Raw genomic sequence first — 143403 nt, forward strand, 5'->3', positions numbered from 1 at the left:
GACGATCTCCTCCCTGGTCCTCCTGGCTGCACTTTTCCTGACACAAGCCAGGATGCTGTTGGCCTTCATGGCCACCTGGGCACACTGCTGGCTCATGTTCAGGTGAGCACTGACCAACTCTGCCAGATCCTTTTCCTCTGCACAGCTTTCTAGCCTCTATCCCAAGATGAAGAGAAGAAATCTTTTTATAGACATGTATAATATTTCTGATCAATGTAGAAGTGCGGAAAAGTCTCTCAAACCTCAACCTCAAAGGAACTACTTGTGTCAGTTACTAGATAAGGAGAGTGCTATCTCTGCTTTGTTTTGGGTTGTAGATTTGCTGGGATTGACAGACTGTGATGATATGCCTGGGAACAACACTTACTTTCAGTCTTGTTTTTTGTTCATTTGTTTTTACGGTGTTAATTTAGTGCTTACATTCAGACTTCTCTAATAATAATTGCTTTTGTATAGTGTCTTCTTACACTCTTGCTTTAATTACTTTGTTAGAGCTAAATATCTGGTAGTAGTATGTAGTTTGTCAAAGCCAAAACTTTATTTTTTCTGAAGAGTATGTTTTCTTTGACATGGACTGAAGTAAATTTTGCGAACTACATTTGTTTTACTCAAAGCTGTATAAAATTATATCAAACTCCAAACAGAATGGCCCCACAAGAATCATAAAGTTCAACTCAGACACAAAGCTGCTAATTTTTTAATTCACTTAAAAACAAGACACCTGGAAGATTGCAAAGATGTGAGTAGTGGACAACATGGAGTTACTACGTGAAGTCAAACTAGTCTAATTTCTTCCTACAGAATCTAACCTTTCATCTAGATAGCTAGTCTACTCTTTCTCCTTTCTTTACTATGGTCTATCACACTTTGATCTGATACTCTCAGCAATGAGATTTTTTTTTTTTCTATTGATAGAGAAACTTTAAGGAAAAAATTACAGAGCATGTAGTTAGGCTTGCTCTCAATGTGTGAACAAAGTTGTGAAACAATGGAAGTCTGCTCAACAACGGTAAGTTTTGAGTATTGCATTGGTTTTTCAGGGGGGACTTAAGAACATTTCTGGACTGAAGTGATGTCTAAAGTGAGCAATAATAGAAAATAAGTGCTCAATTCTGAAAATGAGTTCCCTTTGTGAGCAGAGCAAACAAACTCAAGTGCCTTACCTTAAGCGGTGACTTAACAGCATTTTCATCAGTCCAAGTACATGGAAGGTGCTACAAAGAGAACAGTATTCTCTTGGTGAGTAGGAGGTGGCACGTGAACTCAGGAAGGGAGATACAAACTGTTCTTCTGTCTAATCTTAAGGACACAAGGACTTTTTGTATATATAGATGCTTCAGTTTCTCTACTTGTTGCTGAAGGCCTTCGGAGAAGTATTAAGTATGTGTTATTGAGGGTGGAGAGTTAGGTTATTCCTCTTGAATCCCTTCTGTTCCTTTTTTATGGGCTTTTGATCTTTCAGCTCTCTCCAGAGAAGTGAAAAAAGGGAAAGTAAGCAATTGCTGTGCAGGGCTTTGGGTAATACCTGTGCTGGCGATGTGCTTGTGCAGACAGGTGCTGTCATGAGTCAGTTCATCTGCTTCAAGGAGGTGATGCAGCTAAACTGACAGGCTTTCTTCTTGCAATCACAGCTGTCTTCTAAATCAGGGAGGCTGAGAAGATAACAAGCAAGAGATGTGGCTATTTCACGTCCTAAGTTTATATGATAACAGTGAAACTTAGGTTAAGCAAAACACTTAATACCAACAATCTTTTTTAACTCCTTTTTTAACTTCTTTCCCAGGTTGCCTGACACAATGTGGAAAGTAGGTCATGACATGGCATGACTCAGTTGGTTAGCAGATGCCCAGCCAGCTATTCCCTCACTCTTCATGAACGGGATATTGGAGGAAATAAGATAGGAAAACCTTGTGGATTGAGATAAAGACAGGGAGATCATGTACCAGTTACCGTGATGGGCAGTACCGCCTTGAGGAAAACTAATTCAGTTGTTATTAAAATATATTTGAAAGGCGAGAAAGACAGCACTCCACCACCCACCCCCACCTTTTTCTCCTCTTTTTCCCTCCTTTTTCCCCTCCTTTCCCCCCTTTCCCTCCTTTCCCCCCTTTTCCAACTCCTTTTCTCCTTTTCCTGCTCCTTTCCACCTTTTTCCCCTCTTTCCCCCCTTCTTCCCTCCCTTTTCCCCCTTTTTCCCCTCCTTTCCCCCTTTTCCCCTCCCTTCCCCCTCCTTTCCCCCCCTTTTCCCCCTCCTTTCCCCCCCTTTTCCCCCTCCTTTCCCCCCCTTTTCCCCCTCCTTTCCCCCCTTTTCCCCCTCCTTTCCCCCCTTTTCCCCCTCCTTTCCTCCCTTTTTCCCTTATTCCCCCTTTTTCCCCTCCTTTCCTCCCCCTTTCCCCCCCTTTTTCCCCCTTTATTGCCCCCTTTCCCCCCTCCTTTCCCCCTCCTCTTCCCCTTTTCCCCCTCCTTTCCCCCTTTTCCCCCTCTGCTTCCCCCTCCTTTTCTCCTTTTTCCTGCTCCTTTCCCCCTTTTTCCCCTCTTTCCCCCCTTCTTCCCTCCCTTTTCCCCCCTTTTTCCCCTCCTTTCCCCTCTTTTTCCTCCCCCTTTCCCCCTTTATTCCCCCCTCCTTTCCCCCCTTTTTCCCCTCCCTTCCCCCCTTTTCCCCCTCCTTTCCCCTCTTTTTCCCTCCCTTTCCTCCCTTTTTCCCTTATTCCCCCCTTTTCCCCTTTTATTCCCCCCTTCCCCCCCCCCTTTTTCCCCTCCTTTTCACCCCTTTTTCCCCCCTTTATTCCCCCCTTTTTCCCCCCTTTATTCCCCCCTTTTTTCCCTCCTTTCCCCTCTTTTCCCTCCCCTTTCCCCCCTTTTCCCCCTCCTTTCCCCCAAAAAGATGCTCAATCCAAAGCTCGAGCCGGCCATTTTAGGCCATTTATATGCATTATTAATCCCACCCTGGACACCTTTATTCTGCGGGCATGAAAACGGGGCGAGAGCGGGTCTCATATCTTCATTTCACACCCATCCTTCACCCTGCTGACCCTAAAGCTCTGACCCTACAGCTCCGGCCCTACACCCTTTGAAGCACAGCCCCTCGACGAGGGCCCTCGAAGCGGCGCGAGGCTCCGTAGGCCTCTCTGGCTCTGCTTGCTCCCCGCTAATCTCCACCGGGTTATGAAACCACCTCACATGCTCCCACAGCGTCACCCATATCCCCGGGGACCTCTCTGTGTCCCCTCACATCCTTCCGAACCCATTTCTTACACCACAGCCTTAGGATCCCCGGCCCCAAAGGACCGGAGGGAAAATAAAAACGCTTCAGCTGCCTCTCCGGTCACCATCTTGACTCCGAACGGTCCCTTTGGTTGTAGTTTTACTCAACCACCGAGCCCCCGGCGCGTAATCCCGAGCTGAATGCCTTTGATTGTGAGGGAATATTTACAGCTCAGCCTGCCAGCGGCCCTACAAAGCCGCCCCGGGCCTCCTGTCCCACATTAAATCCCCTGGCATCTGGGCCTGGGGGGTCTTAGCGAGCACGTGCTTTCCTGGCCGAGCTGTTTGGGCGGCCACGGTGGGCCTGGAGGGGTAAATCCCCGCATTCCTGCCGAACCCTAATTCCTCTCGGCGTTGGGAATGGGATGGTTCGTACCTGCCTCCGGCCATCTCCAACGGGGGGAGGTTGCCAGAAGGCTTTGATCCCAAATTGGCCGCCCTCTCCCTCCCCGGCAGGTCCCCATCGTCAAGGACAAACTCTTCCCACTCCCTTTTTGTTCTCCCAGATGCGCTTGAGCAACGTGATGTGGTTTCTTTGATGACTTTTATCTCTTTTTCTCTCTTTTTTTTTTCTCTTTTTCTCTCTTTTTCTCTCTTCTCCGTGTATCAATCTCATCCCGATCATATGTGGGACGTTACAGCACCTCCAGCCACAGCACGAGCACGGGTTGGAAGCCGGCCCCCGCATCGACACCTCTGCAACCAGCAAAACGAAAAATAAATAAATAAAACCATCTCATTTTTTTGGGTAATTGAACCCTTTTGCCATGCATGCATTCCCTCCCTGTTACAGCCGGGCTGGAGCTGCTGCAGAGTCCGGAGAAGAGGAATTTGGGGTTGATGCGCGGAGAGGGTATCCTCATCCACGCGCTTATTCCCTTAAATTTGCAGATTTTGCATAAACGTGGCCGAATCTGGAGGGGAAGCGTGGTCAGTAAATGTCCTCAGAGCTCAGATTGAAAGGGGACGTGGTTGCCCAGCTCCCAAATGTCTTCCTAGCCCCCAAAATGCCTTCCTAGCCCCCAAAACACCTGCCTTGCCCCCAGCCTGCGGGCAGCAGCAGCAGCCTGGAGGGCTCTTCGGGACCACCGCGCGGTGATCGCCCTCTAAAAGACCCCAAAGCAGAATAATGGGAAAACTTCCCACCCTATATCCCGCCCCAGCCATCCAGAGCTTGGTTTTGAGAGTTCCCAAATCCATCGCTTAGACGTAGAGCTCAGCGATACGGTTTAGTGGAGGACTTGGTGGTGTTCCTGAAAGCCAGGAACAAGCAGTCACGGCCCTGCACGACCTGCGTAAATGCTTCGCTGGCAGGGAACGCGTCGAATAAACACCGACTTCGGCTACAAGGTTATTCAGTCGCACAGGAGGTTTGTTTTACCGCTGATTTCCCCCTATCTGGGCGTGCAGGGGTGGATGAACCCGTCACTCTTGGCTGAGCCGCCAGCAATCATCGAGTCTTACAGCCTCGCCTATTGATGTGTCCTTTTGCCCGTGCTCCTGGCAGGTCCCCACTTTGTTTTATTAAAAAAAAACCACATGAATATATCATTATATTTAACTCACATTTATTATACAATACGTATTTTATATCTATATTTAAACACATGCATGCATAAGGCATATTATAGAGCTCAGGGAGAAGGCGCGGGCAGCTGTGGGAAGGCTGCGAAGCCTTCAGCACTTTCCAGCTCCGGCGTTCAAGCTGGTTTCGATTTAAAACAGGTACTGGGTGCTTTTTGCCTTCAGGTTTTTCTGCTTAACCTTTAGGGCAAGCGAGCTGTTTGTATGGATTTCTGTGAAAGAAATTTTTGGGCTCCACAAGCCGCGGCTGTAAGGTAAATGCCAAGGACCAAGCAGGACGGGTAGGAACATCTTTGCCCCTTGTGGTTAGGATGTGGCTTCGGATTCGACTGATGAATGACCCCGGGGTGATTCCCATCGCGCTTATTTTTCACATCTCCCTTCCAGCTTTCTCTCAATGGCCCGTTGCTCCTGGGCTCTGCTGCTGAGCAGCTGCCTGTAAAGGTGCTGCCCATGGTTTCCTTCCCATGGAGAGCAGAAGTAACGATGGAGAGTTGCACTCAGGCTGGCCGTGAGTGGAGATTCCTGCAGTGGAAGTGCTTGAGGACCTCAGTTTTTGCTCAGTTTTAATCTATTACATCTGGATGCTTAGTGTTCCTGGAAATATCACCATTTCTGTTCCACAGAAAAAGAAACCGAGACACTAAGGAAGTGTCGAAACCCCTCTCAGAGAGATCTTCTTCCATTTTTACTGTTCCTCAAAGTCATGAGTCTCTTTTTCTCTAGTAATCCTTGGCTTAGAAAGGCTGTTGCGTGTGTATTTTGACAAGGCTCATCCTCCTTCGCATTGGCTTCTATTTATTTATTGTTTTCCACAGGAACCTCGTATATAAAATGAAGAAATAATATCTGCCCATACCCCAGCAGTGCTGTGAGGTTTCCCTGCTTTGAGGTCGGTCCTGAATGAGTTACTCGGAGACATTGAGGCTGTAAGAAAAGATGCAGAAAGCATCTCCTCGACAGCAAAGTCAAAGGAACCTTTTAAGGCAGGTGAACGGGGAACTGCGGTTAAAATTACGGCTCTGCGCTTTCCACCCGTGTAAATATTTGCGATAGCTCAAATATTTTCCGCATCTCATCTGGGCGAAATCCTAGCCTCAAAGCTGTGGAGTTTATTAGTGTTAAAGAAGAGATCTGAAAATATCCCAGTGGTCCGAGCATTCACGTGGGCAGTAGGATCTTGCTCTGCCTGCTTAATCTAAACAGAGTTTAACCCGGACCTCTCTCACACCAGGGATGTGCCTGGACAGCAGATCAATGTTTTTTTTTGTGTTTTTTTTTTTTTTTTTTTTTCTTCCACTCCATCTAATTTTTTTTCTAAGCGTTTTGCTGTAGCTGGGTACCACTTTCAGCACACGTTTTCGTTTTACTGCAAAGCTGCTTGGTCAGCTTCCCGAGCAAACACAACCTACAACGAGAAATGCGTTTTCCATTAACACATAAAGGTTCGATTTATATATATATATATATAATGCTGCAATAAATACTAGTTGTGATCCATAAATATAAATCTTTTGGTTTTTTCTCTCATGCTATGTGGTGTCCCTGCTCTCTAGTCTAATCCTAGCCTGCCATCTAGCTGCAGCACTTGGACTTGCTTCAGCCTCACCGAATTGATCTCCCAACACTGGCCTTGGCCTGAGGGTTAGAAAAATTGGTTTGTCTGGGTCTTTTTTTTAATAAATAAGGTGTCTTATTTTAATAAAACAGGTGTCTTCCCTGCATAGCCAGGAAGCTGCCAGGGCAATTTTGGAATTGCTTTCAGTGGCGAATCTGCCTCTCCACGCAGCCCATCTCACCCCCTTCTTGTTGTCCTGGTTATGGGGCAAAGGCACTGGCAGAAGCTCCCAGAAGTGAAATAGGGTTAAGGACAGTGGGAATTACCCAAATGTGCTACAGACGGACTGAGGGGATTAACTTCCCTGGCCCTTCGGTGCCACTCGCCCCACAATAGGCAAAGGACCTGCATGGTTCCTGAAACAGGGCGGCCATGGATGTAGAATCCTATAATCATTAGGGTTTGAAGGGACTTCCAAGATCATCTGGTCCAGCCATCACCCTACAACCAATATCACCACTAAACCACGTCCCTAAACACCACGTCCAACCTCTCCTTGAACACCCTTAGGGACGGTGACCCCACCACCTCCCTGGGCAACCCGTCCCTGTGTCTATCGACGCTTTCTGACAGAAAATCTCCTCATTTCCATCCTGAACCTCCCCTGGCACCACTTGAGGCCATTCCCTCTTGTCCTATCACTAGTTATGGGTGAGAAGAGGCTGACCCCAGCTCCCCACCCCTTCACGGAGTTGTAGAGAGCAAGGAGGTCTCTGAGGTCTTTGGGAAGAGCAATAAAACTTCCCCTTCTCCAGATTAAACACCCCCAGCTCCTCACAGGACTTGTTCTCCAGACCCTTCACCTCTATCTCTGGACCCGTCCCAGGGCATTATGTCCCTCTTGTACCCAGGGGTGCAAATATGTACAAATATATACATTTTTATTTGGTCATTTGGGGAATTTTGGACCTTCCACTGTCCCTTTACCCTTTTAACCTCCTCCCCACCGTTACGCCAGCACGATCCCTTTAGGATCTGCAGGACTGAAGGGATTTTTCACTGCAAAACCCTAATTTTTAACCCTCACAAACGGGACGGGAGGGGCGGGCTGGGCGTTGGGGCGAGGCTCCGCACCCACAAGTGCTCGAGCACCGGGTTCAGGCTCCTTGTGGACCTCAAACAGCGTTTGGACCCCGCTCTCAGCCACTCTCTCTGTGTTATCGTGTGGTGCACGGCTCTGTCGCGACAGCCGATGCCACGACAGAGCTGAGGGACCCCGCGCGTTTTCTCGCGAGAGCGGCCCCGCCGCCCTCCTCCGCCTCCCGCCCGGCGCCGCCCTTCCTCTTCCCCGCCGCCTCCGTGAGGTGAGGGCTCATCGTCCGCCATCATCCGCCGCCATCCGCCTCCATCCGGCATCATCCGAGCCCGAACAGCTCGGGGAGGCCATGAGGGGCCTCGGGGGAGGCTCGGGCTCGCTGCCGCCATCGATGTTTGTGGCGCTGGTGCCGCAGATGGCGGAGCGCGGAGGTGCCGGGGCTGTGAGGGGGGAGCGGGCCCTGAGGCAGCGGGGAGGGAAGGAGGGGGAGGACACACGCTTTCTTAATCCACATTTAGGTTTAATTGTGGAAAATTTTATCTCCGAGGGGCCTTTTCAGCTAGCTGTCGGCTCTGAGGAAAGAGCTCAGCCTTCTCCATGTCTGTATTAGAAGCTTAATGTGATTTTTTTTCCCTTTTCTTCGCAGCTGAGCTCCCAGGATGGTCCGCTACTCGCTGGATCCGGAGAACCCCACGAAATGTGAGTTGTTCTCCAACCTCTATTTCCATGTTACACCCTAAAATCGTTGTTTTTTTAAGAAATTGGTCTCTTCTCTCCGCAGCATGCAAGTCCCGGGGCTCCAACCTGCGGGTGCACTTCAAGGTACGTGGCCGGTGCGCGGTGGGGAAACCCAAGCTGGATTTTGGAAGCAGGTGGCCTTTATTTTCCCATTTTATCAGTTAATTACCGAAGTGTGGTGCTGTAGGTTACGGCCTGCATGTGCTCAAGCTGCTTGTAATGACCTTTATCCGCAGGAACAAAAATAAAAGGGTCTGTTCTTAGATTGCGGCCTTATAGAGCTAATAGAGAAGGAAACAGGCAATTGGGGGGAAGGTAGCTGGAGGAATTGGACTAGAAATAGTGATTTGTTGTATTTGTCTCTATTGGGAAGGATTTCCCTGCTCGTCCTGTCATTTTAGTGGCCGAGAAGTATGGCAGCAAGCATTTGGCATGAGTGGTGATACGAGTTCATGCATTGCACTGGAAAACTTAGCAGGGAATATAAGAATAATTTGGGGTAATCACAAAAACAAAGCTGAGAATATGCTTTTCTGATGAGTGTTATATAGTGCAGGTGAAAAAAGTTTTATTTTGGTTTGTTCTTCTATTGTAATCATATATTAAATGGTGTATCAAAGAGTAAATTCATTAAGCACCGATACCTTATCCTTAATTTTTCTTCTGATGCTTTTCACTCTCTCTTTTTTTTAATCCCCTTACATAGACGTTAAATTTTGTGCCTGGTTTGTATAGCTTGTGTTCTCATTGCTTCCTGTGAGGTGCCATATTGGATGTTTTAGCAGAAATTTATCATTCAGGCTTCCGTTTTTTTGGATTAATGGCCAAAGAAGGAGCTGTGATAAGGATAAATCCTGAATTTTAAACTTGTTGGTTGGAAAGCTTGGGGTACAAAAACAGTATAAAGGCATCACAGAGCTGTGAAGTCAGTAATGGGGGTCATACTAAGAATTGTAGGTGAAAATCCAGTGCTTTTACTCACGTTGTAACGTGGAAAGAAGCGTTAAGAGAAGCTTTCACTGGGTTTGTTTGGTTTTTTTTTCTTCTTGTCAGAACACTCGTGAGACTGCCCAGGCCATCAAGGGCATGCACATCCGCAAGGCCACCAAGTACCTGAAGGACGTGACCCTGAAGAAGCAGTGCGTTCCCTTCCGTCGCTACAACGGAGGCGTTGGTAGATGCGCCCAGGTGAGGGCTGGGATGAAGACCTGGGAAGGGTTTTGGGTTCGCTTCCTTACGGAAGGAACAAAAAGCGATGTTCATGTGGCGTGGATGATGGGCAGTCGTTGATAACATCGTGTGAAAGCATTATTTTGAGGCAAGAGTTGCTCTGAGCTCTGATACAGCAAGCAGCACACCTATTTGTGGTATCAAATACCAGATTATATTTAATTCTGTTGGTTTGCTCTTGTGCGAGGTGTAGAATCTCGTTCCCTTCGATTGCTGTGATGACTTTCTTAGGACACCTTTGGATTCAACGTGAAAAGAAATTCTTATTCTGAGCAATCGAAGTAAAAGGACGCGTAACGACAAGCTAATAAGAATAAAAGGGTGAATTACATCGTGCTGGGACCAAAATACTTCACTTTTTTTCTCTCACAGGCCAAGCAGTGGGGCTGGACGCAGGGGCGCTGGCCCAAGAAAAGCGCGGAGTTCTTGCTGCACATGCTGAAAAACGCGGAGAGCAACGCTGAGCTCAAGGTGGGTCGGCTGGATGTTATTAAATGCACCCCGTTCGTGCGTCTCTGTGCGTTTGTGCCCCAGAGGAAGCTCCTAAAATCCCCCAAAAGCACCAGAGGGGGAGAGTTTGGTGCTTCTCAGCCTTGCGGCATCGCGGTTCTGCTGCAGGATTTTATTTGTGGGGCGAATTAAGGCACAATAAGGCCGAATCCTTCGGGTTTTATCCCTTTTCCGCAGGGGCTGGACGTGGATTCGCTGGTGATCGAGCACATCCAGGTGAACAAGGCCCCCAAAATGCGCCGGCGCACCTACCGAGCCCACGGGCGGATCAACCCCTACATGAGCTCCCCCTGCCACATCGAGATGATCCTGACCGAGAAGGAGCAGATCGTCCCCAAGCCGGAAGAAGAAGTGGCTCAGAAGAAAAAGGTAAAAAAGCGGAGTGCTTTTAAGAGGGTTTTGGTGGTTTTTTTTGGTGTTAAAAATCCCGAATTTGGGTAAGGGGGCGTTTCGGGGACGGGAAGGTTGCCGTGATGACTTCTCTTAGGACACCTTTGGAGTACCCGTGAAAACAAACACCGGTTCTGAGCAACCTCAGCATCATTAGGCGGCGGGAATTAATTAGGGGGGGTGATTAATGAATTAATTAACTAATTAACGCCCCCCTGTGCTCGTTGCCCCCGCAGATCTCGCAGAAGAAGCTGAAGAAGCAGAAGCTGATGGCCCGGGAGTAGCCCTCCCCCCGCCCCCAATAAAGCTCTGTTCGCACCCGCCCCGTCTCCCGTCTTCTCCGCGCCGGTGACGTCATCGCGGTGACGTCACGTCTGCGTGACGTCACGCCCCGCCGTGACGTCACTCCCCCGAGCCGGGGGGGGGGTGGGTCGCGTGACCCGCGCGCGCCGCTTCCTATTGGTCGGGGTGGGCGGGGCGCGCCCGCCGGAAGTGCGGGGGTTGCTTCCGGTGCGGCGGCAGTCGGGAGGGAGGCGCGGCGCGGTGAGGACGGGGGTAGCTGCGGTCTCAGGTGAGGGGGGGAAGGGGTGTTTTTTTGGGGAGCCACCGCGCCGCCGTTCGTCTTCAGGGTTTGGGGAGAGGGGAGGGAGGCAAACGGCACCGGGAGACGGAGCTCGGCCGTGTAACGGCGGGTGGGGGACGGCTTGGTGCCGGGGGACGGCTTGGTGCTGGGGGACGCCGCGGGGATGGGCTGCGTGAGGTGGCCGGGCTAGGCCGGCTCGGCCTTAAGGGGCTGAGCAAAGCCGTTTGTGTGCCCGGCCTCTCTGTGTTTACGTAAGAATGAGCGACTGCCGGCCAAATTAAGCGCGGGGAACAAAAAGAGTGAATGTGCTTGTATTTGCAGTGTCACGCTTGCCCTCTGTGCTGCTTTAGGGAGAAACAAAAGCCTTTAGCACAAAGGAGCAAAGCCTAAAGAAACTAACATTTCACCCTTTGCTGTCGCCCTGTTTGTTTTTCCTAAAAATAAACCCTGCCAACCACGCAACAGCATCACGGAATCACAGGGGAAGGTTGGGGGGCGGGAACATTTTAATATGTTAGCCACTGGAACTAAAACAACGGAACTTGGTTCTGTAGCTGGCAGAAGTTGAACTTATTTTTCAGCCTGGACTCTTGATACCCAGTGACTGCACAGACTCAGTCTATTTTCGGAGAGGCAGCCTCTGTTTATTCCCCCATGTACATTCTTTAGCTAGGGGCTGAGTCCTCAGCATCACACAGAGGATTTAATATCTAGGAAGTTCTAGAAGAGAGAGCATAAATCTTTTCAAAGGGTTTTAATAATTACCTCATTCCTATTATGTTTTTTTCTCTGCCTTTGGAGACTCAGCTCCTGTAAAACTGCCTTTGAAGTGGCAAAAACTCCACTTGGAAGCAGTTGCCTGGAACTGACGTTACCAGGGAGTGGGGCTACACTTCTCTAGGGCAGTTTGGGAGAGCAAAGCAAGGATCCCAAACGAGGATTGGCCCTTCGGATCACTGCTTATGTTTTTTTAGTTTGGTTTAAGCAAAACCTTTTTGGCTATGTCTTTCAAACTTGCAGCTGGAGGGGTGATGAATTAATAGCAAACTTTGTTCTTTTTTTGTTAAGATGCCAGGAATCTCAGCCTTATTGTTCCCGAGGTCTTTATAACATGGGAACATACAGCTGTTCTCGAGGAATAACGGCAGCATTTTTGAAACTTTAAAGATCTATTGTTAAAGAACCTTTTCTGTTTAAACATTAACTAAAATCCTTTCTTGAGACTTTGTTTTCTTACCTCATTTCATACGGAAAGTGTAATCTGAGGTTGTTTTTCTAAATCTGAGGTGGTTTTTCCTAGCAGCTTTGTCCCAGAACAAGAGGAAACCATGGTGTGCATTCCCTGTATCGTCATTCCCGTTCTTCTCTGGGTCTACAAGAAGTTCCTGGAGCCGTACATCTACCCTGTCATCGCACCTTTCATTAAGCGCGTGTGGCCCAAGAAAGCCGTGCAGGAAACGACAGCCACAAAACGAGGGCAAGGAGGCAGTGCTGGAAACCCCCGGGCACCTTCAGCCAGCGAAAGGGATAAGGAGGATGAGTCTGGAGTTCACAGAGTAAGATTAAGGCGTTTAAGCCCCAAATCATCACATGTAAAATCAGCAGATGTAAATCTGGGGGCAGATTTCTTTATAGGTTTTCACTGGCTTTGCTTCTGAAAATCATTTTAATCCCCAAATGTCACTGTTCTGGTCTCTTTTTGACGTCTCCTTTTAACGGTGCTCTCTTTTATTTGCAGTTTGAAAGCAACGGGGTTGCGAATGGAATCGCTGCAAAGAGAGCCACAGAACTTCCTGACAAGAAAACAGATTAAAGGAATTCATTCAGAAGGATTTCATTCCCTGGTGTCCAATACGAACTGGTGATTGATATTTCTCTCACTTTGAGGCACTTCTTTGCACATTTCAGCTGAATAAAACCCCTTATCACGTACAGCAGAAGATCTCTTTTGCCACTAAAAATGGCAGCTAGCAGATTTCTTATTTAAAACGTTTGAAAACCGTGTTAAATTATTCTTCATTTCCCTCCCTTGGAACCACTTTGCATCTATAACCTATCGGGCATGACTAGAGATTTAGGTGAAATAGTTTATGGATTAAGCTAGCTTTGGAAGATAAACGTGTTGCTTCTTAGTTTCACTGACTGCGAGTGCAATACTTCATTCTTCCACTTCGAAACTAAGCTGTTCTTGACCTCGCTAGTGAACTATCAATTGCATTGTGGCAGCATAAAACATTACGGTCAACTTCCGAGGAATACAGACTGCTGTGTGAAATTTGCAGATGAGCTAAAAGAGTTACGCTATATGCAAAATTTCCGTAGGAAAAAGTCTTGATTTGATACTTTCAGTCATTTTTTTTTTTCCTTTAAACGTTGTGCCTTTCTTTCCTGAAAAGGATCAGCAGGTGCATGATGCAAGAGAGTTGTTGCGTTATATTCTGTTGCAGTGGTTTCAAACGATGCAGGTCTGTGTTTAGAAAAAAAAAAAAGGGACTAAAATCTTTTACCGTGCTTGTGTAATTTGAATGATAATAAAGCAGGACTTTATTTAAAATTTAGCTGCTTCGTACAGTTGTTCTTAGGAAAAGCTGTAGACAGTCCCCAGCCTGAAGGAGTTCATAAAACTACGCGCTTCACGATAAACAAAGCGAACTGAGCAAATCCTATGCCTCCTCCTGGGAAGATGTGTTCCGGTGCTGAATTGCATCCCAAAATGATGCCTCTGTGCTTTGTAGGAGCAGAACTAATAATTCCTGCTTTGTCCTTCTCTACCAAACCAGAGGATTCTCTAAATGATTCCAAACTAATAATTAAACCAACAAAAAAAAAATATTTCAGCAATTTGGGGTTGCTTTTTAGGATTTATCTCTTTCCCAGAAGTCCTATGGGCATACCTTTTTTTTTAATATATATAAATGTTTCCTGGATAATACGTAGAGGGTGGTATCTAGAGGGTATAGTGATAGCAAGAAGAGCCGGAAAATATTTTGGGACTCAATTCAATCCTATTACACGTTAAAGGGCTGTGCATCGAAGTGGTAAGAGGCAACTCGCTGCCCTTGAACTGACACCGGGGTCTGGGTTCGTTCTTGAACTGTGTTTTCTTCCACCGAAGACTTCTTTGCCTGATAGGCCTGTCAGATGCCTCTGGTGAGGAATGTTGCTTCTTACCACTGCCTGTTTTTTTGTGAAATCGTGGGGATCAGTCTGCAGTGTTCACAGCCGGGTATCGGACCATTGTAATGAGTCAAATTAGAGAAAATTCCTTGTCCCATGTCACCTGATGCTGCTTCATCTCCCTTAATAAACCAGCCTATAAGGAAGTGAAGTTTGTATTACTGTGAAATCAGCTTTCACAACACCCTTTCAACATAAGCCTCCATCTGATCGGTGTTTCACAGACAGAGCTTTCTCCTAGACTGGTATCCCTTTGTGATATAAAAAGCTGGTTTTGTTATTCTGAGCATGCGCACGTGGTATAATTCATGCAATAAAAGACAATACTAACTGTGCACGTTTTGCACTAAGGAGCTCCACCTTGCTCCCTCATGCTCGTGTCTTTTTTTCCCTACTGAAATAATTTGTGGTGAAACTTCTCATTTGAAGACACCAGAAGCTTACTGCATGCTTGGGGCAAAAAAAGAAAGTATTAGTACTGTGTTAGTACACAGTAAATCAGACTGCAGTGAAAACTAGGCTTCTAGTTGTGTGCTTAGCACTATTTAAACACGTACAAAAAGGCCTGTCAAAAAGCAAAGCGGGCAGATAATGCAAATACGTCTTGTTTGTTAGAATCACACCGCTTGTGCTTTCTGGCATGTTTTAGTACATCCAATAGCTGTAGTTAAACAAAGGTGAGGAATACAGTATAAAATTGGCCTGAATGAGGCATTCTCTAGAAGTCTTGACAGGAAATCAGTGTTGCAAATCTGTTTTTATTCTCTTCCAGGAATAGGTCAATAATCCTATTGGAGTGTAAATAGTTTAGCACACAAATAATGTGAAAAACAGGTGAAAGAAACAAACTGCCTGCTTTTACATCCCGAAGCTGGGCAGAGGTGCAGGAGGTCACCTGCAAAGTACTGCACAAAGTTATGTTTAAGAAAAGCAAGCAGAGAAAAAAAAAGGAAGTTCTGAAATGAGAGTACAAATACCAAGAAAAATTAACTGAGTAAAGTTCTTCATGCTACTCAGTAGAAGCAAGATTTACAGATCTATGGCAGCAGGTGGATGTCTACCAGAACTTAGTAAAGCAAGGTAACAGCTTCGTTTCCACTGAAGACTTTTAGAAAATAGCAAACTAGGCATCTTGAGGCACCAAACCACTTGTGCAGATCTCGCTCTAAGATCTCCAGAGCTAAAGCTGTCTAGGCGGATTCAAATCCTGTTGGGGATGGATCAGAAAATTCATTTGCTTGAAAATACCTGAAGAAAATGATAAATTCAAATCAGCCATTATTTTTTTTTCCACTATGGGGAGGTCTAGGTGTGATGTGGTGCTTTCCGTGTGGTTCATGGAGGAACCTGGATGCTGAGGACTTAAATAAAATTAATTTGGGGGCTGGACTGGATGAATGCAGAGCTCCCTCCCAAACTCCGCCATTCAGTGAAGCGCACCTCTATATTCCAAATATGTTCAAAAAACGTAAACTAAAGTTGGAAAAGCTTTATTTTGCTAATTATTCAGCGTCCTAAGGGCCTGAACGTACATTTGTAGGAGGTTCTGTGAGGTAAAACGGGGCGCCAGCAGCCTCCAAAGGCTGCCACGGATGTGGTGCAGAGGGATTTTTATTTGGGTGTGTTTATCGGCCAGGTGAACTCCGCCCAAGGAGCAGCAGGAATTACTGGGGGCAGCAAAAATCATTGGCGGGCAGCGCTTTTGCACCACTTTATATTTTATTATGTATAAAAACCCCACAGGCCCCGCCGCTCTAGCTCCCTCCCAAAAACTACATTTCCCAGCGCGCCCCGCGCCGCGCCCCTCTCCCCCCTCCCACCGGCGGCCCGCGCGCATGCGCGCTGGGGAGGCGGTGGCGACGTGGAAGGCCGGGAGCGGCGGCGGTGGGTGCGCGCATGCGCGGGGGGGGGCGCGACCGTTAGGGGCCGTGAGGGGACCCTGAGGGGACCCTGAGGGGGCGGCGGGGGCCGCGCTCGTTCCCTTCGTGTGCTCGGTTTCGCCCCCCGGCGCCGCTGTTTTTTGCTGCTTTTTTGTCTCCGGGTGCGTTCTGTGCTGGCTTCCTGAGCCCCGAGTCTCCCCGGGTGTGTTGAGTGCGGGGCGGAGCGGGCTGCCGGGCACCCAAATCCGCCTCCTGCCGTCGCCGGCGCTGAGGGTAAGGTGCTGGGTTCCCCTGGTGGCGGTCTGAGCTGGCTCTGTGGGTACAGCGCTGTTATTTCCTCCAGCCAGTGCTTCTTGAAGGCAGGGGAGCGGAGAAACCCCTGCTTATTGGGCTCGTCGCCTGATTGTAGGGCACCGTGTTATGTAACCCCCGATTTTACCCCTTTTTCAAGCAAAAAAGCGGCCAGGTTGCTCCAGCTGGGGTGAGTGGTGTCGCTGCTCGGGTCGCAGGGTGCTGAGGAAGGCCCTGTTCCCTTTTCCACCCCTGCTGCTGCCTCAGGGGAAGCCCCTGGCCGGGTCCTGCTCTGGGGTTTTAACACCACAGCACCTCGTGGGATCAGTTCGGCAGGAAAAAAAATAGAGATATAGCAAATAAACGCTGAACTTAGGTGGCTTGGTGATTTTATCAGGTGGCCAGGAAGATCCCAGGGTGGTTTTAATGCACTGATGGCTGACAGTTGGGCTCGCAGGTTTGTTAAGCCTTGTGAATATAAGAATCCTCCTCCTTTTGTGTGAGGAAGGTAACAAGAGTCAGAGATCCTGCTCGGTGGCTGATGAGCTGCTGTCAAAGAGGGTGGATAAAGGTGGCGATGACATTTCCTCAACGTGGGCTCTCCAGGGTGGAAAGCCTATTGAACCTGCTAGTAATTATACAGCTTCATTCGCAGTAGATCCTGAAGAGGGGATATAAATCGTGATGTGTAGGGCAGTATAAAATTACGTATGCGTGCAAAACACATTTGGCTCTCTGTACTACGTCTGCCTTTTGTGCTGGAGGTAGGTTTCTGGTTGTGGGAAACATTTCAAGCAGATAGCTGTGGTAAAAATGCACGTAATGCCCAATTACGGGAGAGCACAGATACCAAAATAATTGTGTAGCCTGTGAGATAGATCAGGATTTAAAAATTGCAGCCCTTTTTAATGGTGTCTGAGCATCTTTCTGAGGCTAAAAGGTAGCTGAATTTTTATTTCTGAAATGCTGCCGTGGTTGATGGACAAGTTCTAGTTGTGTTGGTGGGAAACAAGGAGAACGTGTTAAATGTGTGCAACTGCAATCCTCGTGTCCTTTTCGTAAAGCAATAATAGATCATCTTGATTGATTAAAGCACTGGGCGACTGGAAGAAATTGGAGAGCAACTCCTGGGTTCTGCAGCTGGGCCCGTGCATGCAGGTTGGGGGCACAAGGGGCTGGAGAGCAGCCCTGCAGGCTAGGACGTGCTTTGTTCTTTATATTTTTTGGTTTTTTAAGCTCTGTCTTCCACGATAGTCTTGCTGAAAGCTATATTTTTTTCTCCTAATGCCTCTAGCACAAGCAGCAGGAGTCTCACTGGTGAGGGCAAACAAAAAGAAATACCCGTCCAAGGTGAAGAGCAGGATTAGTGTTTGAGTTGTTGCTCCTTGAAGCTTTCTCACAGAGGTAACATCTCTTACTGCCCTCGTGCCTTCCCTCTGTGGAGGGATGTGCTACAAAACCTGACGCTGTCGTTCTACCCTCGGATTTGCAGGCATGATGAAGTAATTATTTAATAAAAAGTTACAGCTGGAATTATGTAGGAGAAACAGAAAAGTTGCTGGTTGCTTTTCCAGCAAAGCAAGCAGTGGACAACTCTGATAAATTGCTCGTAAAGACTTTAAGATGTGGTTTTCTTTTCTTGCAGCTGAGCATTCCACTTCATAACGGTGGTGTCCAAAAATGTACCTGTCCCGAGGTGCTGGGACAGGTATAAATCCTAAAATCTAGTTCAGATCCTAAAATCTCCCCCCCATTGGTTGTAAGCGCCTGGTAGATGAGGGAAGGTGAAATCATGGTAATGGGTCGATTGCAATCTGCGAATGGCATCAGTGAAATATTTCAATACGATATTTCAACTGATCAACTTTCAGGCTGTTCGCTGAGAAACGAGGTTGCCCTGAAGATGGAAAAAAAATAACCAGGAAGGGTGAATTGGCAGATTTTGGAGGTTAGCTTTGATGCTTTCGGAGGACATCTGGAAACATTAGGCTCAGATCCTGCATGTGAATATTCAACTGTGAGGAATAAACAAGGCTTAGACTGTTTATTATCCATGGGGGCAATCTCTGCTCATGTGTTTTGTAGATAAACGTTGCATGTGATGTTTAATCCACAAAGATTTGACTGTAGGTATAAATATTCCTCTAACATGAGGGAGCAGAGAAAATCTGAAGACGTGTGGGTAGTAGAATTCAAATATTGCAGCTAAATAATGCCTACTGTTCCTAAGTCTTCTGGGAAGCTCTGTCTTAGGATTTTGTGGGACGTTTTAACATTTCACAGGTGAAATGGGGTTTGAAATGCTGGGTTCTTGGATGCAAACGGGAATTAGACGTTGTGTCAGCTTCCTCGGTACTCGAATATGCCGTGTGACATCTCGTGTTCTTGTCTTTTCAGTGATTCTGGCTACTTTGGCTGAAAGGAAAACAATGTCCTTTTGGATCAGTTGAGAAATCAACAAATTGTAAAGGTAAGCCAAGTGTTTATTATATAGAATTGACTTTTTTTTTTAGTTTTTCAGACATGAAAGTATCAGTTCTTCATTTATTTTCCTGAGGTTGTATTCAAGACGCAGCCAAGAGGCTAGATTGCCCCAAAGTCGTCTGTACAACCGTTCCTTATTCTTATATTTTAAAATGAGCACTTCATAATGTATATATATTTGTTTATATTTTGCCATATAGAGATATATTGATAGCTGTATCTTTATCTGTGCACGCAGAGTGTTTTTCAGGCTGTCTGCAGATTCAAGGGCAGCGTGGGAAGGGGGAACTGCTTTGCTCTAAGCCAGCTTTACGGGCTGGATTAGTAAAATGTCAAAGTTGTGCGACCAGTTGGGGACTTAACATTGGGCCTATAATTCCTCTACTAAAACTGTTCAAACAGAAGGTGGAGAGGGCGTGACAAGCTTTTCCCCAAGCCCAACAGTGCACGTACTGCTCCTCCATTTGTTCTTGGAAGCTGCTGCCGTGTCGAAGCTCAAATTTTTGTGCATGCTGAAGGGCAAAGGAAGATTTGGCACGCGCCAAGCTGTGAAGAGACGTCGTGTGTCTTGCCCAACTGCTTTTAACTTAAAAAGGAGAATGATAATCCTGTAACCACTGTTAATAATTAACATTCAGGTCCTGTATAAGGTCAGTAGGCATAAGATTTATGAGTACCCCGATCTGTTTGGGATTGGGGTGGGTCCCGATGCGCAAAGCCACCTCTTGCGTTCGGTCTGAAGCATCTGCTTCTCGTGGTGGAGCCGAGTTCCGCCACTGAACAGATGTTGGATGTACAACAGCATGACACAGACCAGGTTATGATCCTTTTGGGGGTGTTCCCAGCTTGTTTAGGAACAAAAGTTGTTACTGGTAGTGGTAACAATACCATATTGAGCTAAATGACTTGCTAATAAATTGTTTCTATATTTTTTGAGTGAGCAGATGAATCACTTTTCAAGAGAAATATACCTTTTTTTTTTTTTTTTTTTTTTAACAAGAACTAGTTCAGAACTCGTTGCCACCTGAACCTCAATTCTTATACCTTTAAATGATGATCCGGTATCCTCTTATTATGCAATTTTGTCTCTCTTCTGCTTTATTCTCTAGCTTTTTATTGGCTTTATTTCAAAGGCAGTTCTCACTGAGTCTTGTGTTTTTGTTTGTGTTTTTTTTTTTTTTTAACTTGAAGTGGCAAAATTTCTTTTCAGGTAAGATGCGTTTGTTCTGTTCTAGGAGTAAACACCCAGAGTTTTGAAAACCTTTTTAAGCTTGTGCCGTCTAAGAATCCCCCAGTGCTTCTCTGCAGAATTCCCTGGCAGGATCTTACACTAGACCACTTAAATTTTTCTTCCTGCAGGTGATCCCCATGACCAAAGGGCTTCTGCAGGTGCTCCAGGTAGTGTCTTGAGAACTTTTTTTTGCAAAATGCGACCTCTGTCAGGTAATGAGGTTATTGTACCTCTCTCCCTTTTGGTCAGGCTTAAAGGGAGCCTTTTAAAGGAGACCTCTTTATTTCTTAATAGTCTCCCTTATTCCATCCTGACTATGCTGGCATCCTGCTCCTGAAATATTTGGGTACTGTGTGCTCACGCTACATCTCTAATACAAGTTCTTCAAGTAGCCTCCACAACGGCTGCAAACATTGCAGATTTTGGTTGCATCTGTTCATTTCTTTTCAGTTTTCCTTATTTTGTTTTTACTGTTTATTAAACTAACTGCTGTGAGAGTTGTCTTGTCTGGAATTAGCTGCTTCTGAGCAGATGATGAGTCTCAGCGGATTACTACTAGAGTGATAATTGATCCTGCATCTTCGTTGAGACCAGGAGTTGCTTCTGGGAAGCATCTTCTACTATATCTGTTCCTGTCCTTACTCCTTGTGCAAGTTCAGCATGAGAAAATACTTCTAATGCCTTCCTACGTGCCTCTGTTTTCTACTTTTCAGTAACTCTTTAAGGCAGTGAACCAAAGCCTTACGGATTGCTGGTTTAAGATCTGGATATTCCTTATTTGTACCAAAGGTTGCAAATATTTCTTTTCTTTTTTAAGAAATGAAGATTTAGAAGGTGATCTGCCAAATAAAGAAGATGGGAGCGAATAGCAGCAGCATCAGCGAGCTTCCAGAAAATGAATACCTGAAGAAGTTGTCAGGAGCAGAGCCCATCTCCGAGAATGACCCCTTCTGGAATCAGCTGCTGTCTTTTAGCTTTACCACTCCAACAAACAGGTAAGATTGTGGAAGAACTAAACCTTGTAATATATTTATAAAAGTGAGAAGTCTGAAAACAAATGAGTATTTTTTATATATATTCCTATTTTAGGTAGCAAGGGAATAAATGTCTGTATAAAACACTTTTTTGTTTTGTTTTTGTGAGTTCCTTTTGTCCTCATAGCTGTATTTGCTATTTATTCCCCCTGATAGAGAGGAAAAAAATAAATCAAAAGTGCACTCTGTAGTGTTAGGGAGGATTTTTTTGTTTGTTTTGGGGTGGCTTTTTCTAAGCTGAGCAAACCTCTGGTGTTTCTGCAATGCCAGAAGAATCCAATGCGTGATGTTTCCTCTGAACTTACAGTGAATTGTACATCCCCTGTGGCTTAATTGTAGGTTAGCTGTTGAGTTCCTTAGTCCCTGTCTTTTTTTTTTTCCTCCTCTTTTACGATTTAAAGGAAGTTTGGCAGTTTGGCACACTAGCAAATGATGTGGCAATAAACGGAACGTGCTCTCCGTAGCACGTGTCCAGAAATACGTGTGTTCAGACTCATTTTAACCCAAATCCATTGCCCTGCATATGGATTATCAGTTTTACAAGAACAATCTGGAATTCTTAATCTCTTTTTACAATTTACAGAGTGACCTGATACTTCTCTGTCAGGCAAACGTCGTATTTAAACCCTTTATTATTAGCAGTATTCCCTTGTGAAGTGCTTAGCTTTTGAATAAAGGTTCTTAAATGTCTAAACACACTTATAACAGGTGTAAATAGACCAGTATGTGTTACTGCTGAAATATGGACCAGTTATCATCTTTAATCAATTGAAAATATATTTGAGAACTGTTCTGGCCGATGTTATTCACATCTTTCAATTATTTCTTAAATCAGAGATTCTGTCAATGTGAATGAAAATCAAAGATTTTTTTTATAGAAGGGGTAAAACTGGTGCAGAATTTGACTACGCTGAGCTCTTGAGTATTTCGTATAAATGAGTGATTGAGTAAAGGATGAAATAAAATTTCTAGTGAGGTAGTTCACGTGTTTTATGACTTCAGGGAAAATGGTCAAGGTAAGCAACCGAGTGGCATTTACTAACCTCTATTTTTGTAATGATAGCGGAGAGGGAAGGATTTTGGCTTCTGCATGATGAGAATAGCCAGAAATTAGCAAGAAAACCTCAAAGTGTTGTAAAGCTTGTAAAGGACAGTACGTATTTGGCAGTGGGTGAGGGAACATTGCTGTCTCTAAGTTCTCTGAGGAAGCAAGAATTGTTTAGAGCCCACCTGTGACAAGCTGGACTGTATTCTAAGACGTCATGTATTGCTGCATTGGGGCTTTTAGGGGGAAGTAAAGACGTAAAGAACTTCCTACCGAGGTAAAAAAGTCTTTCGTAGCGTGATTTATAATTTTTTCTTGTGCCTATTTCATGGTGTCGGATCTGGTGCAAGATGAGTGTGTTTAAAAAAGGAAGAAAAAATATTAAAAAAACAAAAACAAAAACACACAAACTTGATCCAAAAGCAGGTTGAAAGTTTAATTAGCTGAACACCAGATGGTGCTCTTGCCTGGCAGCTGGAAGAGATGTATTTTTAGAGACATCTTTTGTCCAGCTTAATTGGAAGGAAGCTGACATTTCCCATGAAGTTGCACCTACCTGCGAGAACCGTTTGACAAATGATGTCAGACAACGTTGGCTGCACAGCACCCTCAACCGTTGTCTAAATCGGATAACCTTGCCTGCAGGGACAGAACGATAGAGGTCAGTGTTCATTTTAGAGATTGAAAGCTTGTGGAAGATCAAGTGAACCCTGTTTTGTTTTAATGAGGATGGAGTGTAGGTCATACTTTTGACAGGAGCAAGGTGCTAGTTTTGGACTGTTGGGGAGAGGAGCCAATTTTCACCTGTCAAGACAGAATTTGAAATTTTCTGCTCTTCCCATTCTATTTTCCCGTTAGTCTGTAGCAAAATTAGTGTGTTTATGGTAGGTGACACAATGCCTTAGCCACCAATCTACCAACACTTGAAGGACAATGTCTGGAATCTCTTAGGCAGTTCTCCTCCCTCTCTGTTCCAAATGAGTCCGAGTACCTGCTGATCGCAGCAGCTAAAGGAAAATCTGGGCTGAAATCCTCAATTGGATCTTTTTCATTATTTGTTTAATCCCCAGACTCAGAAGCTCAAGACCTGGGCTTGAGAGTTGATCTACAGTTGATGATTTTGCCTTTTTTCCTTTTCAGTTTAGTTGATTTCTTCCTCCATTCATCCATTATTTTTCATTTTCCTGCTTCTTTCTTTTGCTTTCTCTCCTCACCCCTACCTGATGGCTTAGTAAATGAGTGTGCTTGAGAAAAACATATAAAAAAAAGAGGTTTACACACACAATATCTTCACTGGGATTATTTTTTTGGCTCAGTTAACTTCTGGATCTGTTTTTCTGATGAATGCAAGGTGGTTTGCAGGTGCAGTTTGCCAAATACTGGTGCTGGTGACTCCAAAGTTGCTGTGTTGGCAATCCTGATGCAAGATAACTCTTACCCACGCAGTAGCCCTTCAGCATTTACATGGGTCCTGCCCCTGCACTGCCCCTTCCAGTATTTAGAAGGATCTTCCGTGAGTTGAATCAGGAATTTGTCACGATTACTGAGCAGGTAAAATACCTGCTGCAAAAAATCCTGTAATTCTGTAAAATTCAACCTCCTCCTTAGCGGTGTTGTGAGTTACAACACTTTGATGATGGAAAACTTAAAACGGAGTGAACTAAGGCAGAGCTTGCTGAAAATCATGTGCTTAATATTTACTGTCCTGCTTTTTTCCTTCCCTGGAGTTTTTAAATGAGTGGCTGCTTACAGAATAGTGTGCATGAGCCTTTAATGGGAAGACATAAAAACGAGCGACTTCTTATGTTGCCTTAATATGGCATGTTTTGAAATCGGTGCCATCAATTATGTGCAGCTTTTTATTCTTTGACGTCTTTCCTCTGAATACTCCATTAAAGTCAGCATTCCCACAGTATGAATTTACTGAATGGGCTGATTTTTCTGGTTTTTTTTTTTTTTTTTTTTTTTTTTTTTTGGTATTCAATGGCAAAGAGAAAACTGTCAGGAAATCTGCCCCCTGCTTTTTTTTTTTTCTTCCTTTTTCAGAGGGGTTGGCTGACAGCTCCAATTCGGATCTGGTAGGTGTCACTGTCTGTCTAGGTGTGTTTATAATTACAGTTTGTGCGCAGAGCACTTCGACTGGCAAAGCTGAGATGTTCTAAAACAGAACATCATTTTCTGCTGCTTAAAAGCCTCTTGCATCGTGATGCTTTTAAAATGAAAGCAGAAAAAAAACATATTCTTCAAAGATAAGTGCTGGGAAGTAACTTTCACTCTCTTTTATTAGTTGCAGTTTTGCTCAAGTTTGTGGGGACTGAGTGTTGGTAAATATCAAGTCAGGCAACTGAAACAAATTCAAGCACTCTAAATTAACTCCACTAATTATTTCTTATTTTTTTTCTCCTTCTCTTTTGGAGTTAATGTGTTTTTTACAATATATGCCAGAACAGCTGTCACAGAATCTGACTTTCTGGTAGGATGGAGCCAGAAATATAAATACGTTATCAATAAAAACTGATTTTTCTTTTTTTTGAGCAGTAGGCTGCCTAATTTACCTTTCTTCCCCACCTTTACAAAAACAACAACCTGCTGATGAACTTCTTGTTTTCTAAGTAAGCAGAAGTACCAACAAAATAGAAAACTTGACGTGAGATTGGTGATTAAACAAAAGAAGAGTGATTTTAGCAGGACAGAGGAGAACGCATGCTGTTTAAATACCCTTTCAATATTGTTTTACTTGGTCCATAATTGCTACCTAAACATAATGGTAACTCATAATTTTTCTTTCATATTTTCACTACACTCTTCTGAAATACAAAAGGGCAATTATTGTGCTTGTTTCTCTTCCCCTTTGTCCAGGGGTAAGTGCATCCAATCCCCAGATGGCATTTATATGAATCATTTAGTTTGCAAAAAACCTTCAAGATCTTTAAATTCAGCCATCAACCTGACCTGCTGGGTCCCATCACTAAACCAGCCTCCCTGAGGGGCTGCAGGTGGGGTGCCTGCACAGTAATCCTCAGTGGTAACATGAAGCAGAGCAAGAGTTCACTTAGCTTGCTCGTTTATTGCTAGAAAGTTTTCTTAACAGAAGTTTGTTGGGCGTGTGCTAATTGTTCTCATAGACCAGGCGATGTTCTACTCTTCCAGCCCAAATCAGTCTCCTCTATAATTGTGTCCTAGAGAATACCGTGCCTCAGAAGCTTAATTTCTGAAGCATTTCTTTTGTGCCATCTTAGGAATCTTGCCTCTGGCATTTTCCACCTAAATGTTAATATAACATTATCTTCTGTGTTCACAGCACACGAAAAACCACGCAGACAGCTTTTTCCAGGCCTCTCACTTTTCTTTCCTGCCGGAGTTAACGAAAACTGCTTCTAAGCTAGTGCTAAGCTTTGCCCCAGGTACCTGGAAATGGGCTTTTATGTTTTTTTTTGCCCTTCCCACAGCCAGTATGCTCTCTCCATGAATTTATCCTTGCAGGCCGAACAATTAGCAATAGTTTTAATTCTGTTGGGTGTAAGGACATTATGTTGTGTGCGTAGTAGTTGCCTCTCCCTAGGTGTCTTTAATGCTCCAACTGAAGCTTTGCAGATGTTGCCTGGTGTTGAGGATGGCAGGATTCAGGCCTGTACTCTTGTTCTGTGAACGAGGGGAGAGAGGGGTGGTTTATAAGCATTAAACTTCATTTTGGTGTTGTTAGGAGAAAGAATTGCTCCGTTGTTTGACTTCTGAAGTTCTGAATTTCTCGCTTGGTTTGCCCCCTGTTCTTGATCCTGGCAGCTGTGCGATTTGTTCCAGGGTTGTGTGTTTTTGAATAACTTGGAGGGGGGGGAAAAAGCAACGCTTGGAAGAATGCTTTCTTTTAAAACCTAAATGCTTAGAAATTAGGGGAAAATGAAATGTAATTAAAAGATTAGGGCCTACGTCTACAGCTTAAATCAAAAAAGCAATTACAATAATCACTCAGGCTGTATTCCAGAAGTCCCTAGCATATCTGGATAATAGGAGTTGGATCGTTTTTTGTTGGATTAAGATTATTCAGGACCTAAGAAGCCTGTAGCAGGTTGGTGTCCAATATAATGCTCATTTGGCTTTTCAGCACTAGGGAGGGAATACGTCCTGATGACAAGTGGCCAGCTGGACAAAGCAGAAGTCAAAACAGAAAAATCCTTTTCATCCAGACCTAGCAAACAGCACTGTGAGAAATCTTAAACTTTTAAAAAATGAATTTGTTTCTTTCTTGAAGTATTTCCTATTGAAAAGCTTAGAAATACTTCTTTCAGTTCCTGTTCCTACCCATTTCTTTACCTCTTCTAGTCCTTGTTTCTGGGCACAGGTTACTCATCAGAAATTAAATTGATGCTTAGGAAGCAACAGCAACTTTGGCAATCTGATAATGGCAATATTAATTTTTTTGCGATGTTTTTATATGAGAAAAATGCTTGTGTGGAGGCCACAATGTTGAGTTGAATTAAACCCCCTAAATTTTATCATGGCCTCTTTGAATTGAGGATGAATAGGAGGGGAGAGTCAGCCCAAGAACTCCTGGAGAACAAATGTCTACCCCTGACTATTTTTTTTTTAGGGATTTATTCTTTTTAACACCTTCTTTTACTGGAAAAAGTGAAATATTCTGTTGGAGGCCTGGAAGTAGTGTACAGAATGAAGAAAAACAGTTTGTAACAGGGGTAGGTAAGATGCACTTCGAAGTGCACGAGAACTTTTTCCCCCCTGAAAGATGATTTCATTCTGACATCTCACAGTTTACCTACCAGATTCAGTTTTACCTCTCTGGTAGCTGCTTTTCTTGAGGCATTGGTTGAACATCCAAAGTTTATTCATCTACCGAGCCTCGTGTAATAATTTTCTGATGAAATCCATCACTGCACACGTGTTTCATCGTTTCAGAAAAGCGTGTTGGTTTTCTCAGCTGTTTTGAAATGTGAGTTTGGAAACTGAGTTAATTTCTCAAGCGAAGTGGCATAGGAGATCCAGAGAAGTGTTTCATCTTTGAGGATTGATTACTTCATACTGGTAGGTTTGTAAAGATAGAAGTATATAAATATTTCTACGTGTTTGACACAGCTGGTGTTCAGTTTCAGTGGCTGTTGGCAGGTTCTGTGTTGGTGTTTTATTGCTCTTTTAAGCTGATGTTTTTCCATTGAGGCGTACCAGCAGGCGATTTAGTGAATTTATGAAAAATTTGGTATATCCGACGTGATTCTTGCAGTAAAGTAATAACATTGGCTGACAGAGAGGGGTCCTTGGCATGAGGTTGAATGTCAGGGTGAGGATTCTGAATTTACGCTTTTTAATAAAATGTTACTTCACAAGCTAACTTTTAAACTTTAACTTAAAACAATTTCTTCTGCAGGCTGCAGTTCTCTGCCCGTTTTCAGTAGCATCAAACCAAGCATGGCAACATCAAAGCCAGAAAGGTGGGAATAGAAACAAGCGATGGAGTGACATCATCTCACTGATGGACAATTCACTTGCAAATATTAATTTCCTCTTTTAATAGCTTCTCTGCTTCTGCAGCTGCAAGATGTGCTTCACATTGTACTGCTTGATACCTGTGTAAATCAGCTAAAGGATGGCTAAAACGAAGTGCTCCATAGCAATGCATAACTATTTTGTAAAGAATTTGCAGTTTAAGTGGGGGAACTCCAATTATTAATATAACCACTCTTTTTTTTTTTCCCCTTAGTGCAGAATTAAAGCTCTTGGAAGAAGCCACCATCTCGGTCTGCAAGTCTTTAGGTGAGAAATTGTGATATCTTATCTTTTTGCCACGTGGTTGGTCAGTAAATTTAAGAAACACGATGCGTATATCCATGTCCTTTTTTTATATATCCCAAATTTTTAGAAACTTAGCCTGTTAACTATTTTTTCTAGAACTTAAAATGACTAAAACAATGAAATAACTCCACCCCTACTCTCTATCTCTTTCCCTCTGCCCTCTGAGCTAATCAGGGGATGAAAGGGAAGGGATAATACAAATAACATCAACGATGTTCAAAGAAAGTAAAAGCTAGTTGTGAAAAACCTGCACAGTTTCCCTGATAGGAAACTGCTGTGCTGTATGCAAGCCTTGGTAAGGAAGTGGTATGGGGCTTCACATTGGGAATATTTTAAATCGAGGCTGAAAAGTGCAAAAAGAACGATCTTGGAGTAGCAGGGCATGTACTGGGGAATCTTAGAAGTAAAATAACAGCTGCATGGGAAAACATGCTGCATTTGATGTGGAAATATTTAAGGCATTAAAGTTTGTTTTCACTCTGAACTAAAATGTCTCAACTTATTAAAGGTACCTAATTATCATGTCTATTCAATTCCTTACCTAGTTGAGAAGAATCCTCGAACAGGAAACCTCGGGTCATTGATAAAAGTCTTTCTTTCTAGAACCAAAGAATTAAAAATATCAGCAGAATGTCAGAAGTAAGTACCCAGAAAAAAAGCTGTGTGCCATTTCACGTTGTTTACCTTCCTTTTTTTTTGCTAGCTGCTTTGCTCTAGCTAGTTAACATGTTTACAGACTGAAAGTTAAGACATTGTTTGAAATAAATAAAAGTGTTTCATACTTTATCAAGGATAGATCGTGAAGTATAATAGATTGTTGGGGGAAAAAATAAATGTTTGTGTTCTGTGTGGTGCATAGCCATAATTGCGTACAGAAGAGATGTGACTTCAGGCTAACTTCTGCCTTCCCTGTTGTGAAGTCCTGAGGGGTTTTTGTCATAATTTTCTCTGGGTGGACCCCAGAGTAGTAAACATGCAGCACACATTCTCTGTTACCAGAGCTCCAACCCCTTGGAACACAAATCAAATTTCAGAGGAGAACTGAATAGCCTGTGATGCTTCCTATATGATAGGTGTAAGGGTTAAGAGTGTGTATTATTCAAAGCAAATGTCAATTTAATTCTTAAGTGCTTGATTTAGAGAGATTTTAAAAATCACCTGTCTACCTAGATCTTGATTAATCAAGTTTCTCGGGAATACTTTCCAATTGGATTGGGTTTGAGCATTAAAAAACAAAACAAAACAAAAAAAACACACACAAACCACTTTTGTATAAAGACACATTTCAAAAATGTTCTTTTTATTGTCTTCTGCTCTAGGAATCCCCTTTGTTACTCTGTCATGTATCGTGTGAGTTTTGATGCATGCTGGCACTTTACATGTTCCTGATTCCCATTTGTTTCTGCTTCCTTTCTAGTCACCTCTTTATCTGGCAGGCTCACAATGCCTTATTTATCATCTGCTGCTTGCTGAAAGTGTTCATCAGTAGAATGTCAGAAGAGGAACTGCAACTTCATTTTACTTACGAGGACAAAACACCGGGCTCATACGGTATGTCTATGGCATCGCGAATAAAACAAATATTCCACAAGAAAGTAATGAGTTCTGATGTTGTAGTAAGAATCCAAAACTTTGTTTGAAAACCAGAAGTAATAATATTGCTACATCGTACACCACCTTTCACTACTCAGGACAACCTGCGAGATTGAAAGTATATAGACAGTGTTAAAACTGGCTTCTTTCTTTGGAGTCTGAAGTAGTTCGGTGTTTAACAGAAATATTTCCAGGCATCATTTGGCTTTTTTTTTAAATAGTTGTTCAAAACAGGCATTGTAGATTTAGAATTGTAGACTTATTATTGGTCATACTATTTATAAGCAGTAGTGATTGGGTTTGTAACAGCTCTTTGATTGGAAGTGATCCTTCGCGAAGAAAAAAGCTAAAATGTCGCTGATGGGCAATAGTTCTTCCAAAAGTACAGGAAAAGTGAATTTAAGCAGAATGATTAAAAAGAAAAAGTGCTTCTCTAGGAAAAAAAAATGTTCTGCATAAAAAAAGGAGATGGTTTGGGGGAATGGCTGTATTATTTAAACAATTTCCCTGCTACCAGCTGGTTAAACAAACAAAAGAAATTAAATAAAAAAAAGCTCACTTCTTGCTTTAGTGGTGTGGTGTAGGACAGTAAAAGAGCTGCAAAAGCTGCGATGTTTCGTTAGCTCGAACCTCAGCAATCTTTATTCTTTGCTCTGGGAGTTCCTAAGAGCATAGGATGACAAGTGGCTGTTATCACTGGGGTAGCTCCGTGTTTATAGGATCTTTGTTAGCACTTGACTGTAATTCTCTGTGACATTTATTAGTGATAATTTCGTGCATATTGATGGCAGGCGTACTTGGCAATCATCTTTGAGCTGAATGGGAGCTGGATGTTCCTGATTAGGAAGGTAATTGTGTGTGGTCTGCTGTTAGAGCAGGGGACTGAAGGCAGGAAATGAGTTCCTCATCAGCTTTCCCCGCTCAACTATGGGCTGAGGCCAGCTTCTTGTGCCTCGGCTTTCCACTTGGGGACCGTTTTCGGGACCTTTTTTGAGGTGTTGAGGTTCAGAGCATGTTATGCTTGTGTAGCCATCCGTTCTTGTTGTGAATAAATCCTTCATGTATAAAGAAATCCTTTAAAAAAATATATGGGGTGTATATATCAATACCTTCACTATATGAAATGTATGAATATACACTATATGAATTATAATATTATATAATTATCTATAATAATTATATATCCATATATTATTGTATAATATATGAATATATAATGTATGAATTCACTATATGAAAAGTATCATTTGCGGAGTGTAATGAAATGTTCTTGTGTTAGGGCTTATTAGATTAAGCGGAATAAAATGATTTTTGTTTTTATTTTCGTAATTAAGTGTAGCTTTCTGAACTATATATTCTTTAAAAACAAGAAAAACAGAATTTGGTCTGAAGTTTATACAGATTTATTAATACTTAGGGTGCACTCTTCAGTCTCGGCCTTCTGAGAAAGGTAAATTTCATCGTAAAACCGTGCGGTGGTCTTTTTTTTTTTTTTTCTCTTCAAACTATTAGCATCATTTTATTTTCCTTTTAGCCTGGGAATCGTAGTATCATTGATTTTTTTTATTTATTTATTTTTTAATGACATCCTAGTAGCATTCTGTGAGTGTTAATACAGCACCTGTTAGCTCAGAGAGCCTAAGTGAACTGTCAGCATGTTGATCTGCTCGTTCTGCAGTCACAATGTCAGTCCCTGCTGTGTAATGTTTGGTATTTCAGGCAGAAATGTAAATGACAGTAATGATCTATGAAAAACATCCTTGTCACTGGCTACTGAGAAATGTTTTGTCATGTATGACACATCCACTATTTAGGTAGCGTTTTATAACTGCCTTATCTGAGAGATAATCGCGTCCCAGACTTTGCAGTTCATTGCTTTCACTCTTTCTGAACGTCTTGATCCCCTTCCAGAATAATAAATCATTAATAGAAATTTGCTCCTTTTGGCAGTTTTCAGTTGGTTCCTTAGGCCGGGAATTTACAGCCTTTACCACTTCATCTGTAACTGGGAATTTGCGCATAACTTCGGAAGGTATCGCGCAACTTTTGGTTGTAGGAAAGTGCTTACAGACTTAAATCACATCTTAATTTCAGCTAAAACTTCTTGATATTAATAAATCCTAAATTGGGCCAGGCTAAATTGGACTGGAGTAAGTCAAACTAGCATAGACCATTCATCTTTTGCTGTTTCAGGACTTAAATACGGCTGGTGAAAAATGCATACTGGCCTTTTTTTAAAACCGTGTCTCTTTGCAGTTGCTTCTTCACCACGATAATTTAGAAGATGTGCTTGTTGTTGCTCTGTGCAAGCGTGCTCTAATCTTGTCAGGACAGCTTCACCCTTTGCTTCTTTTCCCCTGGAGGCTTTACATGGGTCTTTTGATCCAAGCATGTGATCTATTAACGCGGAGGAGCATTGTGTGTGTTGTCTTTATCCTGCTATTGAAGGCTGCTGTTTCTGAAAACGCTGTGTTCTGTGTTTACAGCCCTCTCTCACGTTATAGATTTGGCACGCCTCCGGGTCATTGTCTCGGAAAGACGAGAATTCAACGAGAACGCCTGCGCCCCGATGGGGGGAAAGGATACATTAATTATTGGAGCTGAATGACATTGATTACAGCAATTAAGTTTGTTGGGGGGGAGGAAAAAGTAATTTGAGAACAGCAGGAGAGGCGAACATCTTCCATTCTACGTGATTGTGCCAACCTAGTAGTTTCTTCCTTTATTTTGAGTATCAAGTGTGGGGGAAAGCCCTCGAATACTTAGCTAGCTAACTTTTCAGAACTTGTTCTGTAAGCATTTTTTTTAGATGCTCATTTTTTTTTAATTTTGATGTCTTTTTCCTAACAGGAGCTGCATTGTTATTACTCATGGGGGATCCTATATAAAGGAAACCGTGTTTCCATGATAAAAAATAAACTGATTTCCTTTAGAATGTGCAGTTCACTAGGTGACGATTTTTAATGCGATCTTAATAAACCCATTGTGGAAAGAAATAATTTGTGCTTTATCGTGGATATTCCCCCCGGCGTGCTTCTTAAAATTAAGTGTTTGGAATTGAGAACAACCTGGGTTAAACGGAGTGACACTGCCATAACCCGGCTATAGTGCTGTGTTTATTGCACGACCCGTTGATCTGAAAATACAATATCAACAAGCACTTGTGTGATCGTTGTGCTGTAATGCCACTTTGGCAGCGCAGAAGGAAAAACTGTGCTCTCAGGCATTCAGCACCATAAAACCCTGCGCTTTCGTGTCATGTGTGTCGTCTTATTTTATTCTGAGAGCATTAAAAAACTCCTTCTGAGCCAAGGGATGTATCTTCTCTTACTTCTTATTATATGCCATCGTCAAATGGCTTAATGAACTTTTTTCCTCTGGCGAGGAACTCTTTTGTTCCACTTGCATTGAAAAACTGCAGGGCTGATTTAAAACACTGCCGGTTTCGTTGCTTCCGATAGCTGTAGCTTTCAAATAATTGTTGATCATCCCATGAATTTTTAGTTGCATTGTAAATCGGCTGAGAATAATGTTGCGCTTTTAAAATTCAAGAATCTTTACTTCTCGTTGAAATGTGTTTAAAAAAATCTCTCTTCCAGAAGGAAACCTGTGTTGTTGCAAAATATTTTGTGGACTTAAGAGTAGCAGTGATGGGTGCTATAGGCTGGATTCGTTTGAAAGTCCACCGTTTAGAATATTGTTCAGCATGTTTTAGATGAATGAAGCTATTTTTTTTAATCTGTCTCTGCTTATTCTTCACTTGGGGGAAAAATGGTGGGGAAATACAAGGAGTGCAGGGAATTTTGAGAGGAGACTTGGACTGTGGGCCGGTTATAGTCCTAGTGATCAATCTGTCAAACTGTTAATTAAAACACCATTTAATAAGAGATAGGTAAGTAGTGAAGTAAAGCTTGATATGTTCGATATTAGCACACATCCGATGATACCAGTATCTAATTTAACGTATCCAAATGTTATTAGTTTTTTTTTTTATATATAAAAGCCCCCCTAGCATTGCTGTACTCTCTGGTGACGATCCTAAGTGTGTTCCATTTCAAGCAAAAATGCTGTCATCTTAAATAGAATTCCCCTTCTGGTGTTTGTCCCTAAATTAAAACGTCGATCATCTGGATCTGTGCTTAAATCTATGCTTTCTTTTAGTGTTTGAAAATCCAGGAAACCTTTGGTATGCTTCTTTTTCAGGAACAGAGTGTGAAGACCTCATAGAAGAGTTGCTGTGTTGCCTCATCCAGCTCATTGTTGAAATTCCCCTCTTGTAAGTTGCCTTTTTTTGTTGTTTTTTTTTTTTATTTTTCCAGCCCCTTTCTGTTTATTAAAACAGAAAACCCTCTCCGTTTATTAAACGGAGCATTTGAGAGAACATAAAACTCAAAGAGTTTTGCATCTCCAGAGCAAAGTTGATCTGTTGACACTGCTTTTTCGATGCATCTGCTTTATCTGAGGTGTGTTGATTCCACATCTCATTGCAGTGTGAGCCGTAGGTTGAACAGCAATAAGTGGGACAATAAAACTTAGGAAAATGCATATTATGGTCTTGTTCACCAGCATAAAATATTTACCATGTTGTAATGCCTTAATTAACACCTTTTGCCTGCATCATGGAAGGGGAAGTAAGGAAAAGTAGATACAGGAAAAGATTAGAGATTACTTTTTACTTTCTTTTCTCTTAGATCATGTTTACTCTGTAAATTATGTCCCCGCTTTTTATCAGAGGGGTAGTTCCTTTCCTGCCTAGCCGGAATAAATCAAGCAAGTTTTAAACCAAGCAAATTTTAAACCAAGCCTGTGAATTTTGGGAAAGAATAGATTGTCTGGGTGGCCTCCGTGAAATATTTTGATTTGTAATGATTTCCATAGCGGGGTTTAGGGCCACTTGCTAGAGGATAGGCAGCTTCGGCGGCTTACAGCGATGCTCCTGACAGAGCGTGTGCCTGTAAAGCTGCTAGTAAAGATGACTTTGTTGTGACAGATCATTCAAATCTCCATGCTGAGTCTGTCTTTCAAACTGAATTCAGAACAGGAAAGTTTTTGTTTGGAGCATTCGATAGTCTTAACAGAGGATTGTCACCATTAGTGTGTCCCTCGGGTTCTATAGATGCAGTTTCAGGAAGGAGTACAGCTGGCAGCAGCTGTCTAGGTAAATCCAGGTTGAAAGTTGTTTTTTTTTTCCTCTCCTTCACTTAAATGCTGAGATTATTTTTCAGGAATGGAAGACCATCCCCATATCCAAAATGGCAGAGCAGAGGTAGCTGTGTAACAGCCCTGCTAGCTTTGCTTTTGGACTCTGCAGCATTGTGGTCTGATATCTGAGAGTCACTAAAAGGATCCGGAATAACCCTTTTGAGAAGCAGGCTCCGCTGCGTTGCACAAAATGTCAGTGGGGAGAGGTTTCACATATTAACGTTTAATTTTGAGAAGTTTTATAGGAGCTGCAGCGTTATTGCGTTTCAGGAATCAGACTTGTGCAGTCCACTATAACGCTCGTGTTCCAGCACGTTGATGTTTGATTTATGGCTCCCTTGGGTCCGTTATGGATACTCTGCTGCTTCTTTGGTCTTGTTAACACCCAGGAGTCTACATTAATGACCCAAACTGCACAGTCAGCAAAAAGATAGAACCCGAGCGTTTAATTGTATGAGTTTTACGTAGAAACCATCGCGTTTTGTTGCACAACGGAGCTCCCAGGGCTTGAAATTAGGAAGGTTTCTTTCAGCAGCTTGTTAAGGGCTGCTCTACATGACTGCACATCTGGTTGTTATCAGTACATTTTCACTTCATTAAAAACTGCAAATGCATGTGGAGGAAAAATGAAATGCTGTGATCTGGTTACATCACCGTTATGTAGCACCCTGTAGTGCCAGGAGAAGTGAGTTGATGTTTCTATTGCATTCCATTATTTTTTTTATAGCTGAAATTGTTTTAGGCTGCGATCTTAGTGACTTCCACGATTAAATGTTAACCGTGTTTGACTCGTTTAAGGGTGCTCCCCACGCTTCCTGGCAGCTTAAAAGTCAAATTTAACAAGAAAAACGGAGCGATGGCTGATTATAAAGCTCCGTGGAATGATCACTGGGTCCAAACAATGCTGTTGATGGATAATGAGAAATGTTTAGTTCTACTTTTCGGAAAAAAAAAGAAAACATTCAAGGAACTTTTATCACAATTGTAGTAGCTCCAGTGGTTGAAGAGCTATTTGAGCGTTTTTGGCAACTCTGTCTGAGCATCAAAGGGACACTTCCCTCTGTTGAAACTTAGGTTGAAGCCAGCAAAAGGATCCAAACTGAGAGGTCGGTGTTACTTGGCACTGGAGATCCTCAAGGTTTTAGGCTCCTGTGCTCTGTGTAGGAGAGATTTGAGCATGAAGGCAGCTTTGCTTGCTGCTGTACCTCGTGGCGCAGCAGAGCAAAATGTTCATCGTCCTCGGAGAAGTTTTGCGTTGTGTTTTTTGGTGAGACCAGGCCTGGGATGTTTCCTTTTTGCCTCTGGAGTGAGTAATGAGCAAGTTTGGCTGCATGTGTGCTGTTCGATGTGACCATGAACCATGATCTGCTGTGGGACTGCTTGCTCAACAGCATGGCAGAGTAGGAACACCTTTACTCAGCTGGTTTTTTGTTCAATAAATCAGTCTTTCAAGTTTTTTTAAATGATTGAAGAATTTTCATCACCCTTAGATCCTTTCTTCTGGTGGCAGACGCGTGGCCTCTTACGTGTTTAAAAGTCCTATGCAGAAGAATCTTTATCTGTCACATTCTTTTTTTTTCTTCTAATTTTATTCCTTTTTCACTGCAAATTGCTAACTCACATTCACCTTGCAACAGGCTTTTTAATCCCAGGCTGCAGCAGCAGAGGTCAGTGTCATTTATCGTGTGCTTTGCTGTGTAATCAAGCTCTCGATAATGTGCTTTCTCTGTGTGGTTTTCAGCCCTGTTTTTTTTACAAAAGATACTGGACACATCTTGAAAAACGCCCGCTTTCTAGTACTTTGTTTGTTCTCTGGTCTGGGTAGCGAAGACACCAAGGGATTGAAGTCAACCGTGTGTCCTTTTGGTGCTTTAAGAGCTGCTCTTTGCTTTCCTCGAGCATAAGTGAGCTGTAATTAATGTCCCGTAGCACTGGCTGCAACGCTGCACTCTTGCCATCAGCGGGTGTAAAGTTAGGAGTGATTCCAAGAGGAAAGAGTGCTCATTTTGAGTTGTGTTTGCATCCTGAGACTGATAACCAGACGCTCTCCTTGCTTTTCAGTTTTCAGAACCGATCCTATTCTCTGCGGTGACTCCTCTTTCACCTTTCTGCTGGGCCCTCAGGAAGCAGGGAAATGCAACCTGGTTCCTGGATGATTTGAGAGGCTTTTTTTTTGTACGAATCAGCCCTTTTGGCAACTCTCCGAAATTAGAAAACGAGTTACCTTTTAACCTTTTAATGCTCCGAGTAGGCAGCTCCGGCTGGGTGAAAGTTCAGGAAAATATTTAAGCAGGGAGGGGGTTTGGTATAGCGGTGCAAGCTGAAATTCAGAGGTTTTGTTTCTGACCCTTCAGCCTGTTTGCTCTGTAGGTGTGAACTAATTTATAAGCTCTCAGCCTCTGGTTGCGAAGGTGTTGAAATAGTTGCATTTCACTGAGGTGTTAATGAACGTGTTTACAGGAGGATGTGTCTTCGGAGCAGTAATTGAAGTTCCTAGCAGAGATTTTCTTCGATCTTAATCTCGGGTCCTCTTTCACAGACCTCTCTCCGAGGCAGGGAACGAAGCTGAATGATGCGGTGAGCGCAGAAAGCAGCTGCTGAAGTTCTTGGTGGATAATACCCATCCACTTCTTAATTTTGAATAGGAAAAAAAACAAATTCCAGGAGGCTTGGGAGCTGTCCACTTGTCTGTGGGTGCAGGCAAGTAATGGCAAGTGCTCAAATTGTTGCAGCGTAGAGAACTACTGCTCAAACAAGTCGCCTTAACTGGCTGCTTGTGTGCCCTTTTCCTGTTTTATTTTTGTTCGAGATTAGGGTTTCGGCCACAGAACTCCTTAAAACATTTGGAACTCGCAAACGCAGCCTCAGCATTGTGTCACGTTTGAAATAACTCTGCGAGAGCTGCAAAAGGGCAAGGGGAAATCCTCGTGCAGCTCGAGCTGACAAAACCTTTTGAGGGAACGATACGCAGCTGGATAGCCTGGTGTGTGGGTGCTGACTTCTTCGAGTTTTTGTCATTTGATTTAATGAATCGTTGAAACTCCATCGAAACTCCGAACGTCATGCAGTTCTTCTGGTTTTCTGAAACAGATGAATGATTCCTACGTGCGCTTGAGACGTGAGTTCATCATTTCTAGTTTCCTCCTTATCTGCAAGCAGGCAACTTGAAGAGGAAGTCCATGATGAGAGTGATAGCTTCGAATTAAAAAAAAAAAAAATCAACGCTCCCCCATTCTATAGTCTCTCAATATAAATAAACAGCGTTTCCTTTGAGGTTAAAAGAGGTTCCTGGTAGTTCTTGCGACCCTTTTGAGATGTTTGGAGTTCAGAAAACTGTGCATTTAACCCCGGTGGAGAATGTTTTGCTCTGAAGCTTTATCCTTGTGCTGCTAAGTTAAGGGTGTCTGTAGCTTAGGGGGTCACCACAGATACTGGGACTCCAGTTTGAGTGAAAATCCCCAGTTCAATGCCCCTTAATTGGGGTTTGAATAGAAAGAAAATAAGGAACGTGAGTTATCTGAATTTATTAACTGTTCTCATTCAGTTATAAGGTTGTTGAAAGCAGATTATTAAAAAAAAAAAAAAAAAACACAATACAATACGGTAACTTGTTTATTTTTATATGATTCAGCTTAAAGAAATGAAGAATTTTGTGATATCTCTTCAAATTCACACTTCAATTGTGTGATTTGTCAGAAAATAAGCAAAGAAACACCTGGAACCGAGAGCCAGCATGATGTAGCCTCTGTAAAATTTGTTTCCTCCCAACAAAAAGTGACCCAGGTATTTTGGATGGTGCAGCATGTCACCCAGTCAGCCTTTTCATTCATCAAGTCATTCTGAACTCAGCTTTGAAGACATCCTAGTATTCTCTCAGCCTCGGTAATAAGTTTTATGGCATTTCGTATACCTAAAAAATATTTCTCCCAAGTTTTTGGGTTTCTTTTGATAGGAGCAAATTTAGGAAGTGTTGTTTTCCTGGGGGCTGACGTTGTAATAATCAGTAGCTCTTCCCTGCTTTGCTTGGGACAGGCGTGGGTAGCTGAGCCCAAAGCATCACAGCTTGGGTGAGGGACTGGGAACCGTTCCTAGCTCGGTCTTGCTCCTGGCGCAGACGAACGTGCAGTGGAACCAGATCACAGCGTAACCCCTGGCCCGATGTAATTATCAGCATTTCTCCTGGCCGACTTCCTCCGTAGTGGGCAAAAAGTAAGGTACCTTACAAAACCTCATTAAAACGTACCTCAGGATTTGAAGGAAGAGTGTCATTTAAGCAGTAAGTCGCTTCCTGATGTGGAGTGTTAGGGATTCAAAGACTCAAAGCACACCAGAAAAAATAGGAGCAGTGAGTTTGTGTAACCTTCACTTTCCAAAACATTTTTATATCGCAAGCAGTGCGGCTCGCGTTGGACTGCAATCCAGGAAATCGTGCTTCCCATTTGCTCTTGCCGTTGAACAAATAACTAACAGTCACTTTCCTCAAACTCTGACCTAGAGCTTCTCCAGAAGAGTTTATTTTAAGCTATTTTCACACCACGACGTACGTATGAAGCGGCTCGTCCTTGTGTTTTACAGTAACGCGTGTTAGTTACAGTGTAATATTCACATTTGTACAATATTAAAGTACCTGAAAGTGCTGAAAACAGAACTGATTTCATTCAATGAATTGTTTTGATCAAGACCACTCCAATTCTAATCCTGAGATGAGGGAAGACTTCTGTGTCAGCCACTCCTTTCTGCTAACTTACTTCACTGTTGTTTTTAAGCTGTTGTTATTTGAAGGAGTAATTAGTGTTGTTTACACGTGGTTTTTAACTGTTAAAAACTGTTAAGTGCACTGCATTTGTGTGTTACATCCCTTTCTTAGGGATCCGTTCTTTCGGGCAGGTGGGATGGTGTTTGGCTAGCTGGCCATTTCCCAGACTTACAATGACAATTTTAACAGGACAAAGGACGTATTTTTGAGATCTATTTATTATTTTTAGCGTGAAGTGTACTCCGAAAATCGCAGGTGGACTGTTCTGGGCAACGCTGTGATGTTTTCACGTTGTTTTCTGGCATATCAAAAAAAAAAAAAAATGCTTGCAGCAATAAAAAATAATGCATTATCTGTGTGAAGTGATGTGGCTTTTTCCTGGTGAGTTTAATTTGTTGGTTAGCTGTTCCCAGTTGAGGCTTGCTGTCAAATGCACAACCTCCAGTGAAGCCATTAAGTGTTCTTGTAACTCAGTCAGTAAACAAAGCCTGCAGATTAATCTTTCCAAATTTTTCCCTTTTTCCCGCAGAGATATTACCTACAGCATTTCCTTGGAAGCTGTGACAACGCTCGTCGTCTTCCTCTCCTGCCAGTTGTTTCACAAGGAAATTCTGCGAGAAAGTCTCATCCACAAATACCTGATGCATGGTCGATGGTACGTCGTGTTCTGTGTGCTTCTGGACCAAATAGCAGGGAAAAAAAAAGCTTCTGATGGCTTGTTTAGGCTGTTTGGACTTGAAAACAAAAGACAGTGGAATATATTTTGATAGTAATTTGTTCTCCTCAGAAAAAGACAGAACACAAAACCATCTGTAAAGGCTTTTGAAAGGCCTCGGGTTTAAATCTTACAGCTCTGACTTCAGGAAAAGTGTTTTGGAAGCAATCTTTATTTTTTTGAGAGGGATTTCATTTAAACAGTTTAAACAGTTTTTTACTTATCAGGATGGTTTTTGGGTCAGCTGCGGGCCTTTTCCTGGAATATTCTGGTCTAGAGAACCTGAACCTAATGATCCTTCATGTGATACAGAGAAATAGCTTCTTGGAAGCTGGCAAATAACATGCAAAGTTGAGTTTTAAGCTACAAAGTGAGTAATATCACTTGTTCTGGCGAGTAGGTCTTGTTTAAACACTTCATCGTGGTGATCTTTATCCATTTTGGTCAGGCTACCATTTGTCCTCTTTTACCTTAAAATCAAATGAGCACCTTTAAACGCAGACAGATTTTTAGGACGTGTTGCTGTTGTTTGGCCTCTGGAGGCACTTGGAAAGTGTAGGTGCTGAGGATCTAGGGCAACGTGAAGAGCTCAAAGGCTATGGGGTGAGGAGAGTTGAAGATCATCATAACACAGCCCTGCTCTGTTCACCTCCCAGTTAAATGAGAATAGGAGCCAACTGTGTGTTTCTTCAGGAATATTTTTTTTTAAAATACTGAAAACTTATTTATATCCAACCAATTTCCTGTTCCTTTTTCAGAATCACTGGGATGAGGTTCTGTGTTTCGTTCATCCTTGCGAATTCACCCCAGCCACACAAAGCCACATATTGGGGGGGTGCAGGAATTCTGTTGTTACCTATCCTATAAAATCAAAGCATGGAAGGAAAACTAAATGAATATAGTGGTTTTTTTTCCCTTGCATTGATATTTTTACAGTCGTCTTGGGGGTAGAAGAGTAGAATAGTTAAATTGACTTAAAAGTAGTGTTAAAAACAAAATATTTCTGCAACTGTGCTCCTGAAGGTGCTCCTACAGCATCCTGTTAAAGTCAGTGCATGGTCAAAACCCAAGACCGCTATGCACCTTGCCTGCTTTTCATGGTGTAGTTGATTAGACTTGACTCCCAGGTGAGATGATGAGCGTCTCTTATTCCTCAAATAATCACTGGGACTTTTAAAAAGAGCCGAGGTCGAAGCACATCCTCCTTCCAGTGAACAAAAGCGCGTAGCCGAGCCAAATTTCGCAACTTGCGAGTCGACCTGAGCTGCCTGTTCTTTTTCCTTGCAGTCTCCCGTATACCAGCAGGCTCGTGAAAACTCTGCTCTACAATTTCATTAGACAAGAAAGAAGCCCTCCTCCGGGGACCCACGTCTTTCAGCAGCAACCAGACGGAGGAGGACTGCTGTACGGAATCGCATCCGGGGTGGCAAGTGAGTCTTTTAGCTTCTCTAAACCATTTGGCAGATCTTAGGAAGCAGTGGCCCATTTGACAAAGCACGTTTCACGTTATTTAAAACGTTGGAATAAATATTCCTTAAAGGCTCTGTTGTTCAAGAGCTATACGCACTTTCAGAGAACGTGCATATGTTATTCTTTGCTGTTACTGTATGGATACAGCATCCTGCTCTTAGGTGGAAATTTCCTGCTCTTGAGGAGGAAATTTGGACTAGATGGGCTGAAGAGGCTCCTTCCAAACTCAAGGCTTCTGTGGTAAAAGAGAGTAGCCTAGAGATCAATTTCTGTAACATATTATGGTGTACGCCTTTCCTGGTAGGTTGACTAACGTTTTTCCTGGATGTTGTGAATAGTTCGTGACCTTCTGTGGTTGGTCTGTTGGTTACAGATCTCTCTGAGATCTGAATTCTTCAGATCTTCTGTCTGAAGAATACAAAAGACTTCATGACATATCGTTAAGAAAACGGGTTTCAATATTTTTTACACTATGTACTGCCTTTTGATTGGTGCTTGCTCTCTTCCCCATGCCAGATGCGTGGTTTTTTAGCTGGGTATGCATGTAAAAATCCTCCCTAAACTATTTTATTTGTAATAAAAACAAAATCCAATATCTTACTAACGGTAATAGTATCTACCACGTTCCTTGATTTGATAAATCTAAGTAATACTTTGCAAGTCAGTTGTTGTTATAACATATCCTATTTATTTGGATCTTGTGTGAAATCCAGCCGCTGGAAGCATCCCTAGGGAATATTAAAGCTCGTGCCGCGGGTGGCCTGCCAAAAAATACTTCTGCAGGCTGTGACAGTGCGTGTGGATCTCCTCCTGGAGGCAGTAAAAGAGCATGCCTCTGTGATGTAGTGCCGTGTACCCGAAACACATTCCTGCTTCTGTGTAAGGTGAGGTTACGTGGAGCCCGGTGCGTTCGCAGGAACGCACTCATCTTCTTTCTGGCTTCTGGTTTATATGCTTGGGGCAGACCACTGCAGTGTTTGGGTTATGCCCAGAAGGGAAATGTGTCAGAAAACAGTTGTTTGGGTTGCTGTTTATTTAGACAGAGAAGAGAAAGCAATTAAATTGTTCCTTACAACGTGGTTTTTTTTCCTTTTGGAAGTCCCAGCAGGTACGTGCTTTTCCTTCTTGTCAGTTGCTGGAGAAAATTGCTTTCAAAATGTTTTCCAAAGCAGATTTCGTTCTGCGGTTTGTGCTTCAGCTTGTGACTGTAGAGCGGTTTTCACGGCAGATTTCGTTGCTACCTGCACCACATGTTTTCATTCATCTTGCTTCTAGTCGTGTAGTCATGCCTGAGTATATTTCTGCCTTAGTACAAAGAGCTTTTTTCCCTCTTCACTCGCTTAACCTGTGAAGTCCATCCCAACTGTCACCTCCTTCCCTTCCCTCACAGCTCGTCTGGTAACATATCCCCAGATGACTTTTTACTTCTTTCCCATCGACTTTGCATTTCTTAATGCAAATCCTCAAGGTTTCTGCCTACGTATGTTCTTGTCTCTTCCTACGTTTCCACCCCCCTTTGCTCCTTCTTGAACCGTTCTCTTAACAACTCCCTTGGCACGCTCCCACACTTATTTTTATTGCTTCTTTCGCGAGTAGTTGAAGTGCCATCGTTTCTCCTGGTGAATTAAATATCTTCATATGAAGCTTTTGTAAAGAGCTCTCTAATAACCCATCCAGGAAAGGGGAAAAAATAAATGCCATCTCCTGTTAGAAAATTGGAATAGTCCTTCTGTTTGTGTGCACATGGTTAATTAATATTCTTTGCCTGCATAAAACACTGGACTGTAGATGAAACTTAGACACACTAAGATGGGTAGAGTAAATGGCATATTTTTATCCATATTTATTTTTATATTGATCCATGTTTATTTTAATATCCATATTTATTTTTATCCATATTTTTATGTTATTGGAATTAAGCCCTTTGTCATCTTTCTTAAAGCTTCAGGTACATGTGCAACAGAGATTTTGAAAACAGCAACACAAATTGATTGTTATTTAAAAAAAAAAAAAGTGAGATTTGAGCAGATGTGGAAGAACTTCCAGAAGCGATTTCTGTATCATTTTATTTTTGTATAGTTTTGTAAGCTTTTATGATTTTACAGGATACGTACTGAAAGAAGGAAAGAATTGAAAACTTCTATGTCTTTTAAATTCTACATAATTCGTAAAGAAAGTCTAATGAAATAATCCATCATTCATTTAGGATGAAAAGAGGCAGGAGCCTGGTTTTTACAACCTTTACTTTTCATATGAAATTTTGAGGCCTAAGATAATCATTGTACGTGTTAATTTGGAATTATATAACTTGATGCCACAGTTACCTACCTTATTTTGTATTTTTTTTGTGCATATTTTGTAGCCTCTTGCACAGCAGCAGTAGGTCTGCAGGCTTTTATAAGCTCTGTATTTCAAGCCCCCCTCCTTCCTTTCCTTCCTCGTGATCCTGCAGGAGTGAAAACTACACACAACACGAGCAGCAGTTTACCCTTTCCCACAGTTAACCTTGTCCTGCTTCTCATCCTTTGCAGCCTGTTTCTTTTCCTCTCACGAACCTCCTTAACCCAGAAACCACGCAGCCAACATCCTCACACCGATTTCTTCTCCTTCGTTTGACCTCTGACTGCATGCGAGTTGCCTGTGTGCTGCAAGTTCCTTTCTCTGCCTTGTATACAAAGCACCTTGATGAGAATTGTGTTGCCAATTATGCCATCGTCCAATACACAGCTGCAGGTTTGGAGTGAGGGGGGGATGATATTTTAATTTTCTAACCTCATAAAGGACATTTTTCAATGCAGCCTCTTTGGCATTGAGTCAACTGTGTTTTGAATCCTAGTAGTCTATGACAGGAAGATTATAAAAAAAATTAATGTAAATGGTTTCATTTGGAATAGATGACCCAGTTTACGTTTTGCTGTTAAAAAGATAACCCCACCTTAACGCATCTTGAAGTACTTAGGAGTCACTTAGTGTGTGTTCAGATAATTTTAATTGTGATGGGTACCAAGGTTTCTTCTTTTTCTGCTGGTGTTCTCATTAACAGGAGCACTTGCGTGATTATCTTTATAAGAAAGCTGCTTGTTCCCATCTAGTGTTTAATGTCAATGAAAACGTGGATCTAAGACTTCTGTCCCACTCCTGTTAATCTTCCTTCTTGCTTACAGTCCATACCAGCAGCATCCTCTTGTCACTGCAATCATGGCTTTTTGATTCAGCCTGTACGTGAAGATTTAGATAGGGTCCCAATCTTCAGAGATTTCTCTTAGTTTCTGTGAAGATGTGTCTGAACTGCAGCAAAACGTGTGCCTGCATCTCAAGTGTGTGTTCTTTGAAATGAAGAAGTTGGGGGTTAATAGTCGTGTAGCTGGGGGAGGTTCAGTCTGCAAGAGCTGCCCAGGAAGCCAGATTTTAGGGCAGCTTCATCCTGACCATTATCTGTGCTGTGGGGACCAGGTGAGGAGATCTGAAGTAAGGCCAAACTTTTCAGATAAAATTCGTCTTCTGTGTTAATCGTAGTAGCACAGAAAAACATTGCCTCAAGCATAAATCTGTTCTGAGATGTCTTCTGCAGGGATTTCTTCACTGTCAGGCTCTCGTGTAGTTCTTTTGGTGTGTTTTTGTTTCTTTTTAGTTTATCTTTGTGGTTTGGAATGATGTGAGTATACGACAGTTACACAGCAGTAGCACTTCTGGTAGCATGACCAGGCCCCAGGTCCAGCAAACATTTGGGGCTTTCAATCACGAGGATCTGCAACCAGCAGAATCGTAATATAATTATTTATGAAGTTGTTGCTCTGTCTTGTAAACCTCACCAACGTGTTTTTGGTAGTCAACCACTAGTTAGAAACAGCTGGGCAGGTGGCACAGACTTTGCTATGAGACCCCCCCACACAAACTCTTTCTGTAAACGTTGATGGCAACGATAGCAAAGCGTTTCTTTTAAGGAAGAACATTTTACACTGTACTGTCCTGGGCCTGGTTGTTCACGGAAATCTTCCACTGACTCCAGTGAGCCCAGTTCCAGTCCTGCAGGGAGCAAACGGTAGGATGGTTTCCTTCATTTCCTCTCAGGGAGACGCTGCTGGGGACCCTTACAGCAGTGACAACATATTTTGTAGCTAAACATCCTCAAAGCTTCTTTTTTTTATTCTTTAAGTCCTCTCGACATCCTCTGTGATACCTACCTGATGCTGTTTTGTGGTGTGCCGAGGGCACTGCCCGTGGTGCTGCCTCTTTCCTCTTGTGAATCCCTCTTTTTCTCGCCGTGAATCCCTTTTGTCTCGTCCTACACGTAGGTTGTAAGCTGTTGAGGAGAGGGACCATCCTTCAGCATGTACAGTACGTAGCATAACGAGGTTGCGGTTCGTTTCTGGAGCTTCTGATTTCTGTGGTAATACGGATCATAATTGCAACCAGATGTCCCAGCTTGTTTACTGCGAGTTCTGCAGCGAGTTTCACGAGGTGTGTTGGTGATTTATCTGCCTGACATTTATTCTGATATGCCAAAACCTTGAACAGCTTCAAATAACCCATTATAAAAGAGAAGTTGCTTTTTTTTTTTTTTTTTTTAAGCCCAGCACTAATAAACAAATAAAGAAATCAAAACCCGAGTCCCCTATTGGCTCAAAAAAAATTATTTTTTTAGCAGAAATTGCTTGTTAAAGGAAAAAAAAAAAACACAGATATCTTGCAAACATTAGGGCAAGTGTGAAAGAATTTTTTATTGCTGAAAAAAAACTGAGGCTTTGCAAACTTTTTCTAGCTCTAAGGGAATTACAGAAATTGAAACTGAGAACTGCAGAATTAATCATTACAAAACGTCACCTAAAATTTTTGTTTTTCGAAAAGAAAAACACTGTTACGCTGACAAGCTTGATCTTTCCTGAAATCCTCTACGTTTCAACTCGGGGATGGCGAGGAAGCTGTTTTGACCTCTTCACTTTTGAACCAGTGTCACCGAGGGTATGGTTCTCCTCTAAAACCTACTACTCTTAGCAGTAAATCTGAAAATGTTTTTAACACAATTAACACCATCATTTCTGCTTCAGTTTTGAGCATCCTGCAGTTGATAAAATGAGTTGACCGTGCTGTTTACGAGGCTAAAATCTGGGAATCAAATGTCAAGTTTGCTGGCTCGGGGGCTTCCAATAGGCCACTATTTCTGAATTTATACTTCTCATGATTTTATACTCGGTAGCCAATTACTGGCACGTCCTTTGGAGGGGTTGTAAAGTGAGTGGACAGGAGAAACTTCAGGTCAGGGTGAGGAACGCTGAGGAAGTACAACAAATGATTTATTTTTTTTTTATTGACCCGTGTCCAGATTTGGTTTGCGGGGTCCCCGAGTGGATTAATTTCATCAGAAGCTGCATTTGTTATTAAATTATGTGTTGAAATGGTTTCTCTTCGTTCTCCTGCAAGTGGCTGCAACACCTTTTTGGGATCGGAGCGTCCAGCCACCAGCTTGTTCACATAAATCATAGCAAGGGAGCTGCTTTGCTTTCTGGCGGGCATGTACACTTCTCCTACAACACTTTTGGGGTCTTGGGGGAACTGCTGCCCATGAGGGACCATAGTTCTCCACTCCCTATCTACCAAACTTCTCATCCACTCTCCAGGGACGCCCCGTTTCTTCCTAGGTCAGGGATTCTGGAATTTCATCAACCTGGATGGAGCTCACAGTGTGATTTCTCTGGCGTCTTGCGGGGTATGTATTTAAGAGCGCATATTCACAGCGTCGCATACGTGGGCTTGAAGTGTTTGTTTCTGCTTTAGGGGGTTGATTTCCTGCAAAACTTCATTTCAATAGCTGTCGTTTCTAATGAACGCTTCCAACGGTGAAGGGAAAGCGTTCTCCTTTACCTTTTGAGCATAAAAAGCTTGGAAATCTTCCCATCTTTCTTTTCTTTCTCCAGATTAGAGCTGTACCTCCTTGTTTGCGTAGGCCCGTGGAGGAGCTGAGTTGTGTAAAGAATGATCTAAGATTTAATGAGACCTTTCACTAAAATCTTTGTCTCGAACCCACCAAGACAAACCCTTAATACAATTATAAGGTAGTTATTTTTTACTTCATGTTCTAGAAGGGCCCGTGGTAATTAAATGTGTTCTGCCAAACTGTAGTTTCCAACACAAGTATAAGATTTTTACATAACCTGATAAATGGCTATTTTTCCTTTTGAACAAGCCATCAAAAACATTTTCCCTCGTTCTGTGAAAGCCTTCCCAGCCAAATTAGAGCAAAGCCAAACAGATCATATGCTCAGCAGCGTATTAGAAGAAACTATTTGAACAGTTGCAGGTTTAAATGTTTATTTCCTTCCCCTGAAGCCAGTAACTGCTGTTGTTGAATAGATTTGGAACTTCTCTTTTCTGATTGAACTTTTAAGCTCTTGGTATGTGGTAGTCGTAGTATATAGCAGGGAACATAATTTTTCATGACAGTTGGGTTTGTCAATTCGTTCTCTTTCAAGCGAGTGGCGTTTTCCAGAGTGACTCACTTTGGGGAAAGAAAAATACTTTTAAGAAGAAAAGAATGTGGCACCTAGGAGTATGATGAAAAGAATGGATTTCCATTATTGAAACATAAACTTCTGCACGACGTGGAAATTCAATTATTATCCGTGTAGGAAAGTGTGAAGTTTTACTTCTCAATAACTTTATTTTTTTAAATTTATTTGGATTTAGAACTTGCTCCAAGTCCAGAGCTGTGTGCTGCCAACCTGTGTTGGTCGATGTCTGGCTGATAACTGCCTGCGACGGCCGTAAGTGTCACAGGTTGGGGACGTGGCTTAGCCAGAAGTGACCGGCTCCTTTGGTGTGCAGCAGGTTGCAGCTGTAGGGGTACAGACAGAGAAGCCATCTTCACCCACCTGTGTAGCTTTATTTTGTTTTAAAGCAAGAAATGTGTTGATCCACATCTGCCCGCATCAGGGGAGTTGGAAGGGGATGGTCTTTAAGGTCCCTTCCAACCCAAACCGTTCTCTGATTGATTTTACTGGGAGCAGCGTGGAGACTTTGAAATGAAATTCCACTTATCAGCTCTGAATTGCTGTTGTGGATGTAAAAACGTCGCTGATACGAACTCGATGAAGTTAATATTGAAGCTGTTACTGGTAAACAAGCTCTCCTTGCTGGAGTAGCATTTGAGGCTTGCTCACACAAAATGCAGAGCGAGTTGGGCCAACAAGTTCTTGCATGTGATTGTGCAGCGTTTTAGGAAAATGTTTTCATGTTTGACCTTTCTAGATAAGCCCCTGGATCGTTTTCCTTCCTTTGTGCCAATCGTTGCCGTTCTGTGATCTTTCCTTACTCATTTTGGAAGGTTTTTGTGAGGTTTAGAATCGCCTGTTACTGTAGGACTGCTGCAATTCAAAGGACAGATTAATTTTTATTTTTTATTTTTTTTTACTCGGCGGAGATCCAAACCTCGTCTTCCTGTTGCGGATATTAATAATGACAGAGTTGAGACCCTGTCACTCTCCTGAATCGTGGAGGTAATAAATTTAGAAACCAGATTTCATAAGAGGGTTGTGGTCAGGAAAAGGACAAGGTTTTTTGTCTAAATGAAAAATTTGAGAATGAGCATAGCCCTGGAATAATTCCTAATAATTGTTAAGACTCAATTTCTTGCCGCTTCTCTGAATATTTTGGAGTGTTTTTTTTCAGTATTATAAGGATTTGTAACTGATAATTATACGGACACAGAATCCCAGAATGAATGAGCAGAGAATTTTTACTTTCGTAGTGGTCTTAGCTCAAAGAAAACCACATGAATTAGTTAATCCAGTGAGTGAGATGGTTTTATGCTGCAGTTAAGTCGGTTTGAGTTAAATCCATTTATTTTTGCCATGAATATAAACGGGTATAAGCATATAAACAGGTAAGCATAGAAGCTACGCAGTTCTTACCCTAAAGAGAACATACCCTCAAGATTGTCTTTAATCCTAGATGACAATGGCAAATTCTAGGATGTGTCACACACAACCCTTCCTAGCGCTCTGCTTGGCAAAGGGCACGTATTTACGGCTTCAAAATTGGTTCTGGTGTTGATCTGGGCTGTGGTTACCCACAGAGAATTGCTCCTGCAGCATCCCAGTAGCTTCAGTGGAAACCTTGTGAGGTCAGTCCCTCAACTTTTCAACCCCTGAGCTTTGGCGAAGGTGCTGAGTGCTTGCAGGGAGGAAATTAAATATGAGGGGGATGGATCTTTATCACGTTTTATAATTTTTAGCGTTGGAAGAAATAGAGATGTTTCATTTTTCGTAGTGTAGCAGGTAGAGCACTTCTTAAATAAATAAATAAAACCCACCCCCACCTCGCTACAGCCTCCTTTAAGGCTACTTGAAGTACCTTTAGAAAACTTCTTGCTATTTAGATGCTTAAATGATAGTCTGAAAAACTGTTTCTGTAGTCACTGGTGAACATAATTCCATTTTCAAAGCAAAATTTTTGGAACTCTGTTGGATTTCTGTAGTGCAAGATCAAGCAAGGTATGATGACGTGCGTGACAAATCACCTATAAAGGAAACTTTTTAGAATTTTAGAAGTTTTAAAGCATAAATGCTATAAAAACATGGCTGGAAAATAGAATAGTAATTGATCGTATAAGCTTGTTGGGCCAGGATATTCTTCTGGCAATGGGATGGAAGCAAAACCACTCCCGATCCTGCTGAATTGAAGACTGCTTTTCCATTTCACAACACGCAGAGCCAAGGCATGGAGAGGTTGGATTTCATCCGAACATGCGTGTGGCTGACTTCAGAGCTTCTCAAGGTACTCGTCCACAAACTTATCCCAAAGTCGTTCCTTTACTGAGCAGTCTGATAGAAGGAATTGGATTGATCTCATCAGAAAGCTGTCAAGATGACTCTTGTTCAAATTATTTTGCTGCGACCAAGAAGGGAGTGGAGGCCAAGCCTTCTTCCATTGACGTTTTCGGGCAAAAAAGCATCAGTCTCGTAAGGTCTCTCCCAAACAGCACCCGGAGTATCTGCTCCCAAAACAAAGTCTTAACATCACACTGCAACTTCTAGGGGCAGGCCTGGTATTTCAGTTAATCCGAATAATGCTTTCGTGGTTGAGTGGTATTTGCCAAAAGTCTTAAACATAACCTTTGTCGCAGAGAAAGGTTAATGACACGTAACCTCCATCAGAGAACTGCTTGTGATGAAAAGCGTTTATGCAGCTGAAAGCACAGCATTTTACATTTTGGTCCTGTCAGTTGTCCTGAAATAGTCTTAGCATGGATGGAAAATGTGCCTGTTAGCCACGTTCCTATAATTACCCAAAATTCTTCTTAATTTTTCTGTAAACTTGTAACTTGCACTGACTTCTGACACCACTTGTTGCTGTTACAACCCTTGCGTTGGTCAAAAACCTTCACGAATCAACTCTGGATTTTGGTCTTTTTGAGCTTTTTCTTCTGCTATCTGGAGCTCTCACCCACTGAAGCTTTGCCAAAGCTGTCCCGTTGCCCAAACAAACAACTTCCAGCTCCTGTAGCAGTCACAAAAGAGAAGGCCTGGTGACAGCACTTGGTGCAACTGAGTGATTTAATTGCAGCATTCTTAAACGAACAAAGGCGGGGGAAATTAGTGCGCTCGGCTGGCCTGCGTGCCTTTGCCATTTATGCTAATGCTATTTCGTGAATTGAAAATACATTATGTTTAACGTGGGCACTTCTGGGACCGGGTAAGTTTGCTAAATAAGTACAGCGAGCGATATCAGTGGTAGGCTGTAAGCCTCGTGTCTCTTCTGCTTTTTTCTCTTCCCATTTCTGCACTCTTGTCTACTTGCAAGACCCCCTCAGAAGGGAGAATTTAGGTAAAAACTTATTTGGAACAATACGTAGAGGATTAAAATCTAATTAGTGATTTCTAGATCGGTCTAAAATGTGTTTAAACACGGTCCCATGGAGTTTATCGAGTTAGGTTCATGCTTTGTCACACCATTTGTACCTACCGGTGGGTTTTTCTTCTTGCTAAATAGAAAACGTTTCTCTCTTGCCATTTGGCTCCGTCGTATTTTCACTGGAAGAAGAAGAAAAAAAAAAAAATCTCGTGTGCTTTTGCAGTTTGTGTATTGGAAAATAACGTGTTCTCAATCAGCGCTGGTGTTTCTCTTCCTGTCTTTTTTAACAGCATCTTTTTTCCTCTGTTTTTTTTGTTTTAACACCTCTGTCCTGTCCCTCCACATCACTCCCTAAAACTCAGGGCATGCCCGGCTATTTTAGGTCGTTTCAGCACCTTAAAGAGCCAGCGTATTTGCAAATTGCAGTAGTCAATCCATAAAGCATACGTATGAACCGTGTAAAACTTTGCTTTGGCACCTATTTACAGCTCTGCAGTTCATTAATTTTAAAGGAAATTTGCACCGTGGCTTGGCACAGGGCTTGAAAGAAGCACGAGGCAAGTACTGAAGATGGCAACCTGCAACTCTTGTAATTCCTGCACCTTATGTACAAAGGTAATTCTTTTGTTGTGCAGCACTGACATTTTCGTTGTCACTTCCTCCTCCTTAGGAGGCAGGACTTGAAAAGAGGTAATGCCTGTAGAAATGACAATTTCGAGTGCTGCCTGCTTGGTGCTAGCCATAATTCCTTCTGAAGCCTTCTTCTGAGGCATCTTTATGCAACTTGGTGCTGATTTAAGTCTGTTTTTGGGTTGGTTGGTTAGTTGTTGTTGGTTTTTTTTCCCCCCCTCCCCTTCCAAGGGAACAGAAAGTGGGAAGAAATACCCAAGAGGAAAGGAAGGGGCTGCCCGTTTTGGTGGAAGTTAGGTTAAAATCTCCGTTGACACGCACCCTCTATCAGTGGGAAGTCGGTGGTTTTGTTTTTTTAGGAAGAAAACCAGATCGTGACCTGGAGTGGAGACTTTCCTTTCCTTAAAACTGAAGCAGAAATCGAATTGTGGGAGGTTTTGGGAGGGTTTACGAGTGACTGGAAGGAAAATCCAGATCAAATCCAGATCCAGCACCTTGCTGGGCTGGCTGGGTTTGAGCTGATTAATGGATATTGTCCAGTGCCCTAACCAAGAGCAAAGAGAATATATTCAGGCCAAGGGCAGATAGAGGTAAAAATGCCCTTATTAAGTAGAAAATTCTCATTTTTATACAGATGGGGGAAATAGAGGAAATAACAGGCTTGCAGCTTGACTACGATTATACAATGAGTTGACATGACAGCTCAGAATGAAATTCCACTGTCCTGATCCTTATCCTCGTGATTTAACTGCTGGGGCCTTGCTGCAAGGTTACTAAAACACACTGCTCGCGTGTGATAACTTGTGGAAGAGCCCCGCTTAAACTAAAACTGTTTCAGGTGGTTTTAGAAGATGTAGACAGAGCGTATGCATGTCTCTTTTTGCCTACTCTAGGGCTCCGTCACCAGATCCGCTCTCCTAATTCACCCTGACAGCTCCCTGGGCTGCAGCTGGCTGGGGGCAGCGAGCGGACGTACCCAGCAGCTTGGCGACAGCATCAGGTTGTGATTTTGGGTTGGGATAACAGAAAGGCTGTCACAAAAACATCTAAAAATATTCAAATTGAACTACTCCACAGTAGTTCAGTGCTGCAGCTCGAGCCAGCCTTTTAATCACAGAATTTCTAGGTTGGAAGAGACCTCAAGATCATCGAGTCCAACCTCTGACCTAACACTAACAGTCTTCCACTAAACCATATCCCCTAAGCTCTACATCTAAACGTCTTTAAAAGACCTCCAGGGATGGTGACTCTTCTAATGCCCAGGTTAGTCTTGTGCAGAATGAGTTACAGCATATTTTAAATCATAATTTCCCTTTCTCAAACATGGGCACAGACCAATCTTGAATACCAACATAGCTGCAGGTCGATCTCAGTCTTCCCTAATCGTGCTCCCAGAGACCGAACGCCCTGTGGTTTATGGGTTGGCACTGTTACGAAATCTCTACGAGCAGGAAAAGCCTAAAGAAATTTTTCTGGTAAAAAATTTTTAGGTGCCAAAATTTTCTGGAACTCGCCATGCATACTAGAAACAAAATAGAGCACCTTGAAATGTGGCTCCTCGCGCTGGGGCAAATGGAGATCTTTTATCTCTTTCATGCTATGGAGTAGTTTAACATATAAAATATGAAACTTTATTAGTATGTTGTGTGTAATTGTAGTCTTTTATAGGATAGTTGAATGTTAGCACACATCTTCATATAATTTAAATATTAACTTCCAGTTTTTGATGGAGAAAAAAAACATCCAAGCTTTGTAAATGCTTAGCTTTTTTCTCCCCTGATAGTGCTGTATTTTTGTAGCTAGAGGATTTGATGCATCGAAGCCTTTCCCAGCACCGTTCCCTTTGCACTGGCCGTCTCCTCGAAAGATAAGTGACTTGGTAATAGATGCAGAAGAGGGCTCTGAGTAGGGCATCACGCGTCGCAGCTCCGTTTTCTTGGTTTGCATCCAACCCTGGTGTCTGGTGACAAAAACTTGTTACTCTCTGATGCCTCTGGCCTTGATTTCAGGGCAGAGCACCAAGCCCAAGGGCAGGTGCTAACATAAAACAGCTCATTAATGTTGGCAGTAATCTGAATGCCCTTATTTTAAGGGTGAGCAGAGAGGCGGGATTCTTCCAAGTGAGGTGCTGTTTTTTGCTCATCTAGATACTGAAAAATTTTGCCCTGGTTTACCTTGATTTAGGGACAGGACTTAATTCTACGTAGCACTTTCTGTAGTGAAATCCAATCTTCAATTGCTCTTTTTTCTATCTTTTTCCAAACTTTGATTGTTTGTGATGAAACTTTCCATGCCGCGTATCTTCCCTAGGCTGATTTTTATTTTATTTCATCTTTTTGGCCCCGCTTTGATCGAAAACGGGTTTCTTCTGTTTTTGAGAAGGAGGTTAGGGAAAAATGGTGTTTAACCAACGCTGGATTCTTACAGCTGTTTTATTGAGGAGCTTGAGTCTTCATGCCTTGGAACGGGCTCTTGAGATTTGGGAGAGGGGCTAGGGGAGAGAAACCATGGACAAAGATGTGCCATTTGCAATCCCTGTTAAAATTGACTAAATCTGGCCAAGCTGCAAGGTTCTGAAACTTTCTCTTTGCATACATTAAGCAGAAACTTGCTTAAAAACTGGCAGCAAAGTTGGTCTGAACGCAGTTTTCATGCCGCTTGGGTTCATTTTTGAAAGAAGTGCCTAAAATTACACCATGTCCATTATTTAATATGTAATTTGTATATTAATATGTGTAATTGATCCGAGAAACCCACGGATCCATGAAATGACAATCGTCAGTCCAAAGGAAAGTTCGAGTCGTCTTATTTATGGTTATATCATCTGATACCAAAAAAAATGATGCCTCGAAGTACTACTATGATCTTCATAAACGACAGAAGTGAACTGAAGTGCAGCATGGACGTCAGTTAGAAGGGGTAGGAGTTGCTTGTGAACTGCTCTGTTCATGCACATTCTTCTCCAATTGTTCTTAGGGCTCATACTTTGTTATACCAAGATCAAGACTTGAGCATTCCTGATTTCTCCTGCATTTCAGAAGTGGGAGATAGTTTCACCTGGAGAGACCCGAGTAGGGTTTATGGAGCACTCTTGGACACCAGACCCTTCCAAGACTTGTCATCTTTTCATTTTCTGGAGTGTTTTTAAGATTTCTTGTGAATTTAAAACACCTCCTCTTCAAGCAGGTAGACGTCCTAAAAACATTGACTGGAATATCCCTGAATCATCCAATGATCTTATGCTTTGGGAAATTTCCTTCCTTTCTACTTAACTTCTAAAACTTTGGCCTTTTCCATCCTCTTCATCTGGATTCTTTGAGGCATCGGTTTGGTCATTATAGTGTTGTTTTTGTTTGTTTTTTTTTTTACTTTCAGTGGACTAGCTTGATGGTTTCGTCGTCAAAAGCCCTGCTGCAAATCAACCCTGCTCTCCCTTTGCCAGGATATTATTTGAGCGTTTTCCCATGTTTGTTTCTGTCCTCGGTTTTGTCTGGTTATGTTGACAGAAAATGTTACTGATTTGCCAGTGGGATCGCGTACACTCACAGCTCTCCCTCCTCTTCTGACCGAGCCACCACAACAACCAAGTACCAGGACAGTACGCTGGGCCAAAGCCAGAGGAGATTTCTATTTAAAGTCAAAAAATAAATAAAATCACCCAACAACTCCTTTTCAACATCTCTTCTGCGAGCTTGTTGTTGGCTTGAGGTTTGCTGTTCCAAGGCTGAGAGCTGATTGAGTCAGACAGTTGTAAAATTGAATCCGACTCTGGGTTGATTGCAGTTTTTTCCCACATTTCTCGTATGTTTTTCCTCTCTCTCAGCCTCTTCTAACTTGAGTTCGCTTTCCCAGGTTTCAAATAGTCACAACACCGTGGTGTGTTCTTATATAATGCCATAAAACCTTGATATTTTTGTATTTTGGTCACGTTTGCAGCTTCAGGAATACAGGACAGTCTTCAGAGTTGCAGCAGAAATATCCTTCCATCAGAAATTGTATTGCCTGTGCCCGGAGGAGTTGAAATAGTAGCTTCCAGCCACGGGCCAAGGAGATGTGCAGTGCATTAAGCAGTGGCTCTGACGATCCCATCTGTCCTGGAAGTTTTTCATTCTGTTATTGCCGTAAAACAAGCAGAACTCCAAAGAAATTCAAGTCCCGTGACTCCTAGTTCAGCGGAGCTAAGGAAAATACGTGAATGTTTCCTGCCTTGTTCAAGTTGTTCTCTTTCTGTAGCTTTTTTTTTGGAGTGTATTGGCTGAGGTGAATTAATGGTTTTATATACAGTGGCTTCCAGCTTTATTTGGCTTCATTTTAGACTTGATTTAGGAGCGTGGTTTGTAATTCACTTAATTCCTCACGGTGTCCATCATCAGATATGCCTGATACTCAGGTTTGCCTTACAGACAACCAAAAACCTCTTCAATTTCTAGCTAACAAAGCTGCCCTGTTCTTCAGTGCCTGCGTGCAGAAGAGAGCCACATCTGAGGATGTTCAGCGCATAACTTCTTGATGTGTTCCTGCTACGGCCGTGTTGTCGAAAGCTTTGACAGCTCTGTAATTGAGCTGGAGATGGAAGGTAGTCTTATTTTGCAGTTCAACACGCAGGTTGGGCAATCCAACGGCAAATAAGGCTCCAGAAATGAAAAGAAGCCTGTATTGTTTTAGGCGTCACAGTAAGAGAACTCCTGAGATCTGGTGATAAAGAGGATATATGACGTAAAACAAAATAAACCTTTTTTTGTAGTGAATAAGGGATGTGCTTTTTTTGTTATTAAATTGATGCAATTTAGCATCTGTAGCATTTGCAGTGACCTTCGGGAGGTCGCAAAGTGTCGGAGCTGGGATTAAACGCAGGAAGAGAGGTAAAAAAGAGAAATGAAAGAAAAAAAATCTGTGTATATAATTTGGCCAGGCAGAAAAAGAGAAAAGATAACTGTGCCTTTTTATTTAAAGGCAGTAAACATTGAACTGGGAAGAAATGTTTTCTGGTCTTACAGAGAGAGTACCACTTAGAGGAATAAATGAAGTTGAACCAAGGAATACTTAGGCTGAGTATTAGGGGGAAAAAATCTGCACTTTGAGGTTTATTAGATTATGGAGCACTCTTCCCAGAGGATGTGGTTGAAGCTCCATTACCAGTCCCTTCAAATTAGGCTGGGTAAAATAACAAAATGTACTGGAGGGAGCGCTTCTGCATGGGTAGGGGATGGAAGGCAGTTACCTAATCCATCTGCTCATTTCACTCGCTTCCGTGATTCATTTCCTGAAAAAACCCGCTTCCAAAATGTGTCGGTGACATCACGGCCTCAGCCTCCTCAGCCATGTCGATGCTTCTTGGTAGCGCAGCTTTCAGGTGGAGTTTCTTTGGGGGGGAGAAAAAAAATAAATAATAAAAAAAATCGGTTACGATCAGAGTCACGATCTTTGTTCCCCAGGCCAGCCCCCCAGAAACTAACCTTTCATCCAGGTTTTTAAAGTGGCTCTGCTTCTGTACTGCAAGCTAGCTTGAAATAAGATCATCAGCTATGTAAGTATACCTCATAGCCCTCACAATTAGCAGTTTAAGCTTCTTAACTACAGCCCTGAGATGCTTAAGGATGTGCTTCTAAAACAGAAAATGACTTGAGACGTAACGTGAGCTCCGTCTTCGTGCAGTATTTGCCTCGCTGATCCAGCCTTTATGGTTCCGTGGGCCGCTTTTTCCTCTCCCGTTCGTTCTTACATAACATCCCCGTGGCAACTCGAGGGATGGCTTACATGGAAAAGTAATCGTAGGAAAGTATTTCTGTATTTTTAGCTGTCTTCTAACACAATGCAGCAGCTGGAGGCGAGGGCAGGAGCCAGCACAACGCGAACTGCCAGCTCTCCGGGGGCCACCAGAAAGCCTGCGTCAGACCACAATGTGAGGCTCGTTGAATTGACTTAAGAAATGTGACACACGTAAAAAACGTTTAAAAAAATAATCATAATAAAATAAAAAAAGAAAACCTCTCAAGTTCCCAGAGCGGCTGCTTGGTCATAAGAAGGGTGAAATGCTAACATCAGTGGTTTTGAATGATACTTTGTTTGCTGGTTTTGGTGGAAGAAGTACGTGATGGTATCAAGTGAATGTGGTGTAAACCTCTTGCTGTAGTTCCTCGTAATTATTTTATTTGGTGTTATAGCATCAAATGTTTTCCTGTATGCTCCCAAAACAAGGTGTGGAGCTAGGGCTTGATCTGCAGGACACATGAACCAGGGAGAGTCAAAATCACAGAATGGCTTGAGTTTGGAAGGGCTCTTAATTTCAGTGCTTTTTGCTGAGGACGTTTTTAAGCCCTGTCTGTGTTCTTACCTGTCTTTTGGTTTGAAAACCTTCGAAATCAAGCTGTTAATACTTTATTTAGTACTGTGACAACGTAAGTGTATGTAAACTTTTCTCCAAGTAAGTACAAACACGAACCTTACTCGTTTTCTTTACTGTTTCTTTACCGTTTCTTTACTCGTTTCTTTACTGAAACGAGTAAAGGAGGCTGAGATTTCTGCCTCCTCCTATTTACATTAAATAACAGTCTGGGAAAAAGCAGTTCCTTTTTGATGAATGTGTCATAACTTCATTTTGCCATGAAGTGTTGTTCCACAGGCTGTCAACCTAGATTAAAATCCCGGCCTTGTTTTCATGGCTCGGAAAAGTGTTCCTAGCCGTCTCAGAGCAGCTCTTGGATTCGCTATTGCAAAAGCTGCACCTCACCCTTCAAATGAGGTTTTCGTTTATCCTGGTAGGAACCAGATGCAAATATTGCCTCGTATTGTTCAGTTGTAGCTGTCGGAGAGCTCTGAAGGTAGGAGTTGATTTTCGAATCTGGAAAGAAACCCAAAGGGGGTGATTTTGTTGTTGGTTTAGGAAATGCTTCAACAACAACTTTGACAGCACCTGAAGTACCGGACTAGTACTGGAGCCCTGTTTGCTTTACCTGCTGTGTTTTACACAGAATTGTATGAAAAGGGGGAAAAAATATATATACACACGTGGTGTGTAGCTCTGAGGAAGAGCATGGAAAACGGAGCTGTTTGTTCTGCTTTTGAAACTAAAAGCAGCGTGTTCCCTCCTCGCAAAGTATTTGCCAGGAATAATTGGCAAAATGTTAATGTTGCTCTAATTGACCCCGAAAAAAAATAATAATATCTAGTAATGTGGCTCCCTGTGGAAATGGATAAACGAATAAAGCTGTGTTGGAGAATGGCAATGAAAAGTGGATCGTGTTTTGCAACAGGCAGAGCTTCAAGAGGTTACTTGGGTCAGAGATCAACGTGTCTCGGTCATAACGACCTCCTTCTCCCTGGTGGAAGCTTCAACTTTTGCCAGTGCTTTGGCCATCTCCCTCTTTTCCTAAATATTGAGGAAAGCAATGGCAGATGCCAACTACAGAAGGATGGGACGGTGGAAAGCTGAAAAGCTGGCTTAGTTGAGAGTTATACCAAACTTGGAGAAGAAACGTGCTACGTTTGAATTCATTTAACAAATGACATTGATAAATAAATAGTAAATAGGCTGTTTTTTTTTGGTTTTGATTGTTTTTTGACTTTCTTTGCGTGTATCTGGAGCAATCATGAGTCAAAAAGCAAACTTTATGGTCAATGTTTTTCTTTGACCTCCTCCTTCTAATTTGAGGACAACGGATCAAAAACATGGTCATACAGGGCTGTTAAAGCAACGTGAAATTTTTAAGAGAAGGCTCTAATTATGGTGCTTTTTATTATAAGAGGTCCTCCAAGCTGCTTAGCAGTGAATAGCATTAGTTCCCTTTGTCTTTGACGTGACAGTAATTGCCTTGCAACTGTGTTGGTGAAGGGAGCGTTGGGTTATTACAAAATCTGCCTATATAATTATATTGGAGAAAAAAAAATAATATTTGGCTGTTTTGAAATGTTGTTGGGTTAAGAGCACATTAAATTCTTTTATGTTTTCCGTTCCAATAGCCTACAGGTTTTTGTCCTGTGCAACTTGAAGCTGGAAGAGTAGAAGGCTGGAAACTCAACTGCTTGAATTTTTCTTGAAGAAAGTACATTAGAATTAATTCTGACTTTTGACATTAATAAAAAAAAATAATTTGAAAGTCGAGATTATTTCCTGTTAGTATCTGTTAACTTTCTTCTCACGGTACCGGGGTGAAGTGTTTTTTTAATTCTTCCATGTACCTGTGTGTCCGATGTTTCCCTCTAAAGAGGGATTTGTTCATTAAAATTTGAAGGCCCCTAACGTTGTTTATCCCTTCTGCTTTTTCTCTGCAGCTGGCCTGCGGACAGTCTTCACGTTAGGTGGAGTGGGGAGTAAACCAACGCCGCAGCTGGAGCAGTGCTCCCCTCTAGCTCATCAGAGTCTGCTGCTTCTCCTGGTCTTAGCTAATCTGACTGATGCTCCGGATACACCGAACCCCTACAGGCAAGCTATTATGTCCTTCAAGAACACCCAAGGTTTGTATGTCCTTACTTCTAAGCGTGAACTGATGAAAAAGAAGCATTAAGTTGCTGGAGATTCCCCTTACAACATTTATTTTCTCTCTAGCAAGCACATGTAATACTACATTTTCCTCTGGGATTTTTGAGGTGGAGTTGCCCAGCTGCTGAAACTTAATTGAAGGGGGAGAGTAAAGAGGATGCTCTTTCCTTCAGACTTGATGAATTCAAGAAAGCTTCATAATTTCAGAAGACACAAAGCTGACTTATAAGCAGGTCACTTATCTGATAGTCTGGAGGAGTCTCCTAAAAATCTATAGTACTTGAAGAAATTCTGGTTAGCTGGCATCGCGTCCCTTAGAGCTCAGATAAGCAGTTGAATTTCTAATTGTGTTGCTCGCTTCTTGTACTTCAAGTCTGAAGAGAAATTGGTGAAGTGTAAACGCTTTTATGAGGCTTACATACAGAAAGTTTCAGACTTTTTATAGTTCCAGGATCTGTATCAGGTGGGACACCCACACTTCAGGGGGTGTAGGTAGCGTTCATGTGGTCAATCTCTACTGGTACAGAGATGATCCAGAACAGTGGGAAAATAGTAGTAGTAACATGGAAGTAGTAGCATTGCCACACTGTTTTCTGCAGCAGAACTTTCCCAAATGAACGCGTTTTTACTAAGCAATAACCAATTCAGAAATCTGTAGCCTGTCGCTGCAGGAACTAGGGAATTTTAGTTAAATTCTTCAACTTCGGATGTCTTGTTTATAGAAATACGGCAATTTTTAAGTCCAGACTTGTAGAATGCTTGAGTACCCAGACTGCTATTGTTCCCAAAATACCCTCCTGCCACGAAATTGCTGTAGCTTTTCCATATGCTTAGCTTGTTTGTGTGCTCAGCAAAGATAGCCTTTGTATCCAGTTGCCAAGATACTGACATAAAGCATCCCCAAAAGGCAGATTTGCCCAACTTCGTGTGTCATCGCATGGTTTGGATGGGTGTTTCCAAGCAGAGCTGGACAGGAGCAGGTTTTAAACTTCTGTGGAGGTTCTTGAGAGCTGAGGAAGGGACCTCTTCTGCACTGGAACAAAACTTTTCACTCTCCAGAGGTGTTTTGTGAAGAAAGCAAAGGCAAAATCTTTGACTTGGGGAGATCAGGAGGCTGAGAGAGGACACGAATCTGGCTTTCTGACGTGCTGTATGAGCGCATTGATTGTCAGACTTGTTTTTTTCCATTTCCTCTGGAAATTCCTGGATGTTCAGGATTTGTGCTGATGGAAGTTGTTGTTGAAGCTGGTAAAGCTACCTGTGAAAAGCAGAAAACCATTTTGTTCTCACTTCCAGCTCTGCCACGAATTATACTGTGAATATGAACAATTTAATGTTAGCTTAAGTGGTATTAAACTATGTTTTGTGGTGTTTTAAATTCTTTTTAATTAGCCTATATGGTTATGACCGTCTGTGTAAGGGTGGGTTTTGTTTCCTCCTTACTCTGGTATCTGCATGAAATATTCCACCCAGAGGATTTTCTAGAATTAACAGGTTATCTGCATGGTTAAAAATATATTTGCTAAAGATTATTTTTGTTTTCTTTGTTTCAGATAGCAGTGCTTTTTCGTCATCAAATCCGCACGCTTTCCAGATCAATTTTAACAGCTTGTACACGGCTTTGTGTGAGCAGCAGAGGTCTGATCAAGCGACCCTCCTCTTGTACATGCTTCTGCATCAAAACGGCAACGTACGGACATACGTGTTGGCACGAACAGACATAGAAAACCTTGTAAGTGTTGTTCTCCTTGCACTATACTCCTTGCTCCTGGAAATTTGGGTGTCAGCAGCTTCCAGTGTCCCCCGTTTTATCGTGGGGGCAATAGGATGCGAGGGCAGCACTGCTTCTGAATTATTTACCCCACTCACTTCATTAGGCCAGCTCAGAAGGGCAGCTCTGCATACAAATGGCTTACAGGGTCTGAAAGTCAGGGCCTACTTGGTAGATTTGATAAAAATGCAGCTGTAGTGGCTGCTTTAAATAGGATTGTGGTTAATAGCCAGTATAACAGACACCTGCCACGTTTTTTTTTGTAGGTTATAGGTTAGCTTCTGCTCCCTGCTATGTTTAGTGATGTCACAAACCACTTTAACAAACCTTGCTTATTAAATAGCATTCCTTTAATAAAATAACGGCTGTCTAGGGGAATTGGTAGCAGAAGAGAGAACCTTTTCCATTTGAAGACGTGCAATCCTGCCAGATAATTAGATCCCATGCCTGTTTGATGGCAGATATGGAATGAGGTTGGTCTTAATCCAAGCTCGAGCAGATGCATTGCTAAAAATCGGAGTTGATAGACACCACTGTTGGCAAACTCAGGCAGGACGGTCGATGTTGAATGGATGATTCAAAACTGAACTCCTGGGTAGTCTGCAGATTATCTAGGGGTGGAGTTGAGTCGTTTTGTATAGATTCTGTCAACAAATCATCGCGTTGAATTTTCTTTTATTGAATGGAGCATGTCAGGTTTCACAGCTGCTAAACGCATCCATTTGCTCTGGAGAGGCTGAGGTGAGGTGTGTGCATTTTCTAATCGTGGTGTTTGATATGTAGCTCCCAGAAGAAGCACGAGGTGTGTGTGTTAAAACAGCTCAAGATGCAGGTCCTCAGATACTCTGTGATACTGTACGTGGCTTTATCAAGCATAAATTAGTGGGCTCTTCACACAGTGCCAGCTGGGTGAAGTAAAAGGGGCTGTGACATACGAGAGCAGGCCAGCATTCGGCTGAGCTCTCACCTTAAACTTGTGGCCGTTCTGGAGGTTGTTCCTTTTTCCCTTTATTCCACACATTACAACGTTTACTGTCCGTTTTTTTTTTTATTGTTTTGGGGTTTTATATACTTTTCTGGCTTTGGTGCCCAGGAAGCATCACTAGCAGATGTTCTTTGGCATTTCCTAGGGTGGTTTTTTTTTGATTTTTTTTTTTTTTTTTTTAACTTCAGTTTAATTTGCAAATTGATTCCGTGTGGATTTGTTAAATGGTACAACAGATTGTATCTGCTGGGGTATAAATCCACCTCTGTCATTTGCATGTAGATCCCTTTTTTTCTTGTTTTATCATTGATAATGCAATATATCTTTTTTTTTTTCTTACAATAACTGGTAGAAAGAATAGGATAGGTCTTCCATATTTTATAGCAAGTCACTTTGTATAACTTCATCAAATACTTGGTTTAAATACCTGATGCTATCAGGGATGTTCGTGTCTGGAATTTGGCTACGTGATCCAGTGTATGCTGGAGAAAAGCTATTTTAAAACTCTTTGCTTGGGAAACTGCTCGTGACCCCTGACTGAACACAGCACCTGCAGTTCGCAGTGTCTGTTTTTACCTGCCCCGTGTTTTTGGGGATTAAAAGTGATTTTTTTTTTTAATGGTGGCTGTACCTTCCTGGTTCAAAGCTCCTCCTGGTGAAGGAGTGTTAGTAATAATCCAATAATGATACTTGAATGAAAGGCTCTCAACAAAAGGGCCTGCAGTACAAGTAGAAGTGGGAATTGTATGTTTGTTTTTTTTTTTTTTGCAGTTTCATTCAGAAATCATTCATTGGAGGGTGTGACTGCACGTTCAGAAGATCAGGGTATGCCAAGGTTTTTTGAATAAAGAGTTGCAGCACAGCAGTTTTGCTTTAAAAAACCAAAACCAAACAAACAAAAAACACGTCTTTGCATGAGTGTTCCTGGATGTAGCCCTGGTCTGTTTGGAGAAATGGACTGGGGGAGTTTTCTGTTAGCCACAAGAGTGAGTGTGGATGTTGCATCAAGCATGACTAATGCAGGGTCTTCTCAGCATGGCCCATGCCAGTGCACGAGGAGATAGATATGAAAGTGTGCAAGTGCATTTTGGTTACAATTCTTGATAAATTTGAAGGTAACTACAACTCTAACTCAATCTTGCCTCCTGATTTTTTTTATTTAAATGGTGGTTTGCCTGGATAGCTTTTGAACAGTACCACTTGTCCTCAAGGAACGTGTACCCCAGCAATCAGTATACGAAGGAAGAAGTGCCCGGAGGAGGAGGAACGTAGAAACTGTACGTGTTGATTTGCTTTCCACCTGGACATGGCACGGAGAGTTTGCCTCCTTCAGTTCCTTCGAAAATTTAAAGGAAGGAAGTTAGCAACGTGTAATTTTTATTTTTTTTTTCCTCCTCTTTTGCTGTGGCGTTGTCCTGACCCTGGCTAAAGCATCTGTCAGAAAGGTTTCATGGCCTGCAGCACTTAGCTCGGTCTCGTAGGTTTTAGCAGAAACTGTCGTGGGTTTAACGTGTTCCAACTGTTTTTTGGGACTTGTTGATTGTAACAGAACATTCTGGTAATTTCAGAGGCTCATGCAGTGCTTGGAGTCCTGGCCTGTCACCAGAATAGGTTTCACATGATTCATCCTGTTTCACTCGGCTTGTTTTGAAAAACAGCAAAGCCTTTAGGTGTCTAGAATCGTCTTGGAATGAATTCTGCTTCTCATCCCCTATCTTGGAATTCGGAGTTTTCTCAAGTTCCTTTTTTCCAGGGTATTTTGTGATTCAGGCCGATTTCTGCAGCGTGGGGAAGCCACGTTGTAGCGAGCCAGTGGAAAGCTAATTTTCAGTTGGTGAGAGGACAACGTTTGCATCTGGATTAGCTTTAGACTAGCATTCAGGTATGCTTTTGCAGTTGCAGTGAGATCTCCTTTTCATTATTATTGCAAGACCTTGGCTGGAGCTGTTCATCCTGGTGGAAATGTTGCAAGACCTTGGGCTGAACTCTCATCGTAATGTCAGCTCTCTTTGGCTGGGTGTTGTCTAGAATTGGAAAAACAGGCTTTTTTCTAGCCTTAACCCAACCCAAACTGGTTCTTTGCTGGGATTAGCTCCACACACCAAAACGGGAGCTGAATTTCAGGGCTTAAAATGACCCTGTGCACCTCGGCTTTAATATGCCCGGCTATATTTCATGAGGAAAGTCATCTCAGACCAGGCCTGTGCTAGCAGAAATGGTTAGAAACAATTCTTTTCCTGTCTGAACTGTTGAAAATCTCATTTAATAATTTCATTTTCCCAGAGTCTAGGAGGGAACTAAAGCTTTCAGAGCCTACAGGAGCAAGTATGGCTGGAAATCTCATTTCTTAGGAATTGAAATTCCGCGTCTCACCACAAGAAAGAATTTGTTTAGACTCTTTCGGAGACAGAACAAAACAGATGGAAGGTGTTTGAACACTCTACGTCACCGCTTAGGGGTGGTTATTTCAAGAGGGAGAAATTTGCTACGTTATTGTTAAGGGCAGGGAGGTTTAGAGCCTCCTCTGTTTATTGTCTGAGGTATTTGAAAGGCTAAACTAACACACGCGTTTGTTTTCCCCGAAAGGTTCTGCCAATTCTTGAGATCCTGTACCACGTCGAAGAAAGGAATTCACACCATGTTTACATGGCTCTTATAATTTTGCTGATCCTTACCGAGGACGACGGCTTCAACCGATCCATTCACGAAGTGGTGAGTCGTTTTAATAAATCATTCTTCAGACCCCAAAACGGCTTAAATCTTTATTTACAAAGGTGCATCTGCGTCTCTTTTCTCAGCAGACAGTGTTTATAGGCTGGATGGGTTCATCCAGGTTTGATGCCACGTATGGATTTCTTTTTTTTTTAAGGACTAATAAACGACAGAGTCTTTTCAGATCATTCCTTACTGACGTGAACCAACGTGTTCCTGCTCCCGTTTCTCAAAGGAGATGCTGCATGTACATCCTTTTCTCTATTTTTCAGTGTTTTCTGTCCCAGGTTAGCATAGTGATAACCAAGCAGGCTGTCTCAAAGACGTGTAGTGAGAAAATGGAGGGGATAGAAAGGAGAAAAAAAAAATATTTCTCTCTAAAAACTTTCCTTAACCAGTTTGACAGGAGTTTTTAGTTTGGAAAATAAACTTCCAGCTCAATGTTGCTTCCTTACTTGGCATTTCTTTTCTGTCTTTCTGCTAGATTAATATCTGTTTCATGTTGTCCACATAATATGATCCAAATTGTGACTAGCTGTGATGGGCCTTGACCATCTGTGCTGGAGATAATAATGGGTGATAACATTCTAGTTTCCTGGTTTATAAATCTAAGGTAACGCAGATGTCTGCACTGGTTTTATTTACATTCCTGCCTAGGAGGTGGAAACTGTCTTTTGGGGTTATGTGAACTTATTGACATGCAAAAAGCAGGAAGCAAGCGTCCAGGTGCCGAAATAAAACTTTTCTCCCAGGTGAATTTCCAGCCTGTTTTGGAGCAAATTGGTGTTTTTTCTTGGTGCCAAATGGTCAAGCCTTAACAATATTTATTCTCTGAAATCTCAGATTATTTTCTGTATACATACATACATAGCTCTGTATGTGGAAAGTAAGAGGAGATGATACTTATATCAAATTCCCTGGGAAGTACCTTTTAGGAAGCAGCTTTTAGAAGGAGCATTTTTGGTAAGCATGCAGATGACCGAAACATTTTCCTGAAGACTTTCTTCTGCCTCATGGTTCATATGCCTTGAACCTCTACATATGAACCATAAACGCATGTGTGCGATGTGTATATGCAAGTTCCATGTCACAAGGTCTTCTACATTATCTCATCATTATTTGAGCTTGTCGAGGGTTTAAGGTAATACCCACAAGTTTCACTCCTGTCCTCCATCATCTCTTTCCACGGTCTTCATTCATTTTAAAGGCTTTACACACGGTCTTTCAACAAATTCCTTACTGGAGAAGTAAAAGTGGAAGATTTCCCTAACATTGTCAGTGAGGATCCAGCTGCGGAATGAAAACATAAATCAAGTTTCCTTGTCCAGCTTATTCTTGCCATCACCACTAACCCTGCCAATGCAGTTCTAGTGTTTTCTGTGTAATGTGGATGTTATTTTACTACTTCCATTTTAATTACAAAAATATCTGGTTCCTTTCAGCCTGTACTGATTTTCTCAGCCCTGCCTTTGCTTCTTCCATTTTCTTCTCAATTAAATCTTCATTTTACTTCAGGTTTTCACCGACTGTCTCTTTTATTCTGTGGCTGTTCCTCCCTACTGCTCACTCCATAGTGCCTGGTGAGAAGCATCCATTTGGTAGTGGTGCTGTGTGGCTAGGATTTAGCTATTTTTGCTCTTGGCTAGGTAGTGAGAGGTGGCTGAGAGGTCCCAGAGTCTGCGAGCCTGGGTATGTGAGCTTCTTTGTCACCCCGACTGTCTCCCCTCGGTCAAAATTTCCGTGGTGTACTCTGAGAAACACCTGAACGAAATGTGATAAAGAGAGTTGATGGCTGTGATTCAAAACCCTCAGGATTCCTTTATTTACAGAAAAAAATACAATCTGTTATACTTCCTAAAAGTGACTTTCTTGGTCAGTGGCATTTCTGAACTCTGTGGAGGGATGTGGATAGCCAAAGACAAATGTGAGCATTGCAGCTTAACTCAGGTGCTGTTGGCAAATGGGTGTATTGGTAGTGGGATCCTACAGATCCCAGGGTGGGGAAGAGACACTGTGCCTCACTTTGCCTTTAAAAAAAATAAAATAAAAGGATACAAAATCATACTGATTCATCAATTCTCCTCACCTATGCTTTTGAATGATTTAGAGGCCTGTTTCCAGGTACGTATGACCAAATTACTACTCAAAAAGTAGAGTGTAATGTAATTTATGCCTTAAACTTTTCTACGTATTCACTCCACGTGCCCTAAAGTCTGAGAGGGTATTCCAGGGAAGCAAAATAGTAAGAATGGAGTTGGGAAAACGTTATGTGTTTTTATCAAATGTAAACATCCAGCATCAGTTACACAACTAGAATGAGCTCTTGCTCACTGCAAAAACTTACCAAAAAAATTATTTTAACAAATACAGGAGATTTTTTTTCCATCGCTTGGGTAAAGTATGAAGAACAAAAGAATTTAACCCGTTTTTCTCTCTGCTGCTCTATATTCTGCGTAGTGTTCTTATAAGCAGCATGACTGCACGGTCCATTTATGGGCTATTTTCCTTTGTGGTATTTCACCCACGCTTATTTATTGATTTTTGAGATTAATTTTAGTGAGCGCAGTTTTCTAAATCTTGTGATTATACCGACTGGTAAAGAGCTCAGGAAACCACAAAAACTCTTTTTGACTGCTGAAGCATTTTTGTTGAAAATGAATGCGGTCTTAACCGCCTGGAAAATATGATCAAAACCATAGGTCCTGTTCCCACAATTGGCTTAATGCAGTTAGGGCCCTGTAACCATGTAGAGCTCAGTTTCTTTCACTAATAATAATAATAATAATAACAGGGTAAACGAGTAAATGCAAGAATTCCCCAAAGGGGGGCACGTATTGGTGATTTTTCTTTGCTGATTTATGAAACCGTAAATAAAAGGAGATCGGATGTCAAAATAACTTTGTGGAATACTTTCAGTGGCAGCAACCTACAGCACCACTCTAGTACTTTATGCCAGAATAAATACCAATAGAGTGTAAATCACAATTGAAGTGTGTTCACTTCCATTGTGTTAAGAAATATCTCAGAAGGAAAGTTATGGGAAACGGAGAATCTCAGCGCTTGGTACGTACAGAATTCAGCTCCAGTTCTTTGTGTTTGTGTTTCCTGCATGGTGTCCACGAGCCTGGTGTTAAAAAGGGTCCTTAATCGAGCACTGTTGGTTAATTTTTTTCCTTAAAGAGGAGCGGACTATTTCAGGAAGATGGGGTTGTCTCAGAAATGGCAACTCGCTGGTGTGGCTTCATCCGAAAAGATTGCTCTTCTCTGAAAAGCTGCATCGCTCCACGATGGATCTGGAGCTCTTCACCGGAGAGGTCTGCACTAGGTCTCCAAGCAATCTGCTGTGATAAAAACTAGGAGAAATTGCAAAGAGAACGAGGACAGGCCATAATAGGGAAGAGAGTTTGATTAATGATCATTAGGATACTATTTTGACTGTCTCTTGCACTCTGAAAGAGGTTCAAGAGACAAATTTACGGTGAGAATGAAGGTGGGAAGTAAATAAAAGTTGTTTGTTTGTTTTTTTTAAATAAAAAGAAAACCTCCAAAATTTTGAAGATCATACTTACAAAATATTATCCTCTAGAATAAGGCCTAGAGGATTCTTTTTTTCTACTTGGGTTTGCGTCTTAATCTCTTGAATAAGAGTTTTGGTAAAACATATGTGTAATTTTGAATGTCTTGAATACTTATTTTTACTGACAGTATGATCTTACACAGTGCCTAGGGAAAATGCTGGGAAGACCTAGGGTCTTTAGGTTGCTCGAGTGCCTCTTGGGTCCTCAAAAAAAACCCACAAACACACATAGTAGTGATGATCTTTCATGCTTTACAGATCGTGGTGTGCATCATCTGCTTAGTTCGTAAGGCTTTAATGTGATTAAATGTGATTTAATATTCTTACAAGACTCCTATATAGGATATTCATCCTCCCCTGTAAGAAAATGATCGTGTAATTAATGTTTTTAAAGCGTCTTCAAACTGTGCTTTCATCTCACCTGTGCATATTTTATTTTTCTTTGGCTTTGTTTTTAATGCAGAGAGTGATTATAATTATCTGGATCTTCAGTATCCTTCTGGACACAGATGTATGATTGGAAATATTTTTACATGCTATGGCAATTAGTCCCTTAGCCTCTAATAAAGAAGTGGATTGTAAAGATGGCGCGGTTTCTGAGAGAAGAATGCATTAATACAGGGAAAATCCCTGTTTAAACAAGGTCATCTGCCAATTCTGAGTTTTGATTACCAGGGAATAAATAAATCGAGAACGAGGTGTCCTTAAAAGTTACTAATTAATTAAGTTTTGACTGTTTATGTTGCTTGTTAAAGAGCTTCATCGTTGATCTAGAGAGAGATCCTTGTAGCTTGTGAGTCTGTCTAGAGTTTTTGGTGATGCTACAATTTTGGTTTCTATAGATAGAGACATCAGGGTGTTTCATATCGTGGCTGCAGCAGATGGGTTTTGAGAACCACCTGGAAATCTTCAAGAAAAACTCCAGGTTTTGTTGTGTGGTGACCCAAAACAACAGCAAATGGAAGAACTTCCCTGTCTAATTACCAAATGCAAATCTTAAAGGGAGTAAAGGTGCTTATGGTGGTGGAGTACCAGAAAATGGTCGGGGACCATCAGAATAGGACTAAACAAAGATTTTTACTACAGGCTCTAGAGACCAATCCTGTTTTTTGGCAGTAGTATGGGATAACTCATTTCTTTCCCGTTCTCATGCAGTCCTGTGATTCATAATTTCCATAATCGTTAAAAACCAAACCAAACTAGGATTTAAATATCTTCAGTGTGTGTAATGCTACGGGGAACAAAAGCCAACTTCAGTGGCTGATGGTATTTTTCATTATACATGGAGCTTCAATGAAACATCCTTTAAAATATCAAAGATAAAATCTATGCAGAGTGGTAGCCTTGCGTGGAATAGTCCTTGCTAAGCAAATCTTTGGTTTGACCGAAAATTATCTAAATCCCTAAAGAATTTTCATGGTTTTAGGACACTTCTGCTTACTCCTTTAGAGTTGGTTGCTGATAATTCTGGGTGTTGATTCTCTTCCTGCAATAAGCTCTGGGATAGGGGTAAAGCTCATTCTCCCTGCTCATGAAGAGCACAAAAGGATCTACAAGCTCTTAAAAGATTAGAGAAGGTCATCGGCTGGGTTAAGGGGAGACCACCTACGGCAGGAGAAGGCTTTTGGTGTGAAGTCAGATGTTGACCTGTTGATCTGCTCTGCGTCCTTCAGCATGTGTGCACTTGCCAATCAGTCAGAGCTTGTGTGTGCTGCCTCTTACCCAATTTGTAATGAGGGAGAACGGGAGGGAACTGGAAACCCTGTGCAGGTGGCTAGGGTGGAAGTGGAGACAGAAGTGTAAAGGGTAAGATCGAAAAATATATCAAAATACATCAAAAATAGAATACCAAATATCAAAAATAGAATATCAAATACCAAAAATAGAATATCAAATATCAAAAATAGCATATCAAAATATCTCCTATACCAAAAAATATAGGAGAGTGGTGGCACAGGGCATGGAAATTAAGGACTTGTGAAATCTGATCGTCTTTCTGCACTTAGTTTACATGACTTCTGATAAACCTGATGAGATTGACTAGATGATAATATTGCATTTTTTTTTTATTTCATTAGAATGCAATAGGTTTTGTCGCATTTAAGGCTGAAAGTTAGTTTACCTATCTTAAGGAATGTGAGAGTGGACAGCTTTTTATGTTCTTATCCAAACCTAGGTGCTAAAGAACTCCTTTTTCTTCTTTTTCAGATCCTGAAAAATATCACTTGGTACGCTGAGCGTGTTTTAACAGAGATCTCACTTGGGAGTCTCCTGATACTGGTTGTGATAAGAACCATCCAGTACAACATGACACGGACAAGGGTAAGAGTTACGTGGAGTGCTTAAGTACACAGTGTGGGTTTCAAACTTCAACAGAGCGATTTCAGGTTCAAACAGGGTGTGGGATTTTTCTTCCTTCTGTCGCAACCAGTTGGCATCTGAAGCTACGGGATGGAAGCAAAAGGGGAGAACAGTCATATTGACTAAGCACGGCATTATGTGGTTCTGAACTTGCAACACAATTTCTGTATTATTATATATTCAATTCATCAAATAGCATTTGCTGAAGTCCTTAATTCAGGTACAGAATTCCCATCTTCAGATGAGAAGGAAAAGTTCCTTTGGCTGATGAGATGAAATGATGCCTGATAGGTTCTTTGCCTCTATTCAATCACTAAAAAATGGAAATTCCAGGTCTATTTGTTAGTGTTTTTATGAAGTAGGATGGTGGCTGGGTCGTGAGACCTTTCTAAGCTGTCACAGAGCAAAACTGCTTCAGAGCAGATTGGTCTTACGCATTTTTCATGCATGTGATTCTAAACCTTTTATCTTGAACATATAAGCTTTGTATTGCCTACTCTTAAATATTTTCAACGGTTAAATGCATGGAAGTTTTTACATGAAGTAGACAAAAATGTTTTAAATACATTTTAGATTGGAAAACTTGAGGATTTCACGTTTGTGATCACAAGAATTAGAAGAAATGAGAAAGATCTTGACATACGTTTCTAGGATATGGAATCTGTTATGCTCAAGCTTAAACGTATATTTTAGATCTGAAAATGGAAAATAAATCCCTGAACACTGATGCATAGAGGCTGGTCACCCTCAAGACTCAAAATAATGTCTGAACATGGCTGCATTTCTTTCCAAATTTGAATATAACGTTGCAAGTCCTGCTATTACTAGTAATACCAAGTCATTACGTGGATTTCAGATTAATTCTTCTTTTCCCTTTTGAGCAATGTCTCATTCCATGTTTACTTGTCTGCGGCCAAGATCATTTGGTACAGAAGATTTCCATCTGACTGTCGACTCAGAAGTTTGGTTCTGTGAAAACCCTTGAATTTGATAGGGCCATCATTTAATTGCTTCTCTGCTCAAATGGTTTAAGGGATGGTAACAAGAGGAGCAGAAGCCTGAAGTATCTTGTAATAGTTGTAAGATACATATGGAATAGTTTCCATATATATGGAAGCAGAGAACTTCAGGATAAGACTACAAAATGGAGAGAGAGAAATGGAGAGGAGGAGAATTTCTTTTAATATGCTACATCTGTGATATTTTTGTAAATTAATATTGCTTAAAATGAGAAGATGTACACATGTAGATATGTCTGTATGCATACACACTCTGAAATCTGTGTGAAATGACTCCTAAGCCTGATTATCTAAAGAAAAAATATTTAAAATACCACCAAGTGTGTGCATTTTGCAGTTTTGCTATATGCTTTTGACCTCATCCTTTAAAGCAACAAGTATCACTTTGTTGAGTGGTTTCCTGCAATAGGTGACAGTATTTATATATATATATATAAAAATAAATGAAAGTTTGATGTGTTTTTTTTTCCTCTTCCTTTCTGACAGGACAAATACCTTCATACAAATTGTCTGGCCGCCTTAGCAAATATGTCAGCGCAGTTCCGCTCTCTTCATCAGTACGCAGCTCAGAGGATCATCAGGTAAATATAAACCTTCTGAAATGGACTTCTCATCCTTGGTAAAACTCAGCAGCAGAGGAACTTGCATTTTATAAGCTGTAATAGGTAATGGTGAAGTAAATAGCTGAAACTGTATCAGAGTAACTAGGTAATACAAGAATAAAAGATCATCTTTTTCTTGGATCTTTCCTGAATGCACAAAAATAATTAGTTTCTCTTATCTCAGAAATTTCTGACTTTTGATTCTCCTAACAAAATAGCTCTGCAGCTGCTTTTAAACTGAAAGGTTTTCAGGGATTTGTGTAAATTTTGCATTTTTAGTCATGTATCACGTTATAAAAATGCACTGTTGGCTCTCAAGTACTGGATTTTCAACTTGCTTGAGTTCTTCCTACACATTTGACAAACGATTTATTTCTTATGTCAGATGTAATGATTATTTTATGATGGGGTGCTGCAAATCTAGGCAATAAACCTTACACTGATGCTTCTCGAGTGATCAAGTATATTAGGTCGTGTAGTAATAAATACTCGATTGATCATAGAATGGCTCGGATTGGAAGGGACCTTAAAAACCACCCAGAGAAGTAGTTGAAGTTGGTCTTTTCCATTTGTGTGTGTGTGTGCTGCAGCCCAGTTGGTAAAGGCAGGTAATCACGCGTCAGGCATCCTCATCTTGGCAGCCACCGCTGCTCCATGCTCCAAGGGAAATCAGGAAGGTCCTTATTAATGCAAGCTGGAATAAGCTCTTACAGTGCTTGTCAAGTCCAGACAGTGTGCCAAAAATAAGTACATGATAATTGCGTGCCTGTACACTTTGTAAAGGGCTCGGTTAACAAGAAACACATCTCATTCTTAAACCACTGCGATTTAGGATGTAATTCTCTCCTAGCCTCTTCTCTTTTGGAAATGCCTGGTTGCAGAAGTATCGACTTGTAATCAGGATGAGTGCTTTCTGATTCTATCTTTTACCTGTTTGATGCACACACTCTTTTCATACCCTGTGGTAACGAGTGCTTGAGAGCCAGCTCAAGACCCCAACGAGGCTGTGTAACCCAATTAAATTATCTTGCACTCCTTCTATGCGGCATTTCAACATCTGTGGAGTTGGGGTGCGTTGTCATCTGTCTAGACGTGTGTAGTGGAAATGTGACTTTAATGTTGCTACTTTATTTTAGTTGTGAAATAATTGTACTGTTCCTACTGAAGGTACCATTCTGTTGCTGGATTCATGCAGTGAGGAGGAATAACAGTGAATGACATAAAACAGGAAAATAAAATATGTACATCTTAAAAATAGGTAAACGTGGCCACCAAGATCATGATTTAATTTGTCACAGTAGGCATGATTGCTTATAAAGCAAAATACCTTAATATAAAATGAATTAAATTCCGTTGTAAAATGTTTTGTACAGCTAGGAGTTGGGCGGGCCGGTGGAAGGAGGAGTTGGTTCCAGAGGCAGGCTGTGGACTTCACTGCTCATAGGGTTGAATTTTCATTTCAGGAGCTTTCAGCCAGGGTTTCCCTGGCAGGCTTAAGTACCGTGATGGAAATAATTTAGCTTTATTTCTTGTCAAGATACATACTTCTAAAATAATAATAAAATATTAATGGTTATTAAGAAAAATAATAGGAATAAATATTTATGAACACATTTCATAAGAGATTAATGCTTTGAAGCATTCATTGTCCTTTCTTTTCCTATCTTACAAAGTCACAGGTTTTAAATTTAACCAGCAACAATGGACCCAGCTTGCTCCATGATCCCAAAGTAGAATATTTTTATTTAGATTCTTACTCTGATACTACTATCGGAGTGCAAGCTTGTGTGAGAATATAAACCACACTACCCTTAATTCAAAAAACAAACAAACAAACAAAAAAAAAAACACACCACTTTCTCTTTGAAGGAAAAGACCAAAAAGAAGACAGTACTTCATAAGTAAGTATTTTAGGGTGTAGGTTTTTCGATTAAATAGCTGTGAAATACTGAACTTAAAATCTGCTTAGCAATACAAATGAATAGACGGTCATAATTTAAGCCTCACCAGATGCTCTAATGAGTCCTTCCTTAATGTGAGAAGTAATTCCATTTCCATGCAAGCTTTTTCCTAATCCTGTTCTGAGCAGAAATTGCCAATTGTTCTAAATTCTTAAGACTATTTTCTGTGAAAGAATTAGCAGAAAATATTCAATATATTACACTTACGATCTCGGTAAAATACAACTTCATAATCTTGGGTAATTTGTTTCACATTCCAGCAGGCATAAAAATTGTCCGATTTGTATGAATTTATCACAAGCAGCTGCGGGAAGTAAAAATAGATGTAAAAGAGGGTTTGTAACAAGATCCAGGGCGGTATTCATTTAACGTTGGATGCGTAGACTTTGTGTATACTGAAATCTTTCCCCTTTTCTGTCCATTGTTAGCACTTGTTTGGTTTTAATTACACAGAGCTGTGTTATCAGCGATGTGCCACGGATGTTATTCCACTGTGCTGTGACTCTATCAAGAGCTGACATTTGTAGTATTTTTAAATTATATTAGCAGACTTACTAAAAAAAATGGTAACAAAATGAAGAAAAAAACCTATATTGAAGTCGCTGTTGTCACAGATGATGAGGCTACAGTATCTAAGCAACAAAACCCAGCCAGGTGGAGTGCTACGTACCTGCTGCGAGGTTTTTTCCTTTGCTTGTTGCATTGGACAGCTTCTCTGCTGTCGGATTCATTTGTTCTGCTTCGTTCGACAGGTCCAATTAACCACAAAGTGAACCGACAAACCTAAGTGATCCTGTTATCGCAGGTATTCAGTTTGGCCCTTAAAACCACAAGCTCCTGGGCATTAATTCCTTGATCCTGTTTGGAGAGGGGTTTTATGACATTCAGCTTTTCGACAGCTAGCCTGCCTGCTCTGGGATGTGGCACACAGTGCAAATGAAGAAGTCTTCCCCTGAACAGCAGGATTTTGACATCTCATCACTGAGTCATTCTAGTAAATTACTGACAAAAAGAGGACGGATTACCTAAGGCAAATGTTTTTCCTCCATCTCTATGTAGGAATGTTTGCTGTTTCCTAAGCAGGCATATACCACTAGAGGTTGCCATACACCTCGCTAATTAAACGTGAACATCTAACATGAAACGAATTTATGGGGCTAGTTCTACCTTTTTCCTATGCTATTGTAACAGCTCTTTATGTGCATGGCTGTGTGACCCACTATGAACACTTTTCTCTGAGGTTATCTAAAGGGGAAATATCCAGAGGTGGCACAATTTTACCTGTGTCACATTTCATTGATTTCTTTTGCTGTCTGGAGACTTCAGCTTGTTTCACCTCCCGAACCAAACCATTTGTTTTGTGGTTTACTGTGTTTATTATTTGATTATTATTTTATTTTTTTTACTATCGTTTCATCTTATGGGATATTCTCAAATTAAAATATTTATGAAAGCTCTTTAGGAATAAGAGTGCATCGTGTTGCTTTAAACTGCACCTTTTGAGTCCGTTTAAAGACCATTTTTAATCCAGTGTCATCTCGAAGTTTGTCTTGAGTCTGTAGAAACGTTGCATTGCTGCTGCAAGGTATTTGTTAATAATTAGCAGCTGTAAATAGCATCAACTGGCAAATTTCATACTGGCCGAAAAGAAAGCTTTCTGGAGTTAGTGCTAGGAAATACGCATGGCAGGACTGCAAAATGTAGTCCCCATCACAGTGCTCTTTTAACTTGATTTATTCCTGAAGAAATCTCTGGATTTTCTTAATGTGGCTGTGTGTTTTATAGTGCTGCCTGTGAAACCACGTAGCTGGTTTGTTGAAATACGGAGTAATTTGAATCTAGACTCTAATGATTTTACCGACTCCCAGATTAAAACGTGAGCTATAGAAACATTTGCTCTGAAGGTTTTCTTCCATCTTTATGATTTTTTTATCACTTAAATTCGTGCCTTGCTCCTAGGTACCGGTAAACTGCTTGAATGCTTGGCTTTGCAGAAATGAATACTGACTTATTTGCAGAACAAGTTCACTGCTTATCCAAGAACGGGTTCGTTTACAATACAAATATCTGCTGGGATGGTCAGTCTGATTTTTGGGTAGTGCACAATGTCCCTTATTGTAGTGGTCATTGTTCTTGCAGTGTTTTCATTCGTCATCCTCGTAGAATGGCACATCTTTGTAATGCTCCTGAGGTAATTTGATGGAGTGCTAGACCATTTATCTTCCCTTGGTATTGTTTCTGCCTACCTTATTATGGGTCTTACATAATCAGATTGATTTGTCACATTATCAGTTGTTATATTCTGTTATTCTTAAAAGAAGAGGGCGTGTTACTTGCCTCCTCTTTTCCCTAGACGATCAGTCGTTGTTTTTTGTTGTTTTATTTTTTTTATGAATTAGGAACGAGGAGAAAATTAATCATATATTTCATGTCTTCTTGTGTTTGGCAGACTGATGCTGGACTCTGTAATGCATCTGTTCATTAGGTGTGGTACCCTGGCCTTTTTTTCCTGGCTTGCGACTATTTAAAGTGTTTTCTTACTTATTTTATATATAATATATAGGTGAAGTGTTTTTTTTTTTTTTAAATATGTAGGTGAGCTCACTTAACCTAACTTAACTACTTAAAATGAGAGCCAAAAGAAAAGCTGAGGCTGAGAAACACGTTCACATCCCTGCCTTGTAAGTTTGAATCCTATTTGCTTTTCCTTCTGGCGGCTTTTTGAATTTGTCCATGCTAAGGCCCTGTTCAGGTCTGCACGTGGAATTTTTCTGTTTTTATGGCTTTGGGGAGAAATTGAAAGCTCTCCTACCTTCTTCACAAGCTTGATTTCTAAAGCAAGAAAGAAGTGTCAGCGTAGTTTCATGTTTATCATCATTTCCTTGTAGTATTAATGTGTTTTGGGGGATTGGGACTGCGGTTTCATTTGTTTTTTTGCTTTGTCTTAAGCTAAATTTCCCTCAAAAAGCATCTCTTTGTACAGAAGCAGCAGAGATTTTGCATTGGCCAGGCAATTGGTTATTCAAGTAGTCCGGTTTGCGTGCGCCCTACAAAGAAAGGAAAACATTTGTGCAGCAGCGAGACCTGTGATCTGACCTGCTTCTTCAGGCCCACATGAAACTGAAAACTCTGAAACGATTGTGCGAAGGTGATGAAATTAGAACTTAACCAATTGCTTCGTAACATTTCCTAACGGCGGCAATGATGAGATGTAATTGCTGGCTCCGAAGCCGCTAGGCTGCTCGCATGGAGGAAGATAAATCCATTTCTCTCCCACGTGGCTTTTCCAGGCTGCGAGCCTTCTGATTTTCCTGCCTTTTTATTCCCTTTGATGTCCACGGTGCTTTTGGGAAGCCCTTTAACATTCAGCTTCCTCTTTCATTTGAGTATGGCAACGGGACAGTCGGTGCAGAAACCAAGTGAAACCGAGTTACCCAAATCAAAGGCGGTTCTTAAGGAGCAAAACTGGAATAAAAAAAAAAATAAATTGCCAGGTTTCTGCATGAATGCTTCAAAGCTGTTTGGTTTCTAATTTCCTTCTCGCTTGCAAACTTCAGGAAAGGTGCTTCTCATGCAGGAGTCTCGCTTTTAATTGCTAGAATTTCAGCGTGGTCGGCACTGCAGATTTTAAATGAGGCGTGCGAGGTGAGTGAAAGAAAGTAGATGAATGGAATATGCAATATTTCTGGCAAACTCATATTTCTGGCTTTATTGCATCAGGTATTAAATGAGAAAGAACCATGTTTTTCCAATATGAAGGTGCTTCTATTCTGAATTTGGGGGTGTACCTCTGTGACCCTATGAAGCATGATATTGGAAAAGTTTGATTTCAGAAATGGCAGTTCTCAGTACGCAAAGAGCAAGGTAAAAAAAATAAAAAATAAAAATGCCAGTAGATAGAGTCATAGAGGAATAACCTTTATTTTTATTAATGCATAAAAGAAAACTAGTTGCTGTGCCCTTTATTACTCTTCTGTGGGTTATAACAAGGTATTTGCATTGCTCAGAGCTGCGTGGCTTGGAGGATGCTCGGAAACGTGCAGGTTTGCATCGTGCCGTACAGGAGCCTGGACTTCAGCAGCAGTTTCTCAGTGCAACCGCAAGCCTGATTTGTAGGCAAGCCTTTTAAGTTCTGGGTTCAAATTTTAATTGGGCAATTAAATCCCAGTTTACTGTTTCTCTATCATAATATCCAAGCGTCCATAATGGCAAACCCTTGAGAAAAGGCATCTGATCTCACACCGGTGTGTATCAAGAGACTTCACAAGTCACGTTACGCAGTAAGAAAAGATCAAATTCTGCAAAGTGCCCTTGGAATAAACGCCCTGTGGCCAGAGCTGGTAAAATATTGAACCCCCCAAGCATCAGCTTTCCCTTTTTGTAACCAAAAGCAAATGAATCGAGGGCGATGAACAGTTGCACTGAAGCAGTGATTTCTGCCTCTGCAGGCGTTGGGAGGGGTGTAGTCACCAATCCCTGGTTTCTAATAGCGATGTGTAAATATCTCTGCTCTGAGCTGTTTAAGAGTAAGAGGTAATGATTTCCCTTGATTTACTTCTTCATCGCACATAGATTATACCTGTGCTAGAAGGAAATTACCTTAATGAAAGTAATAGAAAGGAACCTAGTCATGCTGTTGCTAAGTTTTCTAAACAAGAGGCGTTTTGTTTTTTTTTTCTAAATCAGAATTACGCTGCCTTTCATCACCTGTGTTCATGCCCTGCAGGCCTGACCGTGCTTTGGGAGACCAGTTGATAGAAACGATGGCATCCTCTAATTCCTGTCCCCTAAGACTTTCTTCAGCTTTAGATGACCTACCTGCAACTCAACTAGCACGTTTGATTTTTTTTGTTGCCTGTCCTTTGCTTTGGTGGCGTTTACTACGTGCTGCGTGCCTTAGATTTTAGCACTAACTCCTACTCGGTATCAAAGGCCACAAAAATGACCGATTGACATTGCCTGGGAAGTCAGAATTAGAAGCCTCAAAGACATTTTGAAGCCTCAAAGACATTTTGCTTTTAATGCTGCTTAACTTTCAGATAGTTTATAGCATGGTAGATTAGGGGAGAGCCGACTTAAATCCAACCTGGATATAAATGATACCCTATTTATGAGAAACTTCTTTATAATGAGATTTACTTTTTTTCCACTCACAGTAGTGTGGTACAAAAACCATCATCCCATTTTTATGGGATGTTCCGAGTGAAAAACGAAGGGCTTTTCAGAAAGGGGCCTTCGTGGTATCCTAGTGTGCCGACTGCGTTTGAGAGATGACATTTGGGGAAGGGAAGATCAAACAACTCCAAGCCACCGAGTCTGAGGTTGGATTTTAATCCGAGGGCTGGTAGCAGAAGATGTGTGCACAGCAGGATACTCAAAGAGATTTTTATATCACCTATGCAGTGTTGGGTCTCTGGTAGTCGCAGCTTGCTCTTGCAGAGTGGATCAATCTTCTACTGAAATCTTTTGCTGACCTGTAAAATGTAGACGTCGTGATAATTCTTGCGTTTCTTGGGGGGAATTCATTGCTACAATTCATGAGGCTTCTGCCGTCTAGGAAACCGTGCAGCACTTCAGCATCTCTCAAGCCGTAAGTCACCGCTTGGCAGAACGTGTGAGTAGTGAGCATAATTCAAATTAGCACAAAACTTGGCCTCAGAACTAAAATTCATTGAAGTCTTGATACCTATTTCACCTGTCACCAGCAAGTCCATCACTAAACCATGTCCTAAACCATCCACATCTCTTAAAAACCTCCAGAATAATGTATTTTGGTTTTTCTTTTTCCCCAGTTTGCGAATTGATCGTGGATTATGTAGTGTGGGTTTACTGCTAATTGCTACATGGCAGGACAAAGCTTTAAAAACGTTCCTCTTTTTAGCAAGTTCCAGAAGGAACAGGCTTACACGTAAATTGATTTCAGCATTTTTCCGTATTTCCAATGAAATTGGACTATTTTCCCATTCAGGGCTAAAGAAGCTGTTTGCACTTTCCACCCGCAGGTAACAAAAACAAACCACCGTGACCAACAGCAAGCCAACAAGAAATCCTCAAAGACAAAAAGGACAGCAGGTTTTGTGACTTCTAAGAGTGGTCTAAAAACTATTGTTGTCCTAGCAGAATTATAGAAACTGCAGTTTTGCTTCTGCAGTTTGTTTTGAATGGAACGTATTTATAGGACAGCGTGCCTTAAAAGAAATAACCAAGTGATTCAAGATGATGACTTGCTTGAACCTGTCTTTTATCTTCAGTTGGAAGCTATTTGGCTCATTAACTGCTCGATTGAGATACAACGTGTACTGTTTCCTTTTTCAGAAGTTTTCTTTCTGGAAAAAAAAAAAAAAAAACTGTCAACTCTGATCTAGATAGATGAATGAGTAGTGAACTTATCAGGATTTACCTGACAAACTCAAATTGGATTCTGGCTGTGAGCAAGCATCAGTATAAAATAATGCAGTCGATTCTAAGTCCTGATTTCTGCTCTTGTATGGCTGCTGCATCTTTCCCATTTTAACTGGTGTCAATATTTACGTGCAGTGCTTTACCAGCTTTGCAGTTGCTCATAGATCTATGCCACATCGATCTATACACATACATAAAGAAATATATATGGATATATAAAGAAATCTTGCTTTTGGACCCCCCAGTTACATGAGCATTTTAGAGATTCGGGAAGGACAGAAAACAGGTGGACGTTTTTGAGTCTGTAAGCCAAGGTTTGTTTCTCACCACCGTAGACTTTCGCCTTATTTTGCATGGCTAAGAAGTAGAATATTGCACTTGAAAGCATCGGACACTTTTAAGTGGAGGGTGAAACTACAGGTACAGAAGAAAGAATCGGGATTTAACAACTTTAATGTGCATCAGGTCTTTGTAACTGGTGGATGACTCAACCTTTTTAATGGTAATGGCCTTCAGCAAGTTGAGGAAAGAACAGGCTTTTAGGTAAAGTAAATACACTTGGATCTGCAACGAATAAATCAATTTGCTGCGAAGCTGTGTAGAGACATGTTCCTGTAACTCGTTAATTGTGCTCTTGGGTCCACAAATAGGTTTCTCCAGATGCCGCGAGTTACGCGGGGCTCAGATTTGGAAGGATCCTGTTGCCAAACAGGATGAAGGCTCAGACCAGCGGTGCTGCAATGCCCACTCTACTCATCATCTGACTGCCCGAGAGCCTCCTCTTCCCCTTTTTGCTCTGCCCCAGCATCTCTCCGGACAGGGATTCGAGGTCTGTGCAGCCTGCAGGGTTGTAGCTGGTGCGGGGATGCAGATGCCTGCTCCGATGCTCATGTAGGAGGCATCTCCTGTCACATCCCCTGTAGAGCCTGTGAATTATCGTAGGTGTCTGGCTGTTTGAGAGGAGCTGTCCCATACCTAGGAGAAAGTTACTGAGAAAGGGGACCAAGGTTTATTGTAGAGGAAAGGGGAGAGAGAACGGTCACAACCTGAAGCCGAAGCTTCCAGCCTGATGGAAGATGACAATTTCTCATGGTCTTGAAAAAATGCCTACGAAAAACCACACGGAAAAGCTTTCGGTCGAGCACTGTCACAGGAGCCCGGAGAGATTGTAGGGTCTCCATCCCTGGAGGCTTTCAAGATCCAACTGAACACAATACACGTAACGTTTAGGTCGTGTGGTTCATCAGTACCATATTTCGTAGCATCCTAAATAGCAGCTGGCTAAACAGAACTGCCCCTTTGCCCAAAATTCAGATTTTAGATCGGACTTTTTCTGTGGGCAAGAAGGCAGCTATGCTTTTGATGGTTGCATTTCTACTGTTCCTAGTGTATGAAACAGCATGGATAACGTTTTAGGCAGAGAATGAATTAAGCCATTCCCACAAAATCGTTGATCTAGTGAGTCAATGTCATCCTCTCTGTAGTATTTGAGTGAGTGTGGCGTGCGTTTTTGTTGCATTTGTCTTTGGGAACACGAAAGTAATGACTAATAGGCTTCCTCAAACACAGGTTATTTGACATGAACAGTAGTAAAAACTTCATAGCACGTCACGACCTTCTCCCGGCACGTATACAGATAGTTCAGGATGCTGACTAACATGTGCTGGAGTTTAATTAGCTTCTACTTTGGTTGTTTTTTTATTAAAAAAAAAATGATTTCATTCCGGCTTTCCCATCGAGTCGTGTTGTAGCACAACTCCCTTTTGAAAGGATAGCGATTAGGATTCTTCCAACCTAGCAAAAGATGAATTTTTCAGATTCTACTGCAGAAACAATATGACCTAAATATTTAATCAGGCTTAGCAAAATTGGCTTTTTTTTTTTTTTTTAATTATTATTGCTGCAGATTAATCTCGTTTCTCTGAGCTAATACATGTGGCGTGTATGTTTTCAAGCCCTTACTTTTTCTCAATAAAGCTGAAGATTTATAACCTTCGTAAAATCTGGCGTGCACTGAGATGAAGATTGTGAATTACTATTATTTAAACATCAAAATCGGGATTTCTTCTTTTGAATCCTGTATATGCAGTTTCAGTCTATATTATATTTACAGAGAGCTTAGTGTTTAGACCGCTCTTCTACACACCCTGCCCAATTTGCTTCGTTTCTGTGTTGCTAAAAAGACGTTGGCCTGGTGCTGTTTATGTTTTTGCCTTTTATATATTTATTTTAAAACTTCGGTTGCCTTCAGTAGAGAAAATATTTACTTTCTGGTTTAAATAAATAAGGATGGAAGTGGCTTTGCATGTTTTGCTTAGTGCTGTTTTCTTGTTCAAGTCTGTCCTTACGGTTTCAAAGAAGGCATATCATGAATTTTAGCACTTGATATTTTTTAACTGGTAATTTTTGCTACATTTTTAGCTGGTGGCTGTAGTCTTCCGTACACCTCTTGAATTTACGAGGCGTTGAAGTTAAAAATTTGAAGTGATGTGATCACCTAAACCGAAATATTTGCAATAAGTAGCAACTGCACAGTTTGCTTTTCTGGTTGTACCGTGTCAGCTGGCAGTCATGTAGGCCACATGTCTTGTTTCTGCTTCGTTGTTCCCTAATGATTTAAGTGTTTCCCATTGACAGATTTTATTTAAGAGTGCTAGAAACTGCGTAGAGCTGCTGGACAGGTCAGGCTTCCTTCCATCCTCTGCATGTGGGAGCTTAGACTGACTCTTTGGCCCAAGAATGGGACAATTTAGGACATGGGATTTTCTTCGGAGAGACATGAAAAAGAGCAGGTTTGGAAGATCTTCAGCAAAGTGTCATTTCTTTGTTCATTTTCTTTATCACTGTGTTTCAAACAATGTCCTCTGAGGACCTCAGGCAGTCAGGGGAGAGAGATTCCCTACAGCTCTACAGAAAGCCTCTGCACCCATTCACATGGGATGGGGCTCTGCTGTCACACCAGCAGCAGCACAGCTCCCCAGGGCTGTAGACATCTAATTCCCACTGATTTTAAAGTGTTTCTTTGCCTTTGCTTAAGTAAAAGTCACCAGAAAGCCTTTACCAATTTCCAGACACTATAGAAAGGACACTTCTATTTGCCTTCATTAGAGCTGCACTAAAAGAAAAATAAAATGCAGATATATTGGGTTTATTTTTGTTGTATATTTATGAATTATGCTTTTTTTTTTTTTTTTTTTTTCCATGGGCTTGGGTGGAAGATAGTGTGTATAAGAACTTTCTCTTGTGTTAGAGATCATGGGAGCATCCTTTTTTGTAACTACTGCTGATCCAGACAAATCGAAAAAGCTCTCAGAAAGCGGAGGACCAGAGCTCCAAAATTACTGGGAGGCTGAGATGAGCAGGTGAGAGTACCCTCAGAGCAGCCGAGTGTAATCTTTCACTAGTCTGAAGATCTATGAGAACAATCTTTTGCCCAGCAATACTGAAGTTTCCCCTCTGCCTTCTCATTTTATACCTTGCCTCTGCGCAAGATGAGGCAACGCCAGGATCAGGGAAGGAATCATTTTCACAAATGCCAGAAACTTGAATAGAAAAATGTTCTCAAGTGTAGTAGTTTACCGGTCTGTTCACTGATGTCAGGTTCTCTGTTTTCTTTTGGAGTATCAAGGTATTTTAGGTACATTTTTATTCAAAAACATGCGTTTTTCATGGTAAGCAAACGAGGCTTTTCTGTGTCGTTTCTGGTGTTTCATTTAGTTTTGTTCTTTCTTTCAATTCCCCACCCACTGTGCCTGGTGGAAGCTTTTGTGCTGTGCTGGAGAAAGTGAAAGACAAACAAGAAACCCCCAAGTAAACGCCCTTGGGAATAAAAGAAACCCTTGGAGATCTCTAAATGCCACTTTCTGACTTTTCTCAGCCATCCTTGACATCAAAGTGCAAATCAAAGGATTCCAGTGGCGTAGCTGAGGAGGGAGTCGGGTGCTTTGACTTGATCCCTGTCAGGTTTGAGCATCTGAATTTATCTTAAAGATGTCTTTATCTTCAAGATGTCATTGGCTTTCCATCTTTGTCATGCTCATTTCCAGCCACTTTGCATTTGGGAATCGTGGATGATCTGATGGAAGAGATGGATTTTTACCAGATTCCTCTAACTGCAGTCTCCCAAGTATTGTTGCTCTTCTGCATTGGTTTCCATCTGAAAATCTGGTGGGATCCTTTTGGTTCTCATTTCACAGTGGCTATTTAATACAAAGAATATTCTTAATTTAAGATTTATGGAACATAGAAGAATTTATTTTTTTACTTAATAAGATTAAACATGTAGAGGATATAGCTATAATAATATTTACGTAGTGAGAAGACATTCAAAGAGTTGTGGTTTTTTGTTTTTGTTTTTTTTACTTTCAGTGCCTCAAAAACAGGAGAGTGAAAGCTTATTGTTATGTAAGGTGAAATGTGTATCCCTCTGACAGCATTGATGGGAAGCAAAGATAAGTGATACTAGAGCGTGTCCTCGATTCCTTGACATTTAAAATTGTAGTCAAAAAAGTTATGGTGGCTTAAGAACTACCTCTTAGCGGCTGCTTCCTCTGCTGAAAGTTAGCATTTCTACAAACAAACTGCCAAAAAGGGTTTCTCAACTTTCTCAGCAAAGGTAGGTGGTTTATTTTAACCCAGTAGTAAATGCTATTTAAACTGAAGCAGTCAGAGAGCGTGGTCCTGATAAAATTTTAGGCTTAAAGGCACACCGACTGTGCCCCAGGATCAACTGTTTGACACTCTTTTCTATGCTGTTCTCAGGTACACAAGTGATTTAGTCTCCTGAGTGTGTTTTAGCTCCACGTAGCTGAGGGATTAGAGACAGAGGATTGTAACCCATGAAACACAGACGATCGGGGTAGAAAATTAGGAGTTTTAACCTATAAAACTAGGAAGTGATGGCTGTTCATTGGGTAAGGATGCTGCGGACTGGAGTTCAGGTGTCTGTTTCTTTATTCTGAAGTCAATGAAAGAGACTCGACTTCAAAAATAACTCGGTCTTCAGTCTCTGCACGTGTAGCTTTGCCAGTTCAGCACTCCAAGGGAATGTCCAAACGGGAGAGATACCCACACCTGGATGGCAGTGGGGCCAGCAAACCTCTGGTAGGAGCATCCTGATGCTTACGGAGATCTGTCTCATCTGTCTCCTAATGTTGAAGGCACTTTCTGGAGGATGTGCCACACACAGTCCCTTGCCCCAGAGTTCCCCTGTGACCTGAGCTATCGCGTACATTTGGGGAATACTCTGTTGGTTTCTTATTGTAAACTTTCTACGTTGTAAACTAGGTTCAAATTCACACGTTTCTATTTTCAGGGCAAACTGAGAGAGGCAAAAGGGCCCAATTACTTGCATCTCTAACGCGTGAGACTTGGCAAATCCCTTTGCAGTACTGACAGAAGCAGCCACGGGCTAGCAGGTCCTTCTGTCTCGTGAAACTGTTGTTTTATGCCAAACTGCTGCGTTGCTCACATAGGCATCTTCCATTGACTCTTGGCACGCAAACCTCGTTGGACGTGAAAACGTGAATTAGTTTTCTTAAAGGAAAATTCCTCTCTTTCTGTTTTTTCTCCCTTTACCCTTGTCTTTCAGTTATACCTGCCGCCACTTGCGGAGATATGTATATGTCTTGGACAAACTGTATTTCCCCCACTCTCACTGCTCTACGCTGCAGCATTGCTTCTCGACCCTCAGTGACAATGGAGAGGAACTCTTGTCTTTAACTTGTTCTCACATTCTCAGATCCTATGCTTCCAGGTTGTTAACCTCTGCTCTCCGTTTACTGCATGCTGCATGCTCTGTGACTGATCTGTGCATGTTCGGACTTCATGCTGGATAACGTGAAATGGCACTGGGGATGGTTTGTGTCTATGGCATCGTTGGTATGTATCCTAAAAAGGGTGGTAGAAGTGGAAGTTTAATTATCTTTTTGTGTTTTTTTTTGGTTCAGAATACTTTATCTGTCATCAAAAATCGAACCCCACTTCTGGAATTAACGCGTGGCCCTCAGGAGTTTTAAATCCTTTTTATGTTAGAGTGCAAATATCTTAATCCTCGACTGTGACATCAGGGCTGTGAGCTGTGATTCACACAGCTTTCACGCAGTTGTGTAGTTTGCTTGGAATTAGGCTGACATGGAAGTGTCTAACACTTCCCTGATGCCCAATTACTTCAGTAATAATATATATAATTTGTTTTTCGAGAATGAGGATGAACGTTTCCCTCAAATTCAGTAAATTGTCACGGCACTTGCAGATCCCTCTTAATTTATCTTTTTTTTTTTTATATGCCTTATCAGTTTTGATTAAGCCAAAGGAGAGGAGTGTCAGCCCAAGCTAACAATATAACATCGTGTTCATGATGCAGAACTGTAGATGCTCCATAGAAACTGTAAAAGAAGGGGAATTTAAAAATCAATTCTACTTGGGATAGGATATTTCCTCTAAGATGTTTATTCCAAGTAAAAAAAAAATTAAGTTTTAATGTTTCACTTCTGATGCTATGGACAATGAAATATTTTAACCGAAATGCCAGAAGCTTTAGGAAAACAAGTTAAAAAATTGCATGACAAAGTTGACGAGAAGATGGAAAGCATCCAGCCTGGAAACGCAGCTTCCCAGCTAAGCCAGCATACAATAGCAGCAGACCACACAGTAAAGCTAAGTAAAACCAGCTTGATTGTCAAGCAAGGAAAATACAACATGCGAGCTGAAATAGCTCTGCTGGTACAAAAGACATTTTATAGTAGTACTTAATGATGGAGAGTTACACTGAAGGATCTCAACAGGAGATGAAAATCTAGCTGTCCCGAGGGGCTTTCTCCGGATTAATTCGGAACAGGGATACAGTATTTAAGTAGGAAAAAAAAAAAAAAAACACATAAGATCTCACAGGCTTTATTTTAAAATGAATAATAATCGTGAGGGCAGTGCACACCAAAATCTTGTTAAAGACGGGATGTTTTTACATGTAGGAATATCCTGAAAACGTGAAAGAAAGAGATGTCTTAATTATCTCAGCTTGTTTAAATGAAACTTCGGTGCTCTGTGCAATGGAAAGTCTACAAAATTCTGTTGGCAAATGCCTCCTTAGGAGGCTACGTGCTACACCATCCTTTAAAAGACTGGAGATGAAAGCCCCAATTACGGCTAAATCAGGTGGATTTCACGTGTAGTCCTTCACCTGCAGACGGCTGACACTTTCTGCTCCTCTGTTAATATTCACGTCTTCTGAAATGTCTTTGGTTTGCCTGGTGGCTTGATTTATGAAATACAGCATCGATAACCACAGACTCTTATTTCCATATAGCAAGCTCGTGAAGTTTTTAGAGCAGAAAACAAAAAAAGGAAAACATACATACAGCAGTTTTTAGTAGATAATTGTGGTTTGGGTTTTTTTTATTGTTCTGATTATGTATGATTAGAAAATTCAAACAACTTCCAGAGTTTGTACCCAGAAAGATTATCTGCATCAGGCTGGAATTGGTGTCAAATATAGTGGCATAATTAGAGCTGGGAAACAAAAAAAAAAAAAAAAAAAAAAAAGGTGTTTTATGTGAATCTGTGCATGCATCCTGTATTAACCGCAGTGCTTTTTCACCCTGTGAACGACCTACTTGTAATTTACGCATTCCATCTCTCCTCTGAAGGCAGGACAGTAATTAATGACGATGATTTACAAATTGCAACCTTCCCGTTGCACGCCTTTCTGCGGGACTGCTGGTAAAAAAGCGTAAGACTTTTGCCTTGATGAGTGTTGTTCAAGCTACTACGGATTTGTGCAACACACGGGTCCCCTGTCAAACCTGCAGACACATCTGGTGGCTTTCTTCTAAATTTTGAAGCAGAGGAGAGACGATGCCTATTTTACGGTGCATTAACATAACGTAAATACCGAAAGTGGGATTGTCATCTGTCACTGGTGATGTGGAATGTGTTCGCTCCCTCATACCTGTTGAATTGCATGCTCGTTGTGTGATGTTTTAATGCTCGTGGGTGTTCCTTATTTTGTTTTAAACCTGTGTTCAAGCTGCAGTCAATCCCAGGAAATCACTTCTTGAAAATGAGACGGGCTTAGCGCGTGTACTAGCAGCTAACGAGCAATGATTTGTTTTGGGATGCCGAACAAACGAAGGATGCTTTTATTTTCAGAGCTAGCTCGACATGGTGTGAAAGCAGGAAATACGGTTTTGCTGAGCTTCGTAAATTGAGGAAACATGTTCATGAAGCTGCAGAGCAAAAGGAAAAATTACATGGGTTCATGTGAATTAAGTTTTTTTTTTTTTTTTTTTTTTTTTTTCCCGGGGAAGAAAGGCAAAAAGAAACGCGATGTCAAATTTGCACGGTTTATCCGTTTTGCATATCTTTTATTACTTAATGCTAGGTTTGTGGGAACAGCAAAACATATCTAATAAGATTTTAATCCCCCCCCCCCATCCTTTCGGAAGTGTTTTGGCACGTTGTCTGAAGCCTGTAGCGGATAAGCTTTGCAACCATGTTCCTCCCATGCCATCAGAGTCAATGGAATTATGCAATTACTTTAATTTAAGAATGTGCAGTCTTTGCGGGATCAGGGCCTTGGAGGTTAGCTTTGAAAAACACTGCTGATTACCAGGAATGTTTCTGTAGCTGCAGTGCGATGGCGAAGCACTGCTTAAAGCCAATTTGTGTTCGTTATCCGGTTTCAAACTTTTTTTTTTTTTTTTTTAACCCCAAATGGGAGCTGGGGGGGCTGGATTCCAGGGACGTATAGACCGTCCCGCGTCATGATGCAGGTTACTGGCCCGACCTCGAGTACAAACAGGAAAGGTGTCCGAATATTGTCCTTGAAAAGAGCGAAAATGAATGAAAACATTCGGGAGTCTGACATGTTTTCGTTGGCTTTAGTCTCTGCAGGGAAGATTGGGAGAAAGAGATGAGTATAAACGCAACTGAGCTCTGCCTTCTGCTGCTGTAAAAGGGCTGACAAGTCAACGAGAGGAGCAATATTTCTTTGACTTCAGGATCTTTTAATGGAAAAGGGTCCAGTTGGCGTGACACCTTTGGTATAAAGTCCCCCCCAGCAGCGTGGAGCAGGCTTTGGTCCACGGTTGTGGGTGAAAACCAAAAGGCTGTAATAAATTGCTGGGGGCAGATGAAATTGAGTGAGATGGAAAGGGTTTCCAAAGGTGACAAAATGTCACTTTTGCAGGAAAATTAGGCTCTTAAGTGCTTAACATCCTGCTGAACCCGAGGCAGAGTTGCTTTGGAAGATGAGACCCGTGGCTCCCCCAGTCACGGGAATTACTGAAAATCTTTATTAGTAAATAACTCAGGAAAAAAAAATCTGCGAGAGAAGCAAAGTAATTTGTGATGGAGTCATTGGACCTTATCTAAAAACCTTTGAAATCTTAATAAGTTTTGGCAAATGGCTTGTTTTTTTCTCACTTTTTCTGCATAGCCTCGTTTACATCGTAGGTTTCAACTGCTCTCTGCACGCTCTGCATCCACCAAGCCAGAAGGCTGATGAGAACATCATTGGTACCCATTCAGGAATTTCAATCCCATTGCATTATCATCGTGTATAATTATGGGTTGGTTGGGATTGATTTTTTTTGGAGACGTGCTGTTATTCATCCAGCTTCTAACGTCGAAGCTGGAGATTACACGTTTTCATGTCAATTGACAAAATCTTTCTCTACAGATACCTCTAAATCAACATTTCTTTAAAAAAAAAATAATCATCATGACGAGTTTTACTTTGAGTAAAATCATCAAAGCAAAAAAAAAAAAAAGACAGTTAAGCTAATATTTCTTTGAGTTACTACAATTTAACGTTTTACTGCTTTTTGATTGTGATTTTTTTAGTCAGCTGCTGGTGATTTTCTTGAAGAGTTTTTTTTTTTTTTTTTTTTTTTTAATTACGGAAAGATCACTTCACACTCAACATCGAGTGACTTGGCAGAAGGAAATTGTTTATAAATTCCTTGCAAATTATTTGTCTGCGTGCTGCACAGCCTATTGATCAAGAAACCAGTGAGATATAAAATCGATGCTGCGGGTACGTGGTGGGTGAGAAACACAATCTCAAAATACAGTTCGAGTGGCTTTTCATCAAGTGGCTGCATGTCTACTGGAAACTTCTGCACTGGTTTATTAACTCCAATTTAGAACAAGATATTGAGCAGAGTTTTTAGGGAATTAGTGATCAAGGAAAGGAAAGGATTGCTGATACCAAAAGGAGATGAAAAGGTAAAGAAAGTCTCTAGTAAGGGGCCCTTCTGTTCAGCATGCACAAGTATAGTGCACTCCAGTAGCTGGAAATTGAAGCCCAACCAATTCAGACTCGTTCACATTTTCTACATGGCGGATGATTCATTGGAATAGTTTAACAGGGGTTCTGGATTTCCCAAGATTGGACTTTTTAAATGAGATTGGATGTTTTCCGAAAAGATACGGCCAAGTCCAGCCGCAGCTATTGGACTCGGAGAAGGAAAATGCAGAGGGAATTCCTACGGTTTGTGTCAGACTAGCAGATCAAAGTGGCTTCTTTTGGCATTAAAAATCGGAGTTACAGGCAGCTTGCCACGCGGGATTTTGTTATTTTGTTTGTCTTACGGTTTTTGTTAAAAGGCTTCGTGCTGATTTAGAGTTTTCCTGTTGATCCGAACGCTGTCGTCCCAGGTACTGCCCCCCAGGTGAACGGACCCAAATAGTGCAAAACAGCACAGGCTACCAAAGCACTGCATCCTCCTGCGTAAAAAACAGAAATAATCATAAGAATTAATTTTTTAAAAGGGAAAAAAATGCCAGAGCCATGCTCTTTCTATGTAGTATTTTCTTTATTTCTTCCACCCTGGTAAAAAAAAAAAAAAAAATTATCACGGGCATGGTCTAGATGCATTCTGCCACATTAGCATGTGAAACTCAAACGCATCCTGATCAGACAAAATTATTGTTAATTGAAGGCTTATGCGCCCGCATTCCCATGAGATGAAATTGGACCAAAATTACTTTCACACGTTGCCATTGGAGCAATATGTTCAGAGACTTGGGGGGGGAGTTGCGTTCATACGTAATGTCTGGCAATTAATCAGGATTGGGGAGGGCATCTTGATAAAATATGTAAACAAGCTATTGTCTGGGGACTAAAATGAGAGATGTCCTATAGCTTGCCGAAAGAATTCAGGAGAACATTAATAAAAATGAATGTGAAACACTACCAAAAATGAACGTCAGCCTGAATGACGTTGAACGGCTTATAGCAGAAATCAGAATTTATGCTCGTGTAAGGCAATCTGCTGCTCAGCCCCAAAAACTTGCCCTGAGTTTTACTCCTCTGTAGTATCTGCTTGATCTTCCTAGGGTGCAGAACATCGCCTCTCCAGCAGCTTCGCTAAGACCTTGTCGCTGGCAGCCTGCTCTTTGTTTTGTCCAGCCAGGTGATGCATTTTCATCTGTGTTGCTTTCCCAGCCAGCGTTGCTTGAACTTCGGCGGGTGAAGGCAGCTTGGTAAATTGTGTAATGATTGCCTAAATATAGAGGATTATTCACTTGGAAAATAACAAACACGTGTTGCTGATTCAAAACATCTTCTGATTCGTCAAATTCAAGCGCGGATTCTCACCAAAGCTACGTTTTGGCTAATGCAGAAGTAGTCCCCTTCATCATGAGCTCTTGTTGCAAATCAACAGGCTGTGGCTGTGATTCCAGGACTCATTCTGTTCGGATGAAACTAGTGGAAAGTGCTGGCTGCAGCTCGCGTATACCCTGATAATTGTGATTAAGATGTTCCAACCGGAATGCCTCAAGTTAAGCATCAAAATTTATTAATTTTTTTTCCTCTGAGTAGCGTGGATTACTTACTTCCTCCAGTGAAATTGAGACCCAAATGTTTAATCCACGCACATGGATGCCTAGAGACATTTTTGGGTGTCTACCTGCACTGTGAAGAGCTTTACAGACTTAAATATTTCGAGGAACTTTGTAAACCTGAGTAGCAAATGATTCATGAGCACCCCAGACGAACGATGGAGCAAATAAATGTCAAGAAATCGTAGCTATCTCTTGGAGATGAAGATGAAGGTGGTCGAAGGATTCAAACGATGCTGAAGGTTTGGAAACTGGCATCCAGATCGGTTCAGACCGATTTAAATTACCCAGAACATGCCAGTTTGGCAGAATTAGTAATATTATAAGAACTGTTCCTTGCATTCATTTTGTTTCCAGCTTTTAATGAGAGCATCCAACAGTAAGAACCATCATTTCCTCTTGCCTTTTGGTAACGCCACTCCTAACCACAGCATGTTTGACTGAGAAACGGGGAGGTGGAAAAAAAAAAAAGTCAGTTCTTCACTTCTAATCCTCCGAAGGCTTGATTTTTAAGTTGTGTGAGGAGGTTTTGGATCCCCGCGGCACGGCAGGATGGAGGGGCTGAGCGCTGCGAGCTGTGCCGAAGTGTTTTTCTTCCGCCGTGTTTGCCCGCTGGAAGTTGTGAGAAAACGTTGATGAGAGTGCTCCCACTGCCTCAGCCGCAGATCAGAAAAAAAAAAAGAAAAAAAAAGAAAAAAAGAAAAACAGTGGGAGAGGAAAATAAGAACAACCACAACTGGTTTCCAAAGATGACTAATCCTGCAGCCCCACTGTAACCTCCAGGACAGTGATTAGTGTTTGGCTTGTCTTCTAAATGCTGGAAAAGTTTTCTGGGGCATCAGCCTAGCTGAAAACGAGTTCAATACGTCTACATTAATGCAAGGAGATTATTTTAAGTTTCCATTTAATGTTCCTGCCTCGTGTGCTCCGTTACTCTGAATACTTCTGGGTGCGTAATGCACGGTATCGCGTTGCATCTGTATTCCTTATTAGTTAACAAAACCTTTTTTTATGGAAGAAGAAAATCCAATTTTGTGGGGAGGATAAAGGAAGGTGCATTAAGGGAAAGAGACCCATCAGGGCAGCCTTAGCGTCAGGAATGGTGATAGGATTTTTGGCCATCAGTTGGTGCCATTTCAGCCACTGCAGTCGTGATTGCTCCTTGGTTTTGCAGAGCAGTTTTTAAGAGAATTCAACGTAGATGTGTTATTTTTCTCCGTAGTGCACGAAGATGCACGTCCTTGGAAGGCTTTCAAACTGGTGTTTGCCTAGCAGAAATGAAAAATTGGTCATTTTACCCAAAAAAATCAGACTTTTTAATGTTGTATTCTCCCAATTAATCACCAAGCCATCCTCTTGCCGCTGTAGGATTTCACCCTGAAATATATTTCCTATACTTTCCAGGATGTTTTGTAGTGTAATTGTGGCTTTGTGGAAGTGTCTACGTGGACTTTATATCCCATTGTCCTAGAGTTTGTATTTGGGTCCCATGCTCCTGCTCTGTCATTTGCTTCCTAAGGTGGATTGGGCATTAACATCCTGGGAGGGCTGAACTTGCTTTTTGTACAGTATAGAAAACAGTTGGTGATGCTAATTCTCTTCTTGATCGTGTTTCCTTTGTCTTTGAAAAAGCACATTTTAGGGAGGACGTGTTTCAGGAGTTGGGGAGGATTTTTCGGCTGACAGAGGCAGAGGGAAATACCCAAGGGGATAAGATGCATGAATCTGAGTGGGAGGTAAAGCGCGAAAGCCCAACCTCTTTTCTCTGCGGGAATGAGGTTAATTTCCAAATAGATTGGAGACAATGTAAATTTAATTACCGAGCGACTTGAGGGACTGGGACTTAAATAAAAAATAAAAAATAAAAAAAAAAAAACACACCACGTTGGTTCTCAAGATGGAAAAATATTGCACAACTGCAAGTCTGCTGAAATGAATCATTAAATCAAATCCGTATCAATTTTCCCACCGATCGTGGGGGTTGCATGTGCTTGTCAAAGGGCAATAAAATAAGTTCTCTTTAGGATGTGAAACGCAGTAACGAACAAGGTTCTTTAGGATGTCGGGGTATGTGGGAAATAACCTTTTTCTATTGAAAAAGTAGGGAACAAGAACTTTGAAGCAGTACCTAAAATAAAATCAGCTTTCTCTTACATAAGGGTTCTTCATGCCCATATTTCTAAATCTTACTCAAAATTATTTAAAATCCTATTTAAAATCTTACTAAATCATATTTCTAAGTCTTGTTGGTAATGTCTGCAGCACCTTTTAAACTCGAGAACAAAAATGAAAGAACAGGCAGATTACAGCGAAATGTGATTAATTTTTAGCTCTGTCAAGGTTGGGTCATGAAGTGCGGGTAAGGTGTACTTTTTGCTAAAAACAACGACTTTTCGAAAAGGTGGAGGGAAAGTCGAAGGCTGAGCTCCTTCAGTAGAGCTGACAAACCTTATCCTGCTACGTGCTGCAGGGATTTTGATGGCATGGGTTTGTCGTTTCTGCGAGAGGAGTATCAGCGATGGAGGCAAAAGCTGTGCAAATTCAGGACTCCAAACATTTTCCTTCTTTAAAGGGTTCCGGATGGATCTGTTCCGTTCCTGCCATCTTCCTGCTACGACAAGGGGTATGCAGAATTTCAAACCGGCTGCAATATATCTCCCAAAATGTTGTGTAAATGCTACAGGCTGCATTATGTTCTTGATACGTATATGCTGCGCTCAGGGGAGTGCGTAGGGGTTGCGTTTGTAACCACTACAGGTCCTTGCTCTACCATTGCACAGGTTGTTTTTCTCTTTTATGTTTTTCAAGAGCCATAGAACAAGGCAGGGAAATCGCTCAGCTCCCCAAATTCACCCCAGCTTTCAACTGGCAACGCTAGGAAGGTCAAAAAAACACACGGAAAATGAAGCAAACGAAAGGCGCCGCAGTTATTTTCCAACAGAGGAACGGGCGTGTGTGCTGCTGAGGGGCTGCAGCTGCTAAAAAGTCTTCGAAAGGAAAAGGTTGAATAACAGGAATTAAGATTTTGCACGTTTATATCATAAATTCACACAAAGTCAACGAAGGGGATTGATGTTGGCACTACAGTGAAGGATATAGACCATTTTTACTTGTGATACTTCTTTCTGAAGTACGTTGTTATCCTTTTACAGGAAATGTTTAGTAATAGGGATTGTACTTAATCTTGGTCTCAGTATCGAGAACTATTTAATATACTACTTTATTTGATGTTATCCCGCATTTTCCCTATTTTTTCAAGTAGTAGCACCTTTATGTGCTTCTGAAAACTTCCTACGCATTTCTCTTTTGAAGCGTGTCTATCTGCGTGTCCGTGCTATTTGCACAAAAGTGGGATTTCCACCAAACATCTCTTGGAAGGTCTCTCTTGGAAGGTCTCTCTTGGAAGGTCTCTCTTGGAAGGTCTCTCTTGGAAGGTCTCTCTTGGAAGGTCTCTCTTGGAAGGTCTCTCTTGGAAGAAATGGTGTGTAGCTGTTACAAGTATGTACACACTCATGTTATACAAAGTCAAGTAGTGGGATTTCATGATAAATTACCATGCATTTTTCATGTCAAGTTGTATTCTCTGTTCCTTCCAACATCTTTCATGTCCAACTTGACTTACGCAGAAAGGAATGCATAACTAAAATTTTTAAATTGCCCAGAAATTCTGTATTTGCTGGTTTCCTTGGGAAACCTACTTTGCAAACCTCAGTCACTCAAATGAAGATTTATTTTTTTCGTGTGGCTGGAGAGAATGATTTTGGATCGAAACCAATCTCCTTCCTCTTGGGAGGCAAAGGGTGGGAATAGTTAAATACAAATTTTGAAAATTTGTAGGTTTTGTACCAAGAAGGAGCATCCTTCTGAACAGCTGCCTGGTGAAATCGTAGGGGTACAAACCGTCTCTCTGAATTCAGCTTGTTAGTAGCAGCTCAAACCACCTCTTCTTTATTTTTGTGCACAACTGCAGGTGTATGAAATATGTTTCAGATGTGGTTCAAACTCGACTTTTGAGCCAAAATCGCTGTTGCTCTGTAGGTGGAGATACTCTGCTAAAGTGGGTTGTAACGCGTTGTCAAATCAAGATACTGTGTTTACACATTTCTTACATAAAAAAAACAAAATATATATATATATTTTTTTATCGCTTCTTCCTTTTTTTGTGGCCTCAGGGCACGCTGAACGCATGCCATCAACCAAGACAACAAATGTTCGTATCCTTAATTACTGATCTTAAATTCCTGTGGTGCTCACGAGCCTATCTCAGTGGTTCGCAAATAACAAAAAGTGGTTCGCTCCATAAAAAGCAAAATCCGCCTGGCTTTGAATTTATAAGCCATGCTTCATCACGAACAATTCAGAAGTTATCTGCAGATGCAGGTGCAGAATCTGTCAAATTTTCTTCCCGTGTAGGGTTTTAGAAGCCTAGAAAAAAGGCGTTGCTCCGCAAGAGACGATCCGTGCATTGAAGATGGAGCACTCCTTAACGGTGAGGTGGATGGTCTGGTTTGGGACTTTGTGTCTTAGTGTGAAGAGGACTGCTAGCAATGCACGTATGCTGATCTTTGGGAGTCTTTTAATTCCTAATGTGGATCCAGGTTCATTTCCATGAGTACACAGCAATTTCCTTTGGAAATGCAGCAGTGACCCCAGTGCATATGTGTGCACACGGTGCATTTAAACAAACCAGCATCAAGTAAAAGTTGCTCAAAGGATAAAGATTTGTCCTTAGCTTGCATGGCAGCGATGTTTCTTTCATTTTCTTCTTGTCGTTTCATTGTTCGGAGTCTGTGTTTTTTTTGGGGGGAGGAGTTTTGCTCAGCCTGCTTTCTCCAGCAATTTCCTCTGATTCTCACCCACAGAGCTTTGTCCTAATTCAAGACAAATGTCTTCTCTCGGCAGAAGTGAATTAAGAGCGAGCGGATGAAATGGAAGAACTGTAAACTCGGTTGTCCATTCGGTTTTCATATAAAATATTAACAGGACAAGCACGGGGAACGCTGAAAGGAAAATACATTCATGCCTTGAGACTCCTATGGCAGATTTCAGGGCCGTTGTGCTAGGAATGAACCTTATAATCAGTTCGACCCTTCCTGACTTTTACAAACACTCGCTGCAAATGAAACTCCGGGCTTACTTTTGTAAATATTTACTTCGGTCTCACCAGCTCAGATTCCTTGCTTCCATGTTTCTTCTGGTCTCATTGTCTTTCTGGTTCCCTTTTAACAGGAAATCCTGTTTGCTAGTGCGAAACCTCCATTACGGGTTCAAAGCTGCTTCTGAATTTGCTCATATACTTTCGTCCCAAGCGTGTGTGGCTTTTCTGCTTTTAGGAATAGGAAAATTTCTTCTTCCTTCCTCTGGGAGGCAGAATTCATCATGTCTTCATAGCACATCAGTTGGAGATCTCTGCTCGCTTGTAAGCAGTGGCAGATCCAAGTATACTCTTTAAAATTCACGAGAAGCTTTTGCCGTGAACTAAAGATACCTTAAAGCGCTTCATCTATTACGATCAGGTTTAGGACTGTAGAATTAAAAGAGTGGTCTGCAGTGCTTGCTGTTGAACAGGGAGACAGGAATGAAAAAAAATGGAAATCATTTGGTTACCCATACTGCATTAAAATCAGTTGCGGTGCTTTGGGATTTGCCCAGCAATAGCAGGCGGCTGAGTCACACAGGGTATTTCCAAAGAGACACAGGTTTGTCTTTTTGAGGAGGCCCTAGAGAAGTCAGAAAAAGCCTGACCACTGAGCTGAGGGTCCGTACGTGGCAATACCAGTCCAACGTGGATGTGCCTTTTGCTCCCAAAAAGCGCTTTTCATTTCTTGGGCCTTTAAACACTCGGTGGTGAATAAGTCCATCAGCGGTGACTGTACGAGTCATCTTCCTTGCGGAGAAGACCTTTGCGGAGGTTGCACGCCCTGAGTTTGTTGCCCGTGCATCATCTCCACGAGTCAGATGGACCCTAGTGGTAAGCGTAGCAGAGAGTTTTTCGGCAGAAATTTCATGTCACGCTTCAGTTTTACAAGGTTAGAGAAAGATACGAAGTATGTTACTACGTTCTGCCTAGTGATTTGTTGTCTTCATCGCTCAGCTTCTGTTACCCGGGAGCCTACATCTGCCAGGCATTAGAGTGAACAAGAGCAGTGCCTGCTTCCAGTGCTTCCCCCTGCTCTGAGCCCATCTCCTCTGCGGCACCGATCGGCACCTCCACCCAGTATGCTGCCCTGCAAGGCATTTTGAGTTCTCCATGGCTATTTTCACACATTTCCATTTGTCTGACATGACAGCTTGGGTAATTCAAATGCAAAATGCCTCAAGGTCTCTTCAATAGGCATGGGCATTTGGGGACTTAGTGATTTTTCTCCATTCGTTCATGTTAAATGGATTTCTCCCAGGGCGTAGTTCCTAAAGTGCTTACAGATCACTTCTCTAACGCCCATAGAAAGTCTGCCGAAGTGCCAGTACTGCATCTGCCCAGGCACAGTTCTTCCATGCTGGCCTAGCGATGCATTTATTGCGATTCAGGTGAAGCAGTATGCTGCATTTGTTCTGACATGACCTTCCACGTGTTACCAACTTTCTAATGTTATATATGGAGTGGTAATTCGTGTCGAGAAGATGGTTGATATTAATAAAGAAGGGGGAAATGTGGGAGTGTGGCCATGGGGGTCGGCAAGCCCCGTGGTTGATGGTAACATCAGACTGTTAACAAGGAGGCCATCAGGAATATAAAAGAGTTTAGAGGGAACAAAGAAGGGTGATTCAGGAGACTCCAGGCAGTCTCGGGTTTCTTGTTCTCCAGCTGTTAAGGCATTGAAGTTGCTGGGGGTTTGCTGTTGCTGTTATATTCAAAGTTGTTTGACCAATGAAAAGCTGTTTTTGAAAATGTAATAAATATTGTATAATAAGTTTGTTAATCAAACCGGTGGGAAAGCTTGTGGGGGCTGTGACAACCCTGTATAGCTGGAGAGTTTCCAGCTGCCCATCCTGATAAGAACATGTATAGTGCTTGCTCAGCAAGATCGCAACCCACAACGCAGAGTAAGACTACGGCCTTCATCCTCACGACCACCAGGAGGTCCGAGACGACCCCCTAGCAACAGCACGCTCAACCGCAGGACATACCAGGATATGCCACGTACACCCCGAACAACCAAGCTATAAAAGGGGGACTCTGGCGGGGGTGAAGTGTGCGCCCTTGGTGGAGCGGAGACTCCCCGGCCGCCCAGCGCTGTTTTGCTTGCTTAATAAATTTGGCTCTGATAAAGATTATTCTGAGAGTGGTTTGGTTCCTACCACTTATTACAATTTGGTGCCGTGACTCGGATGCAGGTCATTTTGGTCTGGGATCCGAGCTCGGGGGGGCGCACCATCTTTGGATGGCCCTCAGGTGACCGATCCCTCGTCCAAATTCTGTACATCTGAACTCTAAATTCAGGCAAGCAGGCAAAAGAATCCTGCGGTACCCCATAATTTTTGTGCACGAAGATCCGAACGAAGACTCAGGATTGAGTGAGTATTGATAAGCGGTGCCATTTGGTCGGGGTGGGTTTCCTGAAGTGCGACTGAATGAGACACTCCTGGGGAGCGAAGTGAGTGCGGACCCTCCTGTAGTGTGGTTCCCATTGCCCGCGAAGGCGTGGGCCACAAACGAGGGGAGTGTGTGTGTGAATGTAAGGAGGCACTTTGGAAGATGGGGCAGCAGAAAAGCAAGCCTTCTGACCCCATGGGTGGCCCTAAGGTAGGGTTGCCCGCTATACCGACAGAAAGTCCCTTAGGGTTGATGATTGCCTGTTGGGATGACTGGCCTTCGAGACAAGGCAAGATGAGAGAAAAGATGGTATATTACTGTATGCAGGTGTGGGGAGGGAAACAAATAAGAGGAGATCACCTGTACTGGCCCGTTTTGGGGTCCTTTGAGGATTGGGTTTGCCAAGCTCTAAATATATATGTGAATTCCAAGGAACCTTTCAGTTCAGAAGAAAGCGAATATGCCGGTTTATGGATAAGATCAGATACCCGGACTTATGTATTTACCCTAAAGGAAAAGGGTCAAGAGAATCCCAGAAGGAAGACTAAGAGTCCTGAGGACCCCCCGTTGTCCCCTCCTCCCTATGTCCCTCCCGCTCCTGCACCGGACCCTATCCCTCCTCCTTCCTCCCCCCCCGCACCTTCCAAACCCTCTAGACACTGACCTGGACTCCCTCAGTTCCCTTGGGGAAAATCGAAAAGTAACTAGGAGTCAAAGTAGAAAAAAGGGGCAGTCAGAAGAAGGGCTTTACCCCTTAAGAGAAATAGCTATGGGAAGGCCGCAGCCAGGAATGGGGTTTGTGTCTGTTCCCCTGAGTTCAGGAGACGTGAGAGAATTTAAGAAGGAAATGGGGAATCTTTTGGAGGATCCTCTGGGAGTGTCTGAGAGGCTGGACCAGTTCCTGGGTCCTAATGTATACACCTGGGAAGAGTTGCAGGCAATTTTAGGTATACTTTTCACAATGGAAGAGAGGGAAATGATTCCGAGGGCAGGCATGAGAGTTTGAGATCAACAACACCAACATGGTCCCAGCACAGATATAAAATGGCCGTTACAATGGCCGAACTGGGACAACCAGAATGCTGAACACAGAACCCATATGGCAGATCTGCGCACTATAATTGTTCAAGGGATTAAGGAATCTGTTCCCAGAGGACAGAACATTAATAAAGCATTTAGCGAACACCAAAGGAAGGATGAAACCCCCACTGAGTGGCTAGAGAGACTGCAGAAGAATCTGCAGCTCTATTCGGGATTATACCCTGCCACTCCTGTAGGACAGGCTCTATTAAAAACTCGGTTTGTAGCAAAATCATGGGTGGATATTAGAAGGATATTGGAAAAATTGGAGGATTGGCAGGAGAAGGGATTAGATGAATTACTGAGGGAAGCACAGAAGGTGTATGTGCGGAGAGAGGAGATTCAGAAGAGGCAGGCAAGGATTTTGGTGGCGGCAGTCCGAGAAGGACAAAAGGCAGCTCCAACCCGTACAGGGGGAGCAGGTATTTCAAAACCCAGGGAAAAGCCCCACAGGAGTCAGAGTGATTTGAGGGACATGAGGCAGGTTGAGTGTTTTTATTGTCAGAAGAAAGGGCATATGAAGAGGAATTGCAGGAAGCGCATGCAGGATGAGCAGATGTTTAAGGAAGATTAGGGGGGTCAGGGGCTCTATTTGCTGGGGACCCATAAGAAAACGGAGCCCTTGATAAAATTAAAATTAGGTCCTCAGCACCAAGAAATGGAGTTCCTTGTGGACTCAGGGGCAGAAAGATCTACTGTCCAGGCTGTGCCCCGGGGGTGTTCGCTTTCCCCAGAGAAATTGCAAGTAATAGGAGCAAAAGGAGAGCCTTTTAAGGTCCTGATAATAAAGGGAGTAAAAATAGAAACCCTATCTCGATGTATAGTAGGATCCTTTTTACTGGTGCCCGAAGCAGAATATAACCTATTAGGAAGGGATCTAATGGTAGAACTGGGAATCACTTTAGAAGCAAGAAATGAGGAAATCGCAGTTAAGCTGTGTACCCTCACTGTGGAAGACGAGGCAAAAATCAATCCAGAGGTGTGGTACACTCCTGAGTCTGTGGGGAAATTGGACATCACTCCTTTTGAAATTACCATTAGAAATCCTGAAATTCCCATTCGAGTAAAGCAGTATCCGATGTCGCAAGAGGGTAGAAAGGGGTTGCAGCTGGAAATTGCAAGACTATTGAAGCAAGGGTTATTGGAACCCTGCATGTCTCCCCACAACACTCCTATACTACCCATTAAGAAGTTAGATGGCTCTTACCGTTTAGTCCAAGATCTAAGAAAGGTAAATAAGAGAACAGTCACCAGATTCCCAGTGGTAGCCAATCCGTATACCTTGTTGAGCCAACTTTCCCCAGAACTGAAATGATAGTGTTATAGACTTGAAGGATGCTTTCTGGGCTTGTCCCTTAAAGGAAGAATGCAGAGGTTACTTTGCCTTTGAAGGGGAGGATCCTGAGACCCATCGGAAACAGCAGTTAAGGTGGACCCTGCTTCCACAGGGATTTATGGAGTCGCTGAACTTGTTCGGGCAGGCCCTGGAACAGGTATTAAGCACCTATGAACTAAACCCAGAAGTAACGCTGGTGCAATATGTAGACGACCTGCTGTTAGCAGGGGAAAGTCAGGAAGCTGTGAGGAAAGAAAGTATTAGGTTACTGAACTTCTTAAGCTTAAAGGGACTAAAAGTATCCAAATCCAAGTTACAGTTCACTGAAGAAGAGGTGAAATACCTGGGACATTGGCTAAGTAAGGGGACTAAGAAATTAGATCCTGAACGGGTGAATGGCATCCTGTCACTACAGGCACCTAAGAGTAAGAGACAAGTAAGGCAATTGCTGGGATTGCTCGGTTATTGTAGGCAATGGATAGAAAATTACAGCAGTAAAGTAAAATTCCTATATCAGAAATTGATTGGGGAAGGACTAATAAAATGGAGCTGGACAGACGAACAGTGCTTTGAGAATTTAAAAACAGATTTAGTAAATGCCCTGGTGCTAAGCCTACCCGATACTAGGAGACCCTTCTGTAAACACAGAAGAGGGAACAGCATTTGGAGTTTTAACACAGAAGTGGGCAGAAAGAAAGAAGCCCATAGGTTACTTTTCAAAATTGTTAGACCCAGTTAGTAGAGGTTGGCCCACCTGCTTACAGGCTATAGTGGCTACAGCCCTCTTAGTTGAGGAAGCCAGAAAAGTCACCCTGGGGGGAGAATTAATGGTATACACACCTCATAACATAAGAGGGGTGTTACAACAGAAAACAGCTAAGTGGATTACTGATGCCAGACTATTGAAGTATGAAGGTATATTAATACACTCCCCCAAATTAGAACTCGAAACAACTAGTTTACAGAATCCAGCTCAATTTTTATATGGGGAACCAAGTGAAGAATTGACACACGACTGTGTCCGATTAATCGAATCCCAGACCAAAATAAGGGAAGACTTGGAGGAAGAGGCATTACCAAATGGGGAGAAATTATTTGTAGATGGATCATCAAGGGTAATAAATGGGAAACGAAAATCAGGTTATGCCATAATAGATGGAAACACCTTGGAGGTAAAAGAATCTGGTCCCTTGGATACGACCTGGTCGGCCCAGGCATGTGAGTTATTTGCAGTATTAAGGGCTTTACAGCTGCTGAAAGGAAAGATGGGATCTGTATTTACTGACTCCAGATATGCATATGGAGTGGTTCATACCTTTGAGAAGATCTGGGAAGAGCGGGGGTTAATAAATTCTCAAGGGAAGGGTCTGGTACATGAGGCTCTGATAAGGCAAACTCTGAAGGCCCTGAGAGGACCTAAGCAGATTGCTGTTGTACATGTAAAAGGCCACCAGAGGGGTGCTTCTATCCAGATAAGAGGAAACAACTTAGCTGATGAGGAGGCAAAACGGGCTGCACTATTGGTAATGAAAGAAGCAGAACAGGTCAGAGAAATAGCAGGAGGTAGCAAGAGCTTTACCGCCCGAGAGGCAGAAAAACTACAACAAATGGGAATCGTTGAGAAGGAAGGGAGGTGGGCACTCCCCGATGGGAGGGAGGTTATTCCTAAAAGCATGGCGTGGAGAATAATGAAAGAATTCCACAGGCAGACCCACTGGGGAGTACAGGCGCTTGTGGACCACTTTGGGACTAAGTATATGTGTATTGGGATTTACGAAATTGCTAAGAGAATTGTAGGGGAATGTTTAATATGCCAGAAGGTTAATAAAAGACAGCTTAGAGAAAAAGTGTCGGGAGGGCGGGGGCTAGCTAAGAGACCGTTTGAAAAGATACAGGTCAATTTCACAGAACTTCCCAAGGTTGGGAGGTATAAGTACCTTTTAGTGTTGGTGGATCATTTAACCCACTTTGTAGAAGCCTTCCAGTGGTGCGAGCCACTGCACGGACGGTAGTAAAAATTCTGTTAGAAAACATTGTGCCGAGATATGGTAACATAGCAGTAATTGATTCAGATAGAGGGCCACATTTTACTTCTAAAACCATCAAAGAGGCCCTAGGTCCTTTAGGAATCAAATAGGAATATCATACCCCTTGGCATCCACAAAGTTCGGGAAAAGTGGAAAGAGTAAATGGAGAGATTAAGAAACACTTGACCAAATTGATGATTGAAACCAAAATGAGCTGGATAAAGTGCCTACCAATGGCCCTATTAAATCTGAGAACACAACCTCGGACCGATACTGGCATCTCCCCTTTTGAAATGTTGTACGGGATGCCTTATGATTTGGAAATACCAGTTGAGCATCGAAAGGTAGAAGAAAAGGTGCTACAAGAATACATCATTGAGCTAAAGAAACGAAGACAGGAGCTAATAAAGAAAGGATTAGTAGTACAGAGGCCACCTTTGGACATGACAATCCACAAGGTTAAGCCAGGGGATAGGGTGATGATCAAGACTTGGAAAGAGTCCTTCCTGACCCCTCGTTGGGAAGGACCCTTTCTCATTTTACTTACTACAGACACCGCAGTCCGTACGGCAGAACGAGGATGGACGCATGCTAGCAGAATAAAGGGAACTGTCCAGGATTCTCATTGGGAGGTGGCTGGAAACCCCGACAATCTGAAGGTCACTTTCCGGAAAAAGATTAATGAGTGATAACACTTCAGGAATCTGATATCCTTTCGTTTGTAAAGAAAAGTGGAGGGCTCATTGCTCCTACGGGTATCCCTCCCGAGGTATTTGTGACAGCATTAGTGTGTGGGGGTGGCAAATGGAACAATATTTTTTTTTGTATCACTTCCACATAAGTGAGCCACGCCCAGCAGCAAATATTTCAGTGGTCTGTGGAAGGACAGCGGCCAGGATAAGGTGTGGAACTGGGGAAGTGGAGCATACACATTAAGGTGGGTTAAAGATGAAGGAGGTTCCCCTGAAGGATACGGCTGCTGCCGAGAAGATGGTACACCTCATTGCTCTAAGCAAAAGAGTAGATGACGGAGGCAGAGACGTAATGCGGTGGGGATCGAGGTTAGTAAACTACCTCCTGAACCAGCTCACGAGGCCTCTTGGAATGATGGTTCCAAGCCCACTTACCCCAGTACCTCCCCAACACCTCCCGCCTGCAGCAGGAAGCAACAGGGATAAGAGACCAAGTGCACAAAAGCCCTGGGATACCCGTAGTAAAGGTAGGACCCCTCCATTTTTCTTGGGTTTAACATGGTCTGTATGTGTAACAGGATTTCTGATAATCTGCATAGATGTAACTAAGGGAGAAGGAAGCCCCCACCAACCCTATCGGTGGAGTTTAATTAGGCGGGATGACTCTCGGACCCTCAAGGTCAATACTACAGCAGGCTCACCCTCCTTTAATATAACTAATTGTGAATTATTTGAAACAATAATAGGATACGGAGATAACACACTACACCACGGGTGTAGTCCCCAGAGACAATATTCCTGGGGGGCTACAAATGTAAAAGCAACCTACTGGTGTCCTAGCTCGAACCCAGGAAAGGGGTACTGTAACTCTCCAGGACACTATTACTGTACATACTGGGGTTGTGAGACCATAGCCACAGGATGGGACACCCATACCAAGGATAGATATCTCAGAGTTACCTGGATACCAGGAGGTTGCCGCAAGCCTACTTATAGTTATGATGGTGGTGTAAACAATGCTGGAACCTGTAAATCTTTAGAAGTTACAATATTACAGCCTCAAGATCCAGGGTGGATGATGGGAAGAACTTGGGGTGTAAAGTTCTGGGAACCTGGAACAGATAGGGGAATACTCATATTGATAAAAAAGGAAGAGGTAAGATATACCCATGCTGTGGGCCCTAATAGAGTCCTCACGGGACCAAAGAATAGAAAACTACGTAAGAACAAGAGACCATCTCCCTCGAGTATGATAAACACAGTAACCCCGGCTGAGAATCATACCACAGTTATAACTAGTACCATACCACCCCCTACAGGTGAGTCTGAGGAGAACCCTCTTCGGAAAGTAATGCAAGCTACTTACAAGACCCTGAATAGAACTAGGCCTGAACTGACTGAGAATTGCTGGCTGTGCTACGATATACAACCCCCTTTTTATGAAGCGGTATGAGTCAACAGTACATATAATTTGAGCACTGAAGACGCACCCTCCTAATGCTCTTGGGGAGATAGGAAAAATGGAATAACCATGCAACACGTCACTGGGACAGGAGCCTGCATAGGCAACGTACCCAAATCTAAACGATTGCTTTGCAGCTCTCTCCAACTCACTATCAACCAAACTAGAAAAGCATGGATCATTCCTCAGGAAGGAACCCGATGGATATGTGTCCTGGTTTCAGTTAGAACAGAATTAATTTTCTTCCTAGTAGCTGGTGGAATGCTGTGTTTTGGCTTAGGATGAGAAGAGTGCTGATAACACCCCGATGTTTTAATTGTTGCAGAGCAGTGCTTATACCAAGCCAAGGACATCTCAGCTTTTTGCTCTGTCCTGCCAACAGGCAGGCTGGGGGTGCAGTAAGAGCTGGGAGGGGACAGACCCAGGACAGGTGACCCAAACTAGCCAAAGGGGTATTCCATACCATCTGACGTCATGCTAAACAATATATAGGGGTGGCTAGCCGGGGGGAGGGGGCCGGACTGCTCGGGGTTAGGCTGGGCATCGGTCGGCGGGTGGTGAGCAATTGCATTGTGCATCACTTGTTTGTACATATTATTATTACTTTCCTATTATCACCATTGTAACATTATTATTATTATTGTTATTATTATTTTGTTATTATTATTTTCCTGTCTTATTAAACTGTCTTTATCTCAACTCACGGGCTTCACTTTCCATTTCTCTCCCCCGTCCCAGAGAGGGAGGGGGGAGGGTGAGCGAACGGCTGCGTGGTATTTAGCTGCCAGCCGGGTTAAACCACGACAGTCTTTTTGGCGCCCAACGTGGGGCTCGAAAGGTTGAGATAACGGCAGATCTGACCACAGTGTGTTAAACTAAAATTGGTGTAAGTATTAGACCTGCTTAATAGTCACTTGTCATAATGCTGATTGCTTTAATCTCAACTCTGCTGCGCCTGTTTTCCAAATTGAGTATTATAGTACATTATTTTCCGTATTTGCTCTCTGTCATGTTGTTTATCCTCTCCGGGCCCTGGTTTCAGATCATTATGGTACTGAGTGTTGTAGCAATGGCTTATGAGACGATGAGATATCTGGTCATGACTCTAACTTGGTATTTGTACTCAGTAACATCGTCGACTCTGTATTTTGGAAACTGTATCTTGGAAACTATTAGCAATTATACCTATTGTTTTTTTCCATTAGGGAGTCAATCTGTGGAGGGGAAAGGGGAAGATATTTTTTCTTACTTGATTACTCTCCCTTTCTCCTTCACCACCCCTGTATCCTCCTGGATCACTATGCCTTCCTCCTTCACCACCCTCTTACCCTCCGAGCTTGCTACAATAGCTCTCCAAGATATTGAATATCCTTGGGATACTCAGACCAGCATAGTCCTGTTGTTCTGCCTCCTGAATGCACTTCAGGTTCTGCTTAAAGTTAAACAACTACTTAGGAAGCTCATCCGGAGATCTGCCCGGAGGCAGTATAGTTGTGGGTGGCAGGAAGTATGGGAGGATATGGGCAGGCATCTAGAGCAGTTGGCACCCCCAGTGTTTTGGAAATTCACCCCTGAACAACTGCAAAATCCTCAAAAACTGGCAGAATGCTTGAGAAAAAGGTGTCATGATTCTGGCAGTTCCAAAGTAACACAAATCATTGTAACATGCTGGGGCCTGGCTCATGCCTATCGAGCTGCCATTGATACTGCTATCAACTTAGTGACAGACCCTGCGGCCACTCCAAGCCCTGTGACAGATCCAACGGCCACTGTGACCCCTACGGTGGACTCTGCAGCCACTCCAGTTCCAGCTCCTGCAGCCACTCCAGTCCCAGCTCCTGCAGATGCTCCAGTCCCAGTTCCTGCAGATGCTCCTGTTCCAGCTCCTGCAGCCACTCCAGTCCCAGTTCCTGCAGATGCTCCAGTCCCAGCTCCTGCAGCCGCTCCAGTCCCAGTTCCTGCAGCCGCTCCAGTCCCAGCTCCTGCAGCCGCTCCAGTTCCAGCTCCTGCTGCTACTCCAGTCCCAGCTCCTGCAACTGCTCCAACTCCAGTTCCTGCAGCCACTCCAGCTCCGGTTCCTGCAGCTGCTCCAGCTCCTGCAGCCGCTCCAGCTCCTGTGGCTGGGTCAGAGAAAAGAGCTGTAGCAGTGCAAGTTGACCCTGCAGAGGGTATTCCAACCCCTGTGGCAGACCCTGTAACGGGGTCAGAGAAACGAGCTGTAGCAGTGCAAGTTGACCCTGCAGAGGGTATTCCAACCTCTGTGGCAGACCCTGTAACAAGGTCAGAGAAACGAGCAGTAGCAGTGCAAGCTGCCCCTGTAGAGAAGGTGAAAAAATGGTATAGAGATTCAGGTCGTTTAGAACGCAGAGAATCTTCTGCCAAATCTAGGTATAGAGACGACAGAGACGACGACGACGCTGGGCCATCAAGGGTTCAGGAGGAGGAAGATGAGGATGCCGAAAAATCAACAGTAACTACCCGAAGCCTAAACGAGCGTGAGTTACGAGATGTGCGAAAAGATTTTGGTCGCTGTATAGGTGAGCAGCTTGTCACCTGGCTGCTCCGATGCTGGGACTCTGGAGCCAATTGTGTGGAATTAGACGGCAGGGAAGCCAAGCGACTGGGATCCCTTGCTAGAGACGCAGGCATTGACAAAGCAATTGCAGATGGAGCACAATCTCACAGCCTCTGGAGGCGTCTACTCTCAGCTGTGAGGGAAAGGTATCCCTTCAAGGAAGAACTTTTATGTCTACCAGGCAAGTGGACCACTATGGAGAAGGGAATCCAGTACCTGAGGGAATTAGCCGTACGGGAAGTGATTTATGAGGATCCAGACCTCAGACAAACATCCAAAGATCCAGATGAAGTCAGGTGTACACGACCCATGTGGCGGAAGTTTGTACGGAGTGCACCATCATCATATGCCAGCTCATTGGCAATAATGGCCTGGAAAGAGGATGAGGAACCCACAGTGGATGAAGCGGCTAAACAACTCCGGCAGTACGAAGAAAGTCTCTCTTCTTCCTTACAGGCCTGCGTCTCAGCTGTGGAGAAACTTTCTGAAAAGGTTCACCAACTTGAAGAGAATCTATCATCCTCCCCACCTGAACCAACCAGTGTCCACCGACCAAAAGAGAACACTTGGGGGAAACTTTCTGAAAAGGTTCACCAACTTGAAGAGAGATTATTCTCCTCCGCACCTGCACAAAGCAGTGTCTCAGCTATCAGGGGTAGGCGTTTATCCACACAAGGAAGACGATATGGTGGGTACTCACCCCGTGCCACCCTGTGGTTTTACTTACGAGACCATGGAGAGGACATGAGAAAATGGGATGGAAAATCTACTGCAACCCTAGAGGCACGGGTACGTGAGTTGCAAAAGAAAACAATCAAGAAAAAGGGATTCTCTGAAAAGTTTGCTGCTCCAACTTCCAGCAGACAGTCCTTCAAACACAGAAATGAAGAAGATTCTGACCAGGATTAGGGAGGCCCTGCCTCCAGCCAGGGGGAGGAAAGGGACAATCGAGTTTATTGGACTGTGTGGATTCGATGGCCTGGCACGTCAGACGCACAGAAGTATAAGGCTTTAGTAGACACCGGTGCACAATGTACTGTAATGCCATCGAGCTATAAAGGACCAGAGCCCATCTATATTTGTGGAGTGACAGGCGGATCTCAGCAGTTGACTGTATTGGAGGCTGAAGTGAGTCTGACTGGGAATGAGTGGGAAAAGCACCGCATTGTGACTGGCCCGGATACTCCATGTATCCTTGGCATAGACTATCTTAGAAGAGGATATTGCAAGGACCCAAAAGGGTTCCGATGGGCTTTTGGTATAGCTGCCTTAGAGACAGAAGGCATTAAACAATTATCTACCTTGCCTGGTCTCTCAGAGGACCCCTCTGTTGTGGGGTTGCTGAGGGTCAAAGAACAGCAAGTGCCAATCGCTACCACAACTGTGCACCGGCGGCAATATCGCACTAACCAAGACTCCCTGATTCCCATCCATAAGCTAATTCGTCAATTGGAGAACCAAGGAGTGATCAGCAAGACTCATTCACCTTTCAATAGTCCCATATGGCCAGTGCGAAAGTCTAATGGCGAGTGGAGACTAACAGTGGACTATCGTGGCCTGAACGAAGTGACGCCACCACTGAGTGCTGCAGTGCCAGACATGCTGGAACTTCAGTACGAACTTGAATCGAAGGCAGCCAAGTGGTATGCCACAATTGATATCGCTAATGCATTTTTCTCCATCCCTCTAGCAGCAGAGTGCAGGCCACAATTTGCCTTCACTTGGAGGGGAGTTCAATATACTTGGAATCGGCTGCCCCAGGGGTGGAAACACAGCCCTACCATTTGCCATGGGCTGATCCAGTCTGCGCTAGAGCAGGGGGAAGCTCCTGAACACCTGCAGTACATCGATGACATTATTGTGTGGGGTGACACAGCAGAGGAAGTTTTTGAGAAAGGGAAGAAAATAGTCCAAATCCTTCTGAAAGCCGGTTTTGCCATAAAACAAAATAAAGTCAAAGGACCTGCACGAGAGATCCAGTTTTTAGGAATAAAATGGCAAGATGGGCGTCGTCAAATCCCAATGGATGTGATCAACAAAATAACAGCTATGTCTCCACCAACTAACAAAAAAGAAACACAGACTTTCCTAGGTGTTGTGGGGTTTTGGAGAATGCACATCCCAAATTACAGTCTGATTGTAAACCCGCTCTACCAAGTAACCCGTAAGAAGAATGAGTTTGAATGGGGCCCTGAACAACGACAAGCGTTTGAACAAATCAAGCAGGAAATAGTCCATGCAGTAGCCCTTGGGCCAGTTCGAACAGGACCAGATGTAAAGAATGTGCTCTACACTGCAGCCGGGGAGAACGGCCCCACCTGGAGCCTCTGGCAGAAAGAACCTGGGGAAACTCGAGGTCGGCCCCTGGGGTTTTGGAGTCGGGGATACAGAGGATCTGAGGCCCGCTATACTCCAACTGAAAAGGAGATATTGGCAGCATATGAAGGAGTTCGATCTGCTTCGGAGGTGGTCGGTACTGAAGCGCAGCTCCTCCTAGCACCCCGATTGCCAGTACTAGGCTGGATGTTCAAGGGAAGGGTCCCTTCTACGCATCATGCAACTGATGCTACGTGGAGCAAGTGGGTTGCACTGATTACTCAGAGGGCTCGAATAGGAAACCCCAGTCGCCCAGGAATATTGGAAGTGATTATGGACTGGCCAGAAGGCAAATACTTTGGGATATCATCCGAGGAGGAGGTGGGTCGTGCTGAAGAAGCCCCACTGTACAACCAGTTACCAGAGAATGAAAAGAAATATGCCCTGTTCACTGATGGGTCCTGTCGTATTGTGGGGAAGCATCGGAGATGGAAGGCTGCTGTATGGAGCCCTACACGACGAGTTGCAGAAGCTGCTGAGGGAGAAGGTGAATCGAGTCAGTTTGCAGAAGTGAAAGCCATTCAGCTGGCTTTAGACATTGCTGAACGAGAAAAATGGCCAGTTCTCTATCTCTACACCGATTCATGGATGGTAGCAAATGCCCTGTGGGGATGGTTACAGCAATGGAAGCAAAACAACTGGCAGCGTAGGGGCAAACCCATCTGGGCTGCTGCACTGTGGCAAGACATTGCTGCTCGGGTAGAGAACCTGGCTGTGAAAGTACGTCACGTAGATGCTCATGTGCCCAAGAATCGGGCTACTGAAGAACATCAAAACAACCAGCAGGTGGATCAGGCTGCTAAGATTGAAGTAGCTCAGGTGGACCTGGATTGGCAGCATAAAGGTGAATTATTTATAGCCCGATGGGCCCATGACACCTCAGGCCATCAAGGTAGAGATGCAACATACAGATGGGCTCGTGATCGAGGGGTGGACCTGACCATGGACGCTATAGCACAGGTTATTCATGACTGTGAAACATGCGCTGCAATCAAGCAAGCCAAACGGTCAAAGCCTCTTTGGTATGGAGGACGATGGCTGAAATATAAATATGGAGAGGCCTGGCAGATTGATTACATCACACTCCCTCAAACTCGCAATGGCAAGCGCCACGTACTTACAATGGTGGAAGCAACCACCGGATGGCTGGAAACATATCCTGTGCCTCATGCCACCGCCCGGAACACTATCCTGGGCCTTGAAAAGCAAGTACTATGGCGACATGGCACCCCAGAAAGAATAGAGTCAGACAATGGAACTCATTTCCGAAACAACCTTATAGACACTTGGGCCAAAGAACATGGTATTGAGTGGGTGTATCACATCCCCTATCATGCACCAGCCTCCGGGAAAGTTGAACGATACAACGGACTGTTAAAGACTACATTGAAAGCAATGGGCGCTGGAACATTCAAAAATTGGGATACGCATTTGGCAAAGGCCACCTGGTTAGTCAATACTAGGGGATCTGCCAACCGAGCTGGACCTGCCCAATCAAACCTGTTACGTACTGTAGATGGGGATAAAGTTCCTGTAGTGCATGTAAGAAATATGCTGGGTAAAACAGTCTGGGCTACTCCTGCCTCAGGAAAAGGCAAACCTATTCGTGGAATTGTTTTCGCTCAGGGACCTGGATACACTTGGTGGGTGATGCAAAAGAACGGAGAGGTCCGGTGTGTACCTCAAGGAGATTTAATACTGGGTGAGAATAGCCCATGAACTGAATTGTACCATGTTAATTACTATATAATACTGTATGTTATCACTACTATGACTACTGTAGGTGACTAATTAGAATGTATGGAAAAGAGTGTAACCTGAGCATGACATAAATGGTATGGAATAAGGGGTGGATAGATGTCCTGGTTTCAGTTAGAACAGAATTAATTTTCTTCCTAGTAGCTGGTGGAATGCTGTGTTTTGGCTTAGGATGAGAAGAGTGCTGATAACACCCCGATGTTTTAATTGTTGCAGAGCAGTGCTTATACCAAGCCAAGGACATCTCAGCTTTTTGCTCTGTCCTGCCAACAGGCAGGCTGGGGGTGCAGTAAGAGCTGGGAGGGGACAGACCCAGGACAGGTGACCCAAACTAGCCAAAGGGGTATTCCATACCATCTGACGTCATGCTAAACAATATATAGGGGTGGCTAGCCGGGGGGAGGGGGCCGGACTGCTCGGGGTTAGGCTGGGCATCGGTCAGCGGGTGGTGAGCAATTGCATTGTGCATCACTTGTTTGTACATATTTTTATTACTTTCCTATTATCACCATTGTAACATTATTATTATTATTGTTATTATTATTTTGTTATTATTATTTTCCTGTCTTATTAAACTGTCTTTATCTCAACTCACGGGCTTCACTTTCCATTTCTCTCCCCCGTCCCAGAGAGGGAGGGGGGAGGGTGAGCGAACGGCTGCGTGGTATTTAGCTGCCAGCCGGGTTAAACCACGACAATATGTTCTAAAACAGGACTTACCCCGTGTGTAGCTCTTAATGTGTTCAAACCCTCCCAGGAATACTGTATACAAGTCACCATCATTCCGAAGATAATATACCATGCAGAAGGAGAGGTTTATGATTATTGGGATACTGGAGCACATCGCAGGATAAAGAGGGAACCTATAACTGCAATTACCATAGCCACATTACTGGGTATTGGAGCGGTGGGAGCAGGAACTGGAATAACTTCTCTCATACAACAACAACAAGGGTTTAATTCTCTAAGAGCAGCAGTAGATGAGGATTTAGATCGAATAGAAAAGTCGATCACAGCATTGGAAAAGTCCCTAACTTCATTATCGGAGGTAACATTACAAAACAGAAGGGGGATGGATATCCTTTTCCTACAGCAAGGTGGGCTCTGTGCGGCATTGGGAGAAGAATGTTGTTTCTATGCTGACCATACAGGGGTAGTACGGGACACCATGGCTAAACTACGGGAAGGGCTCGAGAAGCGTAAAAAGGAGAGAGAAGCTCAACAAGGATGGTATGAATCTTGGTTTAGTCATTCTCCCTGGTTAACTACCTTGCTGTTGACAATAGCTGGGCCTTTGCTACTTCTAACGTTCATTTTAACATTTGGACCCTGTATACTGAATAAAGTGATTGGGATAGTAAAGAGCAGATTGGAAGCAGCACACCTAATGTTAATAAGAAAACAATATGAACACTTAGAGGGAGACCAGGTTATAAGTAAAGAAACTCCCATCCTCCCACTCGTGCAAGAAGCTGTTGCCCGGTTTGATGAACAAAATGGTAAAAACAAAAAGGGAGGATTGTAATAAATATTGTATAATAAGTTTGTTAATCAAACCGGTGGGAAAGCTTGTGGGAGCTGTGACAATCCTGTATAGCTGGAAAGTTTCCAGCTGCCTATCCTGATAAGAACCTGTAATAAATTTTGGGGAAGCTTGTAGGGGCTGTGACAACCCTGTATAGCTGGAGAGTTTCCAGCTGCCCATCCTGATAAGAACATGTATAGTGCTTGCTCAGCAAGATCGCAACCCACAATGCAGAGGAAGACTACGGCCTTCATCCTCACGACCACCAGGAGGTCCGAGACGACCCCCTAGCAACAGCACGCTCAACCGCAGGACATACCAGGATATGCCACGTACACCCCAAACAACCAAGCTATAAAAGGGGGACTCTGGCGGGGGTGAAGTTGGTGGAGCAGAGACTGCCCGGCCGCCCAGCGCTGTTTTGCTTGCTTGAATGCTTGCTTAATAAATTTGGCTCTGATAAAGATTATTCTGAGAGCAAACTGAGTTTGAGGGGCAGTTGTGTGCGCAGGTCCGCTTCTCTCAGCTTGAGCTTCTTTCCAGCTCCGGTGCACCCATTTCCAGCGACTTTCTGTACAAGCTTCTCTGAGCAGTTTGCTGAGTTTGGCCGAACCTATCTTCATGAGGTGATCAATGTGCCTGTTCCCATCCTGGTCTCCGTTCTGCTAGCTTGTTCCTCTTCATTCCTTCTTTCTGCTTCTTTATTGATGACATAACTTCATCACATCGTGCTACCTTGTTTTGCTTTAATCTTGAGGGCAGACTCCCCTCTTATACCCTTCTCCCCACAGCAGTCCTTTTCAAACAACTTTTCATTGGTCAAACAACTTTGAATATAACAACAACAGTAAACCCCCAGCAACTTCCATGCCTTAAGGGCCGGAGAACAAGAGAACCAGCTGGGGAACAAGAAACCCCAGACTGCATGGAGTCTCCTGAATCACCCTTCTTTGTTCCCTCTAAACTCTTTTATATTCCTGATGGCCTCATTGTTAAGAGTCTAATGTTCTCTCAACCACGGGGCTTTCCAACCCCATGGACACATTCCCAAATCTCCACCTTCTTTATTAATATCAACCATTTTTTCCACACGATTTACCACTCCATATGTAACAGGCCACAATCACAAACGTGTGGTTTGCCAGATAGTGAGGGAGCTGCGGGCTCCTTTACTGATCTGACTGCTATGCCATCAGCCCCTCTGCTGCTACAGCCATCACAGGCCTTTGCTGTTATGCCCCCTGGTGACCTGGATGTGCCTTTTGACCCAGGCCCTATTGGTCTTGAAAAGGAGATGGTGAAACATGGAATTAGAAATTAGAGAGTGATTGATTAAGAATGAATATGTGCTACATTTGCAATGTACTGTGCCTGTGCTGCGCTTAGACCTCCAGATAACAGGAGCCCTTCGGACCCCAAGAACCAGATCAAAACAACCTCATAGTTGGACTTTAACCAACGGGTCTGAGATAAGGAGGTCTGTTCACAAAGAGACAAGATAAAGAATGTCAAACATGCAAGAGATAACAGGAGCCCCTCAGACCTGGAGGAGAACCGGACCAAACCAACCTGATGGCCCAAATTGTGACCAAGGCCTGAGAGCATGCGCAAAGAGATGAGGTGAAAAGTTCAACCCTCATGAAGACTGTTATAAGTTAGACCACACAATTTACTGGTCTATTTAAATTATTTTATTAATCAAGTAAGCAGACAGAAGCAAAACAGCGCTGGGCGGCTGGGGAGTCTCCGCTCCACCACGGCACGCAACTTCCCCTTTCCAGTGTCGCTGTTTTATAGCATTGAAGTTCCAGCTTGTCGAGACTTGTCGAGACCTGTCGAGACCTGTCGACTTGTCGAGACCTGTCCACTTGTCGAGACCTGTCCACTTGTCGACTTGTCGAGACCTGTCCTGAGACTGCGCAGTCTGTTGTTGGGGGTCGTTATTCTTCCTCCGGTGATCATGCGTTGTGGAGGAATGGTTAAGTGAAATAGGACACGAGGATGTTGGGCAGTTAAGAGGCAATGGGCTAGTAAAGTACCGTACTCAACTCACATGAGTCTGGCACGTACACAGCTGGCTGAGAGCCAATCAGGCTCAAGGACACGATGCCCTTGAGCGATTGGGAAAGTCCCTAAGGCGGGACGGTGGCTAAAAGAAGGAGGAACTACCTGAAAAGAGCGGGAAATGTTAGCCAATCCTGAGCTTAGTTTTTGCAATATGTATGAGTTGACTATGTTCGAACTAGATAAAAGGCGACAGAGCTATCCATTAAAGTTGAAGTTCACTGTTCACTCATATTGAGCGTCTGTGTCTTCCTTCCGTCGACAACAATGCGTTGTGCTTGTGTTCAGGTGGGGGCAAAACAGGATGTCTTGCTTTGTCCCCATGTTACAATGCTGTGAGTTATGAAACCTTATCTCCTCAGTAGATTCTTTAAATTCTCAAGGACAATGAACAAACCCCTACTAATTTATCACAATCCCTCCTTTTTCTTTTTCTAACATATTTTGTTCATTGAATTTTTGCAATATCTGCTTGCTGAGCATCAAAGTTTCTGCGTTGTCCTCCTCCTGCTCAAGAGATTCATACTTAGCACGCACAAGCATAAGATGAGCAGCTTCTAATCAACTTTTCACAATTGCAATTACTTGATTGAATATACATGGTCCAAAAGTCAGTGTTAATATAAGTAACAACAAGGGGGCCCTGCTATGGTTGATAGCAGGGTAGTAAGCCAAGGTGAGTAATTAAACCAGGATTCATACCAATTCTGACGAGCCTCATGTTCCCTTTTGCGTTTTTCTAATCCTTCCCGCAATTTAGTCATTGTATCCCATACCACCCCAGTATGATCTGCATATACACAACATTCTTCACGTAGGGCTGCACACAGTCCTCCTTGTTGTAAGAAAATCAAATCCAACCCTCTACAGTTTTGGAGTACCACTTCGGATAATGACCTAACCGATTTTTCCAGAGCTGTTATTGACTGCTCTATACGGGCCAGATCCTCATCTACGGCAATGTGTAGAGAAGTAAATTCCTGGCTTTGTTTTATCAGGGAAGCAATTCCAGTTCCTGCACCTGCAGCCCCGAGAGCCATTAAAGTGGCTAAGGTGACGGCCGTAATAGGCTCCCTCTTTACCAGATGGTATTCAGCCACTGTGTGATGGGTATACATATACTCTTCAGTGTGGTATAGAATCCTTGGTATAATGACCACCTGTACACAAAAATCATGAGATGTGCTAAACAATTTTAAAGATAGGCAAGGAGTGACTCCCAACAATGAACATACCCACCTAGTGTTATTTGCAGGAATTAACCATTTGTGTGTTTGGTCCATTTTTTCAGTGGCATGGCACAGATCATTTTTATCTCTTGGAACTGTGCCGATACATCTACCTTTTCCCGTAACTTGAGTCAAAGTTCTCCCGATTTCCTGACCCCAACTGCATTTGGAAGGATTTAACTCATTTGAATATTCAGACCTCCCCATATCTCCTATAGCTTCATAATATGGGGGCTTAACACTTACACATAGCCAGCACCCTTCAGTTATCTCAGGATTAGTTTGATTTAGTACCTGGAAACTAGCATTTATAACTTTCCACATACTACTCTTGGGTACAACCCCTTTCTTTTTTTTTTTTTTTTTTTTCACAATGTTTGGAAGCAGTGTGGGAAAGGATAACTCTGTCGACTTACTAGAAAACATTGTAGTAGGTTGGGCAGTCCCAGGTATATTTACAGTCTGGACAACCAAACCTTCCCCTAGTAACTCTTTATTAAGCCCGACTACCTTGGAAGTCTCGGGTTTTTCCTTCTTTATTAGTATGAGTCCTCCCCTATCTGTTCCGTGTTCGTAAAATCTGACATGTTTCCTAATACCCAGCTAGTATTGTCCAAGTTTGTTATATTTATATATAGAACCTTGCAAATTTCTTTATTTCCGTGGAAGGTTCCTGTATACCCTATACCATGCCCTCGCCACCTGTAACAAGGATCCAATTGTTGGTTACAACCTTGCAGCCCATATTCCACTTGTAAGAATTTATCCCGACCAGCCCCGAGTGTCCAGTCTGTAGCAATGGTTTCACACCCCCGGTATGCACAATAATACACGTTCAGGCATTTACAGTACCCCTTTCCCGGGTTAGAACTTGGGCAGAAATAAAATCCCATATATTCCCAGCATCGGGGCCTCGAGATCAGCTGACATAGTGTAGAAGTAATGCTTGGCCCCCCCGATGTTATCTGGGTTGCAATAACCTGTTGATCTTTGAATCGACTTAAAGTCCATTTAAAAGGTTGGTGGGGGTGATGTTGAGTCACTATGCAGGATGAAATCACTGCGAGAACCCCCAAATACCGATAGGAATGGCTGAGGCCCATGTCTTTCCCCACTTATTCACTCCTCTGCCTCACTCGTCAGTTGGGTTGCAGCCAACTACGAGGTTTTAGTTCTTCTCGGCAGCAGTAGTGTTCTTCAGGGGAGAGCCTCTACCTTAACCCACGGTACCTATCGAGTTCGTCGCAATGTGAGCTTCAGGTCTTTGTTTCCTGGAGTGATCTCCCACTTCTCGTCACAGATGGGTCCTTTAACACGGCTGGCATGTGTCCATCCTTTCTCCGCAGTCCGGACGGCTGTTTCTGTAGTAAGCAAAACAACATAGGGGCCTTCCCCATCGTGGTGTTAAAAAAAAAAAAGTCTCTTTCCAAGTCTTAATTAGAACTGAGGGTGATCAAGTGGCAATTCCAAGTCACAGGGCATACCATATAGCATTTCAAAAGGAGAAATTCGTACATCAGTTCTGGGCTGCGTCCATATGTTTAACAGTGCAAGGGGGAAGCATTTTAGCCAAGAAGCCTTAGTTTCCAGCATAAGTTTTGTTAGTTGTTTCTTAATTCCACCATTCATTCGCTCTACCTTCCCAGAAGAGGAGGGGTGCCAGGGGCTGTGAAAATCCCACTCAATCTCTAAGGCCTGCTTTAATCCTTGCAGTAAAGCTTTACACCCATTCAGTCACGTGGTCAATTCGGACAAACAAGTAACTCAGTAAAGTCTACCTGTATACTTTGGAAAGGTCAAAGCCCTGGCTCCCGTCCCCCTCTAGATAGGTTACAGAAGACCTTTTTATTTACCCTTTGACATATAGTACATCCTCTGCATGTGTGCTTCCCTAAAGTATATATTTCTACACAGACATGCTTTCTTAGAACAACATCACACATTGCTTGCACCTCCCAATGACTCTTCTGATGTAAAACAGTTAATATTTGCCTCATTATCACTTTATTCAGCATTTCTCTCCCATCGGGGAGTATCGATTTTCCTTAAAATGATCCACATATTTGTAACATTAATACCTCCTTGGGAGGTTGTAATTGCTCCAAAACCTTTTTTAGAATTTACCCAAATAGATAGGTGGCCCCGTAAACCCCTGAGGTAAAATTGTCCACCTATATTGTTGCTTCCACCCCCATTTCAGAGTCTTTCCAGTCAGAGGTGAATATACATGTATGTTTGCTCTCAGGGCCTGAGAGCACTCCATTAATAACACTGTTATTCCAGTCTAACAATTTACTATTTGAATGCCCAATTTAATCATCAAATCCCTTCCCAACAAGTTAGTTTCCGCCTTGGATACATACAATAATTGCCCAGTGATCATTTTATCCCCTGGTCTCAGCTTAGTATTCCCCAAAAGTGGCACTGCTATCCCAGTACCTTCTACCCCCATCACATTTAGGGTTTCATTAGTTAATTTAATCCCTGATGCTTTACAAGTCAGTAATGACTTAGCTGCCCCAGTGTATTGGGTTTGATGGCAAAGTTCGGGCAAGGTGTGAGGGGTGTGGGAGTGGGAAACTGCAGTGGCAGCCCCCGTGAGAAAAACCCAGAAACCTCCCCATGGTAGATAAGGGACAATTTCATCTGGCCCCAAAGGGGCCCACTGCTGCCCAGAGCCAAGCCATGAACAACACAATCCGTGCCTCTGTGAGAGCACATCCACGAAAACAAACAAACAAAGAAACAAACAAAAACCTGCTGCTCAACAGCAGTTGGGAGAGCGAGAAACCTCCCTGCAGACACCAAAGTCAGTGCAGAAGGAGGGGGAGGAGGCACTCCAGGTGCTGGAGCCGAAGCTCCCCTGCGGCCGCTGAAGAGGCCCCTGGTGGAGCAGGCTGTTCCCCCCTTCCCGATGCTTGGGAAACTGAACAAACACCACAGCAAATATGCAAATATACCAAAACTTCTAGACTGTTACTTAGATAATGCCTACATCACCTTTCCCTGCTCATTCAATTTCAAACAGCTCTGTTAAATACTACATGCCACACCTTTAACACTTTCAGCAACCCTTTTAACACTTCCTTTATCTTTCTCCAGCACGTACTTTTCTAATACCAGCACCAAAGGCTCATTCTGAGTCCAACTTAATTCCATACCTTTTCCCTCCAAGATACTGAAACAACATATCAATCAATATACCATATTTCATCCCATTTTCCTTCTTTCCACAAAAACAACATTGACTGTAATATGGTGTTATAATTAATAGTTCTATTTAGGGGCCACTCCGCTCCATCCTCTAGTTTATAAAGTGGCCACCATTGATTACAATATTTGATAAGAGTTCTTTTACTTTATGTACCCTCTCACCCCACTATATCCCTCCAATGTGTTAGTATACATCCTAGAAGGCTTTTCCTCAGGATTTCTTTGCTTTGAACTTTTCCTATTGTAATCTACAGTGGTTAATATTCCACTGTTTTCCTAGAAGCTCTTTACTAGTCAATCCCAATCCCTCCAAAATCCACAATATATAGATACACAAGTAAAATCAGACCACTGTAAATTAACTGCCTGTTGACAGTTACACTGAGGACATTTAAACCTGATGAGCCGATGATATGCCTGGGCAAATTTTGTTCCCTTAGACATACACCTCAATGGCAGTTCTTATATTTACATATTTACATATTAACATATGAATAAAAGAATACTTTAACAAAAATGCCCGGGCTTTTATATATACAATATACAATGTACAGTTATTATTCCAGTTAGAATTATTCCTCAGCAGCTGCAAACATTATGCCAGTTGCCATTAAAGCTCGCTTACCCTCCTCCTGTCCTTTTCTTAAAATCTCGGACATCCCCGGAGTTAATGGGGATGGCCACATATTCCATTCCTGACTGGGGTCCCCCCATCGCTGTTTCTCGTAGGGGATATAATCCCTCCCTTAAAGCAGATTTCTGATTTCTTGCCCTGCTTCTGGTTACCGGCCCCTGTGTTTCATGACCCGATTCTGATTCTCCTGGATTAGCTAATTCGGGGAGTCCATTAAGGACGGGAGCCGTTGGTGCGGGCGGTGGAATATAGGGCGGGGGCGGTGTCGGGACTTCCAAGTCCTTTCTCTTTTTATCCCACCCTCCTTTTTCTTTTAGAGGATATAGATGCGTCCTCGTATCTGAATTTATCCAGAGGTGTGCATACTCACTTTCTTCCAGACTAAAGGTTTCCTTTGAGTTTACATAAATATTTAGGCCTGACAAACCCAATCTTCAAAAGACCCAAATACAGGCCAGTAAAGGTGGTCTCCTCGAATCTGTTTACCACCCCAAACTTCAACACAATAATGTATCATTTTTACTTTATTCCTTCCCCGCCTAAAAGGGGAATCCTCCCAATTTTTAATCATTAATCCCAGGGTAACCTAACATCAGACGTTACCCCACCCATGGGACCAGAAGGCTTACTCTTCTTCTGTCCCATCTTCCGGAACACCTTCACACACACACGCATGGATCGCTTCCCCCTTTTCGTGGCCCAGTCCCTCGCGGGATGTGGGAACCGCACTACCGAGGGGTCCACACTCGCTTCGTCCGCAATTGGACGTCTCGTTTGTTGTGTTCCGGGATACCGAACCCCAACCGAACGGATCACCGGCCTATAATTACCCACCCGGTAGGTCTTCATTTGGGCTTCGTGCACAAAGGTTGCCTGGGGTTTACCGGTTTTATTTGCTTGTGTCTAATTTTGGGTTCGTCGGTGAAGGATTTGAATGAAAGTAGTCCTAGCGAAGGCCGCTGAAATCAGCGGGGCCCTCCCTCCGAAGGTCTTTCAATCAGATTGCCTTCATCCGAGTCACTGCACCAAATAGTTATAAATTAGACCACACAATTTACTGGTCTATTGAAATTATTTTATTAATCAAGTAAGCAGACACAAGCGAAACAGCGCTGGGCGGCTGGGGAGTCTCTGCTCCGCAACAGCACGCAACTTCCCTTTCCAGTGTTGCTGTTTTATAGCAGTTGAATTCCGGCTTATCAGGACTTGTTGAACTGGCTGAGGCTGCGCAGTCTATTGTTGAGAGGGGGGGTCGTTATTCCTCTGCTTCATGTTCAGGTGGGGGTAGTGAAGCGGCAAAAAGGATGTCTTGTGGTAAGGAATTTCACAGAGTCTGGTTTAACTCAAGGATGTTCACCCAACACCCCCTCCTGCTTCCTCCCTTATTAAGGCCATTAAATTTTACAACCATTTCTCCCCAGCAGATTCTCCAAATTCCTCAAAGACAATGAACAAACCCCCACTAATTTATCACAGGTGCACCGGAGCTGGAGAGAAGCTCAAGCTGAGAGAAGCGGACCTGCGCACACTACTGCCTCTCGCTGATAAGCAGTTGCGCATTATGGGGAATCATACATCCATAGAAACAAAGACTGTCCTGGTAACCTTACAGCTTATTCTCCTTATTAACAATTGGACAGTTTATGAGCCTGAAATATGGGACCAAACTGAGGTCAAGGTGTGGGACTCTGCAACTAAAAACGACAAGGTTGCAGTGGGATTGCTCGGCACCTGGCGAGCAGTCTCTGAGGCCTTAAAGAGCCCTGTGGGACCACAGTCAGAAACGTGTGGTTTGCCAGACAGTGAGGGAGCTGCGGGCTCCTTTACTGATCCGACTGCTATGCCATCGGCCCCTCTGCTGCTACAGCCATCAAAGGCTTTTGCTATTACGCCCCCTGATGACCTTAACGTGCCTTTTGACCCAGGCCTATTGGCCTTGAAAAGGAGATGGATATGCTTTTCTTCGATCCGGGAAGAACAAGATACATAAGGCCTGAAGACTGAGTTGCTTGACAACTTGGAGCGAGACGTATTGTTCGAAAGGAATGGAAAATGGAGACTTGTCTGTAATCAAGAAAAGGAATGGAAAATGGAGACTGTTAAGTTATGGAACTTAAAAGATTGTTTGTTACCTTTTCTGATTGTACATATGTATAGGCATACTCGAGTTTAGTATGTAAAAGTGATGTTCTATATATTTAGAATGTTTGATGTTTGTGTATGCGTGTTGGTGGAGCGTAGACTCCCCGCACACCCAGCGCTGTTTACTTGCCTTTTATACCTTTTAGAAATATTTGTTTTATAAATATTACAAAATTCAGATTGAGTTGAGACCTCATTTATAACAGGGCTATGGAGACATTGAAAAGATTCTATAACAATTGGTGTTTTGGCATGTGAACAGAGAACTTTCCTGCATAATCCACAGTAGCTATCTGCATTACTGTGGAGTTGGCTAATATCCACTCCAAATTTTTCTTCGGCAATGGTATATAAATACAGGCAGGTTCTTCTGCCTTAATAGTCTGTAATCAATGTTGCGTGCACTGAATAACCACAGTGAACAGTTCATCCTGAGATGTTACTGTCTTCAAAAAGGCATGAGGGAAAAATACCCATTTTAGAATTAGCAGTGGGTCTTTGTGTGATTTTTCCCATTGACATAAAAGTCCATAGGGTTGAAATTCATTAGGAACAACAATCAAAAAGACAGGAACTGAGAGACAAATGAGATGACTATATTGGTTCTGCAATTTGCTAGCAAATTTGTCTAAGCAGGCTTGGGCTTCTGCCGTTAATCTGCGTGGAGATGTGAGGTCGGGATCCCCCTTTAAAAGCTGAAACAAAAAGAGAAGTTCCTGTGTAGTGATGCCTAACAATGGTCAGAGCCAGTTTATAGTACCTAATAATTTCTGCAAGTCATTTAGTGTTTTTACTTGTTGTATAATTCATATCTGCTGCGGATGGATAGTTTGGGTTGTTATCTTCCATCTCAAATACTTCCATGGGGGAATGGATTAAACCTTTTCTTCGGCCACTTGCAACCCTATTGAGGTAACTGCTTCCTGTACTTGTGTCCTGGTTTCAGTTAGAACAGAATTAATTTTCTTCCTAGTAGCTGGTGGAATGCTGTGTTTTGGCTTAGGATGAGAAGAGTGCTGATAACACCCTGATGTTTTAATTGTTGCAGAGCAGTGCTTATACCAAGCCAAGGACATCTCAGCCTTTTGCTCTGTCCTGCCAACAGGCAGGCTGGGGGTGCAGCAAGAGCTGGGAGGGGACAGACCCAGGACAGGTGACCCAAACTAGCCAAAAGGGTATTCCATACCATCTGACGTCATGCTAAACAATATATAGGGGTGGCTAGCCAGGGGGAGGGGGCCGGACTGCTCGGGGTTAGGCTGGGCATCGGTCAGCGGGTGGTGAGCAATTGCATTGTGCATCACTTGTTTGTACATATTTTTATTACTTTCCTATTATCACCATTGTATTATTATTATTGTTATTATTATTTTTGTTATTATTATTTTCCTGTCTTATTAAACTGTCTTTATCTCAACTCACGGGCTTCACTTTCCATTTCTCTCCCCCGTCCCAGAGAGGGAGGGGGGAGGGTGAGCAAACGGCTGCGTGGTGTTTAGCTGCCGGCCGGGTTAAACCACGACAACTTGTGTGACCACATGTGACAATTCATTAGAGCTCTCTGTTGTGATTAAAAGATCATACATATAGTGGTATATAACTGCTTGAGGCCAAGCCTTTTGCACAGGATGAAGTGCAGACATCACCTTCAGTTGACAAATAGGGCTATTTAACATTCCTTGATGGAGTACAGTCCAGTGGTAACACTGCACCGGGCTCTGACAATTTACTGATGGAACTGAAAAAACAAATCATGGAGCATCCTTGGGGTGGAGCCATATAGTAAGAAATTGTCTTTCAAATCAATAACTATTGTGGGACAATTTTCTGGTATCATTGCAGGAGATGGGACCCCAGGCTGCAAGCCTCCCATTAGTTCTATTACAGCATTAATTGCCCTCAAGTCCTGTAAGAATCGCCACTTTCCTGACTTCTTAAGGATCACAAAAACTGGAGTGTTCCGGGGACTTCTCGTAGGCACTATATGGCCTGCATCTAGTTGTTCCTTAAATAGTTCTCTTAGTGGCAGCGACTTTTCCTTCTTTAAGGGCCATTGATCAATCCAAACAGGTTGTTTGCTTTTCCATGTTAGCTGGATTGGTTGCTGCTTGTCAATGGCCCTTAATGAAAACGCGTCTGCAGCACGAGGCCCCACTGACTTAAAACATCTTGACCCCATAATGTGCAGGGCACTGATAACACATAAGGGGCAGTACGGGCTAGTTGGCCATCTGGGCCCTTTGAAACTCGGTTGTTTTCACATCAGCTCCAGTGTCCACTAATCCTGTCATCTGGAGACCATCAACCATACAAGTCAATAAGGGCCGACTGATAAACGGGACCACAGAATCGCCAGAGAACCTGTGCTGCCAAATCCCCCCGAACAAGACACTTCACTCGTTCCAGCCAGTGAATGAAAAGGCACTAATTGTGCAATCCTTTGACCATGTGGGATGTGGCAGGGAGGTGACGGTGTCTGTGTCATAATTTTAATTTCCCCTTTATAATCAGCATCAATAACACCTGGGAGAACAAAAAGTCCCATCCTGGTAACTGAGTGTCCTAATAACAAAGCACTTTTTCCTCCCCCTGAAGGCCCTCTGACTCCTGTAGGAATTAAGATGACTGAGGCATCTTTCAGGGTGATGGGTTGGGCGGTGGCCAAGTCCAATCCAGCACTGCCTGAGGTAGCTGGTCAGAGGGATGGCGGCACAACTGGAGCTGGGGTCTGAACCGTACTTCCTATTGTCATGCGGTCTCGCGCTCTTTTGCCCGTTTAAAGGCTGACCGGTCACATGAAACCTGGATTGGCATTCACTCGCCCAGTGAAGACCCTTTCCACATCGAGGGCACGGCTACATCTGTCTAGTGGATTTTAGCGATTTTAGTTTTATTTATTTATTTATTTATTATATTTATTTATTTAATTATTATTATTATTTTTTTTACAGTTTCTCTTGAGATGACCCTGTTCTCCACAATTAAAACAAATGGCCTTTTGTGCCAGCCTCACCGTGACATGCGAGGATGTCAGCCAACAGCGACATCTTGTGGTTTTCTGTTCCTACATCCTGGCAGGCTTTGATCATATCGGTTATAGTGGGGTTAGTGGTTTTAATAGATCGCAAAATTTTCCTACAGTCTGCATTAGCGTTTTCAATTGCCAGTTGTCACAATAGAATCTCCCGTGTGGCAGGATTCTCCACCTGACATTCTAAAACATTCTGCAAACAACCCAGAAATTTTATATAGGGCTTGGTGGCTCCCTGCTTTATAGTTGCAAATGAAGCATCTGAATTGTTAGTATCTGGGATCCTTCTTATAACACGCAATACTAACGTTTTACTTACTCAAAACATTGTCTATCTAATTGTGCTCGCATTTGTGGATGTGAGAAAAATCTCAATAATTTTCTTCAGACAGGATCTTCTGTGAAGCTATTTTATTCGTGATTGCAATGGCAAGCGTCCTGCAAATAGGAGCGCCCCACAGAAAGCATATCATAACCTTATATTCCCTATTACCCAACACCTGATCACCTCCCCATTTCCTCATTGGCTGAGTACTACAGGTTCAGAAGCTACTCGATGCCCTTTTATACCATATACAATTTTATTTGATCAACCCTTTAATTTCTCCTCTATTCTCCTTTTTTTTTTTTAACTTTCCTTGCAATTAGAGAACTTGTGATCTTTGTTTTTTTTACTGTTCTCACACTGCTCATCCTGTTTTTCTCAGTCTTCTACCTTATTTTGGAACAGTGAGGCCTTCTACTGTCCACTTACCTACTTAGCATTTCTCCTTGTTGACTACACAACTACCTTTGAATACAGAAGTTTGGTTTTCTACTGCCAAAACACACTCTATCTCAAAAACAAGTTCTACTGCAAAAACACAACTTGGTTTCTCACAATTCCCCCCTCTTCTTTTCTTACTTCTATTGTTTTTGCACTTCCTCACTCTTCTTAACTCTTGAGTCTTTTCAACACTAGGGTGCAATATTTCTCTTCAGATGCATTGGGGAATAATCATTTCTGTTAAAAACTTCAATTTTCAAAAGATGCTATACAGGGATTAATACAAGGAATAAGCAAACAAACTAAAACACACAATACCACTATTATTATAATACCAACAAATAGTTGTTTGAGCCAGTTCCATTTAGGTAACCATGAAGTTAGTTTCTCCCAAATATCTCCAGTTTCCCAGGAACTGTCATCTTGAGACACATCATGTAGGATCTTGTTTTTTTTTCCCAATATTTTTGAGATCAGTCTCAATTTGTCCCATTTGGTCTACATACATACAGCAACTAGTATGAATTACAGTGCACACTCCTCCTTGTTAGGTTAGTAATAAATCTAATACCATTCGATTCCGGAGTACTATTTTTGACAAACTTTTTACCTCTTCTTGCAGTGCCTGGACTGCATCCAGAGTGTTATTTTCTAGTTCTTCAATTATAGCTGAGATATTTACAATAGCTTTTTCTAATTCACTCACCCCTAACCAAGGTAAAAACCACCTTGCAAAACTGTGAAATGCCTTGTTTCTTTTTACTAGAGGATTTTCTGGAGTTCTCTTAACTCTGCATGGGATGTCAAGGGGGGGTTGGCTCTGTGAGTCTTCAATAATAGTTACATTTGGAATTATTGCCCCCAGGGTGCAAACTCCCTTCCACCCTAGGGGCAACACCTTCCTGGCTTTTTTGCCACATAGCCAGTACCACCCCTTGCCATTCAGGATAGGTCATCCAGTGTGGCAATGAATGCAGATTCTGATGCAAGTTGCAAGTGAAGGAAAAGAAGTTTATTTTTTGTCTCTACCTCTGCTCTTTTATATCCGCGCCGAGATAGCACAATACTATGGAAACCTCCTAGTGACAGAATACAGCCTACGTGCACTTTGTTACTTTCTCACTGTCCAAGGTTAAGCAATCTCACGGTAGCACTTATATTACAAAAGCAGCCTTTCGGTGCTTTCCTTAATTCCTACTAATAGTCACATTCCCAGGGCCTTCTGCCGACCAAAGCGATAAGACTTTGGTGGCTATCCAAGTTCATATACGCCTCTGGCCCCATACCTGGTTGTCCAGGACAGTGAAAAGGCTGAGGTACTGAATGCATTCTTTTGTTTCAGCAAGACCAGCATTCAGGAATTCATGGGCCCCAATGGAATGTACCCATGGGTGCTGAAGGAGCTGGCCAATGTTATTGCTAGGCCACTCTCCATCATCTTTGAAAGGTCATGGAGAACAGGAGAGGTGCCTGAAGACTGGAAGAAAGACGATATCACGCCAGTCTTCAAAAAGGGAAAGAATGAGGACCCAGGAAACTACAGACCAGTCAGCCTCGCCTCCATCTCTAGAAAGGTGATGGAACTGCTCATCCTGGAGGTCATCTCCAAGCATGTGGAGGATAAGAAGGTGATCAGGAATAGTAAGCATGGATTCACCAAGGGGTTTAACCAATGATATCCTTGTTTAACCAATCTGCTATCCTTCTGTGATGAGATAACTAGCTGGGTAGATGAGGGGAGATTGGTGGATGTGGTCTACCTTGAATTCAGAAAGGCTTTTGACACTGACTCCCATAACATCCTCATAGACAAGGTCAGGAAGTGTTGCAGGAAGAATGGCCGAAAACACGACAGACACCAGTATGGTCAGATCATGCTCTCCCTTTATTACCCGAATAGCCTGACTTTCAGAGCAAACTTAACAGGGGCGGATAGTGTCTCACACAAGATTATTGGTCAAAAGCATTCAGACAAACAACTGCAAGAAAACAACCCCACCTGCAAGAAAACAACCTCCTTGTGATTAGCAGTCACGTAGATCTTGTCCTTGAAGCCAGCTGCTAGCAACAATATTTTTTAAATTCCTCAACCAGGCGATGTGGGAACACTGTCATGGGAACTTCTCATAGTTGTTCTGGTAGCTTGGTTTGCTCAGCTGCAGCAAGTCATGGCCTCCTTGCTGCTTCAAAAATCCCTCAACAAGGAAGTGCAGCCTAGATAAGTGGAACATGAGGTGGACTGGCAATTAGAATCATAGAATTATAGAATCATAGAATCATTAAGGTTGGAAAAGACCTTCAAGTTCATCTGGTTCAACCATCACCCTACTATAAACATCACCCAATAAACAATGTTCCGAAGTGCCAGGTCCAACCTCTCCTTGAACACCCCCAGCCACGGTGATGCCACCACCTCCTTGGGCAACCTGTTCCAATGCCTGACTACTCTTTCTGAGAAGAAATGTCTCCGAATTTCCAACTTGAACCTCCCCTGGCGCAACTTGAGGCCATTCCCTCTAGTCCTATTGCTAATTATCTGTGAGAAGAGGCTGACCCCCAGCTCCCCACAACACCCCTTCAGGTAGTTGTAGAGAGCAATAAGGTCTCCCCTGAGCCTCCTCTTATCCAGAATATTGGCTGGATGGTAGAGCTCAGCAGGTTGTGCTTAGTGGTGCAGAGTCTAGTTGAAGGCCTGTAACTAGCAGTGTCCCCCAGGGGTCAGTACTAGGTCCAGTGTTGTTCAACTTATTCATCAATGACCTAGACGATGGAATGGAACGCACCCTCAGCAAGTTTACTAATGACACAAAGCTGGGAGGAGTGGCTGATACCCCAGAGGGCTGTGCTGCCATTCAGAGGGACCTTGACGGGCTGGAGGGTTGGGCTGAGAGGAACCTCATGAAGTTCAACAAGGGCAAGTGCAGGGTCCTGCACCTAGGGAGGAGTAACCCCAAGCAGCAGTACAGACTGGGGGCTGACCTGCTGGAGTGCAGCTCTGCAGAGAGAGACCTGGGAGTCCTAGTGGACAGCAAGCTGACCATGAGTCAGCAATGTGCCCTTGTGGCCAAGAAGGCCAACAGTATCCTGGGCTGCATTTGGAAGAGTGTTGCCAGCAGGTCAAGGGAGGTGATCCTCCCCCTCTACTCAGCCCTGGTGAGGCCACACCTGGAGTATTGTGTCCAATTCTGGGCTCCCCAGTACAAGAGGGACATGGAGCTCCTGAAGCAAGTCCAGAGGAGGGCTATGAAGATGATCAGGGGACTGGAGCACCTGTTGTATGAGGACAGGCTGAGAGAACTGTGCCTGTTTAGCCTGGAAAAGAGAAGACTGAGGGAAGACCTCATGAATGTGTATAAATATTCGAGGGGAGGGTGTCAAGAGGATAGAGCCGGTCTCTTTTCAGTTGTGCCCAACAGCAAGAGGACGAGAGGCAACGGGCACAAACTGAAGCACAGGAAGTTCTGGCTGAATATGAGAGGGCACTTCTTTACTGTGAGGGTGACAGAGCACTGGAACAGGTTGCCCAGAGAGGTTGTGGAGTCTCCTTCTCTGGAGATATTCAAAACTTGCCTGGATGCCATCCTGTGTAACGTGCTCTAGGGGATCCTGTTTTGTAGGTTCATGCCCAGTGCGCCGCACCAATAAGTACAGTCAGAATCCACACAAAGGTCTTTTAATTAAATAATTATATAACTCTGCAGAGTCAGGTGCTTGGCGTTCTTTCACAAAGCAAGCACACCTTTGACTCGAATCACTGTAATTTATACACAACCAACTTGTGAAAACTGTTTGGCTATTTTTGATTGGCTATTAGAGCTCATCTAACACATCTCTACTGAGTTTGCGCATTACAGAGGACCATGGGGGGGGGGCATCAAATCCCAAATTAGCATACATTAGCATTTTCATGGGTGTGTTTTTTAATACATTAATGACCCTTAATGAACAAAAGGCTACTATAGGGCAGTCTGGAGCTGTTTTTCTCCTTCTTGTTTTTTACCTTTTATTCCTTATCTTCCTTTCTTCTGCTAGTTCAAGGCTACCTGTCTCTTGCTTTCAGCTCTAAGACTACACAAGCTATAGACCTCCCAATTTTCTTCAAGGTTTTCTTATTTTTTCCCAGCTTTGGGACTACACTTTCCCCCCTCTGAGACTATGAACCTCACTTTTAGGCTTCATAGTTCTCACTGCATAGTTCTTACCTATTTTTATTAATTTGAAGAAATATTCTGTTATCTATATCTTGTTTCACTAACATTACCTGGTGAGGTTTGCACTTGCTGAATAAAGTACTATATAGAATCATAGAATCATAGAATATCCTGAGTTGGAAGGGACCCTTAAGGATCATCAAGTCCAACTCTTGACACCGCACAGGTCTACCCAAAAGTTCAGACCATGTGACTAAGTGCACAGTCCAATCTCTTCTTAAATTCAGACAGGCTCGGTGCAGTGACCACTTCCCTGGGGAGCCTGTTCCAGTGTGCAACCACCCTCTCTGTGAAGAACCCCCTCCTGATGTCAAGCCTAAATTTCCCCTGCCTCAGCTTAACCCCGTTCCCGTGGGTCCTGTCACTGGTGTTAATGGAGAAAAGGTCTCCTGCCTCTCGACACCCCCTTACGAGGAAGTTGTAGACTGTGATGAGGTCTCCCCTCAGCCTCCTCTTCTCCAGGCTGAACAGGCCCAGTGACCTCAGCCGTTCTTCGTACGTCTTCCCCTCCAGGCCTTTCACCATCTTCGTAGCCCTCCTCTGGACACTTTCCAACAGTTTCATGTCCTTTTTATACTGTGGTGCCCAGAACTGCACATAGTACTCGAGGTGAGGCCGCACCAGCGCAGAGTAGAGCGGGACAATCACCTCCCTTGACCTACTAGCGATGCCGTGCTTGATGCACCCCAGGACACGGTTGGCCCTCCTGGCTGCCAGGGCACACTGCTGGCTCATATTCAACTTGCTGTCTACCATGACCCCCAGATCCCTCTCTTCTAGGCTGCTCTCCAGCGTCTCATCGCCCAGTCTGTACGTGCAGCCAGGGTTTCCCCATCCCAGGTGCAGGACCCGGCACTTGCTCTTATTGAACTTCATGCGGTTGGTGATCGCCCAGCTCTCCAACCTATCCAGATCCCTCTGCAAGGCCTTTACACCCTCATTCGAGTCCACAACTCCTCCAAGTTTGGTGTCATCAGCAAACTTGCTCAAAATACCTTCTATTCCTACATCCAGATCGTTTATAAAAATATTGAAAAGTACCGGCCCTAAAATGGAGCCTTGAGGGACCCCACTGGTGACCGCCCGCCAGCCTGACGCAGCCCCATTTACCATAACCCTTTGGGCTCTGCCCGTTAGCCAATTGCTCACCCATCGTATGATGTTTTTATTTAGCTGTATGGTGGACATTTTGTCCAGTAGGATCCTATGGGAAACCGTGTCAAAAGCCTTGCTGAAGTCCAAAAAAATCACATCAGCTGGTTTCCCTTGGTCCACCATACGGGTGATCTTATCATAAAAGGAAATCAGGTTAGTTAGGCAGGACCTACCCTTCACAAACCCATGCTGGCTGGGACCAATGACTGCTTTGTCCCCCAGGTGCGCCTCAATAAGTTTGAGAACCATCTTCTCCATGATTTTACCAGGCACTGACGTGAGACTGACAGGCCTGTAATTGCTAGGGTCTTCTTTCTGACCCATCTTGAAAATCGGCACAACATTTGCCAGCTTCCAGTCTACCGGGACCTCTCCAAATTCCCAGGATCGTTGAAAAATAATTGAGAGAGGTTCCGCGATGACGTCCGCCAGCTCTTTCAGCACCCGGGGATGAATCCCATCCGGACCCATGGACTTGTAGGGATCCAGGTGGAGTAGCAAATCCCGCACATGTTCAGGGTCGGTTGGGAGTTTGTCATCCCCACTGTCCCGGTCCTCCAGCTCAGGGCACCCTGGGTCCCGAAGCCCATCATTGGCATTGAAGACAGAGGCAAAGAAGGCGTTAAGCGTCTCTGCTTTGCCTATGTCATTGTCTGTGAGGAGACCTTCCCTATCAAGGAGCGGCCCTATGTATTCTTTAGTTCTCCTTTTTCTGTTCACATATCTAAAAAAACCCTTTTTATTTTCTCTCACAGACACAGCCAGCTTCAACTCTAGGTGTGCTTTGGCCACTCAAACTTTCTCCCTACAAACACGAACAGCATCCCTGTATTCTTTCCATGACACCTGGCCCTCCTTCCAGTAGCGAAACACTCTCTGTTTCCGCCTAATCTCCATTAGAATGTTCCTGGTCAGCCACGCCGGCCTCCTGCCCCGCCTGCCTGACTTGCGATATTTAGGAATTGCCCGTTCTTGTGCTTCTAGGAGGCATCGCTTAAAGAATGACCAGCACTGGTGGACATCGAGGCCTTCAAGAGCAGTTTCCCAGGGGACCTTGCTGACTAGTTCCCTGAGCAGCCTGAAGTCCGCTTTCCCCATATCTAGGGATGAGGTTTTGGTGGCACTTTTCCTTCTGTCACCGTAAATTTTGAACTCAACCACTTCATGGTCGCTATGACCAAGGCGGCCACCAATCACCACATCTCCCACCAGACCCTCTCTATTTTCTAGCAACAGGTCTAGGAAGGCACCTTTCCTAGTTGGCTCCGTTAGCACCTGCACCAAGAAGTTATCATCTAGGTGCTTCATGAACCTCCTGGACTTGCTCGTGTCAGCCGTGTGGCACTCCCAGTTAACGTCCGGCAAGTTGAAGTCCCCCATAAGGACAAGGGGAGTTAATCTCGAGGCCTCTCTTAGTTCTGTAAAGAATAATTTATCGGCGCTATCGTCCTGGCCAGGCGGTCTGTAATAGACTCCCACAACGACATCCCCTTTATTTGTTCGTCCCTTGATCCTTACCCAGAGGCTCTCAACTTTGCCATTGCCGACCTGAAGTTCCACACAGTCCAGCCCCTGCTTCACATACATCGCCACCCCACCACCTCGCCTACCCTGCCTGTCCCTCCTGAAGAGCCTGTAACCATCTATCGCAACACCCCAGTCACAGGACTCATCCCACCAGGTTTCGCTTATGCCGATGATGTCGTAGTTGCGGGACTGGGCCAGGACTTCTAGCTCATCCATTTTATTCCTCATACTGCGTGCGTTCGTGTAGAAGCACTTCAGGTGCGTCTCCTTACACTCAGCACCTTGTGGATCTGACCGAAGGACCTCACTGGCACACAGCCCCTCTGATTCTAGCGTACCATCCCTTAGGTCTTCACCGGCGCGCCTGGTTTTAGCCCCTTCCCCCTTGAATTCCCTATATGAATTCAAACAACTAGGCATGCATTGCAGAACACAACTACGTATCACTACTATTGATACAATTATTATAATAATTAAAATCAGTTGTCTTAATCATCCAAAATCTGGCAGCCATGACCACAACCAGGAAAAATCTGGTCCACTACCAAGGGTTGCATCCTGAGATATTAGGTGAAACAGTTGAGATGCTTGCCAGATTTGGTTAATGTCTGTTTGAATTTGCTTCTTCTCATTTACATAGACACAGCAGCTGCAGTTTATCACAGCACAAACACCTCCCCGGGCTGCAAGTAGCCCATCTAAGGCAAGACGGTTTTCTAAGGTTATTTGGAATACTTGTTCTATTTCTGTTTGTATTCAACCAAGAGCATCAGTAGTGGCATTGATTATGATTTCTAAAGTTGCAGAAATATTTACTATTGCTCTCTCAAGTTCTATTACTCCCAGGGATTAATGCCCTCCACAAAGTATGAAACCAGGTATTTCTTTTTGCAAGAGGATTATAAATTTCTCATTTCTCCTGAGGTTTCATAAAGATGGCCTGTGATCTTAGCCAACCCCTTATGTCTGCAGACATAAGGTTCAAGGTTTTATTATTTTTTTCCCAACTTTGGGACTACAACCTACGGACGACAATCCTACTGGGCAAGGGGGTTGGACTAGATGATCTGCAGAGGTCCCTACCAACCTTGGCCATTCCGTGATTCTGTGATAAGCTGGGACTGAAATGCGATATTTATTTCTGGAATGGTAACAGATCTTTGGATTTTAAGCCTTCAAAAATGCTTAAAAACAGTTACTTTATATTTCTAGATCTTCCCACCCCCTCCAGCTGTAAAACAGGAAATTTAATTAGAATGTTGTTTTAATCATTGGTTGTGTGGTTTTTTTTTTGTTTTTTTTTTTTCTGTTATCTGATTGCTTGTCTACAGGTCTTCCATCAGGTACAAGTGATGTCACAAGTCCTTTTCAGATGCTCCAGCAGCAGATCAGTCTCACAGAAATAATGAATACCAGCCATTCAGATACCTCTCAGTTTTTAGAAAATACAGAGGATAATGGGCTACAGGAGCACACGGATGAGAACTGCCTTTATTGCGTCTGCATTCAAATTCTGGGTTATCAGCCTAACAACAAAGTGAACTCTTCATATAGTTGTACAGGTTAGTGTTCCATGTGGGTAAGTGTGATAAAGACTGAATGAGAATGCTGAACTCTGTTCATCTCTAAAATTGATCAGTCTGTAGTGTGTTTTTTTCTTAATATCTTGAAATGAATTCTCATTAATAAGCTTATTATGCAACCAGTGGTATTTCTATGGTCATTTCCATCTTTTCTATTTTTATTGGTCTTAGTCTGACAATATGCCTGCGTATTTTCAAAATATTTCTAAAAGCTTATCAAAATACAAAACTTGAAACCTTACTTACAAATCAACGTTCTGAGAAATTAGGCTTCCTGTCAAACCGATGAGAAGTCTAACTTCTAAGCAAGTTTCTACCATAAAGCACAAGAAGGCTGTTTCAGCACAAGAAGGATGTTGATCTGTTGGAACAGGTCCAGAGGAAGGCCATGAAGATGATCAAGGGGCTGGAGCACCTCTCCTACGAAGAAAGGCTGAGAGAGCTGGGGCTGTTCAGCCTACAGAAGAGAAGGCTCCAGGGTGGTCTCATTATAGCTTTTCAGTAGTTAAAGGGGGCTTATAAAAAAGATGGAGAGCAACATTTTGCTCAGTCAGATAACAGAATCACAGAACTGTAGGGGTTGGAAGGGACCTCGAAACATCATCGGGTCCAACCCCCCCTGCCAAAGCAGGTTCCTCAGAGCAGGCTGCCCAGGTAGGTGTCCAGACAGGCCTTGAATATCTCCAGAGAAGGAGACTCCACAACCTCCCTAGGCAGCCTGTTCCAATGCTCTGTCACCCTCACTGTGAAGAAGTTCTTTCGCATGTCAGTGCGGAACTTCCTGTGCTCCATTGCCCCTTCCTGTGCAGCCATTGCCCCTTATCCTATCCCCACAAACCACTGAAAAGAGGTTGGCTATATCCTTCTGTCCCCCACCCCTCAGATATTTATATACACTGAGGAGATCCCCCCTCAGTCTTCTCTTCTCCAGGCTGAACAGACCCAGGTCTCTCAGACTTTCCTCATAAGGAAGATGCTCCAGGCCCCGTATCATCTTTGTGGCCCTCCGCTGGACTCTTTCCAGGAGATCCCTGTCTTTCTTGTACTGGGGAGCCCAGAACTGGACACAGTACTCCAGGTGATGCCTACCCAGGGCAGAGTAGAGGGGGAGGATCACCTCCCTTGACCTGCTGGCCATGCTCCTTTTAATGCATGCCAGGATCCCATTAGCCCTCTTGGCCACAAGAGCACACTGCTGGCTCATGGTCAACCTGTCGTCCACCAGGACCCCCAGGTCCTTCTCCTCAGAGCTCCTCTCCAGCAGGTCATCCCCCAGCCTGTACTGATACTTCGGGTTGTTCCTTCCCAGGTGCAGGACTCTACACTTGCTCTTGTTAAACCTCATTTGGTTTCTTCCTGCCCAGCTCTCCAGCTGGTCCAGGTCTCGCTGAATGGCAGCACAGCCTTCTGGCGCATTGGTCACTCCTCCCAGCTTTGTGTCATCAGCGTACTTGCTGAGGGCAGACACTATTCCCTCATCAAGGTCGTCGATGAAGATGTTGAATGAGACCGGACCCAGCACCGACCCCTGGGGAACACTGCTAGTCACAGGCCTCCAGCCAGACTCTGCTCTGCCGATCACCACCCTCTGAGCTCAGCCAGTCCTCAACCCACCTTGCCGTCCACTCCTCTATCCCACACTTTCTCAGCTTTGCTAGTAGGATGTCATGGGAGACAGTATCGAAAGCCTTGCTAAAGTCAAGGTAGATGACATCCACTGCTCTCCCCTCATCTACCCAGCTGGTGATGCCATCATAGAAGGCAACGAGATTGGTTGAGCATGACTTCCCCTTGGTGAATCCATGCTGACTACTCCTCATAACCTTCTTCTCTTCCAATTGCTTGGAGATGGCATCCAAAACAAGCTGTTCCAACACCTTTCCAGGGACAGAGGTGAAACTGACTGGCCTGTAGTTTCCCGGATCCTCCTTCCTGCCCTTCTTGAAGACCAGAGTGACACTGGCTGTCCTCCAGTCTTCAGGCACCTCACCCGTTCTCCAGGACCTTTCAAAGATGATAGAGAGCGGTTCGGCAATCACATCTGCCAGCTCCCTTAGCACACACAGATGCATTCCATCAGGACCCATGAATTTGTGTGCATTGAGCCCACTCAGATGCTCCCGAACCACTCCCTCATCAACCGGGGGGAGCCCTCCATTTCCCAGACCCTTTGTCCTATTGCCAAGGGTGAGGAGTCCCAGGGAAGTATCCTTGAAGCAAAGACAAGCAAAGAAAGCATTCGCTATCTCTGCCTTCTCAGCGTCTCCCGTGACCAGGACACCCCCCTCATTCAGCAAGGGACCTACATTATCCCTAGTCTTCCTCTTGCTGTTTACATACTTGAAAAAACCCTTCTTATTATCCTTTACCTCTTTCGCAAGCTTCATCTCTAGGTGGGCTTTAGCCTTCCTTGCTTTAGCCTTCCTTGTTGCGTCCCTGCAGGCCCTGACAACACATCTACATGTATACTCCTCCTAAGAGGACAGGCCCTTTTTACACATATAGAACATTCTCTTCCTTTTGATCTTATTGATTAGCTCCTTGCTCATCCATGTGGGTTTCCTGCCCCCTTCCCCGATTTCCTATTCTTCAGGGATGCACCAATCCTGAGCATGGAAGAAGTGCTCACTAGATGATCTTCAGAGGTCCCTTCCAACCTTGGCCATTCTGTTATTCTGTGATTCTGTTATGCCACTGTTATGCCTGCACAATCACTTATGAATATGCACTTATGAATTTTTCACTGCAAAACTACAACTTTGTTTCTCATACTAAGTACAACATTTAACCTTTTCTTAAACACCCACAGAGACAGTGACTCCACCCCCCTCCCTGGGCAACCCATTTCAATGCCTGACTACTCTTTCTGAGAAGAAATATCTCCTCATTTCCAACTTGATACTCCCCTGGCGCAACTTGAGGCCATTCCCTCTAGTCCTATTGCCAGTTATCTGCAAGAAGAGGCTGACCCCCAGCTCCCCACAACTCCCTTTCAGGCAGTTGTAGAAAGCAATAAGGTCTCCCCTGAGCCTTCGCATCTCCAGACTAAACGACCCCAGGTCCCTCAGCCACTCCTCATAGGACTTGTGTTCCAGACCCTTCACCAGCTTTGTAGCCCTTCTCTGGACATGCTCCTCAATGTCTTTCTTGCAGTGAGGGGCCCAAAACTGAACACAGTACTCGAGGTATGGCCTCACTAGAGCTGAGTACAGGGGGATGATCACCTCCCTGGTCCTGCTGGCTACACTGTTCCTGATACAAGCCAAGATGCCGTTGGCCTTCTTGGCCACCTGGGCACACTGCCAGCTTATGTTCAGGTGAGCATCAACCAAGACCCCCAGACTCCTTTTCCTCAGCACAGCTTTCGAGATACTCTGCCCCAAGCCTGTAGCATTGCATGGGGTCGTTATGGCCAAAGTGTAGGACCCGGCACTTAGCCATGTTGAACCTCATCCCACTGGTCTCTGCCCATTGATCCAACCTCTCCAAGTCCCTCTGCAGGGCCTTCCCGCCCTCCGGCAGACTGACACTTCCCCCCAACTTTGTGTCGTATGCAAACTTACTGATGGTGCACTCAATTCCCTCATCCAAATCATCAATAAAGATATTAAAGAGGATGGTCCCCAACACCAACCCCTGGGGAACACCACTGGTGACCTGTCACCAGCTCAATTACACTCCATTCACCACCATTCTCTGGGCCTGGCCATCCAGGCAGTTTTTAACCCGGGAAAGAGTGTACCTGTCCAGTCCATGGGCTGCCAGCTTCTCCAGGAGAATATTGGGGGAGACCATGTCAAAGGCTTTGCTGAAGTCTAGGTTGACAATGTCAATAGCCTTTCCCTCATCCACCAAGTGGGTTACCTGGTCATAGAAAGAGATGAGGTTGTACAGGCAGGACTTGCCTTTCATGAACCTATGCTGGCTGGGCCTCATCCCCTGGTTGTCCTGCATATGCTGCGTGATTGCATTCAAGATGACCTTTTCCATCACTTTTCCTGGCTAACAGGCCTGTAGTTCCCCAAATCCTCCTTATAACCCTTCTTATAGATGGGTGTCACATTAGCAAGTTTCCAGTCATCGGGGACCTCTCCGGATTAACATGACTGCTGATAGATGATGGAAAGTGGCTTACCAATCATGTCCACCATCTCCCTCAGCACCCTCAAGTGGATCCCATCTGGCCCCATGGACTTGTGACAGTCCAGGTGGAGCAGCCAGTCTCTGTTTCCACCTGAATTGTGGAGGGGTTATTTTGCTCTCCATCCCAGATTTCCAGGTCAGGAGGCTGAATACCCCGAGGATTAGTGGTCTGGCTAGTAAAGACAGATGTAAAGAAGGCATTAAGAAACTCAGCCTTTTCCTTATCCTCAGTATTCATGTTCCCCACTGTCGTGGTTCCGCTCGAGTGGGCAGCCGAGCTCCACCACAGCCGCTCTCTCACTCCCCCTCCTCAAAGAGGAATGGGGAGAAAATATGTGAAAAGGGCTCAAGGATTGAGATAAGGACGAGAAAATCACGCAATAATTATTGTAACGGGCAAAACAGACTCGGCATAAGGAGATAGTAAGATTTATTGCCTACAACTAACAAGCGAGAGAAGTGAGAAAACAAAGGAAAAAAAAACCAAAAGCACCTTCCCCCCCCATCCACCCTTTTCCACCTCCTCCCCCCGAGCGGCGCAGGGGAACGGGGAATATGGGGGTTATGGTCAGTTTACAGCACTTCTTCTCTGCCGCTCCTTCTCGGTCACTCTCGTCCCCTGTGCTGTGGGGTCCCACCCACGGGATGCAGTCCTTGATGAACTGATCCGGCGTGGGCTTCCCACAGGCAGCAGCTCTTCCAGAACTGCTCCAGATATGGGTCCGTACCACGGGGTCCATCCCTCAGGAGAAAACTGCTCCAACCTGGCTCCCCTACGGGCAGCAGCTCCTGCCAGATCACCTGCTCCTGCGTGGTCTCCTCTCCACGGGCTACAGGTCCGGCCCGGAATCTGCTCCGGCAGGGGTCTTCCACAGGCGGCAGCCTCCGTCGGTGCAGGGCCACCTGCTCCACCGTGGTCTCCTCCACGGTCTGCAGCGTGGAACCCTGCTCCACCGTGGTACTCCATGGGCTGCAGGGGGACATCCTGCTTCACCATGGTCCTCACCACAGGCCGCAGGGGACTTCTGCTCCGGCGCCTGGAGCACCTCTCCCCCTCCTTCTACACTGACCTTGGTGCAAGGCTGTTCTCCCACTCCCTTGACTCTCCCGGCTGCTGTGTGGCGCAGCGTTTTTTCCCTGTCTTAAATATGCTCTCACAGAGGCGCAAAACAACATCGCTTATTGGCTCGGATCTGGAAAACAATGGGGCCCTTCCCAAACATGGGGCAGCTTCTAGATCTTTCTCACAGAAACCACCCCTATGGCTCCCTGCTACCAAAACCTTGCCACGTAAACCCACTACATTCCACCCCTCGCCTCTGTTAAAAGCATATTTAAGACTACTCACAACATACTCTTACTTTACAATTATCACAACAACCTTCACGAAATTCACTTAAATCAAAACGAAAAAGAATTCACCACACCAAAATAAACATAACATCATCACAGCACCGACAAGGTGGACATTTTACACACACACCACCCCTCGTCCCTTCACCACACTAACAT

General features: G+C 43.2%; 3 protein-coding genes across 6 annotated transcripts; all 3 read left to right on the plus strand.

Annotated features, from left to right (window-relative positions):
- Positions 1 to 8148: 8148 nt before the first annotated feature.
- On the plus strand, positions 8149 to 10692 carry LOC309889425 (large ribosomal subunit protein uL22). The gene is made up of 6 exons (XM_082782260.1): positions 8149 to 8201; positions 8284 to 8324; positions 9294 to 9428; positions 9843 to 9941; positions 10158 to 10349; positions 10607 to 10692. The coding sequence occupies exons 1-6, from the start codon at positions 8162 to 8164 to the stop codon at positions 10652 to 10654; spliced, it is 555 nt and encodes a 184-aa protein (XP_082638386.1). The 5' UTR covers positions 8149 to 8161; the 3' UTR covers positions 10655 to 10692.
- A 149-nt stretch (positions 10693 to 10841) lies between these two features.
- Positions 10842 to 13511, plus strand: LOC309889426 (UPF0729 protein C18orf32 homolog). Of its 2 annotated transcripts, none has more exons than XM_082782261.1 (3): positions 10842 to 10941; positions 12257 to 12509; positions 12692 to 13511. In XM_082782261.1, the coding sequence occupies exons 2-3, from the start codon at positions 12282 to 12284 to the stop codon at positions 12764 to 12766; spliced, it is 303 nt and encodes a 100-aa protein (XP_082638387.1). In that variant the 5' UTR covers positions 10842 to 10941; positions 12257 to 12281; the 3' UTR covers positions 12767 to 13511. The 2 variants fall into 2 exon arrangements, with proteins under 2 accessions (XP_082638387.1, XP_082638388.1); XM_082782262.1 differs by having other exon boundaries at positions 10912 to 10941; positions 12254 to 12509.
- A 2587-nt stretch (positions 13512 to 16098) lies between these two features.
- On the plus strand, positions 16099 to 101192 carry LOC309889390 (dymeclin-like). Of its 3 annotated transcripts, none has more exons than XM_082782195.1 (15): positions 16099 to 16283; positions 18699 to 18771; positions 20834 to 21011; positions 27806 to 27858; positions 28443 to 28536; positions 29315 to 29448; positions 33694 to 33766; positions 39978 to 40103; positions 41451 to 41593; positions 60384 to 60566; positions 62145 to 62323; positions 65934 to 66059; positions 71845 to 71958; positions 73503 to 73597; positions 99923 to 101192. In XM_082782195.1, exons 3-15 carry the CDS (start codon positions 20872 to 20874, stop codon positions 99963 to 99965), a joined length of 1503 nt encoding a protein of 500 aa, XP_082638321.1. In that variant the 5' UTR covers positions 16099 to 16283; positions 18699 to 18771; positions 20834 to 20871; the 3' UTR covers positions 99966 to 101192. The 3 variants fall into 3 exon arrangements, with proteins under 3 accessions (XP_082638321.1, XP_082638320.1, XP_082638322.1); XM_082782194.1 differs by lacking the exon at positions 99923 to 101192 and adding an exon at positions 87737 to 87840; XM_082782196.1 differs by lacking the exon at positions 99923 to 101192 and adding an exon at positions 76332 to 76356.
- Positions 101193 to 143403: the final 42211 nt, after the last annotated feature.

This window comes from Aythya marila (genome assembly GCF_965140915.1).
Source record: "Aythya marila genome assembly, chromosome: W".
NCBI classification, from domain to species: domain Eukaryota; kingdom Metazoa; phylum Chordata; class Aves; order Anseriformes; family Anatidae; genus Aythya; species Aythya marila.

Bases quoted from the DNA above. Each gene is read 5' to 3' on its own strand.
- LOC309889425 (XM_082782260.1), top strand. From the start codon at position 8,162: ATGGTCCGCTACTCGCTGGATCCGGAGAACCCCACGAAAT. The intron at 9,429-9,842 runs GTGAGGGCTGGG...TTTCTCTCACAG, and splicing joins GCGTTGGTAGATGCGCCCAG to GCCAAGCAGTGGGGCTGGAC. The intron at 9,942-10,157 runs GTGGGTCGGCTG...CCTTTTCCGCAG, and splicing joins AGAGCAACGCTGAGCTCAAG to GGGCTGGACGTGGATTCGCT.
- LOC309889426 (XM_082782261.1), top strand. From the start codon at position 12,282: ATGGTGTGCATTCCCTGTATCGTCATTCCCGTTCTTCTCTGGGTCTAC. The intron at 12,510-12,691 runs GTAAGATTAAGG...TTTTATTTGCAG, and splicing joins ATGAGTCTGGAGTTCACAGA to TTTGAAAGCAACGGGGTTGC.
- LOC309889390 (XM_082782194.1), top strand. From the start codon at position 20,872: ATGGGAGCGAATAGCAGCAGCATCAGCGAGCTTCCAGAAAATGAATAC. The intron at 27,859-28,442 runs GTGAGAAATTGT...TTCCTTACCTAG, and splicing joins CTCGGTCTGCAAGTCTTTAG to TTGAGAAGAATCCTCGAACA. The intron at 29,449-33,693 runs GTATGTCTATGG...CTTCTTTTTCAG, and splicing joins CAAAACACCGGGCTCATACG to GAACAGAGTGTGAAGACCTC.